The 144,179-nt window shown below is 36.6% G+C and overlaps 6 protein-coding genes across 15 annotated transcripts; all 6 read left to right on the forward strand.

Moving 5' to 3' along the window:
• The first annotated feature begins 3,706 nt into the window (after positions 1-3,706).
• LOC132133551 (interferon-induced GTP-binding protein Mx2-like) lies at positions 3,707-15,210 on the forward strand. Its single transcript, XM_059546431.1, has 12 exons — positions 3,707-3,918; positions 8,476-8,613; positions 9,504-9,658; positions 9,749-9,887; positions 9,982-10,180; positions 10,436-10,514; positions 11,012-11,134; positions 13,953-14,085; positions 14,183-14,338; positions 14,506-14,582; positions 14,670-14,879; positions 14,965-15,210. The coding sequence occupies exons 1-12, from the start codon at positions 3,729-3,731 to the stop codon at positions 15,187-15,189; spliced, it is 1,824 nt and encodes a 607-aa protein (XP_059402414.1). The 5' UTR covers positions 3,707-3,728; the 3' UTR covers positions 15,190-15,210.
• Positions 15,211-16,099: 889 nt separating this feature from the next.
• Positions 16,100-19,087, forward strand: LOC132133181 (protein FAM3C-like). Of its 3 annotated transcripts, none has more exons than XM_059545930.1 (10): positions 16,100-16,221; positions 16,566-16,615; positions 17,269-17,373; positions 17,487-17,546; positions 17,635-17,749; positions 17,856-17,914; positions 18,201-18,251; positions 18,362-18,446; positions 18,537-18,663; positions 18,764-19,087. In XM_059545930.1, exons 2-10 carry the CDS (start codon positions 16,597-16,599, stop codon positions 18,848-18,850), a joined length of 708 nt encoding a protein of 235 aa, XP_059401913.1. In that variant the 5' UTR covers positions 16,100-16,221; positions 16,566-16,596; the 3' UTR covers positions 18,851-19,087. The 3 variants fall into 3 exon arrangements, with proteins under 3 accessions (XP_059401913.1, XP_059401912.1, XP_059401914.1); XM_059545931.1 differs by lacking the exons at positions 16,100-16,221; positions 16,566-16,615 and adding exons at positions 16,713-16,733; positions 16,974-17,085; XM_059545929.1 differs by lacking the exons at positions 16,100-16,221; positions 16,566-16,615 and adding an exon at positions 16,667-16,733.
• A 221-nt stretch (positions 19,088-19,308) lies between these two features.
• Positions 19,309-24,320, forward strand: LOC132133522 (E3 ubiquitin-protein ligase Hakai-like). 2 transcript variants are annotated; one of them, XM_059546381.1, is made up of 6 exons: positions 19,309-19,433; positions 20,181-20,339; positions 20,595-20,695; positions 20,850-20,933; positions 21,034-21,107; positions 23,054-24,320. In XM_059546381.1, exons 1-6 carry the CDS (start codon positions 19,337-19,339, stop codon positions 24,018-24,020), a joined length of 1,482 nt encoding a protein of 493 aa, XP_059402364.1. In that variant the 5' UTR covers positions 19,309-19,336; the 3' UTR covers positions 24,021-24,320. The 2 variants fall into 2 exon arrangements, with proteins under 2 accessions (XP_059402364.1, XP_059402365.1); XM_059546382.1 differs by having other exon boundaries at positions 23,069-24,320.
• A 3,273-nt stretch (positions 24,321-27,593) lies between these two features.
• LOC132133819 (cadherin EGF LAG seven-pass G-type receptor 1-like) lies at positions 27,594-77,653 on the forward strand. The gene is made up of 35 exons (XM_059546814.1): positions 27,594-31,202; positions 42,441-43,079; positions 46,384-46,606; positions 49,346-49,461; positions 50,679-50,767; positions 56,020-56,177; positions 62,264-62,427; positions 62,712-62,837; positions 63,824-63,990; positions 64,113-64,298; positions 65,289-65,402; positions 65,486-65,660; positions 65,778-65,919; positions 67,232-67,352; positions 68,028-68,211; positions 68,577-68,678; positions 69,410-69,504; positions 69,640-69,849; positions 69,972-70,155; positions 70,247-70,387; positions 70,490-70,700; positions 71,364-71,531; positions 71,672-71,798; positions 71,890-72,090; positions 72,200-72,374; positions 73,091-73,203; positions 73,321-73,397; positions 73,488-73,614; positions 74,017-74,142; positions 74,261-74,397; positions 74,597-74,691; positions 74,766-74,909; positions 75,019-75,231; positions 75,800-76,070; positions 76,152-77,653. Exons 1-35 carry the CDS (start codon positions 27,719-27,721, stop codon positions 76,174-76,176), a joined length of 9,030 nt encoding a protein of 3,009 aa, XP_059402797.1. The 5' UTR covers positions 27,594-27,718; the 3' UTR covers positions 76,177-77,653.
• A 1,200-nt stretch (positions 77,654-78,853) lies between these two features.
• Positions 78,854-100,411, forward strand: LOC132133209 (GRAM domain-containing protein 4-like). 6 transcript variants are annotated; one of them, XM_059545984.1, is made up of 20 exons: positions 78,854-79,012; positions 84,593-84,800; positions 87,119-87,242; positions 91,953-92,073; positions 92,196-92,254; positions 93,310-93,445; positions 94,158-94,183; positions 94,373-94,464; positions 94,740-94,831; positions 95,110-95,158; positions 95,249-95,320; positions 95,428-95,471; positions 95,900-96,009; positions 96,113-96,267; positions 96,845-96,862; positions 98,511-98,661; positions 98,751-98,844; positions 99,070-99,160; positions 99,247-99,315; positions 99,950-100,411. In XM_059545984.1, the coding sequence occupies exons 2-20, from the start codon at positions 84,642-84,644 to the stop codon at positions 100,064-100,066; spliced, it is 1,779 nt and encodes a 592-aa protein (XP_059401967.1). In that variant the 5' UTR covers positions 78,854-79,012; positions 84,593-84,641; the 3' UTR covers positions 100,067-100,411. The 6 variants fall into 6 exon arrangements, with proteins under 6 accessions (XP_059401967.1, XP_059401962.1, XP_059401963.1 ...); XM_059545979.1 differs by having other exon boundaries at positions 79,010-79,147; XM_059545980.1 differs by having other exon boundaries at positions 79,010-79,147; positions 98,514-98,661.
• A 25,448-nt stretch (positions 100,412-125,859) lies between these two features.
• LOC132133443 (potassium voltage-gated channel subfamily A member 1-like) lies at positions 125,860-129,746 on the forward strand. 2 transcript variants are annotated; one of them, XM_059546268.1, is made up of 3 exons: positions 125,860-126,078; positions 126,323-126,501; positions 126,843-129,746. In XM_059546268.1, the coding sequence occupies exon 3, from the start codon at positions 127,068-127,070 to the stop codon at positions 128,544-128,546; it is 1,479 nt and encodes a 492-aa protein (XP_059402251.1). In that variant the 5' UTR covers positions 125,860-126,078; positions 126,323-126,501; positions 126,843-127,067; the 3' UTR covers positions 128,547-129,746. The 2 variants fall into 2 exon arrangements, with proteins under 2 accessions (XP_059402251.1, XP_059402252.1); XM_059546269.1 differs by having other exon boundaries at positions 125,860-126,073.
• Positions 129,747-144,179: the final 14,433 nt, after the last annotated feature.

A 144,179-nucleotide genomic window follows, 5' to 3' on the forward strand; every position in this document is an offset into this window, starting at 1 on the left:
TGGTGTTCTTCTCTCCGAGAAGATCCCCAAAAATGTTGATTGCGGTTGTGCTTTCCTTTCTGCAGCAAGGGCTGACATGAAGGCTGTCTCCCTCCACTCTCAAAGTCCAGGTTGCTGCTATTGCTGGGTACCATGACCCCAGGAATGGGAAGCCTTTGGGTAAGCCTGACCTCATCGTCAGGTTCCTTAGAGGGGCCAGGAGGTTAAATCCTTCCCAGCCCCCATCTATATCCTCTTGGGTTCTGACTCTTGTGCTTAAATCGCTACAGCAGGGCCCATTCGAGCCTTTGCATTTAGTGGAGCTCAAGTTTCTTTAATTGAAAACTCTGCTCCAGCTTGCACTGGCCTCCATCAAGAGGGTAGGGGACCTGCATGCGTTTTCGGTCAACAATTCGTGCCTTGAGTTTGGACCGGCTGACTCCCAGGTAATTCAGAGGCCCCGGCCTGGCCCAAGGTTCCCACTACACCCTTCAAAGACCAAGTGGTGAACCTGCAAGCGCTGCCCCTGGATGAGGCAGACTCAGCCCTGGCTTTGCTTTGTCCCGTCCGAGCATTGAGATGCTACGTAGACGGGACACAAAGCTTCAGGACCTCAGACCAGCTCTTTGTCTGTTATGGAGGCCGGCAGAAGGGGAATGCCATCTCTAAGCAGAAGATGGGCTTGTGCATTTGTGGGAAGTGTTGATTCTTTTAACTTAACAGGAGCAAAATTTCACTGTATGAATCCAAAGACGCTGTTATGTTGTTTGTCTCCCTTTTTAAATTTTACTTAATTTACGTTTTATTTTATTATTTTATTATTTATTTTTTGTATTTATTTTTTTAACATTTTTATGAGAAGTATGAAATATTTTTTTTATCCTTTAATTTCATTCATTTTGAGTCTTATCCATGTTTTATATTAATCATACACCAAGTCCTCTCTGACACACAGGATGTCAAGCAATTTTCATTTCTAAGAAACTTTGCTTTCATTTTCACTTTTCGTTTTCCCAGAAACAGTTGTGTTCAAGGCAAGGCTTGCTGTTATAGTAGTGCTGCAGAGTAGGCCTAAACCATGGTCGTGCAATTTTATATTTATGTTTTTGACTGTTTTCTAATTCTAGCTTTTTAAAACAATATTTGTCTTTTTATATTTTTAGATTAAGAACATGTTTACAGATGTGGTGACAAATTAGAAATACATTATTAAAACATTGACCCTCTTAATCAAACAGGTTAATATAATTTTTACAATTAAATGACAAGCTTCTATATAAACTATTTATGTCAAGTCACATTTATTTGAATAGTGCTTTATACAATAATGGTTGTGTCATGGTTGTGTCGCTTGACAGTGACAAACAGGAAAATTGATTGTCAATAATGCAAGACAATAACAGAGTCATCTTTCCAGCCAAAATCAGTTCATTGATGATTCAGAGATGTCATCATCCAGTTCAAATACTCTTTCGCTCTTCCAATAGTGCCTGTGCAATCAGTCATGTTTCCCTAGCAAGCCAAAGGGGAAATTGACAAGAAACCAAAACTCCATCGGTGACAGAAATGGATAATAAACCTAAGGAGAAACCAGGCTCATTCAGGAAGCCAATTATCCTCTGGCCAGATGAAACCAGCATGGCGTGATTAATTCAAGGCTGCAACACAGGTGCAGAGGTCTTGTCTTTTCTCGTTCCCATGGTCTTTTGTCCATGGTCATCAAGGTGATAAGGTTTTTGCAGGGCTCATCTAGACATTAGTCTACGCTAACATATGGGGCGGTAGAGGTTGTCTCTAGGTGCTGGTCTGGATATGGACTGGATCTGCATGGCTACAATGACCATCTAATCCGGTAATAATATGGTCTCTTAATACAGTCGTACTTCCTGGTTCTAGTAAGAACTTTAGCTGCTGCATTTTGGAATAGCTGTAGTTTGTTTATTAAGCACACAGAGCAACAACCCAATAAAGCATTTCAATAATCTAACCTCATGAACACATTAATTAAGATTTCTGCATTTGACATTGAGAGCATAGCATAGGTCGTAATTTTTATATTAAGATGGAAAAATGTGTTACTAGAAATGTGTCTTTCAAAGGAAAAATTGCTATCGAATAACACACCTAGGTTTCTAACTGATGATGAAGAACTGAAGGAGCAGCCATTAAGTGTTAGACAGCGTTCTAGGCTATTACATGCAGAGGTTTTTGGTCCAATAATTAAAACCTCTGTGTTTTATATATATATAATTAAGCAGTAGGAAATTGCTAGTAACCCAGTTTTTATATCAACTATGCATTCAGTTAGTTTTGCTCATTTGTATTGGCCCTGAAGATATATAGAGCTGAGTATCATCAGCATATATAGCACCATGTTTCTTGAAGATGTGTAGAGAGTATTGCCATATCGGGTGCCATTGTGTAGAGTATTGCAATATAGGTCAATTCACCTTAATTTATATAATGCTTTATACAATACAGATTATTTCAAAGCAGCTGACAATCAGTAATTCAAGTAGTTTTATCTTATTTGTTATATTTATTGGCTTGGTCTTGGTTTTTGTTGGATTTGGGTTATTTTACAACTGTAGGCTTTGTATTTATTCACTTACTTCAAAGGACCTTTGAAATAAGTGAAGTCATTTGGTGAAATGATATGGACATGTACTGTAATGGGGCACAGCACTTTAACTGTGCATTTCCATGAAAATAATTGCACACTTTAAAAGTTTGTCAGCCAATTAGATTCAAGCGTTCAGCAACCTTGTAGAACAATATAACAAATGAATCACTGTTTTTTTTTATTTACCAAATATGGACAAACAAGAAATAAATGGGAGCATACATGTGACAGTACCCTATAAGGTAGTGCATACTTTTGAAGAAGTAATATGTACCTTTTAGAGGTAAATAAGGTAGCTTTTAGCTTTAGGGTGACAGCCCAGTGGCCAAAACGGTTGGAGAGAGCTTAATCGGTATGAAACCAAATATTTAAACAAATGTGAAACGTTAAACTGACTTTACCAGATTCCCATTGCCACTATGAGATTTGTGTATATGATGCTTATGTTACCGGTTCATATGTGGTCTCATCAAAAGTGAAACTGAAATATTTTCAGGCATCAGGAACTCACGATAAAACCCCTCGTGTTTGATCTCATTTTATTTAACTTTTAAGTCTGTTTGGATTACACCTAAAAGAATAAAAACCCCAAAAAGGAGGATATTAGAACTAACTTAATTTCTTAATTCCTTATATTTTAAAGGTAAAGTATGTTATCTGTTTTTTTTTTTACATCTCCTTCTAACAGAAGTAGTGCTCGCTATGATAACGACATTCAGCATGCTAAATACATTTATACTTTATGATAAATATTTTATATATGCATTTACTGTTTAGGTTTAGTTTATTTCTTGGTATGTGCTCTGAAATAAAATAAAACAAGAGAGAAATGTACATTTGTAAATGTACACATTTATTTATAGTAAATTGCACGTGCAATATTCAAAGTACTTTACATTTTACTGCATAACAAAGAAAGAAAAAATTTAAGAGCGCTTTAAAATAAACAATAAACAAAAAAAATAATGCTTAAAGGAAAAATAAGAAAATGAATTTAATTTAAAATGGACTAAATCCAATAAAAGGTCTAAATCCAATATAGAAAGACATAAACTAAATTAAATATGTGCAATTTTTGATGTTTTGGATGTAAAATGTTTCTTTTTTTCTTCTTTATAGTCAGAAAATGAACGGAGAGGTTCACAGTCATTTAGAAGAGAACATTCGTCCATACATTGATCTGATTGACACTCTGCGGTCAGTTGGCATTCACAAGGACTTGTCATTACCAACTATTGCAGTGATCGGAGACCAAAGTTCTGGAAAAAGCTCTGTGTTGGAGGCACTGTCTGGAATTGCTTTACCAAGAGGGACTGGTGAGGCCTAATTTTACTCTCATTTGCTAATGGATATTCATATGTATTAGGGGTGTGACGAGATTTTGTTGCACGAGATCTCGCTAGATCTGATGTGTCTCGTGGGATCTGATTGGTCTGGCGAGAACGTGACTATATCCTCGTGCAGATTTTAGAAATATTTGCATTAGACTGGCCCTCTCACCAGTGATTATGAAAGGCATGTAACATTATGTTCACATCTGGCAAATGGACGCATTATAAGCGGGGAAATTAAGAAGTGAAATCTCTGCAGTCATAAAAACAAAATCACATTTAAATTTAAATTAAATAAAAAAAAATTATTAAATTACATTTAGCAGACGCCTTTATCCAAAGCGACTTACAGTTCATTCAGGCTATCAATTTTTACCTATCATGTGCTCCCGGGGAATCAAACCCCCAACATGGTGCTTGATAGCGCAGTGCACTACCAATTGAGCTACAGGAACACTAACATTTAACACGGAATATGTCAACATTTAAATTAATTAATCAAAAGTAGGTAATTACACATAAACGAATCACGATATGAAGTAGTATCTGTAAGGTCCAGGCACTCGGCCCAAGGAAGGTATCCGATGCTGGATGAAGGTTTCCTGCGTGTTCGGTCTTTCAGCGCGTAGAGTTATTCATTTTAGGTTAAACTCAAATCTGACTCCATTTTATCATTTAATCTGACTCCATTGTATTATTATTTAATCTGACTCCATTTTAATATGACCTCAAATTTAGGTTGGAATGCAAATGGGTTGTACATCTGTTTCTAATTAGTAGGCCTATTCTTCTGACATTTGATTATTCTGGTTAAACTCTTTAGTTTATATTAACTTGTTCATTCGGGTGCTCATGTCGCTAACAAGGATTCAACGTAATCTACTAGAGTCAATAATTACAGAGTAAAACAGAATAAAATCAAATGTAACAATTTATTATCAGTCAGGTAAATATGTATTCTGCCAATTACATATCTAATTGAAACACATCAAATCATATCAATACAAAACATCAAATTCTCAAAGATGAATCTAAAAGTAAAATATGCATACCTGACCTTAGAAAATACATAGTATGAAGTGAAGAGACACACAACACACTACGGGCTTTCTGGCTACAGAAATCGCCCTGATCCTCTTGCTGCAATCGTTTAAATACCTCAGACCAAGACAAAACATCCCCCGAGAGGGAGACAGGAACTAACAATTGGAATTTGCATTAACTCAGGTCCCAAGCCGGTGGTTTTACAACTCAAAGGGAATAAAGGGTAATTTACATGGAGGACCTAGGAAAGGGCACTCCCATCACAGTAATCAAGATATCTCTTGACTCTTCGGATCTGTATTATCTTATAATCTACTTTTGTAAGACTGAGACCATTGTACCAGTTGCACTGAGACATTTCCAATGATACAAGACATGAATGTTAGTTCACTTGCATTGACATTTTCATGTAATCATTTTGAGCAGGCTGAGTAGAAGGAAGCATGGTTGAAGGGATTTAACATGAAACAAATGGCCAGAAGGGGAGGAGGTCTCCTGCTCCTCCACTCTGTGGGGTGTCTCGAAGATGCCCGTGTATGTTTGCATTGTGTTTCTCAGGAGATCAAAGTATCTCAGGTTGTTTCATCCTTACATATCTGTAAATATAAAGCCACAAAAGTCGATTTAAATATGCATCCTACATGTTCATCCAGTCTCTATTAATGAAGGTTTTAGCTGTTATTTTGTTCTTGCTTTCGTATTTTTGGATTTACCCTTTGGATTACCCTGTCTGGATATTGTTTGCTCTGCGACGTCCCACGCTTACCCTAGGATTATTCTTGTGTCTTGCCCTCTATATACCGGTTTGTAATTGTTTGACCCATTTTGTTTGTTAACAATAGTGACCCATTTTGTTTGTTAACAATAGTGATGTGCTCGAATCTGAATAACATGTTAGGAATGGAAATTATGTGTATTACGGAACCCCTAAAGGGAATAAATACTAGATGAGAGGAAAAGATATTCAGTGCTTTCTCTCAGAATTATATAGTTGGGTAATTGTACTGCATATAAGTTGTGGGCATCAGGGAGCAGCTATTAATATATGGGGCATTGAAATCACTTTTGAATGCGCTTTTTTCTAAATCAACTGGTTTTAGCTGGTTGGTTATTAGTTTTTTTTTTTATAACTAAATCAGTTGTAAGATGTTTTTCTGTTAACTCAGATGGTTTAAACAGTTTTTATCTGGATTTTGGCTGGTTATAAACTTTTTTTGTGCTAAACCAACTGGTTCTAGCTAGTTTTAACTGGTTAATCTATGTCTGTTTTTCTATTTGACTTTATTGCCTACAGAACATTCAAACTTTAATCTTTAAAGCTATTTTAAACTTCAACTACTTCAAATTGAAAATCTTAATGCTACATTTTAAAATATTTTCAAACTTTCTATTTTGGCTTTCTCAAGCAAACTTCAGAGTTTGTCTTGACATTTATCTTTTTTTTTTTTTTGTCTAGTTAATCTTTTTCCAGACAAAACTTTGACATGCTACTCCTCCCTCGCCATTTGTCTTAGACCCATGAATAAGGTTTCAAATTGACCGTCTAACAACATGGTAGTCATACTGGAAACCTGCTAATCATGTAAAAAAAGCATGTTAATCATGCTAAAAAACATAGGCTAGCAACATGCTAATCATTTTAGTAACATGCTAGCCACATGCTAGAAACATGTTATCAAACATGCTAACAACATGCTAATCATGTTAGAAACATGCTAGCTAACGACTTGTTAATTATGCTTAAAACATACTAGCAACATGTGAATCATGCTAAAACATGCTAACCACAGGCTAAAAAAAGCTAATCATTTTAAAAATAATGTTAACAACATGTAAGTCAAGTTAGAGTCAAGCTAGCAACATGTTACCAACAACAATGTTATCTTAACATCTAAACTTTCAAACTTCAAGCTTTTACAACTGCTTTAAACTTTCAGACCAGGCTCTTTCAGGCCAACTTTACTCTTCCAGTTCTTTTTCTTAAAAACTAAAAAAAACTAAAAAGACTAAAAATCTCTTTCTAAGGCGTTCATGCTACAATCGCCAGAGATCTGGGCCCTGATGTGTAGGTCAGACTTACAGTTTTCATATAAATTATGACAAATTAAAATATTGCTATGGACTTCAGGTATATTGTCTGAGCAAACATTGCTGTCCACTAGAGGGAGCAGCAGGATAAGAAATCTTTAAACTCCCCTCATTACTTTTGTTTTCAATTGGTTAAATCTACAATTAATAAATTCATTTCATTCACACTCACAAGCTAAACAAAAATATTTGATCGTGACCAGGTCAGAGCTGAACAATGACTGTCTGATGGCAGGGGCCATGGGGAAATGCACTCGAGACAGATGACTGTCTGTCACTGCTCCGACTAGCTACTGCCTCACAAAAGTTAATAATTTCATCTGTTTTTGCGCCTTGCCAATTCAATGGTCTTAAAATGGAAGTCCATCGAAAAAGCGAGAATCATTCATTGCACTTGGCAGCTTTTTTTGGGCCTTTAACAAGAATCAATCTATATTTAAGGAAAACTATGGAATGTTATTTTACATTCTTCCATTTCTGCATCTGAATACCTGCCAACATAAAACCCGCTTTTTTGTGCTATTGCTTGCTTTGAAATGTAACTGCTATTGTAACGTTTGAGCCGACAAGACGCGAGACATGCGGATCCATGTGCAAGCTTTTATTGATCAGAGACGTGGTCATAACAGGCATGGGTCAAACATTTACAAACCGGTATATAGAGGGCAAGACACAAGAATAATCCTAGGGTAAGCGTGGGACGTCACGGAGCGAACAATATCCAGAGAGGGTAATCCAAAGGGTAAAGCCAAAAATATGAAAGCAAGAATCAAAACCAGGTAGCCAATCCAAGGCCAATCCAAGGCCAATCCAAGGCCAATCCAAGGCCAATCCAAGGCCAATCCAAGGCCAATCCAAGACCAATCCAAGACCAATCCAAGACCAATCCAAGACCAATCCAAGACAACATGGGCTAAACAATACTTGGCAGTGAATGGTGGTGTGGGACTGAGTTATATACTGACAGGATAATGAGGTAGTGAGGAGGGATGAGCTAATCAAATACTATAGAAACTAACAAGATGGGAAAAGAAACAAGGGAACACAGAAACAATGGGGAACAAGAACATTTCAAAATAAGAGTCCACAAACCCAAAGACAGGGGAACATAGACTGGGATCCTGACAGGTTTCTACACATATCACAATAAGCTCATTTGTTAGAATACAATATAACAAGGGTCTATAAGAAATATTACAAAAACAATTTCACTTCATTTGGGGTCAGCTCAAGAACCCCAAGCAGACATGTGATCTAGCTCTTTTGCCTCAAGGCTGCCTATGTTGGCTTTCTCAAGTCAACATCAATGTTTTTTCACAAACTTTAGCCTCTAGTTTATATATGATGTATGTCACATAATGTTTATTGTTTGTAATTCACTGTAATTGTGGACTCCACTGTGTCTGATAGGAATCGTCACCAGATGTCCATTAGAGCTGAAGTTGAAGAAGGTAACAAGTGGAGTCAACTGGAAGGCTGTTCTGTCTTACCGTAAAAAGAAAACAGATATTGCTAATTCATCATCGGTTGAAAACAAAATCAAAGAAGGTAAAAAAAAATGCTTGCTGACTGTTTGTTTTTCAGTTAAACAATAATGTAATTTGTTGCTATTACTGTATGTGTATACCAATAATATTAATGTATGTGTATAACAATATTTTTTTGTAAACACTGGCGATATAAACTTCGGGAGATATTATTTGTTTCTAAATTTGATGATTAGAGGATTTCTAATATTGAACCATAAAGCAAGTAACTTTCAATTTTATATTTCAGTCATATGTCAATAGAAAGACCAGAATTTTTTAGTTAATAAATGTAATGATTAATAACTTTTCAAACAAATGAAAAAAACCTTAATAAGAAACTATACAGCCATACACTTTACATACACAATTCACTTTTTAAAGAATTGACTGAATGATTTTTTTTTCATTGTTTTCAGATTCAACTCCATAAATATGTGCATCTTACTTTTATGTCGTCATTTCGCAAACATAACATTGTGGGTGGGACTAACAGAAAGACCAATCATCATTTTGACAAGCGTATGCTCCTATAGGAAGAGGGAAATTTCAGAATCTGCCTGTAATTGACCATGAAAACTCAAATTTAATAATTATAAATATAAACATTTTGAGTGAAATAAGATGTTTATTATTATCATTATTGAATAAATTACATCCATTTGGTAAATTACCGACTTCTCATTGGGTGGGCCACAGTTAAAAGTAGGTGGGCCCATGACCACCTGCACCCACACACAGCTTCGCCACTGAATGGAGAAATCCAAGCAAAAATCATTTAGTGAGGGTGTCGTGGACAACTGTGTAAAATGGGTTCACCTAGGACTCAGGGCATAGTCAGTTTGTATTTGAGGCAGATAGCTCTCTTTTACAGTATGTTGAGAAACACATTTTGCAATGTGTGTTTTACAGCCCAGAATGAGCTGGCAGGCAAAGGTGTAGGAATATGTGATGAACTCATCACTTTAGAGGTCATGTCACCAGATGTGTGTGACCTTACACTGATTGATCTACCTGGAATTGCCCGAGTCCCAGTAAACGGACAACCAGAGGATATTGCAGAACAGGTGGGTGATTTAATCTGATTTTGTATGCCACATTCAGTACCATAGTTATCCTGATTTTAAAACTTCATGTCTTGTCTTCATGTCTTGTAGATTAAACGTCTGATTACGAGATATATTGAGAAGCAAGAGACTATAAACATGGTAGTGGTCCCTTGTAACATTGACATTGCAACAACAGAAGCATTAAACATGGCACAAAAAGTAGATCCTGAGGGCAAAAGAACTGTCGGTAATGAAGCAGAACATCTAAGTGTCACCAAATATTTTTTGCACTTCTGTCAGCAAATGCAAATTTTACAAATAAGAATTTTTCATTCTCTCAGGCATTTTGACCAAGCCAGACCTCATAGACAGGGGAACAGAGAAACAAATTCTGGACATTGTTCAGAACAAAACGATTCCTCTCCGCAAAGGTTACATCATGGTGAAGTGTAGAGGACAACATCAGATCAATGAGAACATTTCTCTGGAGGAGGCAGCAAAAGAAGAGAGAGATTTCTTCCAAAAACATGATTTTTTCAGGTTACAATCTGAAAAGATTATTTAAACATTTCTCTTAAAAATGTATGTGTCCATGAGATTTGATTTGCCCTTTTTAGATACCTGTTGCTTTGTTTTACAATTACAACCAGTTCTCTAGCATGATTGTGTTTCTGGACTAGAGATACAGAGATTTCAGTATAACTCAGCTGCACCTCCCATTGGCTATTTCTGAAATACCTGCTTATCAAGCTATTTAATGTCACCTTACAAAAAAAGCTTTTTCTTTTTCAACAGATGCCTCTTGAATGAGGACAAAGTGACTATTAAAAGTCTTGCCACCAAACTGACTCAGCATCTCGTTGATCATATTAAAGTAAGTTTCTAAACATCAGTGATTCAGACTTATACTTTCTGAAATATAAATATACAGTTTTGAAAGCAAAATCAGTCATAAATTCCCACTGATGCATTTCCTCTGATCTTTTTAACCCTTGTGTTTGCAGTCTTGCTATAACCCTACACCATGACAATGAGTTTTAATATTCTTAAAGGGAAACTCCACCCCAAAATAAAAAAATAAAAAAATGCATTAATCACTTACCCCCATTTCATCCCAAACCCATAAAAAATTTGTTCTTCTTCAGAACACAATTTAAGACATTTTGGTAAGTGGGGGTAAGTGATTAATAATAAAATTTTCATTTTGGGGTGGAGTATCCCTTTAACTAAATGTATACGTACCTCATTTGCAATGTGAAAAAGACACAAATGGCAAAATACAGCCAATTTATCTAAATTAATCTGAGCGTAAATCTCTGTTCATGTTATCAAATTTTTATGTTTGTTTTTGTTTCACTTATTTTTGGTCAGAAATCCCTCCCGCAGCTCAATGAGCAGATAAAAAAGCAGTTGTGTGACCTGAGGAATGAGCTCAAAGAGTGTGAGGCTGGACCACCACAAGACCCTAAGGGTGCCAAACAATTCCTCACTGAAGTAAGAACTGAATTATCTCAGTCCATAACAACTTATTGCTTCTCATAATTATTATTTTGGGTCCAACAACTGATGTGTCACTAGATATACAGTACTCCTATATTTTGTCAGATGCAGCCACAAAGGTAGTGTTATAATTAAAAAAATTTATTTACGTTTTTGTCAATAGTCACCAGAGGTGGAAAGAGTACAAAAATATTCTACTCAAGTAAAAGTACCATTACATTAATGAAATTTTACTTAAGTACAAGTAAAAGTACCAGTCTAAAAAATCAACTCAAGTAAAAGTAAAAAGTAGCTCATTTAAAATTTACTCAGAGTAAAAATTACTTAGTTACATTTTAACAGTGGGAGGGAGTCAAAAATGGGACAGGCCAAGGGTGTCAAACTCAGTTCCTGGAGGGCCACAGTCCTGCACATAACCCTAATTAAACACACCTGATCCAGCTAATCTAATCATTTAGGTTTATTTGAAAACTACATGATATGCGTGCTGGAGCAGGGTTAGAACTAAACTCTGCAGGGCTACGGCCCTCCAGGAACTGAGTTTGACACCCCTGGGATAGGCCTATTAATCTCAAACTAGTTGTTTTTAATTAAAGGAATCAGTTATTTAGAATAATAAAACATTTGGGCTGTTACCAGGCAAATCAGTATCAACAAACTCATCTTTTCAATACAGAGGAAATGCAAAAGCTTCATCGGACGTGGCATTTAGATGTATTTACACACTGTTTAGTGCAGGACAAGAATGCATTTAACCTGCAGTTACAAATGCATGAATAATGTTTTGATATGCCAGACATAAAATGTTGAATGCTCATTTGAAATTATAAAAACTTAATTATAAAAAAAAAAAAAATCAAAAGATACTTTAAATGTGAAATTAAAATGGCCAGTATGTGTCAGCAAGTCACTGTTAATAAGTGAGTCATTGCGATTGAACCAAATCATTTAAACGGTTGATTCATTCAGAAACGAAACACTGTCATGTTGCTCAGAGATGCAAAATTTTGCTTTGGTGGCTGTGTTTGGAATAAATTTTTGTTGTAGAAATACGGCAATATGGTGTCTAAAACGCAAGTCTCTTAGTTTGCTGTCCTGTTGTAAAAAAAAAAAAAAAATATATATATATATATATATATATATAAATATATATATATAAATATAAATATATATTTAATAAATATAAATATAAATATATAAATATATATATATATATATATATATCAGTGGCGGCTGCTGGTCTTTCAAAGAGGGGAAGCTCATTTTCGGCCTACATTATAACCCTCTGATGGTCTTCATTTGTAGTGACACTCGGGGTCTTTTTGACCCCAGACAATAACATTTCATTTTGTAATAGTAAAATATTTAAATTTTTTACAAATATAATTTTACTCTGTTCATTTATGTTTTTACTAAACTTTGTACAGTTTTTGGAGGATTTAAATCTTTTACATTTCTATAAATAAATAAATAAATATTTATTTAAATAGGCTTTTTTTTTTACAAAAAAAGAAAAAAGCATTTCAGGTAAAATTCACTTCATAAAAGACCCAGATTTCTAACTTTCATACATGGGGATACCATGGATAATTTTAAAAGGTTTAATGTAAGATTTTTGCCCATTTTTGGGGAAATTCAGTTTAAAAATTGTAATAAATCACTTTAACCACTAGATGGCTATAGTGTGTGTGTGTGTGTGTGCACGCGCGCACATTTTCAATCTGTCTTAGTTACCAATTCAATTTTGTGGTGGTTCTGCATTTTACAAATATCAAGAAATATTGCCGAAGTTTGTCTTTCGAATACACTTGAGAAATCCGCGATCATGGGACTGAGCGTGAAACAGCTTCACCGACTTCTTATGGTGCAGACCGCTGTCAGTCAAAAGGAGATCGACAGATCCTCCAATCATCACGCGGAAGCCCAGTCTTCATTCACCTCCAGAGACGATGAGCGTCCGTGGGCGGGACATAATCGCAGCATTTATCCAATGACCGTCTAGCTTCGGAGCACTGAAAAAAACTGTTCAAAGCAGCCCCATTGAAGTCGCTCGGCTTCTTCAGGGAAATGCACTGTGACGCTACGGGAATGTATGAGAAGAAAATCGCGTCAGCCGACATGTAGCTGATTAACACAATACATAATACACAATAGTACATATTTGACCGTTGGTTTTTTTTTTTTTTACATTACGTGGGGTTGATGTCTTGTCGAGATTTTATAAACTGCTAGTTTGGTCTCCCTAGGCAAGCACAGCATACACAGCATAATAGAGTATAAATATGGGCAGGGGTTCACTTCATTTCCTTCAAGTTCAACTTCAGAATATGACGGGGTTTCGTTTTCAGCGGTGTCTGCACCACTAACGCCTGTTTTGTCCGTCTGCATCTTTCTTGTGATTTTAGCGCCAGTTTGCCCTCCTGCACATTATTTACTGACATAGCTTCCAGGGAGCGATTTTTTTTTTTTACTCAGTAATTAATGTGTTTTAAAATGTAGCGAAGTACAATACTTCAAACTAAATATACTTAAGTAAAAGTAAAATTACAGATTAAAAAAAATACTTAAAAAAGTAGAAGTACACAAAAAAGCTACTCAATTACAGTAACGCGAGTAAATGTAATTCGTTACTTTCCACCTCTGATAGTCACAATATTGTGGAACAGCAATGATTAGAATAAATTATTGCGATGACGATACTGAATCCTCAAATTATTTCTATAATTTACATATATTTGTATTATATTTCTATATGATTAATGTTACCATATAACCATTTTTCATATAATAAATGTTATTTTTGCTCTCATAGACTATAATGAAATTCATCAAACAAATCAATTCCATATCAGCAGGAGAGCTGGTCATTGGGGAAAATTTATTTGGCCAGCTTCGGATGGAATTCAAGAAATGGAATGATCATCTTAATAATAGAAAGCTATCCTGTCAGTATATTTTCGTATTTAAGAAACATAATATAAGTTTAAATTCACTGTTGTGTTTTTCCAATGAAAAAGAAAAACTGTTTTGCTCCCAAACAAGTTAATAATTCACCTGAAGAGGAAATAACATTCAACCAGGAATTCAGAGGGAGGGAACTGCTCGGCTTCAGCAACTACAAAATGTTTGAGGTGGTTCTGCAGAAGCATGTGGCCACACTTAAAGACCCTGCCAATCACTTACTCAATGTCATCAAAGGTATCAGCACACATCTTTATGTTTAACATCTTTTTGGTTTCCAATATAAGACCAAAAGATTAGATCACAACTGAATGGAACTTTGAATGAATTTAGTTTTAGCACATCTGGTCTTGTGAGACATTTGTGGCTATTTGTCTTTTTTAAATTATGTATTTTTCCTGAAGACATCGTCATCAAGCAGTTTACTCATGTAGTGAATCAGTGTTTCCAAAACTACCCTGTTCTTCTAGATATCACTAAGGTAAATACTGCTCTTGATAAGTGGCAAGCAAAACTGAATGATTGTCCATTTTTAATAAAGTTTTCTCCTTACTTTTTAATTTTACAGGACAAAATTTACAACATTCAGTCAGTCCAGCAAGAAAAGGCGGAGAAAAGGATTTCAGAGCAGTTTGACATGGAAGACATGATCTTCACTCAAGATGCTATCTACTTAAAGAGCCTAAAAGAGATTACAAAAGACATGTTTTCAGAAGAGCAGATACCTCTCTTTGACAAAAAATGCAAGTACGGTGAAATGCTGCAGGCGTATTATGAGGTATAATGAGGTTTTCTTAGTTTTCAGTAACAAATATGAGACTGAATGGACTGCAATGCTAAGCAGCTCTTTAATTTTCTTTCAGATTGTGGTGCACCGGATGGCTGACCAACTGCCCATGATAATCACTCTTTTCATGCTGAAGCAAACTGCTCACCACCTGTCTACTGAGATGGTGTATTTACTGGATGGGGCAAATGTGAGCGAGCTCCTGTTCGAGGACTCTGATGTTGGTAGAAAGCGCAGAGACCTGCATGTTCGTCTGGAGCGTATGAAAATTGGTCAAGAAAAAATTAGCAATTTCATCTGAGCAATCTACTGACTGGAGGATAACATTTATATTAATATATTAATACATTGTACTTTTTTATTTTTATTTTTTTTATACATTTTTTTACATTTTACATTTTTTATATCTGTCATTGTACAACAATACCTAAACCTTCATGTAACAATTAAAAAAAAAAAGTATACCTTAATGCAGAACAGGGATATCTTTGCTTGTTTCCACGTTGCAGTATGCCTTGGATAAAAACATTATGTCTTTTTCTGCCTCAAATATAATGTTTAATCATTTGTTGAATATTTACGTGGTGTGCTGAATGAAAATTCAAACACATGGTATGTTGTAAAGGTATCTTATTTGGCTCTGTGTGAAGGATGGCTTTCTGTCTGTCCGTTTGGCATTATTGGGAACCCTATAAATTTAGATCAGACATGACATAAATAGTTTGCAGCATCTTAATGTACAAATGAAATCCAGCTATAATCCACCTGTAATGAAAACACTTGTAGTGTTTACAAATTACTTTTCCCCCTTCTTGGTATGATTCAGCACAATGTACTACACTATAAAGAGAAAAAAAATATAAACGGTTAAACTATTTGTGAAAATTTTACAAATGAAAAACATGGCTGCAAGCAGCAATTAATGGGCCAAGTACAACAGAGGCGGAGTGAGCAGCAAACAGGGCAAGGTCAGTGAGGATCAGACCAGATGCAACAATGAGAAATTAAAGACATTTTAAAGTGATTTTACTCAAACTGGCTGAAAAAAATCATAAATTGAGTCATTAGTTATATGATTTAATGGTTCATCAATTTTTACCAGAAGGTGGCATTGTTACCAAATTGATGTGCTATGCTCAGTGTGATGCTGTGATCCTGTAGTCGACACCGCCATCTAGCGGTTTGGCTGCCGAACAACAGACACACCAACGCAGAACTACAAACGCGAACAGCCGCGAAGCTACGGCGTCCGCAAACGGACTTCTTTAGCATAGTAATTCCTTTTAAATAATACATGTCATGGACATGCGAAGGAAATTGTTCTTCTAAATGAGTAGGATATATTCCATTATACTACTTTTCAGTATAATGTCTAGTCTAGTTATGTTTATTTTCTCAATTTTGTATTCAAAAGTAGTCAGGAACGAAAGCATGCAAACATACTTATTCGCATGCAAGCTGACAAACTAGAAAAACAAGTTAAACAAGTTGGACAGAATATGGTGTAAATACAATGCACTGTCTTTGCACTGTCATTAGTCAGCCTAGCCGTCTAAAGTCGAAGGCAATTTCAATACATTAGATCAGAAAGGACAAAACCGAACATTTTAAAGACAGATATTGATCCAATGATGCATTGCTAATGTGATGTGTTGAATAACCTGTATTTCTTCAAAGTGGATGTTCAGCTGGCGTGAGGAGAGCAGTCATGATGTACATGCGAAGAGGTTTGTTTTCCTTCTTTTCGATACTTCTCTCCTTTTTTCCTCTCTTTTTTTACGTCTATGTTTACATTTTTATTTCTAGTTGGTCCCCTTGTGCTACATAACAGACAGAGAGGCAAAAGTAAGTTATGTTTTTGAAGACATGCTAAATGTCTCCTTCAGAAGCAAAGCAGTGTTTTATTTCTTGGTTAAATTGTCTTGTATCACAATGCAGTTTCATTCAAACTGGAAAGTGACTCCGAATGCAAATGTCTACTTTGCATAGGTGACAGAATAATAATGTATTGTCAGCTCTCAAAGTTGTTTGTGATGCCACAGCCCTCCTAAATAGACTTTATATCATTAATTTTTGTTGTATTAGGCATATGTTCCTGTCTGCTTAAACTGGTTGAACTGGTTTTGTCACATGGTAGCTGTATTATTACTGCTCCAAAGGTGATCTAAAAGATCTAACCAGCTCAGGTTGATCTCAGGTCTGTCTATTAATGACCAACATGATCCGAAACCAAGAAAAACTGTAACATGTCTTTAAATTGTCTTTACTGAACTCATCATATGAGGAGCAAGATAAAACATGGACATTAAATCTACAACCAAAAATGAATATTACTGTATAATGAGAATTATATATAATCACAATTAAATTGCTTTCACAGGAAAATTGAGATTTGTTTTCATGGTGGTTGCCCTCATAATATCGGTATGCCTTGTCCTCAAACTCCTGCAGATGAATCCTGAACTAACATTATCAGATTTAGTAGGTGAGTTATAGTATAAGGAGTATTTTATGTATATAAGTATGTGTGTTTGTATGTATATTAGTTTTTTATAGTTTCTACTCATTAACTATAATATACTTTTTTGTAAAACCCAGAAAGGTCATTGGGGGGAGCAGCTTCTGACCAGTTAAAACCTGATCATAATAAAGATGATGGTAAGCATTTATTGAACAATCTGGTTTGGTACAGTGTAAAAAAAAAGTAGGATACACATTTAAATGTCTGTTTCTGTATGTTTATCAGGTCCTAAAGGCAAATGTGGCCTCCCAAAACCATGTCCTGAAAATAATTATACCTTTAAGATGTACAGCGGCGCAACAAGCATCATTGGACCACGAATATGCTTTGAGGGGAAAATGTAATGGCTTTAAGTTGTCAAATTTACAATCTGTGCTTTTAGTGAATAATTAAATGAATGCCATAAGTGCTGTTTAACAGAATTTAACTGCCATTTTTTTTTTTAGGATAATAGAGAAAGACACACGGGGAAATCGACGAGGAATTAATATTGCTGTTATCAATGGTAAGTATATTAAGATTGGTCGTTTTCCTTTTTTAAAAGCCAAATTAAAAAGGTACCATGTTTTGCTTTTAGCTTCATTTTTATTATTATTTTGTTTGTGTGCAAACATGTTTTTCTTTTTGGATAACTTTAATAAAAAAATTTTTTTTAAATCTTTTTATTAATATGTATAACGTAATATTTTTTAAATATTTTGTAGAAATATTGAAAGTTATTGTTCACTGTTCTCATCGATATAAATGGTCATTTTTAACATTTCTTGTTTACTTATTCATACAACATTCAGAAAAAACGGGTGAACACGTTAACACTGGCAGCTTCAATATGTGGAACGGAAGTATGTTGTATCTTTCATTTACTACACCGTGTTGTTAATTAATAATGTTGCATTATATATACTGATGTGCATTTTCAGTTCACATGTACGTAATCTTTTGTTGCTGACAGAGGTTGAGGAGCTGATAGAGTTTCTGAAGTCAATCGAGAATGGTTCTCTTGTGCTGATTGCCACTTTTGATGATCCAGCCACAAAGTAGAGTAGAATTTCTGTCACTAGTTCCATCATGTATGTATCGTGGTGTTGTCTCATCATGCCATAATTTATATGATTTCTTTATTATAGACTTAATGATGAAGCAAGGACACTCTTTGCAGAGCTTGGCAGTTCATATATTTCCCAGCTGAAATTCAGAGATAACTGGGTCTTTGTGGGAGGAAAGAAAACCAAAACCAATATCTCTTTTGAGCAGGTAATGCCATTTCCAAATCCACCCATTTATGTGCTTAAGTTTATACAATGAAAATATTTCTCAGGTCTATAATGTTCTCTCCCTTTTTTGTCTTTTTCAGCACATAAAGAATGACAGGGAAACCAATAAGTACGAAGGCTGGCCAGAAATTATCGAGATGGAAGGTTGCATACCTCGAATAGACTGATTTTTCCTAGGCATAAAAGGCACAATTTGTTCTGCTAAATAATGCCTTTTAAATCAGGCACCAAGCTGAGCCACAATTCATTTCTAATGAGTTACATGATACTTTGGACTGTCTTGAATATAGAGTCATTCATTTTTGGCCAGAGGTTATCCTGGGCTTTTATAATATTATATAATATATAAAAATATTTTTTTTTATTTTTATATAGTAAATATATTTGTTGTTATTTTTATTTTTTGTTTGGGTATTTTTTTTCAATGTCATTGTAAGTTAAAAAAAATGTAATTAACGTTATATTGTGATATTTGTATGTTATATTTGTGATATTAAATGGTGTTTTGGATTGTCTGTGTTCTTTATAAATCGTTGTTAAAATTTTCAAGTGTTTTCAAGCGTGTGCTTTTTTCACTACTTTTAGTGAGTATTGGTGAAGCTAATTAAAGCGATGTGTGTGTGACAAAGCAGAGTAATTAAGAAAAACATCTTATGCGTAAATTGTACGCAACGTTGAACTCCCACCCACACGAAGCCACTCCCATCAGTTCAAAGCAGGATGCACAGCGACAAGACATGGACCAAAATGGTGAGCTACAAGCTAATGTAACTAAGTATTTTACTGTAGCTTTACATTTTAAGTTCCCGAAATGTTTCTGAGTGAAAGGTAACCGGCAGCCAGTAAAGCCGCTAGCCTTTGGTGTCATTTGTCCATATGTGTGTGTTGGCAGTAAATGCATTTATTGGATGTAGTTATCCGACTAGCCGCTGACATGACCAAGTAACGTAGAGCAGCGCCCGTCCGGTGTGTGGCAGATTCAAATAAACGCAGAAACATTCACATTAGAGCCCCAAAAATATTGTTTAAACACTGAAGTTATACTCATTGGTTACTATATACTGTATAAGCGTTATAGTTAAGACTAACGTTAACTCTGCATTTGCTCATTAAGTTACCCTTTTTGCTTCTCCACTTTCTATTGAGCTCTTTTGATCGCTGCACATGTCTCCTTTTTTATCAGATTGTTATGTGTTCCTTAATTTCATAAATTACATTATGCTATTGTCTTTAGCAGTACTGTACTGTATGTTTTAATAAGTTAGTCCGTTTCCTCCTTTTATGAAGTGTTGGTTGGTTAGTCGGAGTCGGACTCGCAATCGAAAGGTTGTGAGTTCGAGTCTCGGGCTGGCAGGAATTGTAGGTGGGAGGAGTCACTTCACTTTTTAATTTTTAATGTAGTACTTAATTTTGTAGACTGTATAATGTATCTGTAACTAATATTGTGCTTGTTAATGTAGATTACTTATTAATGATTTCTTCTGTATGCTTTCCCAGACAATGACCTTCAAGGAACTGATGGTTCGGGATTCCTTGGAGGTCTTGATGTACGCAGACAGATCCCAATCAAGTTACTGTCAAAGCAGACGGAAAGAGGCAAGCTGCCCGCCCGACCTCAGCGTCCCAACACTAGATTGCCCTCAAAAAGCGAAGAAGGTTGGTGTCCTGAAGAATAGTGAATAAAGAATGTTTTCATCTTGCTCACACTACATGTATATCTGATGGGTTTTCACATCCCTGTTTATTTGGAGTATAATCAATTAAGTGATTTTGAGTCAGATATGCCAATAAATCACATTTTTGCTGTTTGAATAAAGCCATAAATATATATCAGTATATAGGCCTATATATAGATTTTTTTTTCATATCTTTGTTTTTCTTTATTTATGAACTTTTTTTTGTGATCTTCAGAGCCTTTCAGCTATAACCAAGAGGAAAGATTTGAGTGTAAGTCTGGAGATGCTTATGGAAACCAGCGCAGATTCCCTCAGCCAATCTTCTGGGATTATAAGGTTACACATTTATCATCAATTAATTACTACAAATTAGAAAATGTTTTTAACAGTAATTTTGTAAGAAAGCAAATATTTAATACATTATTTAAATATACAATATTTTAGTATTTAATAGCATACTTATAATTAGTGAGATATGTTTTTTTAACAGCTTAACTTGGTAGGAGTAAAAGATGACACTCCAGTTCATTTTTGTGACAAGTGTGGTCTGCCAATAAAGATCTATGGGCGAATGGTAAGTAGGATGTTCAAGTCCATAAAACACTCTTTGTAATGCTGGAGATCTTTCATTGAGAGAGAAAAGCAAAAAAAAGAAAACGTCTTGTTTCCCTCAGATTCCCTGTAAGCATGTTTTCTGCTATGACTGTGCAGTTCACTATGAGAAGAAATGTGACAAGATGTGCCCTGGGTGAGTTTTCTTCTTAACAGTTTAAAGTGTTTAAAGTCAGCATGAAATGGAAGTAATGGTAGTGTTTTCTTCCCTATTGTGATGTATATCTGAGTGCAATGAGAAAGGCTTCTGGAATGAGTGAAAAGTAGGGTGGGACTTGATTTAGAATTCAACCCTTACCGGGAGTTTGATTGACAGGCGATCTGACCAATCATAATTAGTGGTGGACCGATATGTGTTTTTTTAATTATTATTCATATTTAATAAATGTAAAATAATTTGACAATTGATGAAAGAAATGTGTAAAAGAATGCTTATACTTTAGATTACAGTATTTCTTCACAAATAAATAAATATTTAATACAAATATAATTAAATAGAAAGTAAACACTGTAACGAACAGGGGAAGTTAAGTTTGTGTGCACTGGGAATCATATTTTTCTAATAAAGCCAGGGTAACCCTCATTTTTCATACTACACAGAGCAAATGACATGATTATGACAATGGGCAAATGTATAAAGCACAGCATAATTTGAAATCACAAGTTAAGTTATAGTTTAAAGCATTCAGTTCACACGGACTGACCATCACACAGAGAACAAGTGATTATGCAGGATAAAAAATGCTCACGTCACAAGATCTCACAGCTTTGATCTCAAGGTTTGTGAAATTAAATGTTCATTAGTCATTCAAAGATTTGTTTAAATTATATAAACGTGTATTTGCTTGCTGCTGACGACAAACGAGAAAGTATTACAATGTTTGCCTTTCTATTACTAATAGGCCTAATATAAAAGCAATCATTATAATACACTGATGATGTGTGGTCACATGTTTGTCTCTATCAACTATTATGTGGTAGTTTTGAATGTGGCTCTTCCAGTCTAGATTATGTTGTTGTAAGTATTTTACACAGTGTAAAGCAGCGGTTTTGTACTGATGCCAGACGTCTCATTTATTTTTTATGTCTAATGTTATTTTTTGGGTTTTGCGACCATGAATTTTCACATTTAAAAAGTTTTAATTGCGTCACATTTATAAATAAATAATACAAATTTGGCATTATTATGTGGTAAAGTTTTAAAACATTTGTAGGTTGAATTTCCAGCTGAGATGTCATGTTATTTACAAATTTATTTACAAATTGATTTCCCACACCATGATTTTAGTATTAAATTACTTTTAATCATAACGGGGTTTTGGCCAATATTGTCATAAATCTTCTTTGTGATGGCTATATTTATATACATACATAATAAAAAAGCATTTCTAATTTGTCTGTTATTAGCCATAACATCACATTAGCTAGAATTTTAATATCGGGGCATTACTTTTTATGTGGTTTTGGACTTAAAACAACAAACCATATTTGAGTTAAATACCAATAAATCAGAAATTTTGTTCTGTCTGGAATAAAACCATAGTAGCTATATCTAAATAGTTTTTTTTCTTTTCTTTTTTTTTTCTTTCTTTAGTTATACATGTATTTGTGATCTTCATAGCCTTTTCACCTATAACAGAGAGGAAAGATTTGAGTGTATATCTGGAGATGTGTCTGGAGACCAAGAATTGATGAATACAGAACATAAAAAATATAGCATCTTTAAGCTGTGTTTTAATTAGTCTGTTGTGTACTAATCTTAATTATCCATCATAAAGTAAACATATACCTCATTTTAATCTGGCATCTTAGTCTCAAAATGACCTGTATATACTGGCATTATTTTATAATCAAAAAGAAAATTAAATGATAATTGCTTAGTTAGAAGTTACTATATTTATGCCAATAAAGTATGTGTATTTATAGTGATATTTTCCAGAACATTGCCTAGGGTGTTTCTGAACTTTTGAAGGGCAATGTGAATAGCAGGTTTTTTCTTAATATAAATATCTCCAGATCTAAATGGAAATCAGAGTGATATGTGTATCTAAGTCCACTTCCCCTACTAAATCCTAAGTTCAGTTTGTCCCTCTACAGCTGCTCAGACCTGGTCCAGCGCATTGAACAGTGCGAGCGTGGTTCCCTCTTCATGTGCAGCATTGTGCAAAGCTGCAAACGCACCTACCTCTCACAGCGAGACCTGCAGGCCCACATCAACCATCGCCACTTGAGGGCCAGCAAGACCGGATCCTCTCGCCCGGATCCGCCACACCCGGCGCTGGCCTCTGACCCACCAGACCGCTTCCGATTGCCGCCACCTCCTCACCTGGCTAAAACACACCCTCTCGTTCCTCCCCCACTGCAAGGCCACGATACCTACAACCATCCACCTCCAACCTCTCCCTCTGATCTGGGACCCTCCCCGCGGCCTCTCCCCCCGGAAACCTTCCGAATCGCCACAGTGACTACACGTAAGCATAGCAACCTCATCACAGTGCCCATTTATGATGACTCCAGGAGCTCCGGCCCCTGCCCCCATGAGCCACATCCACAGACCCCTCCTGGCCCCCCTCCACACCATCATCCGGGTGATTATGCCAGCCAACCAGTGGTGTCCCATCCGCATCATATCATGACTCCACCACAACAACCACATTACGGGCCTCCGCTGCCCCCATCGCCACTTCTGAGCATCCCCATTCAGCACCCGCCACAAGGCTCAGCCACACCTCACATTGTTTACAACCAACCACCTCCCATGTCAACACCACCTCCACCCGGACACATCATCAGCCAGTTGCCACCCTACATGAATCACCCTCCACCTGGTCCGATTCCCCCGGTCAGTGCACACCACTACAACCCAAACTCAATGCCACAGGACCAAAGCGCTCTTAGCCCACCTTTTACCCAACCGGGTGCCATGAGCCCAGGGATGTGGCCCAATCCCCATGGCCCTCATCCTTCCCGTATGCAGGGGCCGCCACCACAGGGACAGATGCCAGGGCCTCATCACCCCGACCAGTCACGATATAGACCCTATTACTAGTAGTATCCCGGCTTTGTTGGCTCCTTCAGACAGTTTGACCATAGATGGTTAACCATATCTTGTCAGAAACAACACTAAGCTGTCTGAGCTGTTTGTCTTCACTGATAACTTAATATGATGATCTCCATTACTGGCAATTTTGTACTAATGTCCTGCATTCAAGGATGTTCCATGGAATAAGAATAGTTGAGTGAAAAAAAAAACTACTTTTTTAGTTAATAATTTAACTGAATTTTGTTTGAAACATTTACAAAATGTTTTACCCAACAACTGCAATAAATGAAACTTGAATTCTATTTAGATTTTTGGTTTGACATTCATTACTTTTGGGCACAAACATTGAAGCTAGTTAAAGGGATAATATGCCTAAAATGTTTTATTCTGTCATTTACTCACCCTCATGTTATTCAAACCTGTATGACTATTTTATTATGTGGAATGTAGGGCTGCAACTAACGATTATTTTGATAATCGATTAATCTGTCGATTATTTTTACGATTAATCGATTAATCGGTTTATGTACTTATATTTTAGTTTTTTCCAATTTTTCCCCAAGTAAATTATTAATAAATGGTCTTTATCATTCAGCATAGATTTAAGAGATTTTAACCATTTTGCACTGTCATATCCTCATCAAAAATATACCTGGAGTTGTTTTATTGTGTTAGTAATCCTTTGTCGAACTCTTCTGCAATCAGAACACTGACCCATACTCTAGCAAATTTCACAAGGAGATTTCAAATAATGTTTTCATCATGGCAGTCCTTAGGGCTCCTAAAGTAGTTTAACATCCTGAACAAAGCTTATTAAGGAATCTTTCAGAACATATTTTCACGAAGAATAAGGATAAAACAGAATAAAATTGCAGTGCATTGTATTTTATTATATACTGGGAAAAAGCTTTATAGCTTTTGCTGTGAAATTGTAAACAATCCTTCAAAAAAAGTGCCAATGGCATGAAACCTGAATGGAACTCACAATTTAAAGTAAAATCCATCAGAAGGTTGTCCAGAAAAAAATATTGGACACACACAAAAAACCTGCTGTGTGAAAAAGAGCAGTGAATACTTAGAAAAAAAGTGCATTTCAAATATCTACATTTACCTCTCTCATTCAGTCATAATTAGGCTGCACGACTGAATTTTGAACTGGTAAACGACAAACTGATCACAGAACATGTTTGTAAAGCTTTAAATGTTAACTGTTAAAAAGCAATGTTATCAGCTTTTACGACTAAACATTTGCAAACAACATTGTACTGGAGAATCTGCACAAATGAAAGTCTTAGGGGCCGTTCACAAATCGCGCCTAAAAACGCGTGGAAAACGCTAGGCGCACCGCTTTCTCCTTCTTTCCAAAGCGCTCGCGCAGAAGCGCCCCTGAGGCGTCTGCCTTTGCTAAGCAACCATGACGTGCTCTCTCCTTGAAGACGCGGAAATTTCAGCAAAGGATAAATGGATTTGCAGCTCAAAAAATCGCTTGCAGTAGCTCTGCTACTAAATGTATTTCAAAATGGAAATCCATATACAACTATGATCAGCTGTTCCTTTCATCTTGACTGAGCTTTTAACGTTGTTACGGGAAAGGATGAAGCTGATTGGTTAGTTCTTGTCACATGACCCGCGGTGCGGTTGCTGCATTCTGAAAAGTTGAAATGTTTTTAACTCGATGCGGTGCGGTGTTGGAAATAACGAACTTGAGCGCGCAAAAGACGCGATATGTGAACGTCCCCTTAAACAGTTCAGTAGTGCAGAGTTTACAGGTTACTCTTCTTTTTTAAAGGCTCAATGTAAAGTACTTCCACATCACGCTGAATGCTGCAGACATAGACATCATATGATGTCTATGGCTGCAGAGACGCTGTTCGGGAAGCACGTGACATAAAACAAGGCCAGCTATTGGCTATTCGCTACTTCTCCTGTTGTACTGGCTGAGTAAAACCTCCGGTGGCTCATTACTGCCACACTTTGGTCACCGCAGATTTGAAATATGCACGAAATGAGCCGCTTACGGCAAATAAAAGTTATTTAGCAACGAATCGATGACTAAATTAGTTGACAACTATTTTAATAATCGATTTTAATCGATTAAATCGATTCGTTGTTTCAGCTCTAGTGGAATGCAAGCTAAGATATTCAGGAGATATTTTGGTAGAACTTTAGTTTTTGGTGAACTATCCCTTGAATAATTGTAATTTGGGTTTATAAAGGCTGGAATACATTGCATAACTTTTGCACCAATTTACAGTCTAGACGAGTACGTACACAGAAGACATCAGACATTATTTTGAGCCGATTTTAGAACACATTTTGTTTTCATTAGTCATAGATCTCCTGATAATGAGACGCATGTTATTACATATTATTTCTCTGAAAATGTATATTCCTTTTCAATTTTCCACCCCCCACCCCCCCTTATCAAACATGATTTGATGTGTAATGTCTCCAGAAAGTTAAGGAACAGGTATAACAAATAAATGATTTTAGATCTTTTTCTCAGAACTAATTTTAACTGATTTAGCCATTTCCCCCAGTTACTTTCAGACAAGTTAGGTCAAAGTCATTTGGCATCAAGTTTCTCTCAAGTTCTGACTAGTAGACTAACCACAGCCGTAATTAATCACATTAAACTATGGACATCTTCTGCTAATGTTCTTTTTGTCTTCATTTTTTGGTAACAGTAAGTCTATTGTTTTATATTTTATGAACTGAAAACAAATTGTGTAATATTTTCTTACTGTGTGCTATTTAACTTTAAAATAATAGTCAGTTTGTTTGGGATGTTATTTAATACCATGTGATTCATACATTCTTAGGTGTGGCAAATACTTTTTGTGGCCTCTATGCAAACCTAAAGATGCACGGTAGATAGAGGTGGTGAGAGTTGTTACTAAATAACTAAAGTCTCCACAAGGGGGCGTACAGTACACAACCAAGACTAACCCTAGATCACTGCTACTTATCAAACCAAACCCTGTTTCTTATGAGGGTAAATTCCATTTCATGCAGTTTTATAGTTTCCTCGGGATACACAAAAGGTATTTCAGCACGTTTTCACTGTTCAAGGAAATCAGATCATTTAACTGAGGAAAAAGTAAGTCGAAAATAGAGAGGTATTTTATTTAATAATAAATGTTTTAGAAAAATCTAATTTTAAAATATTGTGAAGAATGTTGTACAACAGTAAGTTGAAATGTAGGCTTAAACTTGGTTATAATAAAAATATTTAAATGATTATGGAAATTCGAAAAACAACGAACTCAATGTCTAGTACACAAGTAGTTATTTGTGTCTATTTATTTGTTACTTTTTTCTTGTCTCAGTATTTAGAAATAGCCTACATTATAGCCCTTTACACTTGAATGTAAAAAGTTTACAACTTTTAGTGGTTGACATTTAAATTTAAAACATTGTTCTTTAATGGCCAAGAATGTAAGCTTTTCGGTTGAGCTCATTGGATATTTCAAAATCACAATGCAGGAGTCGGTCCATGCAAATTGTTGTGGGAGGGGAGAGAGAAGATCCATCTTAGTATTCATTCAAACTTATCAGTGCAGCTCTCTGGTCCCTGTTGCTCTGCACACAAAAACATGCCTTGACCCAATGTGCAATTCCACGTTACAGGAATGGTTGGAATTTTGCGGACCGCAGCCGTTCTGGATCGTTTGGACTAATTCCAAATGAGATGCGCGTGAGCCATGGAATTACCAGTGATATGGATGTGCTTTGGATTACTTATTTATCTCCCACTGTTTGGATGCTTGGATTTACATCTATCGGGATCTCTCCATCCTGGTGCAACACTGGCAAATGTATCAATCGGACCAGAATGGACGTACAGAATCGACAGAAATCTCACAGATAAGTCTTTACAACACTTTCTGAAGATCGGGAGAAGTGATGGGCTACTATCAGTCGCGCGCAAAGTTGACTGCACTCGTTTACCGAGAAATCCCGTGCGACTATATTTGCAGATTAAATCACTGCATTCTGCAAACTTTATACTGCTTCATTTCAATACATTCGTGCATGGTCAGAACTGCTTCATCAAATACAAAAGAAAAAATCTGAATCCAGATGCCTATATGTATCTATCCACTGGGTATGAAACATGTTTGTCTTTGGATTCCTTACCCATGAACATTTACGAACATTTGCCTGTGTCCATGCGGAATTCCCAAATGTTTCGCGGTAGGTGCGTGGAGAAACACCAGCGGCGCGTTATCTCCCTCACGAGCGCGAACCTCTGTTTTCCTCATAAGCATCGAAATGAGGCAAATTTGCTTTGTTTAATGCCTAATTCACTAAATAGCTCTTTATTTTTAGATGTTAAGTTACATTTACGAAGAGAACACATTCGAAGTGAATTAGACCCGTGGGCTAAACGTCAAAAAAGAAACGTGAACTCCGCTCCTCAGTTTCAGCTCCCAAACTACCAGGTATCAGTGCCAGAGAACGAGCCCTCGGGAACGCGCGTCATTACCCTCAAAGCGTTCGACGCCGATGACGGAGACGCCGGTGTTATCGAATACGATATGGAAGCTCTTTTTGACAGCCGCTCTAACAATTTATTTCAAATTAACCCTGAGACGGGCGGTATAACTACTCTACAGCCTCTAGACAGGGAAGTTAAAGACACTCATGTGTTTAAAGTTACTGCTACTGATAAGGGAACCCCTAAAAGATTAGCTATAGCGTACCTAACTATTACAGTCAGTGATACAAACGACCACGCGCCGGTTTTCGAACAGAATGAGTATAGGGTTAGTATTCGAGAAAATGTTGAAGTAGGTTTTGAAGTGATGACTATTAGGGCTACAGATGGAGACGCGCCTTCTAATGCCAATATGATTTATACGATTGTGAACGATGATGAGGTGAATACTTACTTTGAAATTGATCCAAGGAATGGGTTGGTCAAAACCAGAGTCAGACCAGACAGAGAGGTCAAATCCCAGTATAAACTTTTTGTTGAAGCTAATGACCAGGGCAGAGAGCCTGGTCCACGTACTGCCACAGCCACAATGCACATTTTTATAGAGGACGAGAATGATAACTACCCTCAGTTCAGTGACAAGCGATATGTAGTTCAAGTTCCTGAAAACATAGCCGTGAACTCTCAGGTGGCTGTGGTGAAGGCTACTGATAAAGATGCTGGAAATAATGCGAAAGTACATTACAGCATCATCAATGGGAATATAAAGGGACAGTTTTACATACACTCCCCTACTGGAGTCATTGATGTTATCAGCCCTCTAGATTATGAGATGACAAGAGAGTACACACTCAGAGTGAAAGCTCAAGATGGAGGACGGCCACCTCTTATTAATGGCACCGGTATGGTTGTGATCCAAGTGTTGGATGTTAATGATAATGCCCCCATGTTTGTCAGCACACCCTTTCAAGCCTCAGTGTTAGAAAATGTTCCTGTAGGTTACTCTGTGTTACACATCCAAGCTATTGATGCTGATTCAGGTGACAATGCTCATTTGGAATACAAGCTGACCGAAACATCAGATAGTTTTCCGTTCACTATCAACAACAACACCGGATGGATTACGGTTAGTGCTGAGTTGGACAGGGAGACTACAGAGTTGTACAATTTTGGTGTTGAGGCCAGAGACCGTGGGGTTCCTACAATGTCATCTTCAGCGAGTGTAAGTGTCACTATACTAGATGTAAATGACAATGTTCCAACCTTCACACAGCACTTGTATAACCTAAAAGTCAATGAGGATGCAGTTGTGGGCACAAGTGTGCTTATGGTCACTGCTGTAGACAGGGATGTTAACAGCGTGGTCACATACCAGATATCTAGTGGGAACACACGGAACAGGTTTGCCATCACCAGCCAGAGTGGAGGTGGACTTCTTACTTTAGCGCTACCTCTAGACTATAAGCAGGAACGGCAGTATCTCCTAACAATCACTGCCTCAGATGGTACACGCCAAGACACGGCTCAAGTCTTCATTAATGTAACTGATGCCAACACGCATCGACCAGTATTTCAAAGTGCTAACTACCAGGTTTTAGTGAGCGAGGATCGACCTGTAGGCTCCACTGTCGTGATCATCAGTGCCACTGATGAAGACACTGGTGAAAACGCCCGGATCACTTATGTAATGGAGGAAAATGTGCCACAGTTCAAGATTGATCCTGACACTGGTGCCATCACGACACAGATTGAAATCGACTATGAAGATCAGGCATCCTACACGTTAGCCATCATTGCCCGAGACAGCGGAATCCCCCAGAAATCAGACACAACCTATGTAGAGATCATCATTCTTGATGCCAATGACAACGCACCCCAGTTCCTCCGGGACATCTACCAGGCAACAGTGTTTGAGGATGCTCCAGTATACACTAGTGTACTCCAGGTATCTGCTTCAGACAGGGACTCGGGATCTAATGGTCGACTCAGCTACACCTTTCAGGGAGGGGATGATGGTGAGGGAGACTTTTTTATTGAAACTTACTCTGGGATCATTAGAACGGCCCGCAAGCTCGACAGGGAAAACGTTGCAGTGTATAGCCTCAAGGCATTTGCGGTGGACAAAGGAGTTCCCCCTCTCAAAGCAGCTGTGGACATTCATGTGTCTGTGCTGGACATAAATGACAATGCCCCTGTGTTTGAGAAGGACGAATTGTACTTTTATGTAGAGGAAAACAGTGCAGTAGGATCCACTCTTGCTCATGTAAGTGCCACAGACCCAGATGAAGGTACCAATGCCCAGATCCTCTACCAGATTGTAGAGGGCAATATTCCTGAAGTCTTCCAGCTCGACATCTTTAGCGGAGATCTAATTGCCCTTACTGACCTAGACTTTGAGACCAAGATGGAGTATGTAATAGTGGTCCAGGCAACTTCTGCCCCACTTGTCAGCCGGGCCACTGTACATGTCCTTCTAGTAGATGTCAATGACAATGTCCCCATTCTACAAGATTTTGAGATCATTTTCAACAACTACATCACCAATAAGTCCAGCAGCTTTCCCACAGGAGTTATCGGGAAGGTGCCTGCTCGTGATCCAGATGTGTCTGACAAGCTCCTCTACACATTTGTTGAGGGAAATGATCTCAACCTGCTGATTCTCAACCAAGACACTGGGGAGCTAAAGCTTAGTAAGGACTTGGATAACAATAGGCAGCTCGAGGCTACAATGAGGGTGACGGTTTCAGGTGAGACTCACATTATGCACATGATACCACATTATTTGGCCACAGTTTCTCATGTGAAAAGCAGTTCATTATTTGGATTGTGTTCAGTAGTTGAGGGATTTCCAAAATCTGCTTTGCAGGTTGCCTTGCCATGGTAGAAGTGGATTTGTGGGAGCTTTGTTCTTTTCACACTGTGTAAATTGGTTTTCTTTGATACTCTTAGTGATAGTGATCTGCCTTCTTGTGTGCTGTCTGGTGTGCTCTTCTCTTCTCCTGGGTTATGATTGTTCCTGAATCCTTAAGTTATTTTTATAGTTTTACTGTGTCTCTTTACATCCTCAGTAATAATTGTTGGCACTCCTTAGTTAGCATATCCATGGAAAAAATGATCACACTTAAAGTTATTTATTTGCAGCCCTTCTGAAGTGGCCATCAGTTTATACATTCTAGTATGCAATGTATTATTCAGTGAATATGAGGTTGTTTTTAAAGCCTGTTCACACCACAGAGTGAAAAATAAATAAATAAATTCCCACAATACCTCATAATCACAATTTTATTTCTCCCAGTTGTGAACTTTGTGTCACTTGATAAAATGTGACCTTACATACCAATGTGATTTTTTTTATTTACCAGTTTGACTTTATATCTTACAACTGCAACTTTAGATTTAATAATGTGATGTGACCTTTTTAACTGCTGGACTTTTTAAACTCTTTTTATAGTCTCTACCCCACAGCAGCCGTGGTTTGATAGAAAGATGTAATGATGCCTAAATTGCTTCTCCTCAGCCATTTTCATATTAACTGTTGCTGATCTTTCCCAACATTCCACAGATCCTTACATCCATGAACATATTCCCATTTACAACTGTCACGCACATGCATGAATAAAAGTTAGTCAGCCCTTCTCCCTTTCAATCTCGGACAAATCAAATGTCATTCTTACCTGTCAGGTTAGTTCATTTCGTGTACATTTTCCTAGAAGCCAAATCTTACAGACTATAAGACAGTGACTGATCATGTGTCACAGGAGGTTTAAACTTGATTTATGCTAGTCTTTATTCGCATTCTGCATCCCCAAGCTGTAACATGCCCCTTGGTTAATTAAAAAAAAAAAGGTTAAATTACTGTAATCCATCCATAAATTGAAATCCAGCAATTTTGAAATCCTCAACAAGATATCACATGATAACAGGATTAGAAATTATGTCCATGTAGTGATAGCTTTTCATAGATTCATAGTGATAAAACTTGTTTGTCTCGTATAAGATGTCACATATGACAAGAAAATGTTGGGGATTACTTGAAGATCCTTTAAAACTCCTATGTATTCTGGGTACAGGTAGATTTTGTTTTGTGTTGTTTTGATTATTTTTCTTTAATGGTTGTCACAGCTTACAGAGGATCAGGATCAGCCAGATAGCAAAGATGTGTTTCCAGTGAGACACTGCCAATTTATTTGATTCTCAGAATGCTATGTAGCTGCTTAGTGGGGAGACAAATAACTTCCTAGTACACAGTGACAATACAGGGAGAACACAAACATTTCAAAGAGCAGCGTATGATTAATAAAAGGTATATATTATAAACACACACACACACATATATATATTAGGGGTGTAACGGTTCACAAAATTCACGGTTCGGTTCGATACAATACACTGGTGTCACGGTTCGGTTCGGTACGTTTTAGATACAGCAAAAAGAAAAAATTGGCAGATAAATTTCCTTGATTTTTAAAAAATGTTTTATTTATTAAAACTAACAAAGTATTTTTTACATTGAACAATGATGGAGCTATTCTTTACCCATCTTCTATGGTGTTTTCTTAGCAGCATACTGTATAAAACAAAAACAGCTCCTTATAAAAAAATGAAAATGTTATATTATTGTAGTAGTTATGAACAAATACAAAGATGTAACTTTTTATATGGAACTCTATAACTCTTTATATTGAGTGTGTTTTTACTCAATTGGTTCTCTATAGGGCTTATGTTTTTTGGAAAAAAGCAGGAATTACGGTCTGTCTGAAATGGGCTCGTGAAGGAATATTGTAACGGGGCTCAATTACATTAAGCATGTTCTTAAAACCTACGTTTTCCGCTACAGAGTAAGGCGCTCGCTCACTCAGTACGCGCTGAAGGCTCGTTGCAAAATGACTAATGCGTTTAACAGACCAGAAATAGAAGATCCTCCAATAACCAACAGGTCTGGTGTTTGGGTGCACTTTGGATTCCCTGTAAGCTATAATGGTGATGATAGAATGAATGGTAAATAGTAAGGTCTCATATCCGCGGCTATAACGTAAATGTAGCCTTACCAATCGCCGTGGTGATGTCTTTTGCCCTGTTTGAATCCGTTGGAAATGTCTATCTAAATGCTGCGGGGATAGTTTGTTGCATGTATGGTTCTCCTTTTTTCCGTCTTTTCCCAGATACTGACACACTAAGGTGATGTCGGCGTAAATGAGTTGACATGTTTCAAGTATTCCCGCTGGTGTACCCTAGATGCGACATATCGTTGATTTTTTTATCCACCACTCTCTTGCCATCACCATTATAGCTTACAGGGAATCCAAAGTGCACCCAAACACCAGACCTGTTGGTTATTGGAGGATCTTCTATTTCTAGTCTGTTAAACGTATTGGCCATTTTGCAACGAGCCTTCAGCGTGTATTACTGAGTGAGCGAACGCCTGACTGAGTAGCCTAACATAAACATATAAGTTGGTGTTTTTTTCTTCTTCGGGGGTGTCAGGGGCGTTGCCTGTTACGTCGTTTGGGTTATTGGGCTACCTTGTTGAACGCATATCATTATATTTCACAATTTTTTTTTATTTTCCAAATATAATTAATTAGTCCAACGAACCGTTCGGTCCATAATGCGTACCGCGTACCGAACTGAAAGCCTCGTACCGAACGGTTCAATACGAATACGCGTATCGTTACACCCCTAATATATATATATATATATATATATATATATATATATATATATATATATATATATATATATATATATATATATATATATATATATATATATATATATATATATATATATATATATATATATATATATGCTTATATATTTTTTTTTACTATTTTTCTTTTTTAGTTTTTAAATTTGTTTAATTTTTAAAGTTTAATATTTATTTAATATTATTTAATTTATATATATATATATATATATATATATATATATAGTGATTAGTTATTTTGTATCATTTTACTTTCAGTAAATAAACTTGACTCAACCCCAGGGGTGCATTCCATTCATGACAGTTTGTCATCTGCATTGTCTAGTTTGCTTCTGAATTCTGAGTGATAATTTGATATCTAATTTGAGGAAGTGAGCTGCAGGAAAAGACCATCTGGGTTTAATTCTTTACCCGAACTTTTGATCTACAGTTTTATTTTAAAGGTATGGCACCTCTCATAATCGTTGATCTTTTCATCTTTATCTTTTGAACCTTTGATGTATTTCATCCATCTCCTCTTTGTCTAAGTGAAATGTCACGTGGCGGCTGATGCAAAGCGTGTGGCGCACACATTTCTCCAGTTAATACCAGCGCAGTATATCTTTATCCTTGTTGTGATGGAATCTTTATTTCATACCAGCATTCCTAAGCATCTAAATCATGCAGGGAATCTGTGAACTTTTCAAAGAAAAGTATAGAGATCAAGCTGTCAGGTCGCTTTTAATGCTGACAAGGAACAGGAATAATTTCCGTGCTGGTTTATGGAGGTTAGTGCTGGTTTGGTACCTGTTTTAGTGGTGCACCAAAACATGCTGGTCAGCCAGCTTAGCTAGACCAGATGGTCCAAGAAAATCTTGCTGGTTAAGCTAGTTAAGAACCCTATAGTGGGGAGTCTGACCAGCATCTAAATGACAACATATGCTGGTCTTTTCAACTGGCTAACTTGCATTAAGCAAGCCGATCTCCTTCTAAATCCTCTAGTAATGGAACCGAAGCATCCCAATGGGTTTCCTCATGGACGTTCTCTGAAAGTCTCAGAAAAGGAGTTTTTAAAAGCTCTGCCTCTCCGTTGTTGTTGCCACGGAGAAGGGGGGAGCATTGTGGTGCTCTTAAATGTTTTGCGCCAAACTGGGGGTTGAAGCACGGGCCCCTTTTGTGAAGTGGGGTGAGAAGGAGGGTAGGGGGTGAAATGTGGGGGGGCTTCTTAAATTCGAGGAGGAGGGAGGCATTGTCCACATGCAGATTTCTGTCAGTGAAGACAAAGCTGTTTGTGTGTTGAGACCTTAAAGGAAGGACACTGCTGAAAGAAGAGAGAGTTTTTTTGCACTCACTTGGTGTCTGTCTGGTGAAAGAGCAGAGATCAGACATGAACTAGAACAGCAACTGCAAAACTTGTCACTTATGCACAGTGTGTTGTGACTGGTGTTCCTGCATGACAGTAAATCAGTATTCTCGATCACGTCACTTGCCTGAAGCAGACTCTTATATCAAAAGACAGTGCATGGTAATGATTGTAGAGTTGAGTTACTCATAAATAGAGCTTGGAGTTATCTGTTTTTATTTTCTAGATGCAAGCGGTTGCTACTGGACACCAAAGACTGTTTAACAAAGAGTCAGGAATGGTGTATGCAGGTTTTCATTGGACTGCACGAGTACAAAGGGCAAACTGGGCATTATCTTCTCTAGCGCTAAAGCTTTGCACTGAATTCCTTCCTTATGAAATGAAATGATGATGCAATGGAGGCCAATTCTTTATTCCATCTTAAACAATTTATACAATTATTACAGCTCAACCAATCCAGTGTTTCAAAGCTGCTGACCCAAAAATAAATCAGCATTTGCTCATGCTCATGTTGTTCCAAACCTGTATGATTTTTCTTTCCTATTCTTTCTTTTGGGGAGTACAAACGGAGATGTTCAGCAGAATGTATACACTGCTCTTTTACATACAATGAAAGCATACAGTGAAAAGTATCTGGCTGTCAAGCTCCAAAAAGCTCCATTATAAACACGGTCTATATGACTTGTGCTACCATTCAAAGTTTGAGGCCTGTAAGGTTTTTTATTATTAATATTATTGTTTATTTTATTTTATTTATTTCCTTTAAGAAATGAAGTCACTTTTTTTTTTTTTGTGCATGGATTGATTTAATTGATTAAAAGTGACAAGCAAAGACTTTTAATTTGCTAATCAGATTTCTATCTCAAAATAAATGCTGTTCTTTTGTATTTGAATCCTGAAAATAATTATCATGGTTTCCACAAAAATATTATTATAAAAAATGTATTTTATTTTTTTGCTGTATATTTCTTTAAATAAATGCAGCCTCATGACTTTCAGAGACTCCTTTAAAAAAAATCTTACTGGCCCCAAATATTTAGAGTTCTCAATTTTCATAGAGCTTTCAAATATTAAAATTCGACATTTGACAACTTTATGAGAAATTTAAGAGCCTATTGATCTATAATATTTTGGTCTGTTCTTCACACAAAGCTTATAGTATAACTTCAGAAGCCATTTTGAGTTCCACAGAAGAATGAAAATGAGTTTGAAATGACATGAAAATAACAAAATTATTGATTAAGTTTTGATTTCAAGCCAAACTCAAGCAACTATCGATGAGCTCATCTAATGCATGGTGAAAGCTTCCAGGTTATTTGGTGGCTTCTGCATTTTTGAATAAAGGCTTTTAAAGTCTATAAGTTATTCATATTTTATATACGTGCTTCGAATCTTGAAGACCTCCTATAGATATTGCATAACCAAGCAGGAGCACCTTCACATGTCTCTTGGGCTTGGACCACATTAACAGGGCTGCCCATAAAATCCACACCTTGCAGGGTTCCATTTCACTGCGCTCTCTTATGTATGTGCTTGGAGGGATCAAAGCAGAACTAGCACCAATGATGTTAACAAGAATCACCACAGATTCAGGAGGGAGGCCGGCCGAGGTGTGGTCTCCATTATCAGGCACTTAGTCCATGCATTATGTGGAAAGAAACTTTGCTCATTAACTTCTCAAAGTGCAACTTAACACATTCCGCACAAGCCATGCCAGAGCTAAAGCTTTTAATAGGCATTAAAAAGGAATGTAGGGCTTAAATGGAGGATAGCAGTGTGAAATAAGAAAAAAACAAACAAACAAATTATTGAAAGAGCAACATAGAATATTTATGTGGCATGCTGTCGATGACCACGGGTGAAAGAAAATCTTTTAGAAACAAACAAATATTGTGTTTAAAATAAGGATGCAAAATATATTTGCAGCATTTTAATTAGCAAACGTTTTTTTTTAGAGATTTTCACCTCAGAATTATGAGTATTATTATTATGTCATAGTTTTGTCTTTTTATTTCATAATTTTTACTTTCTGTCACGGTTGTGACTTTATTTCAATTTTGACTTTTAAAATTATAATTCTGATTTGTTATGTAATAATTTGTGACCTTTTTATCTCATAATTATGTCTTAATTTTTTTTGTAATTACAACTTTTTGTCTCATAACTATGATTTTATCTTATACTTTAAATATTTTATATCATATTTTCAACTTAATATTTCATAATTCTGATTTGATGTTATAATTTAGACTTTTTGTCTCATGATCATGATTTACAGTTTTGATGTTTTGTTATCATTTCAACTTTTTGTCATAATTTGTGACTTCATCCCATTTTAGATTTTTTATATCATTATTTCAACTTTTTATATTATAATTCCAACCTGGTAGGTCATAATTTTGCATTTTTATTCTCATAATTATTGTGACTAAATACCTCATTCCAACTTTTTTATCATAATTTTTACTTTTTCTCAATTTTGTTTTTTTTATATAATTATTTTGAATCTTATGTTCTAACTCTGACTTGTTATATCAGAATTTTTGACATTCTCATATTTTCAACCTTTTCATATAATAATTTTGTCTTTTTATCTCATGCTTATGACTTGACATGTCAAAAAAATTTATCTTATAATTATGATTTACAGTTTTAACTCTTATGAATTTGACCTAAGTAATTTTGTCCTTTTGTCATAATTATGACTTTATCTCAGTTTCAACTTTGAACTCTTACTGTGCCGTAATGTCTCATAATTATGATTTAGTATCTTTTCATAGGATTTGATAGAGGGGCACAGCTCTGCCCTCAGTGCCTTGTGCACTCAGTAGCCCGTCTCTCTCAGCTGTGCCTATTTTGCGACAGGCACCAGTTGGCTTGGCTTCGCACATATTTAGGTCAGCCATCAGCCGTGATGTTGCTGTGGCCACTGCTGGTGAAGCTGGACATGTGTCTTGGCGTTGGCTAACTGATGCTTTGGCAGGAGATTTTTGTCTGTCTCTGCTACTGTTGCACCATCCAACTGCCAATCAGCTGTCTGTGTTCCCACATGCTTTTTGAGGAGTGTTTAAGGATGGCTGAAAAGAGACAAATAAGCCTGATGTGTTTGTATTTTGTTTTGCATTCTCACCCCATGACACTCCATATTTAAAGCATTAGATCATCCAGAAATGCCAGTTCTGTCATTGTTTACGCACCCTCATGCTGATCCAAACTCACATGACTTTCTTTCTTCCATGGATCACAAAAGAAGAGGTTTAGCAGAATGTTCAAGTTGGTCTTTTCCATAAAATCAACAATAAATGCAGTCCAGCAGTGTCTGCATATTTTAAGTCTATTTTATTTCAAATGAATTGTTTTAGTGTTGGGTAAGTTACTCGAAAAATAATTAATTACTGCTTACTAATTGCATCAACAGTTTCTAAATCCTATTTCAACCTCGGTCAGCTGAACGATACAAGGATAGACATGAAACTGCTCAGTTAATTCTTTTAAGTAATAATTTTAATTAAATTAATTATCATTGAACTGACCAAAGTATTTAAAGGGAGAAAGTAACATTAAAAACATACATTTTAATATTAGATGTAAACTTTTGATGCTAAATCCACTGTTGTTTTTATATGGACACTATAGTCTACCTATACAGTGTTTAATGCAATTACATCAGAAGTAATTTATTAAAAGTAATTAAATTACAGTTACTATTTACTTAGTTATGCTTCAAACCCAACACTGATTGTTATTTGTTGAAAAAAATTATCCTTCACTGTAGCTCAAATCCCATTAATGGTTATTTAATTTTTTAAACAAATGTATGATATACAGTATTTGGTATGAAAAATTACTTGGATGCATCACTCCTGGTGAAAACAGGGAACCCATTCTCATGAAAAGTTGCAATAATTTATACGAGATGGCAAAATTGTACAAAAAAAAAGAAAAGAAAACGTGTAACCCAAACTAACATATCCATGATTTTGATAGGTGGAAAAAAAGTTTAATGTTGTACTTTTCGTATTAGCAAAGTTGCATAATATGATACAATTTCACCATTTTAACAGAAGGTTTGTTGAAAGAGACTTTGAGACTCATATCTTTGATTCACATCATCCACATAATTGGTTACCAGTTGATAACCAGGAAACAGAGGTTGACATTTATCTATAGGATAGTTTAACACTTAGATGATTACTTCTAAATTGCCCACTGTGTGTTTGTTTGCAGGCCAGCTCCTGTTAGTGTAGAGTAAGTGTCTTTAGAGTGTCTAAATTACACTGAACATTCATCTTTGCACAGATTGTTTGGTCTTTTCCCTTGGAAAACACTGCCCTGAAAAGCTGCCCTTTGTGTTTGCCTTCGTCCCCAGATTCTTTGAAAAGACAACTGAACATGACACTTGCTCTTTACAGAGGCTGTAAACACTTTCAGAGCTCAGTGGTCCTACAAAGGAGTCTGTTGCCAAGTAAAAATTTGAACATTTCAACCTAGTTTACTTTGCAAGTGCCATAATCTCTGCCATCAGTTTTGAGGGATTCGATGAAGCTGGGCTTCCTGTGGCACAGACACTTTTCCATTTAAAACAGCCGCTTTTCCATTTAAAACGTTCAGTTCTTCACTTCGTTTTCTTGCTCAGCAAACTCTAGAATCAGTGGGTACAGTTTCTGCTCAGGACCACCCACACTTGTGTATAATGTTTGTTTGTATTAACACAATGATTCCTATTTGATCATATAGACAGTTTTTGGAGTTTCCTTCGGAGGATCCAAGATCACATCTGTGGGTCGATCTATTTTATTTGTGGGACAATTCTGAGAATGATCTGTTTGTTGAACACTTTTTTTCTGGCAGGAAATACTAGGCATGTCAGTTAACAGTTTTAACAGTCAGTTAACATGTCTATGCAGTTTTAGTGTTTGATTTAAAGGACATTTTCATGACTTATTTTATGATACACATTTTGGTAGTGAAAATAAATTATAATGTCTGGATAAATTATCATGTCTCGGCGAATGAACTATGATGCATTTCCAGCAGTAGGGCTTTCTTCAAATTCTGTTTAGGGAAGATTTTAAGTTCTTGGATAAGTTTTCATCAGCACTTTATTGTAAAGTGTCTGCCATATTTTATAATATGCAAGTGTGTGTTATATTTAAGTAGCACTTACTGGTAAGAGAATCTATGGAGAAGGAGACACTTAATGCATTTCAGAGTGGGATGTTAATGCAGACAAAAAACAAGAAACCATTAGCGTATACATTACTGCTGCCTTCTCAGTATATAAGCATCAGATTTCTGGCACGCAAAAGTTTAGTAAAGTTTACTAAGCATATTTAAAAGAAACATAGTTTCGTAGTTTATGGGATTATTGAGTATTATGAACACAATGGAACAGGATATGGCCTGTTATTCAGCCGTTTCCCTTGCAGAAAATGTCTACTTGTGGGAAAATTATGATTATTATGTGACAAATTTGTGATTTGCCAAGGTTGCAAGTTTGCCAGAATTTCAATACAATGTAAAGTTAGGAAATTATTTTTGGGCTGTGAAACAACTACAAATAAGAATGGAATAAATAGCATAATATATGGTTAATTAAGTAAATAAGGTGTCAAAATATTTTAATCTACAGTAAAAAAGAAGAATAGAAAAAGAACCGGCATAGGAAATCATTAAATCATTTTTCTGATCACTCACTAATATTGTGCATATATATATATATATATATATATATAAAAGATTTGGTATATTATGTTATAATGAGAATAAAAATGGTCATATTTGTTCAACTGAATTGTTTTAATGGTGCACCACATCACAGTGCAAAACATTTAATTGAATGTGTATGCGTGGCGTTTTTGGATGTGTATGCAAATGTGTGTGCGTGCAAGAGAGAAACTCCTTGTTGTGTCTACAACTGCGTGTTTGTCTTATCTGACAGTATGTGAAAGGACAGTGTAACAGAGTGGAAACATGTCCTCACTGTCCTGCAATTATAGCTCTCTCCATTCACATGACAGAGGGGCCCTTTACACTAGGAGCAAGAGAAAACACTGGACCTTGAACAATACCTGTCAAACTAAAGGACAGAGCAAATGTGACACAGCGGCCAGATGTACAACAAAACACTTAAAGAAGCTTTTGCTCTGCCAATGATGATAAAGTGGGGATGAATGAAAAGGTGTTGTTTTTTTGTTTCTTTTTTCCATGGACCCACCACTAACTTACTAAGTAAATAAATATAAAAATAAATGTTGTTAATAATATTAACTATTATCATAATCATATTTATTTATTTATTGGTAGTATTAGTAGTATCATTACCATTAATAATGCTTAAAATAATGTTAATGTTAATAATAACAACACTAGTAAAAATGATAATATTTGATAATCATGTCTAATTTTTGTAAACATATTTTATAGTATCAGATATATTTAAATCAAATATTGTATACTTGTATTAAAAAAAGAAAAAATCTTAGTATTTTTCCTTGAAATTTATAATATTAACAACAATAGTAATCATTCATTTTTTTTTGTTTATAAGTAATAATAATAATAATAATAATACACTGCAATATTTTCACAGTATCAGTAATATAAAAAAAAAGACTAGCTAAAAAAAAACACATATAGTCAACACCTCTCCAAACCAAACTTATTTTTCTTTTTTATTTTGTGTTCAGATCTGATGCATTGCTTGACAGGAAGTTGGTTGTATTACTGTTCAAACAGTGTGTAAAATGATCATAGATCTGTGAAGGTCGAAATGCTTGATGAACAATCACAGAATTAAGTTCCATGTTCCAGCATGTTCATAAAGTTCATCTCACTCACAAGAATGTAAACTTACCACCTGCCAGCCCCTGCCATACCATTCATTTCAGTTTAAACATTTACCAAGTCCCTCAATGTGTCTTTGTGTCTTCACAGATGGCCTCCACCAGGTCTCGGCCCTCTGCACCCTACGGGTGACCATCATCACTGACGACATGTTGACGAACAGCATCACTGTTCGTCTGGAGAACATGTCTCAGGAGCGTTTCCTCTCCCCTCTGCTCTCACTCTTCACCGAAGGTGTAGCCGCGGTGCTGTCCACCAGTCCTGATGGTGTCTTCGTCTTCAACGTCCAAAATGACACAGACGTTAGCGGCAGCATTCTCAACGTCACTTTCTCAGCCCTGCTTCCGGGTGGAGCTCCGGGACGTTATTTCCCATCAGAGGAGCTGCAGGAGCAGCTGTACCTGAACCGTACGTTGTTGACATTGATCTCGACCCAGCGCGTCCTGCCGTTTGATGATAATATCTGTCTGCGTGAACCCTGTGAAAACTACATGAAGTGCGTAGCTGTTCTGAAGTTTGACAGTACAGCTCCCTTTGTGGCTTCCAAAACGGTTCTTTTCCGGCCCATACACCCCGTGAACGGGTTACGGTGTAGATGTCCTGATGGTTTCACTGGAGACTACTGTGAGACGGAGGTAGACCTTTGTTACTCAGGCCCGTGTCAGAATAACGGGAAGTGCCACAGTCGAGAGGGGGGATACACCTGTGAGTGCCCGCAAGATTTTACAGGTCAGTATCTGGTCATCATGTTAATCTATCTATCTATCTATCTATCTATCTATCTATCTATCTATCTATCTATCTATCTATCTATCTATCTATCTATCTATCTATCTATCTATCTATCTATCTATCTATCTATCTATCTATCTATCTATCTATCTATCTATCTATCTATCTATCTATCTGTAGGTCTGTCTGTCTGTCTGTCTATCTGTCTGTCTGTCTATCTGTCTGTATGTCTCTTTCTATCTATTTATCTATTGGTCTGTTTGTCTATCTGTCTGAGTTGCAATTATTTATCCTGTTGGCTCCCTAAATTCAGTTCAAAATTAGCAGTTTAACTTGGATTTAGACCCCATTCTCAATTCAAGTCTGAATGGTGCACAATTTTATTCCCAATTCATTATCTGCCGAGTCAAAATTGCTTAGTCTTATAACTTAGTCATTCGTTAAAAAAGTTTAATACTTAGGAGGAGTGGTTTCTTCACATCCCTATTCCCTACATCCCTAATAATGAGGTGTTTGTACGGATAGTTGATTGCAAATTGGTTGCAAATTGTCCTCTTCTCAGTTGCTCAGACTAGTGAGAGCATCATTAGTTTTGCTTCTGTCATAACTTGACACTCTTGGGGGAAGGAATTATCCTGTGTAAGTTTGACAGCAGGAATGGCATCCAGACCCTCAGTCCCAAGGTTCAGTGTCCCCGCACTGGATCATTCACTTTGACAGCTTCTGTCTGTTTGTCAGCTCAGGTTTCTGGACTACAGTAAAGTGTAGTGAACCTCTGCCATCTCAAGCCCTCAGGTAGTCTGTGGTCATAACTAGAGGTGTTGACAGTGGCCTCTGTAGTTCCTCTCATGGGTTTCTCTCATTACAGAGTAATGTATCCCTGTAATTCCTCCGAAATGAGGGATTATCTGACTGACATTTGGACCATTACCTCTTTGGAACTCTTTTGTGTGTCCCAGACGACATAGTTCCTTTGGGCCCAGATCTTGTCAAGGTAATGGCAGGTACACAAGGGTGTTCACACTGAACTGGCTAGGAATCAGAGGTACAGGATTACAAGTGCAACAAGGTAAATTCCTCCAGGCAAACCTCAGATGTTTGTTCTTAGGCTATTGCATTTGTCAGCATGGTGATGGATTTTCGAGGAGATTGTTATCAGCATGTCTCTGTGTCCTGTGCAGATATTTCCATCTCAGGTGAAAGCAAACCACACATGTCTAGATACACACACAGTCCAAAATAACACACGGAAAGTGACATATATAAGTAAAAATTGGCTGTGGAGAACAAAATAAACACTTTACAACATGATACATGATCTAAGGCACACAAACCATCTAGTTCTAATAACTTTTCATCAGTGGAAAATTTGTCCTCAGAAGTTTATTTTTAGATCATGTTTATTTTAGGAAGTTATTCTTTTCTCCTGAATGTGGTGAAAACTTATAAAATACTCACAGTAAGCTAAATGTTAAAATAAAGAACAAAATCACAATGGGACAATTATTGTTTTATATGTTTATGTATATGAAGCTGCAGATTACACAATAATGCACTATTTGCAAAAAATATGATATAATTTTTTTTTCTTTGATAGTTGTCTTTTTTTCTTTTTCTTTTTGGAAAATTACAGTTAAATTAAAATATTTTATTGCTAAATATTATTTTATGGCTAGAAAGCAATATTTATTAAGTATCTATCTATCTATCTTGACAAACTTTTCTTGTTTTGTTAAAAATGATAGTTCATTCTGGTATGATTATAGAATTGTTTTGAATGTTAATTATTTTTAATTCTACTTTACATTCCAAATTGAATTACTATAACGTGTACTAATTTTAATTATACTTATTAACTATTATTATTTTTAACTATTTTATTTATTTATTTTTGACAGATGTGGCATAAATAATTTTTTTGTCCCTCTATATGCACACACACACACACACACACACACACACACACACACACACACACACACACACACACACACATATGACAACAGGGCTAAAAAACACCCGGGAAACAAAATTATCAGGTTCAGTTGACCTTTATCGCTATATAAAGCAAAGCAGTCTTACTCTGAGCTGTGATTTTCATGAATTTGATCTACATTTGATCAAATGCCCTAAACACAATCTCGTAATTGTATATTGTGATGAATATCAAAGGAACCATCTGGCAAACATCTACCTGTAACAATGTGAATGATGTCACTTTTGCTAGCGGCATCTTCCAATAGCGAGTCATCATCGGTTCACCCCACATCTCATGTCACGTTACAAGAGACTAGCGGAGCATGACGGGTGTCTTACAGACCACCAGGACTCTTTCATTGTTCTTCTGTTGCTTGGCTGTGGTCCTGCTTCTTTAGAGTATGAACAAAGGTTAGTCTGGGTCAATGAGCACATCGGCCTGCCAGGAATCACTAAGCAAAGTGGACATGGTGCTCAATGGTTTTTCTGAAGCCTTCCCGTTTAGACAGAACTGGAAGCCATTGTCCTGTTGGGACTAAAACTAAGCTCACTGAAGTGATTGGGTTAGAAGGTTGGGTTAAGAGAACAAGTTTCCAATTATTATCTGAAATTGAGTTCCACGGCTGAATTGCACTCAGTATGTGTCAGTGGATGTTTGAAATGTGGGTTTATTACCTTAATTTGCATGACTGGAATGAGAGCTTTTTACAGTCTTGACAATAAAGGTTCTTTATTGACATTGTTAGTTCCATGATGAGCCTTTAAAGAGGAGCCTGCAGAGTTTAGTTCCAACAATGCTCCAACACACATACCATGTAGTTTTCAAATAAGCTTGAAGGACTTGATTATTTGGATCCGGTGCATTTAATTAGGGTTGAAGCTAAACTCTGCAGGGCTGTGGCCCTCCAGGAATTAAGTTTGACACCCTTGTTCTAGCGCATCCCATTAGAACCTTCGTTATTAATAATGTAATCTGATCATTCAGAAGTCAGTTTGACAGTACAGGCAAAAAAAAAAAAAAACAACAACTTAAAAACTTGTTCCTGTGGCTCAAGTGGTAGCATTGCGTTAGCAGCGCAAGGTTGTGGGTTTGATTCCCAGGGAACACGTTAGGTAAAAAATGTTAGCCTGAATGCACTGTAAGTCACTTTGGATAAAAGCGTCTGCTAAATGCATACATTTAATTTCAAATTGAATTGAAATACAACATTGCATCACTTTGCCACTAGCATTCTAGGTATTCAACATTAGCACTACTCACTTTTTTCAGTAAGTGTTAAAAGTAGTTTGTTGTAGTGACATGTCTTGGGTATTGTTTTTTCAGGAGAGCGCTGTGAGGTGAACATGCGTTCAGGCCGTTGTGTTCCTGGTGTGTGTAAGAATGGAGGCAGGTGTGTGGACCTGCTGGTGGGAGGTTTCCTGTGCCAGTGTCCTGACGGCGAGTACGAGAAGCCCTATTGCGAGATGACCACACGCAGCTTCCCTGGCAAGTCCTTCATTACCTTCAGAAGCCTGAGGCAAAGATTCCACTTCACCCTCTCCTTTACGTAAGTAAACCCTCTATAGTTACTCCATCCATCAGTTTATCCACCCACCCATCCTAAAAAAATAAAAATAATGATAAAAATTTTATTTTAAAAATGATTAAAATAAAAAGAAGCTAGGCTTAATCAATAAAAGACAAAATGTTATTAATATAATTATATTTTATTATAATATTTTCAGAATAGTGAAATTATTAGTATTAATAGAAATAATACATTTTGATTTCAATGCTATTTGTAAATAAATAAATAAATAAATAAATAATAAATAAATAAATATATATATACAACCCGAATTCCAGAAAAGTTGGGACGTTTTTTAAATTTTAATAAAATGAAAACTAAAGGAATTTCAAATCACATGAGCCAATATTTTATTCACAATAGAACATAGATAACGTAGCAAATGTTTAAACTGAGAAATTTTACACTTTTATCCACTTAATTAGCTCATTTAAAATTTAATGCCTGCTACAGGTCTCAAAAAAGTTGGCACGGGGGCAACAAATGGCTAAAAAAGCAAGCAGTTTTGAAAAGATTCAGCTGGGAGAACATCTAGTGATTAATTAAGTTAATTGATATCAGGTCTGTAACATGATTAGCTATAAAAGCTTTGTCTTAGAGAAGCAGAGTCTCTCAGAAGTAAAGATGGGCAGAGGCTCTCCAATCTGTGAAAGACTGCGTAAAAAAATTGTGGAAAACTTTAAAAACAATGTTCCTCAACGTCAAATTGCAAAGGCTTTGCAAATCTCATCATCTACAGTGCATAACATCATCAAAAGATTCAGAGAAACTGGAGAAATCTCTGTGCGTAAGGGACAAGGCCGGAGACCTTTATTGGATGCCCGTGGTCTTCGGGCTCTCAGACGACACTGCATCACTCATCGGCATGATTGTGTCAATGACATTACTAAATGGGCCCAGGAACACTTTCAGAAACCACTGTCGGTAAACACAATCCGCCGTGCCATCAGCAGATGCCAACTAAAGCTCTATCATGCAAAAAGGAAGCCATATGTGAACATGGTCAAGAAGCGCCGTCGTGTCCTGTGGGCCAAGGCTCATTTAAAATGGACTATTTCAAAGTGGAATAGTGTTTTATGGTCAGACGAGTCCAAATTTGACATTCTTGTTGGAAATCACAGACGCCGTGTCCTCCGGGCTAAAGAGGAGGGAGACCTTCCAGCATGTTATCAGCGTTCAGTTCAAAAGCCAGCATCTCTGATGGTATGGGGGTGCATAAGTGCATACGGTATGGGCAGCTTGCATGTTTTGGAAGGCTCTGTGAATGCTGAAAGGTATATAAAGGTTTTAGAGCAACATATGCTTCCCTCCAAACAACGTCTATTTCAGGGAAGGCCTTGTTTATTTCAGCAGGACAATGCAAAACCACATACTGCAGCTATAACAACAGCATGGCTTCGTCGTAGAAGAGTCCGGGTGCTAACCTGGCCTGCCTGCAGTCCAGATCTTTCACCTATAGAGAACATTTGGCGCATCATTAAACGAAAAATACGTCAAAGACGACCACGAACTCTTCAGCAGCTGGAAATCTATATAAGGCAAGAATGGGACCAAATTCCAACAGCAAAACTCCAGCAACTCATAGCCTCAATGCCCAGACGTCTTCAAACTGTTTTGAAAAGAAAAGGAGATGCTACACCATGGTAAACATGCCCCGTCCCAACTATTTTGAGACCTGTAGCAGAAATCAAAATTGAAATGAGCTCATTTTGTGCATAAAATTGTAAACTTTCTCAGTTTAAACATTTGCTATGTTATCTATGTTCTATTGTGAATAAAATATTGGCTCATGTGATTTGAAAGTCTTTTAGTTTTCATTTTATTAAAATTTAAAAAACGTCCCAACTTTTCCGGAATTCGGGTTGTATATTACATTTAGGTTACATTTTTGTTATTTGGTTTGATAGTTTCAATTCAGTTTTTTTTTATTTTGCATATTTCTATTTAGTTTTTATATATTTTACTGTATGTCGTGTTTAGTTAATGACAATTATTCTCGTGCAAATCTTGAGCAGTTGTGTCCTGGGAAAATGTTGTGCAGAGAAACAATTTAAAGGGTATTTAGTAGGGTAAACACCTGTTTAATCTTCTCACTTTCCCATAATGCCATTAATTAATTACCATGTAACCGATCTAGCAAATTAAACACGTTTGCATACCACCCACAAAAGTTCTTCTCATGGCAAACATGAAAACAGGATGCGGAGTGTGGTGAGGCATCTTTGTTCATACTTCCTGTGAGTCTGCCCCTTTGCCATGTGCTATCTGACACCTCTCCCTGCAAAAATCCCAGGTGCCCGCACCACAGGGCCAACTGAGATACCAGAGGTTGGCAAACATCAGAGTATCAGTTTCCCCCGTCCATTACAGCGTCATTACCTCTAGCTATGTCTTTTGGCAGGTTTTATCACTTCCTTTTCCTCCACTCCCTATCTTTTTTTATTCTTCTTTCAAGCCTGCATGTTTTTTTTTTTTTGAGTGATCTTAGGATGTTCCTGGGCTTTTTTCCTGCTCTTGATCTGTAGATCAGAAATGAATATTCATTCAAATGGAATGTCTGATTAAAATATGCTAAATCTGATTAAAACAAATTCATTAAATAATTTTAAATGGACTATGGATCCTAATTTACACAATTATGCATTAAAGTTTGCATTGCACAAGCTTATTATGGTCATCATTAAGGTTTTAAATATATGATATATTTTTATTTCATAGGTTTGCTACCAGGGAGAGAAATGCTCTGCTTCTATATAATGGCAGGTTTAATGAAAGGCATGATTTCATTGCGATTGAAATTGTTGAAGAGCAAATCCAGCTGACCTTCTCTGCTGGTAAGTAAGATGATTCATTTTAGATTTAATATAACATTTAAATATGTGATCATTTAAATAACAATTAACATTTTGAGAACAAACCCCAATGCTTTAGTTTAATAAAAAAAAAATCAAGAAACCAGAGCATTTTAGAAATATGAATTAATTAATTAATTTAGATTTATGTTATTACAGATATTGCAGTCACATTTAAAAAAAAAAAAAAAAAAAAAAAAACTACTGTACACATTTTTGCATTGTATCACATTTTCATTTGCGTTGTGTTTTGTGTATGTTTTATTTTGTTTCTGCTCAAACTACATACAACTAAATGGGTTTTAGTCAGTTTTGAATCTGAACAAAGCTACTTTTTTGAGTGTCATATCTCAAACATTAGTGTGTATATGTGTATCCAGAGCTGTGCCAAAGGAAGCAGTTGGCCAAAGAGCATTAAAACACACTTCCTCTGTCTACCTGTTCCTTTGTTTTGTCAAACCTCACATATCAAAAAGAGTTACTGTACAGTCTCTTTAACCGGTCAGAATTGTTTCCAAAGGAAATACGACAGTGGAATTCATCCCTAGAGTGTCTTAGTATGAAGAGATGTTTGTTACATCTTACTAAAACACTGAGGGTCACCAGTCCACATGAGCTGAGAATAAAGACAGTGAAAGGAATTTCCTCCACTGTCCTGGAATGTAAAACATCAAACAAAACAGTGATTCTGGTAAATTATGAACCCATTATAGGTCAAAGGTTTGTCCCAGCTTACTAGCCATCACTCAACATAATTGAGTCAGAGAGAGATATAAACAACTAAGATATTTGACATTGCATGCACTGAGGGAAAGTGCTGTCATGGGAGGTCCCGATACACTAATATCTCCTCAAAATGATTTACTTATTTTGTCCACTAGACTGAAAAATTGCCACACAAATTAAAATCCTCAAGGTGCTTTGGAGCCTTTTAATTAGTTTGGAATTTTTGTTAGGTGGGAATTGTATTACAGTATATTTCACATTTGGGATAAGTGTAAAGCAAAAAAGAAATCTATAAATGCATTTATAATATAATATAAAGGCATATACTGCTTATACTATTCTGCTGAGTTATATAGAAATATGATTGTATATTTATAATTATTTTTTTGTTGTGCAAATATTTATATCACACATTTATTTTAATTATTTAATGATTTAATTACTTGCTCTTCTTTCCTGTTATTTCTCTTTAGGAGAATCTAAAACCGCAGTGACTCCATTTGTAGCTGGTGGGGTTAGTGATGGACAGTGGCACACAGTGCATCTACATTACTACAACAAGGTAAGTCATTTGTACCGAACACAATGAAATGGAGGCTGTTGTGGTTGGAAAGCCAGTGAAGGAAAACTAATGGGCCTCATTTATGAAACACAAATGAGCCATTTTTCTGTGAAAATCTTTCATAAATCCATTCTTAAATCCATTAGTGAATTGAATTATGAAAGTATAGGTTCACAACAATATACACCAAATTGTTTTGCTTGTACTTCATGAACGAGTGTGAAAAACCTTAATAATTTAGGTTTTAAATTTAATTTACAATAGGGATATATATATATATATATATATATATATATATATATATATATCCCTTTAACTGTCACCCCGTCCCGAATACGAGATGCCTACATTTACTTCACTATATTACAATTAAATCTAATCTAATCTTGACAAACTATATATTGTTGGAAAGTTGGAAAGACTCCCAAATATATATTTTACCAATGTTTTTTGTTAAAAATTATGTAGGAAAAGTAATAGATTAATTTATGACAAGAGTGCACCCTCAAAAATCTACATTATAACAGGAGTTCTCACCTTTGTTAAAAAAAAGACTTCTTCATTGCCTTTTTCTCTATCACATTTTAGAAATGATCAGAAATTATATATCAAAAGAAAACTTAAAATCTCAAAATTCATCCTTTAAAACCCATTTTAAAATCAGACATTGCATTACCATGTAAATGGTACATCAATATCATGTTACAAAATGTGTTTCATTCATGAATTATAAAAATTTAAGTTTGGATCGTGCACTATAAAGTCTATGTTCAAAAATGTGAGTGACAGTTAAGGGTATATATATATACAAAATATTTTTAAGGTCAAATCTGGTAGAAAATTAGAAATAGTGTAAGTAAAAATTGCACATTTTGACTTAAAATGCAATGTGCAATCGTGTTGTTGTTTTTTTTTAAAGAAAAAACATCACAAAAAAAAAACCCAATGGAGATTTTTCCTGTTATTGTCCATTAACATTTTATTTGTGCTACAGTCTGATTATTTGGTTCTATGCTAGAGAAAGTCAAGAGTCTAACAAGTTTCTGTTTCTTGATGAGATCAGTGTGTCCATATTTCATGAAAGAAGACACATGATATCAGCGGCATTTCTAGCTGTATCAAAGTTCACAGTATCTTCTAAGAACTTCAGTCAAAAGAAACAGCTTGTATTTCTGCTTCTTTGATCCTGTTCAGTTTTCAGACCCTCATATTTCAGAAATGTAAAATTTATGAAGTTTGGTGCGTGTTATACGTCATGTGTCATGTTTCATTGCCAAAAGCTAAGTGCGTTTATTCTGTCACTCAGGCATCTCATTTCACAGCGTCTCGTTTTTAAGAGTATTTTGTAATCCATAGTGTTAGTATTATTCAATACGGTATTAAATTCTTGCTCTTTGTGTAGTAAGGCAAATAGTTGTTGAATTGCAAAAACCTTACCATATTGTAATTAGAAGAGCAATTAATTCTGTTTGAATACCTTAAGCTCTCTTCAGCCCTTCCTATGTTCCTAAGTGACCTTTTAGTAACCTTATTTCTATGCTGCCAAACCTTAAAACAGTATTTGGTCAAAAATACACATTTTTGGGTCTCTCACAGTATTCCTGAATTAAATCATAGTAAAGCTTTAAAGAATCTCACTGAAGTCTCATCAAAAGAAACATTTGTCGCTGAAGGATGCCAGTCAACATGCTGTGGGTTTCACTTTTTGAGGGTCCATAATTTCTTAGATTTTTTTTTTAAACTTCTACACAAGTTGCACTAAACCGATGAAAGGCTAAAAAAGTTATTAATACTAGTGGCTGCAGCCAAAATATATCTAATATAATGTAGCATGTAATTTAGAGAGTGTATTGTTGAATTGAAGCACCATTTACAGTTGTAAACACTTATGAATCAGAACCTAAAGCTGTCTGTTTAAGATCAGTGCCCCCCCCCCCATGTGTATGTCGTGATTACTCCATTGTGCCTGTAGCTCTCTCTTAACCCATTACTTAAAGAGTCCAAGTTCAATGTAGTCGTATGGGGAGCCCAGACAATAGCAGACCCCCTGTTGAGTTAATCCGGGACTACAATGACACTGAGTTTCTAACGCCAGATGGCACACATTTTTTCTGTGTTTTTTTTCTGCTTAAACATAAAACACCAAGGACTGTTGTTGTAAAACTCCATAATATGCTTTTTTTATTTCATGAAGTTTTGCTCCATCTGGAGCCTCGTCCATATGGTAAGGTTTGGGGTGAAGTACCAGAATCCATCTCATATCTTCCAAATCCATCTCTATCAATAGTTTTGACAATTCAGCTGAATTGTCTGCTATGCGATTGTGAAACGGTGACTCAAAGACAGACCTCATTAATCTTTTGCTTTCGCCATTGATCTTTGATTTCTTTTTTTTTTCTTGTGTGTTATTTTGTCTATGGATTCCAGTGTTTTTCAAGACTCTTTCAGATATTGACCTTGAGTAATAATAAGCAAACAATGGGACGCAGCTGTAATGCAGTGATGTTTTGAAGTGTCAGGTCTCCTCATTTTAAAGTATTCCAGCTAGTGGCGACCAGCTGCAGTCCTTTGATGATGAAAGATTATTCCATTAATTCACAGTTTGGTCTTTTAACCCTAATGGTTTGTTGAGACTGACTATTTATATTTTTGAAGTCACAGAGACCCCAATGATTTACATTTATGTTTTTTAATGACATTTTTAAAGTCTCTTCTGTGTTCACAAAGACTTTATTTATTGATCAAAAATACAATGAAACAGTTATGTTGTTAATAAAGTAAAAAAGTAGTAATGTTTTCTGTTTTAAATTATTTTAAAATGTAATTTATTCCTGTGATGCAAAGCTGAATTTTCAGCATCATTACTTCAGTCTTCAGTGTCACATTATCCTTGAGGAATTATTATAATATGGTGATTTGCTTATTTGCTTCTGTGTGGGTTTAATTTGACCTTGGCAAATGCACATGGTAGAAAAAATTAGTTAAATGAAGTAACAGTTTATTTCTACATTGTGTACATCAGTAATAGTATGTGAAAATACATTGCATTGATATGTTGTATCTGAGATTACATTGTGAACATTTGAAGATGGAATTATTACATATGTTGTATTAGTTTTATAGTCCATTTTATAGTCAGTTCTCATGAAATTAAGAAAAATCATCAAAGACCAGTTCATTTAGCTATTAAAAATTTGTTAGGGTTTCTCTGACCCCAAACAGAATGTATATTTTCTGCCTCATAATACAATATATTTTACTAACCTTGTTTTTTCCTATCTAAAAATGGATCACTTATTTTATGGCTATAGCACATTTGGAAAGGGAAAAAAACTCATGTTTAGGCCCTGGGATCTTTTAACTATTGTTTTGAACTTTGAAACAAAAAGGCTGATGATTTACAAGGTTAGAGGTTAATAGCTGTGGTCAGGATTTGTGTGCATGTGTGTTCCTGAGGGCATAGAGCTTGTCATTGAGTTCATTTTCATTAGTGGACTCGGGACAGGAGAGACTATGAGACCATCATGGCGTTACGATGGAAGTGGATCCTTATTATAAGTGGCAAAGAGTTGAGTTGCAGTAACCTCTTAAAGGTTGTCAGCACTCTGATCCTGAATCAGTTTTCTTTACAGCATGTTTTTCTTTACAGATTGTCATACACCTGATGAAAATTGTTATAGAGACATACAACCACTTTAATAGCAGTAGAAACTTTATATTTGAATGGTATTCGTTAAAAAGGGGTTTCAAAACCATTTTTTCACCAGGTTTTCAACATTTTTAAAGCTAAATAACTGTTGTTGACTGAACGGTTGGCTTCAGGCCTTAACCAGTTGGATTTATTCCATGACATGTGCTTCAGTGTGTAGGAATGCAACACACTGACGAATTGCCCATTTTAGCAGTCTATTCACATTCCCTTCTTCATCTCTGCTGTCTGGCAGCAACTAAGAGAAATATAAAAACTGACAGCTAATATATGAATGTGTGAATTTTTACTCAAAAGTTAGTAAAGGAGAAATGGATCAGTCCGAGTGCCCTCATAGTTTCAAAAACAAGAAGATGAATCTTTCCGTTTGCATGCATACACTGAAACTCTTCTATTTAGCAGAATATAAAAGTGGAATAGAAATATTTATTTATAGAAATATAATAATACATAATATTTATTTATTTATAGTAATATTATTAATATAATACTGTATTAAATATTTATTTATTTAAAAACTGTTATTTAATCATTATTCTAGATTATTGTTATTATTGAAAAGTTAAATAAGAGTATTAACATTTATTTATTATTTAAATATTTTAATTATCACTGCTTTATTGACAGCAGCATTAATTATAATAAAATTAATAATTACTGTTGTTATTATTATACAGTTTAAATATTTACAGTAATTTTTTATTTATTTAATTATTCCTTTGATTTATAGACAGAAACACTTATAATAATAATAAGAAGAATATTGTTGTTATTAGACAAACACTTTAGAAATGTTGTTCGGTTTACTCTCTTTTGGCCATAAATTCTGAATAATGAGTGACCACAGCGCTGTAATGAACTGTCTTCAGGAGCGAGTGGTGTTCAGCTGTCACTTGCACATTTTTTAACACCACAGGGCAGACATCAAAGAGCAGCTCAGCACATCATACGCACCACAAAATCAATTATAATGAGCTGAGAAAATTTGACAACCCTCTTGCGTGGGGGAAGGGTGTTGCCAGATGATAATAAAAATTTTGGCTGTGTTGTGGAAACAGTTTGGGTCTCTGGGGAGTTTTTACATAAAATGATGAGCTCTCTTTGTTTGATATCTCCTCTGTGCCAGTGTCTCGTTGGCATAATCCAATTAGATGAACTGAGAAAGCCACGGAATGTTGTCAGAGATTACAGACAAACAAGACCTATTATATTATCCAAACTCACAAATGCTGTTCAGATCCACTAACTTTGGGTTTCTTATCCAGGATTTACTGTAAGAAGAAGATTTAAGACCAATGTTTAATGGTGACATATGTGTGATTGCCATTACATTACTCCTTGTGAGGGACCTCCTTCCTTAAAGTATAAAAGCATCTGTATATTTTCTTGAATGAAAAAGCATTTTTTGTGTGAAAAATAATGATACTTTGAATAACATTTTTACACTAGATTTACTAGAAAATACTTATTTTACTCAGATTTTAGCTGTAATCAAAATCATTGAATGAAAGTTGCTTATCATTTTCATTTGTTTTTATTCAAGCCCAATATAGGGCGTCTTGGCATCCCTTATGGCCCCTCAGAGGAAAAGGTTGCTGTGGTCGCTGTTGATGACTGTGATGTGGCCATGGCTCTGCGTTTCGGGGGACAGATAGGGAACTACAGCTGTGCAGCCCATGGCACCCAAACAGGCCAAAAGAAGTAAGTGTTTTCCTACAGTCATCATAAAATAGCTTTTATCAACCTATTTTACTTCCTTAGTGTGACATATTGAAGAGTGAAACAGGATTATTGATAATAATAATACCAAATATTTATTTCATTGTTTTTACAGTCTTACTGTAAGACTGGTAACATTTTGGCTTATGGTACCCAAACAGGTCAACATGAAACATCTTTTACATGTATTTATTTATTTATTTATTCATTCATTCTATCTTTGTTTCTTTCCCTTTTTCTTTATTTTATTAAAAAAAAATTATATTAAAATAATTATTAAAAAAATAATTTTGTTCTATTTTAATTAAATAAATAAATTAGGGATGTCAAAACGATTGATCTCGATAAATCGCATCCAAAATAAAAGTTTGTGTTTACATGATATGTGTGTGTACTGTGTATATGTATAAATACACACCAATGCATGTATATATATAAGAAATATTTACGTGTGTGTGTGTGTCACAGTTATGAACTTCTGTTTTCCTGTTCTTTCTGAGTTTCCTTTTTTGGTCATGTTCCTCTTCTTGTTTAGTTTGATTACTCCCCACCTGTTTCTGTTCTTCCCTGATTACGTAAGGGTTTATAAGCCCTGTCTGTTTGGTTCTTGTTCTTAAAGTTATGTACGTGGTTTGTCTCCATTATTGTTATAATAAAATTCTATTTCTTTGGAATTCCGTATGGTACTCTCTCCCTAGATACGTACGTTTACAGAAGAACCGACGGCTTACAGAAGATGAAGGCTGAGGATGCACTGAGGTGTTTGCAGCAGAGCGGTCAGAGGTTGGAGCGATATGCTGAGGATTTCCTTGAGCTTGCTAACCAGTGAGCTGTCACGACTCATTCTTGGACACTTGTTTTCTGCTGGGGCTGGACGAGGAAACAATCCGCTGCGATCTTCCCGATCGTGATTTCCCCTTGATCGAGCTAATCTTGTCCATTGGTTAAACAGTTCAGATTTCTAAGTGAACGAAGTCTATGAGCAACCTAAATTTCCTCGTCCAGTCCCCTCAGGAACGGGCCATGTTTCGCCCACTCACCCCGAGCTGGGAACCTCCACATACCGCTCCAACAGCTTCTCCCTCCTGCCCAAACCCAACCACCCCAGTATTTACCCAAGCTCTACTGTTTTCCTCAGCCTGTCAGTGTGGCAGCCAGCGGCGAGGTTAAGGCCGCCACATGCAGCAAAGCCAGTGCCGCCATCCACAAAGCCCCGCTCCCGCCGCACCGAAGACACGACCGCCGGTGACTCTTGCGTCAAGTCCGCAAGTGGTGGATATGGCAAGCCCACTATACATTAAACCACCTGCCTCTCGCATACGTCTTCCAGAGCACCCTCAAGTGCCAGCCAACAGCTCAGATCTAATGGATATGGCATTACCCTCAGGTTTCCAGCACCCATTCTCTCCCCAGATTCCAATCTAGGGCACTTCCCTGAGCCTCCTAAGTTTCCTTCGCCTGCGCTGGTCCCGTCCAGCCCTTCTTTGGCTCCTGAGCACCCAGACTTAAGCCCACGGTGGGCTCCTTTTCCCGAGTTAAGCCCAGGATGGGCTCCTGATCTCCTGTTAAGCCCAGGAGAGGCTCCTGTTCCCGAGTTAAGCCCAGGATGGGCTCCCGATTCCCAGTTAAGCCCAGGATGGACTCCCGATCTGCTGTTAAGCCCAGGAGAGGCTCCTGTTCCCGAGTTAAGCCCAGGAGGGGCTCCCTATCCCCAGTAAATCCCAGGATGGGCTCCTGATCTCCTGTTAAACCCAGGAGAGGCTCCAGTTCCCAGGTTAACCCCAGTATGGGCTCCTGTTCCTAAATTAAGCCCAGGATGGGCTCCCGATCCCCAGCTCAGCCCTCGGAGGCTGCTCCCCAATGGCCGCCCAAGCCTCTAGATCCGCCATGTCCTCCCGAGTCTTCAGATCCACCATGGCCACTTGAACTGCCTGCTCCGCCATGGCTCCCCAAGCTCCCTGCTTTGCCCTGAAGATCCTCCTTGACTCCACTCTGTTCCTGCCCTGCACCAGGGCACCCAACCCACCCACCCTCACAGTTATGAACAGAAGTTCATAACTGTGAGTCATGTCACAGTTATGAACTTCTGTTTTCCTGTTCTTTCTGAGTTTCCTTATTTGGTCATGTTCCTCTTCTTGTTTAGTTTGATTACTCCCCACCTGTTTCTGTTCTCCCTGATTAGATTTCATATGTCTATAAGCTTTGTCTGTTTGGTTCTTGGTTGTCTGGTCTTAAAGTTATGTATGTGGTTTGTCTCCGTTATTGTTATAATAAAATTCTATTTCTTTGGAATTCTGTATGGTACTCTCTCCCTAGATACTTACTGTTACAGTGTGTGTGTGTGTATTTATATATAAATGATTTATATATAAATATATATTACATAATTTCTTAAATATTTACATGTATGTATGTGTATTTATATATACAAAGTACACACACATATATATTATCTAAACACAAACTTTTATTTTGGATGCGATTTATCAATTTGACATCCCTAAAAATAATAATATTAATATTATGATTTTCATTTTTATAAATAATATAAATATATTTTATTATCAATGATAATAATGATACTTTATTATTGATACTAATATTGCTTTTTATATAATGTACATATTTATTTATTTATAACAAAAAACTTTCAAAAACCTTAAGTGATAAATGATGCACAATAAGACAGAAAGCATTTATTGAAACCACCATTTCTTAAAGATACCATTAAAATTGCATTTTGACTGCATATTTCTTTTCTCAGTTCGCTTAATTTTCATGGTTGACAAACTTTTGAAATAGATTTGTATTGTATTGTCATTAGATGCTGCTTTGGAAATACGTACACTATTTTGATTTCATGGAGTTTTTTAGTTAGCAAATAGTCTCATTTGCGATTTCATGTTGACTTGAGATGTTTGTTGTTATTCCTAACTAATAAATTGTACTCACCCATTTGTTTCTTTCTCCTCACACTCTCTCTGGCTCAAACATTCATTCATGTTTCCACCTTCTAAAGTCCTCAGGGCATGATATTGTTCACTGAAAGGGTGAGTGTGACAGGACAGAGGAACTTGAGCACACAAAGGCACGCTAACTACTATTGGGTGTTGAATAGCTGATCATTACAGCAGATTACACAGCATTCTGCTACTCCCCTTACACTCAGCTCCATCTTTTTTTCCTAATCTTCACCAATCTGCACTCTGCCTCATGTCAAACCAGTTTTATAGGCTATGCAATGGAACCACACTCCAGATTATCTGCAGCTGGGATTTGCCATTGTAGGCTAATTGTCTGTGTGTGTGGAGAACAGAGCAGTATGAGGTGGTGAAGCTCCATCTGAGAAAAGTGGACATATGGTTTGTAAAGCCTCTGAAATGCCACTGCTAGGGTCAGACCATATGCTTGCAGTAAGTGCTGACCCATAAACCCACAGATCTGCATGGATTTATGGATCACGTTATGAATTGTAGATTGAATGCACTGTAGACCACTACAGTGTGAAGCGCAGATGCTGAAATAAAAAAAAACACATAATATCTGGCTACAATAAAGGAGAAATAACAAAATAATTTTCTAATTAAAACACGCTCTGCACACTTTATCTTCTAATGGTTCTCTCTCTTTTTTCAAGACCCTTCTGTGATTATTTTCATATTCTGACTGCCTTTTTATGTATATGATGGATATGATCATTGCTACCAGATTTTAGCATATAATACTGGATAAAAAAAATATTTAAAAAATAATATTACAATAATTATTTGTTAAATAATGAAAAAACTTGGAAACTTTTTTATTTTACTTTTTTTTATTGAACGGGGTCTTTTTTTTAATTCATCTAATATTTTCTCTTGCGGACAATTTGTATAAATGTGTTTAATGTGAAATATCTTATTCAGGTCGGTGTTAAATAAAAAATAACATGCATTTTGAATGATCCCTCTTATTTTTGTAAAATAATTAATTAACATGTTGCATATAAGTGTATGTAAACTTCTGACCACAACTATATATATATATATATATATATATATATATATATATATATATATAGTGCTACACTTTTTGCTTTTTATTTATTGAGAAAAATGATCCAATGTTACACATATGTCAATCTTTGCTTTCAATATCTGTCGTGACCCCTTTTTTCAGCAGTAACTGCAAGTAGCATTTCTTGTAACTGCTGATCATTCCTGCACAATTACTTGTAGGAATTTTAGTCCATTCCTCAGTACAGAACTGCTTTCACTCTGTGATGTTGGTGGGTTTCCTCCTATGAACTGCTTGCTCAGGTCATTTCACAACATTTCAATTGGTTTAATGCCCGGACATTGACTTGGCCGTTCTGAAACATTGACCCTGTCCTTCTTTAACCATTCTTTGCTAGAACGACTTGTGTGCTAGGGGTTGTTGTCTTGCTGCATGACCCAGTTTCTCTTGAGATTCAGTTAAATTTTCCTTTAGAATTTGCTGGTATAATTCAGAAATTCAGTGATGGCAAGCCATCCTGGACCAGATGCACCAAAACAGGCCCAAATTATGATACTACCACCACCGTGTTTCATAGATAAGACAAGATTCTTATGCTGGAATGCGGTATTTTTCGCTGCTCATTTAAACCAAAAAGTTATATTTTGGTCTCATCCGTCCATTAAACCTTTCTCCAAAATTCCTCTGGTTTGTCCACATGATCTTTAGCAAACTGCAGATGGGCAGCAATGTTCTTTTTGGAGAGCAGTGGCTTTCGGTAACACTTTAGAACAGACTTGTTAACTATTAACTACGACTTAACTATTTGTCTCAATAAATTCTTAATTTGCTGCTTATTAATAGTTAGTAAGGTAGTTGTTAGGTTTAGGTATTGGGTAGGATTAGGGATGTAGAATAAGGTCAAGTAGAATAAGGCTTTAATATGTTCTTAATTTGCACTAAAACATGGCCTATAATCTAGTAATATGCATGCTAATAAGCAACTAATAGGTGTTACCTACTCTAAAGTGTTACTTGGCTTTCTACTTGCAACTCTGCCATGGACACCATGGATGTTCTGTGTTCTCCTGATGGTGGAAGCATGAACTTTAATATTAGCCAATGTGAGAAAGCCCTTTAGTTGCTTAGAAGTTACCCTGAGGTCCTTTGTAACCTCGCAGACTATTACACGTCTTTCTTTTAGAGTGATCTTTGTTGGACAACCACTCCTGGGGAGGGTAACAATGGTCTTGAATTTCCTCCATTTGTACACAGTCTGTGGATTGATGGAATAGTTCACCCCAAAAATGCAATGCGTCATCCTGCTCTTATCTTTGTTAAAAGACAAAAGGAAATGAATGAGGGGTGAGAGAATGGGGATTTTGCTTTCTCTTTTTTTAAAGGACAAAAAGACGTACAATAAAAAGCCACTAAACACATTGCTTCTCAAGGTCTGGATATTTCAGATTTGCACGCACATGGACATTATATATGTTAAGCATTATAAAGGAGAATACTTAGGACTGTTTGTGGCTTCAGGGATCTTTCTCTGTATGTACAGTACAGACCAAAAGTTTGGACACACCTTCTCATTCAAAGAGTTTTCTTTATTTTCATGACTATGAAAATTGTAGATTCACACTGAAGGCATCAAAACTATGAATTAACACATGTGGAATTATATACAAAACAAAAAAGTGTGAAACAACTGAAAATATGTCATATTGTAGGTCCTTCAAAGTAGCCACCTTTTGCTTTGATTACTGCTTTGCACACTCTTGGCATTCTCTTGATGAGCTTCAAGAGGTAGTCACCTGAAATGGTCTTCCAACAGTCTTGAAGGAGTTCCCCGAGAGATGCTTAGCACTTGTTGGCCCTTTTGCCTTCAGTCTGCAGTCCAGCTCACCCCTAAACCATCTCGATTGGGTTCAGGTCCGGTGACTGTGGAGGCCAGGTCCCCATCAGTCTCCTTCTTGGTCAAATAGCCCTTGATGCCTTCAGTGTGACTCTACTATTTTCATAGTCATGAAAATAAAGAAAACTCTTTGAATGAGAAGGTGTGTCCAAACTTTTGGTCTGTACTGTATGTGCAGGTCACTGGATCTTACAGGACCTCTACTCCTGGGTGGCGTTCCAAATCTCCCTGAGGATTTCCCTGTACAGAAGCGAGACTTCGTGGGCTGCATTAGGAACCTGACTATCGACAACAAGTCTATAGACATGGCCAGCTTTATCGCCAACAATGGCACCTCAGCAGGTTAGAAACTGTAGGGTTCATATCATGACAAATCAAATCTTCTTAGATTTTTTTAAATACTCCATTTTGATAACATGTAATATATATTTTATGTCATATAATATAAAAACAAACTCAAAACTTCCTCCTCAACCTCCCCAAATATTTGCATATGACCTCTTTAAACAAGAATTTTTTCATAGAACTGTTTTTTTTTTAAAGAATGTTTTTCTTTTTTGTAACTCTCCATTAAGGTGTCAAACTCCAACCCTAATATTTAAAGTGCACTTTCCCATTCTATTTAGGTTGTGCAGCAAAACATGACTATTGTAGCAAGGTTGTTTGTCAGAATGGAGGCGTATGTGTGAATAGATGGAACACCCACACCTGTAACTGCCCATTAGGCTACGGAGGAAAGAACTGTGAGCATGGTAAGATACTCCTCTTTTTCTGACTCTATTCTGTAAATCATTCTTCCTGGACACAAATACATAGACACGCCTACCATCTTTTGCCTGGATTTGCCCCATGGTCTTCTGTCTATCTGTCCGTCTCTGTCTCTGTCTCTGTCTCCGTCCTTCCTTCCTTCCTTCCTTCCTTCCTTCCTTCCTTCCTTTCTTTCTTTCTTCCTTTCTTTCTTTCTTATCTTTTTGCACTCTAAACCTATTTGAGTAAGTGCATTAATCATAAAGAGTCCCTCTTAATAGTGAGTGAAGATTTGAAAGCGTGAATGGGGTTGCAAATGGCTTAACATTTTCAGTGAGCTTAGTTTGACCTAATTTCCTGCAGTGAAACGCAGTTGAAGCTGCATTTTCTATTTATTTTTGCTTATCAGTTGGATGGAAGAATCATGCCATGTTATGAGACTAAAAGAAGTACATAGAAGTCCTAATACTGCCAACATATAGTAGATCTAAATCCCTCATGTCACCCCAAACCTGAATAACTTTTTTTATTCAGTGAAATACAAAGTAGATGTTTTGATACAACATACAACTACAGCAAACTGAGATCAGGGACTCTAAAAAGGACACTGAAAAACATCCTCTCAGCTGTAGGTCTAAAATTGAGGGAAACTGAAAAGAAGGCCCAACTATGAGTATCACCACTATTACTGTCACACTCCCAGGGCTGGGTCTAAGATACACAACTGTTATTTCCATTAGTCCAGCCCCACATAAAGAAAGTAAAATATTTGCCCTGAAGACACTGGTTTCACATTGCTGATTAAGAAATGTCCTGGATGACTGGGAAACATTCCTCCGTGTGCGAATGATAGTGATTATCTGTGCCTCAGGATAGGAGGGAATGTTAAAGTATCAAGTGGCGCTTATTACCTTCATCAGACTTCAGTTAATAAAACAACTTTGTATAGTCTGGATGTCATCTAAACTGTCTGATGGTCTTCTTTCTACAGTTATGCCCGCCCCTCTGAATTTTGATGGCCATGCGCTGGTGTCATGGAGCGAGACCGATATTACCATCGCTATTCCCTGGTACATGGGTCTTATGTTTCGCACCCGAAAAAGCACAGGCGTTCTGCTACAGGCCACTGCTGGAGAGTTTTCCAAGATTAGTCTTATGGTAAGTATTGTGTTTCAGTCATCCACTTTGATCAATCCTGTTTTCCATGATATGCCTGCTTTAATAAAGCAGATAAATGAGACTTGTATTAGTTTTCTCAGCAACTTATTTTGTCTTTCCAGGTGAACAACAGACACCTTCGGTTCCAGGTGTTTCTGGGGGTCAGACGTGTGGCACTCTTAGATTTTCCTCAGGTGACCGTGGATAACGGTGAATGGCACCATGTGCTCGTCGAGCTCAAGAGTGGAAAAGATGGCAAAGACATCAAATACATTGCTCTTGTGTCTTTGGACTACGGCATGTTTCAGGTATATGATCTCAATATTTATTTATAGACCACCTTAATCTGCTTCAAACACACATTTTAAACTTTTCACACTGTTTAGTATATTTAATTTGTCTAAATGAATTAATTTGTTGAAAATCTTTGGATATTTAGTAGATATAAGCAGTTACAAAACCTTAAAGCATTTTTATTACTTGACTTGAAATAAAACATTAACTGAAATAAAAAAAATAAATAATAAAAAAACATACATTTATTTTATTTCCTCTAATTGCCAAGGCATTTTCATTCTCATTGTCATTTATTAACTTATGTTGATGTACTAAAATAACTAAAGCTGAAACTGAAATTAAAATGAATAAAAACTATATAGACGTATAAAAAACACAAAAACACAACGAATAAACCTAAAAATTAAAATAGAAAATACAAAACAAAAAATAACTACAAATATAAAAAATAATGTTATAGTTTCTCATTGACACTAAAATAATATTGTATTTGAATAAAACATCTTGCCACTATAGTTCTTTATATATTCTAAATGCATGCTTTTGACATAGTGTTTTTTTTAATCAGAAATGATGCATAATAAAAATGATGCATGGAAGCAATCCACATTAAAGTTTAGTTTGCATAAATAAATCATGATATAATATATTTTTTTAGCAGAATAACTATTAAAAATATTAGTAGTAGTATTTAAAATGTAATGATTAATATTTTATTATAGATTTTCCTATTTTAAGATAATTTAGGTCTGAGAAGGTTAAAACAACAAAGTCTATACATAAAATTTTGCTGCAAAAATAAATGATGATAAATGGCATAAAAACGTTTTCAGAAAAAGGTTTCAAGTGAATATGAATAAGAAATAAAATGTGTGGAATCTGTAAGTTTAATAAAATCACCCGAGGGACAACAAAGTGCTCCTACAGTAGATGAAGAAACATGTGGTTTGGGTTCTGAAAACATGAGTTTAAGATATTTTTGATATTGTTTTGATGTCTAGAGGACAGTAGAGATCGGTAATGAGCTGCCCGGACTTAAACTGAGGAACTTGTTTATCGGTGGACTGCTTAAGAAAGATGGCACTGTGCAGGCTGGATTTACTGGCTGCATGCAGGTATACTCACATACACACACATTTACATCGTTTAAAGGTGTGTATTGTGTTATTCACACGAGTACATCATGTGGTCTTCTCAGGGTTTGCGTATAGGTGAGACCTCCACCAACACTGCCAACGTCAACATACGGCTTGCGACACGAATCCGCGCGAAAGACGGATGTAACGTACCTGATGTTTGTCAGTCCAACCTGTGTCCATCTCACAGCCGCTGCACGGACAACTGGGCATCCTACACATGTGTCTGCCAGCCAGGTAACACCAATAGTGCTGCCAATGGACTAAAAAGATTTACAGTATTTATATAGTTGGGTGCAAAAGCTTGAGACCACATTTAAACACACTCTCTTTCTGTCTTTTTCTATTCCCCAGGTTATTTCGGCAGGGACTGTGTGGATGCGTGTCTCTTGAACCCTTGCGAACACATTTCTTCCTGTGTTCGTAAACCTAGCATCAAACATGGCTACAGCTGTGAGTGTGGACACAATTATTATGGCCAGTACTGTGAGCACAAGTGAGTATCTCTCAGTCGCTTAGATTCATTCATTCATATTGCTCATACTAAGGTGTAAGGACATATATTCAGCATCCTAAATTGTTTTTCATACATGAATGCTGCCTCAAATCATGTAGCTCATTGAACAAAGATTTTTAAGCAATCAGACATGCCGTTTTGCATTCCCTTAAGTACAAAAAAAAGTGTCCATGTCAACATTTAAAGAGATTAAAATTTGATGAAATTTCTGTAATTGTTTATTCACCCTCATGTGATGCCAAACCATAACTATATTCCTTCTGTGGAACAAAAATATATTTTGAAGAATGATTAAACTGTTTTTGTCCATACAGATTTCCATTCCATATATAAAAAAAATATATATTTTTTTAAATCTGGGACATTCTTCAAAATATTTTACTTTATTTCTGCAGAAGAAAGTAAGTCATAGAGGTTTGGAAATAATTATAGAGCATTCATTTTTGGTTGAACGATCCCTTTAATGTCTAGATTTGGTTGGATTAAGAAAATCGCTGGACTTTTAGATAAAGCTTGGTACTTGCTGAAACACGCTGACTGACAACAGCTTTATTGTCTCATGGTCTGTTTCATGAACTGCCAAGGTTTGTAAGTGGCGAAAGCTGTGATAGCAGATGTTTGTGACAGTATTTTTACAATGTTCCTTTTATTCTGGTAATTCCGCATGTATTTGATGCCCACACTGTAAGGCTTTAATTTATAATGCAACTGCTGGAATTATTTAGCCAGAATTTCTTCCATTAAAGATAAACTGTAGATATCAAAAGCTTTAATGTTTTAAAAGTGCGTTTTCTTTTCTTTTTCTTTTTTAGTCAGATTTTAATGTCATTGTATGTCATTTTACATAATATAAATAAAATAATAAGGACAAAAACTATCTCTAAAATCTTACAAAAATTAGCGACAAGAGAATTTCCATGAGTGGCCAAAAGAGACTAAAATAACAGTCTATTTTTGAAATGATTTAGTTTCCACACCTTCCTTTTACCATGAAAAGATTCTCTTTTAAATGATCACAAAGGACACGAGCTTAGAATGATGTATTGCTTTCACACAAGCAATTTCATGTTTGCCTTGCAGTCAGAATCTACTGCTTTGATTTTACAAAAGAACTTCATGTACAATTTCCCCTTTTCAAACGTCCAATCAGTCTCAGTTCCCAATATAAGCTTTTTTGAGTATCATTCTGTGAAGTTTGAAGCTTATACTGTTTTTCGCTAGGCACTATTGCACATTTTATTTTTTTCTGTCTTTTTCACATTTAATCTGTTGTTTGCGCACACACACACAGAGGGGACCAACCTTGTGCTCGCGGCTGGTGGGGATACCCGACCTGTGGGCCCTGTAACTGCGATGTCAGCAAAGGCTTCAAAAGGGACTGTAATAAAACCACAGGAGAGTGTAGCTGCAAGGTAAGCTGCAAGTGATTGCATGCTCCAGATTCTCAAGTGGAACCATTGACTTCTAGTTGTTATCCAACAGTCACCCTTCTCATAAATTGAATCATGTGGCATGTCGTATAAATGTTTGAAGATTTTTTTTATGTTTTTGGAGTCTTTCTTATTCACCAAAACTGCATTTGTTTGATAACAAATACACCAAAAACAGTCATGTTGTTAGTTAAAATCGATTTTTCTATTTTAATATATTTTAAGGTGCAATATGACGGCAAAGCAGAATTTTCTGCATTTATTTGAAATATAAATATGTTGTAACATCGTAAGTGTTTTTACTGTCACTTTTAAACATTTAATGTATGCTTGCTGAATAAAATTAATATATTTTTTAATCTATGAAAGCTTGTTTCCACCACAGGATAGAAAAGTTCTGAAAGTAATTGCGACTTTTTATCTCACAATTCAAACAGTTTTTCTCTGAATTCTGAGTTTATATCTCTCAATTTTTTTAATTGCGAGATATAAAGTCATAATTCCAAGATGTTAACTCTAAATACAAATGTGCAAGTCAAGAAAAAAAGTTGGAACTGTGATATATAAACAGTTGTGAGAGAAAAAGCCAGAATTGTGGAGTTACAATTACTTGTAGTTCATGCTCACAAAATACCATTATTTTCTCCTCCTTTTTAGGACAATTACTTTCGGCCTCTTGGTGCAGACACTTGCTACCCATGCGATTGTTTTCACCTTGGAGCGCATTCCCGGACATGTGACGCGGTAACTGGCCAGTGCCCCTGTAAGATGGGTGTGGTGGGTCGTCAGTGCAACCGTTGTGACAACCCCTTCGCAGAGGTGACAGTCGGGGGATGTGTGGGTATGTGTGCTGTCAGCTGGCCAAGATATCAGTTAACTGTTGTCAACCTCATTTCAAAACTGCTTTCAAAGTGCTTCACAACATCTTGGACAACTGAAAGAATAAGGGCAAAAATATAAAAGCTGTTATCAATTTTAGCTTACATTTGCATTCATAGGATGATGAAATGTAAGTGCAATACACTCCAGCCATGAGCAGACTGCTTTCATGCCATCTGTACTGACTGTGAGCTTTATAAATAATGGACATTTGTGGCTCCTGAAAAGGTCTTATCATTTAGACATAGCAATAAGCCTTGTTAATGGCACTAAGAGGCATCTGTTTTCCTTTTTTCCTTACTCACACTCTATTTGGTTGTTATCTAGTTGTATATGATGGTTGTCCCAAAGCCTTTGAAGACGGTATCTGGTGGCCACGCACCATGTTTGGTGGCCCCGCAGCCACAAACTGCCCTAAAGAATCCAGTGGTGAGTAGATGATTTATACTCTCTTTAACCAAATCAAGAATTTAACCGAACAATCAACACACTGGATCTGAAAATTCTTTTCACCAGAAATTGCAAAACGTAATTACAGAATTACAAAATGGCAAGTAACACATTGAATTAAATGTCAAATGTTGAAGTATAAAGACTAAAATTAAAAAATATTTTCTTGCAAAACATTTAAATAAGCTTTGTTTTAATTATTTGTTTGTTTACATTTTTTGGTTTATAATTATAAATGTACAGCTACATTTATGTAATTAAATATATATAATTGGTCCTACTTAATTAGAAACTTGTGATTTTTGTAGACATTTATATTCATATTATTGTAAATATAGTTATATTCAGATAGTTTATGTATTTTACTGTATAATTGTACCTCTAAATGGATTTTACTATAAAACTATATATATATATATATATATATATATATATATATATATATATATATATATATATATATATATACATGTATACACATATAGATATAAACAAATAAATACATATTTTAGTCCCAAAATAAATCCCATATTTTATTTAGTTTTTTGTCCATTTTTAAGATTTTTCTATAATAAAAAAACTAATAGTACTAATAATAGCGCAGAAGATGTGTCCAAACCTTGACTGGTAGTGTTTATATGGAATTTTCATCTCTTTATTACAGAATTGTTGAATAATTGATCAATATCCCTTCATTTGTCGTTTGACAGGCACAGCTATCCGTCATTGCAGCGATGATAAAGGTTGGCTTCCACCTGAGCTCTTCAACTGCACTTCCCTCAGCTTTTCAAAGCTAAAGAAAGAGGTTTGAGACTCTGCTGGTTGATTCCAGTTGGAACTGTAGTCATGGAAGAAATTGTACAATTGACTGTTAAATATTTGACTCCATCTTACACAATCCTAGAAGTGTCCAGTGTTTTCTCCTTCATGTGTGACTTAGAGTGAGGATCTTCATGCTAATGCTTCTCGAATGGATGGAGAAAAATCAAAAAGCCTTGTAGGCCTTCTGCACTCTGCCACATACAACACGGATCGTCTCTTTGGGAATGATGTGAGGACGGCCTACCATCTGCTGGCCAGTGTGTTAGAGCATGAAAGTCTGCAGCAGGGTTTTGAGCTCACCGCCACTCATGATGCTGATTTCAACAAGGTATAGACCTTAAAGACCTTCACATACGCTTCCAGATTTAAACAGAACATATTCAAGTTTTATCTGATCAGTCCATTGAATAGTCCAGTATTAATGAACTTTACTCTTCGGTGGTGTGGTAGAACATCATTAAAGCTGGAAGTGCCATCCTTGACCCGATCAACAAGGAGCACTGGCAGAAGATACAGCGCTCTGATGGCGGGACGGCGCATCTGCTGCATCACTTTGAGGAGTACGGCAACACTCTGGTACAGAACATGAGGAAGACTTACCTGAGACCCTTCACCATCGTCACTGACAACATGAGTTAGTATTGGGTTCTCCATCCTGTAGCATCTGCTCTGCTCAATTTTAAGTGTTTGATATAAAAATATATACATTTTTTCTTTATGACTAGTTGTTGCATTAGGTTTTCTGGACTCCACTGCAAACCACGACAAGATTCCACGATTTCAGGAAGTCAAGGAGGTTTTCTCAAAAGAGCTAGGGTCATCTGTTGTGTTCCCAAACCTTATCACCATGCCAAAAAAGAACAAAGGTTCTCACTTTTAAACTTGTTTCTTTATATTATCAGTTATATAATGGAAATGTGCAATGTTTCAACTTAATACTAAACTGTATTATGTCTTATACACTATAGATGCTTTTACCACAGAGCCTCCAGCTCAGATTGAACACACTGAGTCTTTCCTCAGTATGGATGAATCAGATAATGTTGACTTCACATCATCCATTAAGAAAAGAAGGCATGCAGAACAACCCGATCCACCTGCTGTTGTGATGGTGCTGATCTACAGGTCTCTGGGTCGACTCCTTCCAGAGAGTTATGATCCGGACCGGCGCAGTCTTAGGTAGCACTTCAGCCTGACAAACAATAGACTTCCTTGTTCAAGAGATGTTATATTTAAAGAATTATATATATATACAGTACAGACCAAAAGTTTGGACACACCTTCTCATTCAAAGAGTTTTCTTTATTTTCACACTGAAGGCATCAAAACTATAAATTAACACATGTGGAATTATATATGGAATTATATACATAACAAAAAAGTGTGAAAAAACTGAAAATATGTCATATTCTAGGTTCTTCAAAGTAGCCACCTTTTGCTTTGATTACTGCTTTGCACACTCTTGGCATTCTCTTGATGAGCTTCAAGAGGTAGTCACCTGAAATGGTCTTCCAACAGTCTTGAAGGAGTTCCCCGAGAGATGCTTAGCACTTGTTGGCCCTTTTGCCTTCAGTCTGCGGTACAGCTCACCCCTAAACCATCTCGATTGGGTTCAGGTCCGGTGACTGTGGAGGCCAGGTCCCCATCACTCTCCTTCTTGGTCAAACAGCCCTTGATGCCTTCAGTGTGACTCTACAATTTTCATAGTCATGAAAATAAAGAAAACTCTTTATTATAAAACTCGCACTGCTAAAAAAATCTAAAATATTGGCAGATAACCAATATGGTACTGATTTTTTTCTGGTCCTTTTATTTCTTACCTGGTGCTCTACACATCCCCAGACTGCCCACTCGTCCTGTCATCAACACACCTGTAGTAAGCGTGGTGGTCCACAGGGATGGAGAACCTCTCCTCACCCCACTCCAAAGACCCATCACCCTAAACTTCAGGCTCCTGGAGACCCACGAGAGGACCAAACCTGTGTGTGTCTACTGGAATCACTCTATCCCGTGAGTCCTTAACGAATCAATAGATTATATTTCTTTTTATAATATGGCCAGAAGAAACCCATCTCTGCTTGTGCTGTAATTATAGAATAATTTAATTTTTTATTATTATCTGAGTCATTCCTCCTGCTCTTATTTGACAGGGTTGCTAGTGGAGGTGCCTGGTCTTCTAAAGGCTGCGAGCTGGTCTTCAGAAACTCGACTCACATCAGCTGCCAGTGCAACCACTTAACCAGCTTTGCTGTCCTCATGGACATCTCCAAACGAGAGGTAAGACACTGCCAGCTAGTTTGGTTTATATGGATTTTTGCTAGTATACAGCCAGCTAACTGGTTTTTGAACGCTGTCATCTTGTCCACAGCATGGTGATGTTCTTCCACTGAAAGTGGTGACCTACACGACAGTGTCTGCCTCTCTGGTGGCCCTCCTCATCACCTTCCTCCTGCTGGCCATTCTTCGCAAGCTGCGCTCAAACCTACACAGCATCCACAAGAACCTGGTGGCCGCCATCTTCCTCTCTGAGCTCATCTTCCTCGCTGGCATCAATCAGACTGACAGTCCGGTGAGCAGCTGGGAGAGTTTTTTGATTATAATATCAACAGCATTATTTTATTTTATTTATCGTAGACATTTGTGTTTAATACTAAACCTGTTTCTTGTCTGATTTGTAGTTTTTATGTACAGTTGTGGCCATTCTGCTACATTATTCGTACATGTGTGCATTTGCCTGGATGTTTGTGGAGGGGCTGCACATCTATCGCATGCTGACTGAGATACGTAACATCAACCAGGGCCACATGCGCTTCTACTACGCCATCGGCTGGGGGATTCCTGCTGTTATCACTGGTATGAAACTTAGACGGGTCCTGAGGGACACAATTTATCAAATATATACTGGATTTAATATGTTTTATATACACTATATATGTAGATACACTGTATATGTAATACATTAACATTCAAAAATGTGGGGTCAGAAAGATTAATTTGAGAAATTAATATTTTTTATTTAGCAAAGATGCATCAAACTGATGAAAATGTTTGCAATTTCTTTTTTAAATAAATGCAGTTCTTTTGAACTTTGTATTAATCATTAGAATTAATAAAAAAAAAATATATTGTCCACAAAAAGCATAAAGCAGCAAAAGCTGTTTTCAATATTATTAATAATAATAATAAAAGTGTTATTTGAGTGTCAAATCAGCATATTAGAATGAATTCTGAAGGATAGTATGACACTGAAGACTGGAGCAGTGATGCTGAAAATTTTGCCTGGCCATCACAGAAATAATTTATATTTTAACGTATTTATATTAAATTATAATAATTTTCAAAACACTGATAGATTTTTGATCTAATAAATGTAGCCTTGTTGATCATAAGTGACTTCTTTCAAAAACATAAATATTGTTGTCCCAAAAACATGTTGCTGAAAATAAAAGAACATTTATTTTATTCACAAGATTTACTCAAAATCAACCGAATACTGACCACGCAGACCCCCAGTGATTCACATCTTGATTGTGCACCACTGACACTGATGATTATTTGATTCTTGTCAGGTCTGGCTGTGGGTTTGGATCCTCAGGGTTATGGAAACCCTGATTTCTGCTGGCTCTCTGTTTATGACACTCTTATCTGGAGCATCACAGGACCAATCTCCATAGTAGTGCTGGTCAGTTGGTGTATTTTAATCTTGTTTAACGCTGTGGAAACGCTGCTTTCCTTACCATCTGCCAACTGATGAATTTGGTTTTGAGTAAATAGTGAAAAACAGTCCTCTGTTTAACAGATAAATATAATCCTAATTGTGCTGGCAGCCAAAGCCTCATGTGGACGGTGCCAACAAACAGAAAGGTCAGGAGCAATGTAAGTCCAGTGAGAAAGCTTAAAGGTCAAACTGACCAATACTGAAACACAAATGCCTGGTGTTCAGAATTCTCATTTGCTCTTGTGCAGCTCTGCTCTTCGAGTGGCCTTCCTCCTCCTGTTGCTCATCAGCGCCACCTGGCTGCTGGGTCTCATGGCAGTCAACAGTGATGTGCTGTCCTTCCACTACCTCTTCGCCCTCCTTAGCTGCTTACAGGTGTATATGCTCATGTGCTGTGTAAACATATCTCTTCATTTACTTTGCTGTTTTCTTTCTGTATTGCTTATTTTATTAGCAACAATAACTTATGCTGTATCAATACAGTTTTCAGCATATATAGTAATTAAATAATTATTATTTATGTCATTGTTGCTAGTAAGCACACAATACAGAAAGCGAATAGTGAAGTAAAAAACATGTGAAAAGAAAGGTAAAATAAAAAAAGATTAATGGATACATGGATAATTAAATACAATACAATGGGAATTACTTAATGTGTTTATACGAACCATAAGGGATTGGATTGTACTCTTTAACAAACAATTTTGCTTGTGTATTATGACAGCTATTTATGTATGTAATTAATCAGTAATGATGTGTGTGTTTTTTTCATTCCAGGGCATGTGCATCTTCTTCTTCCACTGTATTCTCAACAAAGATGTGAGGAGGAACCTGAAAAGTGTCTTTACAGGGAAGAAAGTACCAGCTGAAGATCCCAGTACAACACGGGCGACCTTACTCACAGTGAGTTTGACACTTACATTAAATTAATAAGTTAATTAAAAATCTCAAGTTTCGTGTATAGGCACACTTTTATTACTGATGAATCAGTAACAGTGAATCACTTCTTCTGTCGTCCCAGCGGTCTCTGAATGGTGACGTGTATACAGAGGATGGAGGTCTGTACCGGACCACCATTGGAGAGTCCACTGTATCTCTGGAGAGCTCTATTAGATCAGGCAAGAGTCACAGCAGCAGCTACCCTGTTTCCACACTCAGGTAATACACCAGGAGTTAATTAAGTTTTGAGTTATTATATATTAAATGCCAAGATTTTCTGCATTTGTGAAAATTTCTCTAGCAACTTATTGTCACTGAATAACTTTAATGTGAATCCACATAATATAATGATAGATACAAATTCACAGTATGTCAGTAATAATGCATAGATTTGATTTATTTTATTTTTTTCACTCAGGGAGAAGAAACGTAGCATATCGTCTAATGGTGGGAATGTGAGGCATGATGAAGGAGACTCGTCGATCTTTTTCCATAAGAGTAAAACAGCAGAAGGTTAGGGCACTTAGACCATTGAAGGCTCAGCTGGTGTCATAACTTCTGAATAATGGTTTTCTGTTATTATTCAGACTCAGATTCGGACAGTGAGCTCTCAGTGGATGAACACAGCAGCTCCTTCGCTTCCTCCCAATCCTCGGACAGTGAGGATGAGGCCAGGCACTCCAGGACCAAATGGAATAACGAGAGAACGCCCATCCACAGCACACCTAAAGGTGCCTGCAGCCTCTTCTGTGACCTCTGACATGCTCTCTTATGTGTTTAATTCATTTTATTCATATTTAAACTTGGACGTTTAATAACTTTGTACATGTTGTTCTGAAGCTGATGCCATTTCCGGTCAAGGGAAGCAATACCGGCCGGAACAGCCAGCCACAGCCAGTGAAAATGAGGATAAAGGGGGTCCAGAGAAACTGCGTGTGGAAACAAAAGTGAATGTGGAGCTTCATCAAGGGAATAAATTAAATCACAATGGAGATGTGTCTCAAAGTGAGAGTTCACCCAGTCAGCCAAACAGCAATCAGCTACCCAGAAGAGGTGAGAGACCACTTCTTAAACTAAACAAAGATTACTACAACTTAAAAACTTGCCCTAAAAATAAAATACTTAACAAGATTGAACTATATTAGTACTTGGAAAAATACATTTTCTTCATGCATGTATAATATTTATAATTCATTTATAACATTAAAATAATATGTAATAATTTAATAGTTAATATTTATAATAATGTTATAATCTATGACATTATCTATTTGTATTTAAATAAATATATATTTAAATATATAGTTATAAAATAACTATAACTATTTGAAAATATGTATATATGTATGTATATATTTATAGTGTTCTATTAAAATATTCTGTATATTATAATGTAGTGTATTAGTACTTTCATATTAGAGACATTTAAAAGAACGAGATCACCAATATTAAAACAATATTTAAGAATTTTATAGGGAATATTATATTATATTATATTATATTATATTATATTATATTATATTATATTATATTATATTATATTATATTATATTATATTATATTATATTATATTATATTATATTATATTATATTATATTATATTAACATTTCACTTTATTAGGCATTTTAAAGAACAAGATCACATATCCACCCCCGCTGACAGACAAGAACATGAAGAACCGCTTGAGAGAGAAGCTCATTGACTACAACCCACCCCAGATCCCCCGAAAGACTCCATCGGTGGGGTCAAACGAGGGCGTTTGCTCAGGAACTGAGGCCAACAGCATCATCATCAAACCACCTCCATTACCACCCCAGTCTGCCCTGAACGGGATCGCCGTGGAGCTGGGCATGAGCCCCGTCACCCTGGCGGATGAAGACTTTGATTCGGAGTGAGTTGGATGTCAAATGCTGATCGTTACAATGTATTTGGTCACATTCTGATTGTAACACCTCTGTCTTTCTCTTGTTAGTGGCAGCAATGAAACGTCAATCTGAGTCTTCACCTTGAAGGACGCTGAATCAGCTGGAATGGGTTTAAACCAGTTTCTGTGTCCCCTTTAGTATTAAAGCACAACATGGCCCTGCTCTGAAGTTGTTTTTTATATTATTTATAAAGGTCCCTTTAATACAAATGGAAGCTGGGCACTAGCTATCCCAGAATTCCAAAGTGCTACATTGTCCAAGTTGAGCTAGATGAGGACAGAAAAGTTTTCTTACGTTAAAATCAATAAAGCTTATCTGGAGTTACAACAAAAGACTTTGATATTAATTAGCATTTGTACAGTTTATGCAAGAATTCATCAGTCATAAACGGATTACTTATGATGTGTAATTAATGTTTATAGTTACATTTTGTATTTTAGATGTGTAATAGGGTTATTTGTAAAAATGTAAATTAGGATTTAACTGGGTTGCCAATACTGAATATTTATGTTTACAGTGGTATTTTTTACAGCACTGTTCTGGATGTTTATATTGTGTTTTTTTATACTGTGCATTTGTTGTTGTTGTTTGCCCCAAACAAGTTTTCTTTCTCCCAGTTATGTTTCAGATGAATTATTGGTATAAAGATGTCCATCATACAGATTGTTTGTCATTGGGTTCAATGGGCCTGTTGTGTTTTTACGGTCATTACCTCTGACAGTATTTTACTGCTTATGTTCAGCAAGCCTTTAAGGGATAGTTCACCCAAAAATTTAAATTTTGTCATCATTTACTCACCCTCATGTCATTCCAAACCTGTATGAATTGCTTTCTCATGTTAAACATAAAAGAAGATATTTTGAAGATAGCTGGTAATCAAACTGTTGATGGTTCCCATTGACTTCCATAGTATTTATTTTCCTACTATGGAAGTCAATAGGAACCATCAACAGTTTGATTACCAGCTATCTTCAAAATATCTTCTTTTATGTTCAACATAAGAAAGCAACTCATACAGGTTTGGAATGACATGAGGGTGAGTAAATGATGACCGAATTTTCATTTTTGGGTGAACTATCCCTTTAAATTCTCTGCCAGTGCTGTACATGGAAAAACAGTGTTTTGTTAGGTTTGCTCTGCATCTAAATTACCAACAGAGAATTAAAAGCTTCCTAAAGTGCCTGTCGACTGTTTTATAGCTCTGCCAAACCTCTTGTGTAAATAGTATAGACTGAGATATTCAGGGAGCTGTTCTTTTGTTTTTACTCATGTTAAAGGTCAAACTATGTGAAAGTGATGTCAGGTCAGTAACAATGTAATCTGTAATAGTTTAGAAGCATTTATTGATTGCTAGTCCTTCAGTGAACACACATTACCAATGTGACATAGATTAAATGTGTATCCGTGAAATACCTCCATTACTTGTCAAAGCTCGTAGATATTAGATACCAGCATGTAAAAAAAAAAGTATTTATATTCTTACTATTCGCACTGATAATACATTTGAACATTGTAAATAAATGAATTTAAAAGATTTAATTACAAAGTCTGTAGGATCTTGTATCTTTTTTTCCCATCATAAAATATTACTTGTGATTTTGCAGAATTTTTGAAGGTATTTTTAATATTATTTTGCTATTATGAAATTCCTTCAATTTATCAGTTTAAACGTCTTTTTTTTTAAATAAATTAATCATTTTATTCAACAAAGACACATTATATTAATTACAGTAAATATATGAAATGTTTTCATCAAAGAATCTTAAAAAAAAAATTTCCACAAAAATACCATTACCATTGATAATAACAGGAAAGGGTTCTTGAACAGCAAATCAGCATGATTTCTGAATTATATATATATATAAAAAAAAATTTTTTTAAATTAGCTTTGCCATCACAGGAATAAATTACATTTTAAAATATATTAAAATAGAAAGCAGTTATGTTAAATTTGTGTAATTATATTACTGTTTTTACATTGTATTATTATTATTATTATTATTATTATTAAATAAATGCAGCCTTGGTTAGTAAAAACATAAAAAATCTATTTAAGTGAATAATATTTAAATAATAATAAATACAAAATTTAACCCAATCTACCCCACCATGATACTAAATGATTACCAGACTGAAATGACGTAGTATTTACATGATAACTTGTGATAAAAACATATTTAAAGCACCATGTTTAAAAATCATATAATGTGCAAATAAATTATAGTAATTTATATAGTGCTATTCGGTAATGTTTTGCTAGTATTGTGTAATGAAGGCTATCATAAAGTTAAATATAAAATATTTACATTTAACTGGAGTGTAGCTAAAACATAATGTATTTTTTTGTGAAATTTCAGCTGTTTAAAAGTGAACACAATGAGCTGCCAATGCGCGCCACCTAGTGGACACACAATCATCCAGCGATCGAGACTAACTGCTGCAATAGCACTGCAAACACCCCAAAACGAGTCAAACCAGACCTGTCACATAGCCGTCTAGACCATAGGCGTGTGTTCACGTCCAAACAAGTCCACGTCAAAAGAATTACAGACAAAACATACACCCTCGTGTGCGTAAATTTTCAATCTCACTTGTTAAAGACACACCAGTCCCTCTATTATTGCTCCTTTTTTTTTAAAAAGCAATCACTAATTTGAGCACATTTTAGTTTATTCATGAAGATGAATATTTGAGAACGTTTCTGTCTGTTAAGAGACGACTGTCAGTTATCGGCCCCTTTAAGAGCGTCTGTAGCTGTCATTGACGAAATTTCCTGGTGTGAAGTGAGCCTCGCTGGATATCAACAATAGATTGAAACGAACCCCCAAATGATGGTTTGCCGTTTGCGTGAGATTCTAATCCGCAGTAACGCTGGAAATAACATCTGTTAGCTCGGGGAATCGCATTGGTAGGTTAATGTGTCCGATCGGGCATTTTACACTGGGGGTTTCATCGAACTGATAGCAGGTGGCGGCGGAGCGGGGCGAAGCTCGAATATCCATGCCTTGCTGTTAATGAAACTTAATTACGAATTCCGTGCAAGGTGGGTAAGAAACGTTCTTCCCATTTCTGGTTGTTAATCCCACGGCGGGTGTTACAATGTGTCGGGCTGAATAAGCTTTTGTTACATTTATTGTTGTGTTCGAATTCGAATCCTCAAACTCATTTCAGCGCGCGCAACACTCTTGCGAATGTGCCACATTGTTTGTAGTTTTGCACAGCTGCAGCAGGTTTCCTGTACATATGTTTTAATATATATATATATATATATATATAAATAATCGGCTTAATGTGACAACCATCCCTAGCCTCAAGACAAGGTAAGAAAACGATTTTAAATATTTTGCACACGCACGAAAGCCGCCATTCTACACGGCTTCGATCTTGAGACGAAAGACTTTTAGGTCAAGGCATTAATCGGCAATTTATTGATGATTCAATCCTCGATGTTTTATTGATGAGATTCAACTTGAACTGCACGGTGAAGTGATGAGGATGCAAAGCCCTGGAGAAGCGTGGGAATAATGCAAGCTTTTGGGTCTAAAAATAATGTTTGTTGCTATAATTTAACAAGAGACAACACACGTAGAATAATGTGTAAATGCGCAAAACATAGCTGACAGATAATAGGCTGCAGAGGGTATGATAATAGGGTTGATGGTGTTTGGAGAGAGTATGGGGGAATGGAGATAAGACGATGCCGGTGTCAGAGGATGTGGTCGAGCAGCCTGACCGCTGAACTCCTCCTCAGAGCCGGGGAGAGTGAAAGGGGGGTCGCTCGTTGGATTCAGTACTATGATTTAATTGTAATGATTGAGTGTTCATTTATAGAATTGTTATTTACATTATTACAAATATGTTCATTTACATATTTGTTAATTAAACATTCCCTGGAACGTTTTCAGAACTTTGGCTAATGTTTTAGCAAGGTTTTCTCAAAGTTACTAATTCCAATAGCGTTAATCGAACGATGTTTCTAATTGATCTCTTTAATAATGTTCTTAGAACGTTAGCTAAAACATTTTTGTTCGTTTTTAGTTGGACATCTCTCTAAAGCCCCAAAGTATACTTCCTCCTAGCACATGCGTAGGGCTGAATTTATAGCTTTGTTCCAAATTGCACACTTCTAGTGCACTTGTGGATTTAAGGCTGAAGTATACATGGGCCATCTGCCTTCTGCATGACATAATCTTCATAGTCAGGAGGGTCCGTGGACGTCCATGCACACTGTATGCAGACAAATTTTAGTGTTTTTTCACACAAGGTGAATGATGGAAAGAGAGGAGAGGTCACTGGTTGGTACTGTGCATGTTTGTCTGTTAAATCCACAAGACCGTTGGGCATCCCATTCACCATTTAAGCTTTTAGAAGATAGCTTGCTAGTGCCCCCTTTGTGGCTGCTATGCGACCTAGATGTGCACTTCTGCTGAGCCCACGGCCCTGTCTCAAATGCCACCCTGAACCCCCGTGGTCTTTCTCGAGTCCACACTTTCGTGATGTAATGCCGCTTTGACTGTGGGGTAGAAATCTGCTGTGGAGCTCGCCCTTTTAAGACAAGTCTTACAATCTTTGAAATGCCTCTGGGGCATCCAAGTGCAACTCCTTCCTCTTTGAATGGAGAAACATCAAATTCTCCAAAACTGTTTGCGACTACATTTCATATTTGAAATCACCAAAGAAATCTGACAACAACTGTGTCATAAATGTTATTATGACACAGAAAGCAGGGCTTCCTGCGTTTGAGCAGCCATATTCAGCCTTGCATTTTCCCCCATTTAAAACTATACGAGTGACACGTCTTGGGTATTCTCTAGACTTTGGCTCACCTCAGTGCGGGCTCGGCAGAAGCTAAAATGAAGAATGGGACACCCTACGACCCTGTGGACATTGTAAGTCTCCAAGACCACAAGTGCACATGAAGTGTGTGCCATTTGGGACAAGTCATTACTTAGGACACACCTGTATTCCTTGGCTTCTATTTCAAGCTGAGCTGAGACATCGTGATGTTTTTACTGTATTTGTCTTATTTGTGTGTGACTGTTTATTTTTTATTGTCCGGACATTAAGCACTTTGGTCAACCATGGTTGTTTTTAAATGTGCAATATAAATAAATTGAACTGAACTGAACACTGCTGCTCCAAAAAAAAAAAAAAATTATAATAAAATAAATAAATCTGCAAAACAAAAGAAGATATTTAGAAAAAAAATGTTATCAAATAATTTTGGTGGCCTTTGACTTCTATTGCATGAACAAAAAAAGACATTTCTCAAGCTATTCATGTTCCACAGGAGAAAGTCAGGCTGATGTCAGTGTAAATGATGACGGAATGTAAACCTTTTGATGAGCGATCCCTCCAAAGAGATGTTAAGAATTTTACCACACCCCACTTAAACTTTAGATTGTTTGCTGGTAAAGCTGTCTTAGACACTTGTGCTTCCTGTACAGAATGGTGAGTATTTGGAAAGTTAAATCATGCTCCACCATGAACAAATCAAACTTGCTCAACCACTTGTGTGTATTTGTGTGTGTATTTGACCTTTAGAGGGAATCATTTGTTCTGGATCATTTTATTATGCATCTAACTGAGGGGGTAACACATTTAAAGTTACTAAAACTGTATTCAAAATGAAAATGAAAATTGAAATGATAATAAATGCTAAATCATAATATTTATAAATACAGTAATAGTGTCTATATCTAACAGTGTATAAATAATACTGAAATAACACTGCCTCAAATGAAAACCATCACAACCCTGTCATTGTATTCTTCTAAAAAGTGTGCATTCAAACCTGGCTGGTTCCCTTAAGATCGTGTGTCATTTTGGGTGAACTGTTGCTTTGCCAAGTTATTTTTCTACACTATGGAAGATAAGTGTGAAAATGACATTTTTATTTTACTGTAGCCCTGATTTACTGTAATACTTTTTCCCAAGCCAAAGTTTTGTAGCAAGAGGACATATTGATATTTAGAACCCTGCAATAATGTCTCATAAAATGATGCATTCTAATGAGTTAAAACATGGTAAATCTGACAAATCTAGACACGGGTGAAAAATCTCATCTGATCAAGCTATTTCTCTCATCTCTTGTGAGAGCTGCATGAAATGTCTGCTTATTGTTAAAAAAAGTCCCTTTCTGATTCACTGGATGCTGAACTCAGGCTACTAAAGAACAAGACAACTGGCGTTAAACCTCAGTGCTGTCATTATCATGTACAGCATGTTGTCTGAGCTCTGGACGTGAAATTAGAACTGGGCTGGTGGTTTTGAGTGTCTAGGCATGCATTCAGCCGCTTTGTTCCCAGGCCTGCTTTGTTTGCTGCAAGGTCAACTAACTGCAGGGAATGTGGAGTTTGGAACACCAATAGCATTATTCTGTACAACACCATGGGCCTTTGGTTCCTGGAGAGTTTTTTAGGATATTTAATCCAGTCACATGTTGCAAAGCTGTGTGAGTGTTTTAGCCTCAGCATACTCAGGGAATTTTTTTTAGATGTACAAAGACATTCAGACATTGCCTGAGGAAGAGCACGATAGTTCACGACCTGCATCTTTCCAAGAGTTTAACAGCTAAATATGCTGTTTCCATTGGCTAGAAATCAGCACATATTAGAATTAAATGAACAACAAAATGAACATTCTCTCATCATTACTAACTAACTTCACTAACTATATGACCAACTTTCTTTAGAGGAACACACACAAAAAAAAACAGTTTGAAGAATGTACTAGCTTCTTATTTCCAAATAGTTACAATAAGTGATCAAAAAGGATGCAAATGCACCATAAAAGTATTTTAAATGTGGTTTTTAAAACTGGTGCTTTCTTCTAAAGTTAGCTTTAGTTATTGTTAACTGAAACTATTCAAATGTTTGTTATATGATGCATTTTAATTAATTTAAATAAAGCTGAAATAATATAAAATCATTAGATTAAAAACGTTATAAACCTAAAAAAGAGAAATGTTGCCATAGCAATTACATTAAAGTATTGAAATATATTAAAACTGATGTAAAGATAAATATTTACAAACATTACTTATATAAAAAAGAACAGAACCAAATTGTGGATAAATGGTTAATTGTAAAATTTGACAACATTTGTCTTAATAAATGGAAAAATAAAACGCTTCAAATGAAAATTAATCATCACAAATTCTACGAGCGATTTTAAGCATCACAATGTTATAATGTACAGTATGTAAAAGAAATTGGAAGTCATACAAATTTGGATCAACATAGAATTGAGTAACAATGTCATATATACCAGAGAAGATTTGACATAAATGTCTGGTTTTCCTCATGCATCAAACCTTCACGATCATCTGTGTACAGGGTAGAGCTTAGACAAATCAACAAATCAAGCCCGACCCTACCCGAGCCCGAGCACGTTGTGTCCAAGCCCGGCCCGGCCCGGCCCGGCCCGGCCCGACACGTTCACTGTTTTAATATGTTGGGCCGTTATAACCAGGGGCGGCGCCAGATTTGTTTTGTTTTACCGCAGGTCCTGCTGTGCTACAACCCGAATTCCGGAAAAGTTGGGACATTTTTTAAATTTTAATAAAATGAAAACTAAAGGAATTTCAAATCACATGAGCCAATATTTTATTCACAATAGAACATAGATAACGTAGCAAATGTTTAAACTGAGAAATTTTACACTTTTATCCACTTAATTAGCTCATTTAAAATTTAATGCCTGCTACAGGTCTCAAAAAAGTTGGCTCAAAGTTAATTCTCCTGTTTTAATTTTTTTCTTTGCTTCTTCAAGCTCCATGTTGCACTTAAGCTACTGAATAGTACAGCACACACAGCAGATGTGATGCGTCACGCGTGCGAGACTGCGAGTGGACGAGACGCTGCGCATGACATGTGACTGCTTTATAAAGGGCCCGACCCGACCTGGCCCGAGGACGGTGGTGGAGCTCGGGCTCAGGCAGAGAATCTAAGCTCTAGTACAGGGGTCTCGCTATTAGCCGAAATGTCCGTGAGGATCATGGGGCCACTACCTCTGACCCACATACTGTACAGGACAGGGTCCTGTGCCACACTAGTCCGACATCAGCTGATCTCTTTGAGATTGTAGCAATTTTCACAGAAAGTTCAAGCGGCCCATTATTGCCTCTACAGTTCACAGGCCTCAGTACCCGGTGCAGACAGACTATTATTGTGCAAGCAAGAGACTGTCAGTTGCACAATTTTTCTGAGCCGACTTCTTTTGCCAAGAATGACTGGCTTTGTCTTTCTCCACGGCTGGGTTTCACTTGGACAAAAAGATAGCGTACAAAATGAAGTATGTTTTTGCCTTTAAAAAGAGTGTGAATATTCATTTTATGGTACTTTTCTTATTCAACATGTTGAATTAAGAAATGAAAAACCAGATCTTGGTCTAAATGATAATGATATTTATCGAGATGTATTGTGTAATTGTGCAACGTTTCTTCATTGCTGCAGTTTCATGTTTAAATCAGCATTTGTCCTTACAGGGTTGCCACTCGCCATGTTAAGATAAAGACACAGATCTCTGTGTTGAACATGCTAAAGCGATTGGATAAGATCAGGTTCAGAGGATCGAAGCGAGATGAGTTCCTGGACCTTGCCGAGTCCCCCACTGCATCTGACAGCGAGTGTAATGATGACATCCCAGTAAAACACCGGAGCTCCATCAAAGAAACGGAAGAGCAGCGAGACCCTGTAAGTGAAGGTTTTTCCTCTGTGAGAATATCAAGAGAGAATCGGTCCAGATGTGCTGATGGCTGAATGCATTTAGGTTTTTTTAATGTTTTTGTTTGTCTAGGTAGAAAAATGTAGATATGTGATATGATTGATAAAAAATGGTCCTGACCTCTAAAACACTAATAGAAAAACATTCAGAAAGTTCCATTCCTGGTCTTATTTTGAATAATTCATTGGTATATATATTATTTTAAAGCAAAAATGTAGTCTTAATCTTTAATCAGAATATAATAAGTTGCTTGTCCTCTAAAATGACTTTCTTTGCTGCTGATGTCATTTAGGTCATTAATTTTGCTAAAGAGATCCAAGTCAGTTGATCCGATCTTTCCCTTTACTAATTCAGATCTGCTGATTCTGGTATGTTACACCAACTTTTCACCATCCAATCAATCCTGAATTGGTAAAAGTGCCAAAATAAAAGCCTCGCTCTTAATTTTTTCTTCTGAATGTTCTTGTGGAAATGTCATGTTCCAGAAGTTAAATGGGTTGTGAATGAGGTTTCACCTTAACATTTATTTTTTTATTAATTAATTTATTTTTTTGACAGAATTTGCTTACAGTGGAAAAAATTTCTCATGAATTACAGTGGAAATCTGTCGGCTCCCATGCAATAGTTGCTCATAGACTTGGCCGTAGACTGTAAATGCTAGTTTTAATTGAATTAATTAATGTATTTATTTTTACTGGGGTTGTGTAAGTTAAATGTATATAACTAAATATTAATCAAATATTTGTTTTGAGTTTTATGAGCAGATATTGCTTTGGATTATTATAGTAGTAATTAAAAAAAAAAGCATGCATTCCCTTAACTTGAGCTCTTCCTGTTGTTGCAGCTGAGACTGCCCTCCATCCTTCACATCCACAGGCCCTAGTCTTAAAAACAGTCTCTATAAAGCTACAGTATCTTTTCCTGTGGTCATTAGTTTCTGATGCCTCCCTGTGTTTTGCACTGACCTTTAATGCTTTGCATGACATTTTACAAGAAAAGAACTGATTGGAAAACAGTTTCTGACAAAATGATGTCATTAAGGGCTTTTATGTGGGACAGCCTCGTCCAAACACATTTTCAAAGAAATTGCATTTGCTGCATATAATTTGATAATCACAGGAAAGCTCACCTAAGAGATCTGCTGTGTCTCTGTGAGCTCATGAGCTAGGCACCATGGTTACAGCTGACGGCCTGGTGTCCGGTTGGTGACTAAAGCCATGATTAGTCGAATTCTGGTTATGCTGAACTTCTGTGAAGACGATACTGTAATGTCTCTGGCAGGCTGGAGCTACAGGTGCTAATGGATGCCATTTATTAGACTGTAACATGGCCAAATTCTATATTGTTCAGTAAAAGAGAATGTTTATTAGATGATCATTCTGATTTTTAATAGAACCTTAACAGTTATTTAATGTTGTTATTGCTGTCAGGGCCTGAATTTCATTTTGGAAAGTGGTTGTAGGGCGGGATTCCCCCTTTAGGTGGGATTTTTTAAATTTGAGTGGGGAGTTAGGGTATTTTTAAACAACAGTCATCCAACCTAAATGTTTCATCACCCAGTGTATTTGTGTTTTACAATTTATAATGTTGTTGAGTCATATTTATATTGTGAGGAAGATAATTAAAAATAACTTTGATTTCCAACTCTGAATTGAATTTATTTGAACTAAAAAAGACAAGTAAACAGTCATTAATTAAACAAGAATAGATAAATGACAAACATTAGCACAAACAAATACAATAACAAGATACAACTAAAATTATATGTGCTTTAAGTTTTTCAGGTAGGTCTAACAATAATATTTAGGTAATACCACAGAAACTGAATAATCTCTTTAACTTTAAAATATAACTGGTTCATCTTCAATGTATGAATAAACATTAATGACAGACAGCAGCAGGTTTGTTTAGGTTGCTGTCTCTTTAAGACCCCTGGATCCAACTGTTACACGTAACTTGTTTTCTCAACTGTTTACATTCACTTAATAGTCTATATGCTGACAGTGTTTAGTATAAATCGACTGTTTACATGAATGCCTATCAAGACAGGCATTTTGACACACATTTGTATGTATTTGTAAAATTGTAAGACTCAAAAGCATGTGCAGATGATACATTCCGTCATCTGTCCCGAACATCTTTCATGCTGAAATATTTGTGGTAATTTCCCGCCTTACAAGCACGGAAACTGCGGGAATCAGTAGAATTCTGCGCAATCCCATGCCAAAATTCAATCTTTGGCTGTGAACCTAAGTTTCTCATATTTTCTCTTGCTGGTTGTTTCCAGGCAGGTTCAGGGACGCTCACCATGTCTGCTGCTCCCATCCAGGACTACAAGATGAGCGATACCGACCGACTCAATGAGGTTAAAGGTCACCTGGAGGTAGCCTTACTGGAAAAGCACTTTCTTCGTAAGTAACTGCAAAAAAAATTCACAACATCCCTTTTTCACAGGGTTACATCTTTCCAAATTATTATCACAGCTTCTCAGAAATACATCTGGATCTGTTGCTGATTTATTTTTTATTTTTATTTTTTTCTGTCAGATTTTATACCCTATTATGGCACTATTGTCATTTGAGGCATTGTGCTATAAACTCTGAACAGTAATGCTTATAAAGCTTGAGGCTATTTTCAGCAATTCAGTTAGGTCTTCTTGTCAGACTTTACATTACTAACTTATTAATATTCATAATTTCTTTATTATAAATGATTCCCTCAAACATGTCATTTTCTAGATATTCTTTCAGACTAGTGGAAAAAAAATTTTTGTACAGTAATTATACTTTATTGCAATTACAATACATATCTTTAAAGTTTGTTTTCTTTAAATAAGGTTTTTGTTTAAATGGTAAATTTATTTTTGGATTTATAGAGTAATACAATAAATAAAAAAATGAACTCTTTTGTCAACAAAATAAAGCAAGAATTCTGAGCCTGGCTTTATTAAATGTATAGATTTGTATTCTGGAATTATCCATCTATACTTTTTAGTCTTAAATTATTTAATAAAACACAGATCTGTTTAGAGTCAAAATGTCTTAACACAGTTTATAATCTTGGATGTTTTAATTCCCCATTGAATTTTTTGAATTTCATTCTTGGATTGTTTACCTATGACAACACCTGTGATGCCTTGAAATTAGTTAAAAACGGAGTTTTAACTTGCATATCCAGAATTTTTTTAGAATCAGCTCTTCAGAAAAAGTGAATTGTCCTCTCAGGTCTGCAGATCTGTAATATGTCACAAGCTAAATAGGTGATTACTCACTTTGTCTGTGAGGTTATCTCCATGAGCAGTGCAGTGAGATCACTCTCATTAAGACTGCAGCTGTGTGCACCTTACAGCGATAAATCCAGCATGTCTACTGCTGATCCCTCTGACCTGTACCACTTTTCAATTAGTGAGACTCTCAGCAACAGAGATTACCTCTCCACTGGGGTTCACACACACACACACACACACACACACACACACACACACACTCATACAACAGATCAAACATTTCTTTTTCAGTCTTTTGATTTTTTTTTTTTTTTAGAATGCTGATGCATGATACTATCTTATGATAATTCAATTGCCCAAATTGTTATATTGGCTTAAAGGTGCTGTATGCAAGTTTTTGACTCTACTAAAGCATACAAATATCATATATTTGCAGATATTTAAGAAACATGCTAAGTTAACATACTCGTTTATTTGAAAATAAATGCTACAGTTAGAAATTCTACTTTAAAAATTGTGCGTTCCAGGTCTTTGTTTCCGCCCACTTCTGGTTTACCCAATTGTATTTCAGCACCCTCCAGTTGGTTGTCAGTTGGCGGAAAACACAGTGCATTTCATTTCATTCATCGTCATTTACACTTGTTCCTGTTGGTGTCTCAACCTGCATGTGCGTCAAGTCTGAGGAGGAGGGGCAGGGTGAAAAACATAACTCCAAAATATTGAATTTGGACTGTCAATCCTACATATACAGTACCTTTAAACAGAACATTAGTTTTATGTATTAGGAAGTTGGGAGTGTCTGGTTTGTGTGTGTGTGCGTGCGTTTGCTCATTGCCTTCGAGCACTGCAGAACTAGAAAGCATCAAAAGGTCATACTTGGACTGCCAAACTGTTGCTGCCCATAAAAGTAGACTTTGCTTGCTTATTAATAGTTTGTTACACAATGGAAACCTCCCTGTTTAGAAAAAAAAGGCCAAACCTGATAATTCTTTGTCTTTGACTTGGTAAGACAGCATATATGTGATTTAAAGCCATGCATGATGCTGCTTCAGGCTTAAATGAGATGTTGTAAGAGTTTTGTATGCTCTTTTTGTGCTTTTTCCACATCTGGACTGTCCTGTAGATCTGTGGTTTGTGACTCAAAAATAGATCACTGGTCTATGATAGGAAGCCTAGGAAAAAAAGACAATGGTAAATGTAAACAATAAAATGCAAACAGCCATATAATCATGCATCGTTATAGTAGGATTGCAAAATAAATAAGCTTGAGGTGAAATTTGCTACCTTGTTATTACCTAGTGTGTGTAATTAAACAACAGACCAACATAAACTAGTTTGAGATGTTGGTGAATGGCAGTGGCCAGTAACAATAGTTGTAAGGTCATAAGACAGATCTTCATGCTTCTCATCCATCATGTCACTGTTCTTGGATCATATGATGTGATCGCTTTGGAAGCTGCAGCTGTCTCAGTTTTACAATAGAGTTGTGCTGACAGCTATTAATTCCTTCCTCAGTCAGAATATAACACTAATAAACACAACATCAATTCCGAAGGGCATTAATGGCAGTATTTTCAGTTAATCATATGGCTTTATCATGAGCTATCATTGGTCCACGGTTTTGGGTAGCCTCCACGATTGTGTCCATGGTCTTTCTGGCAGAGGCTGATTGTGCAAACGATGCTGTCAGTCAGAAAGGCTTAATTTCTTTGATGTAGATGGGCCATTAGATGCTATCTTTTTTTTTTCCACCAAGCCTTTTCTGCTTTAGCAAGTTAATGTGAACGGAGACCCAAGTTCATATGTGTCGCTCAGAGAGGGCAGCCAGACTGCACACAGCTTCAGTAAAGAAAACTTTTATGGCAGCCTTATGCCCTTATACCCTTATGTTTACAGTCAGTGCTGTTTGAGTCAAGTATCTCGCCTGTACTCTGCAACAAAAATATAACTGTTTGTTATTCTAGCATGGCAAGGATGAATATCTGCTTGCATGATTATTTCTGCCACAGTTCACCAACGAGTGTATAAAGCTCACACATAATTCCCCAAATTATTATTCATGTAAACCTCCTAAACATTTCCCTACACGGCAGGTAAAAGGAGATCAGGAATTCTGTCAATTATTATTATTAAGTGTCAGTTATTTTACATATTATAAAATAAGTATATGCATGTGTGGTTTCTCATAACGGGTTCCTGTGATATTTTATGTCTTGTGCAGTATTAAAAAAATAATATATATAATATAATATATGGGGGGGGGGGGGGGTTATTTTATGTGTGAGTGTGTTAACACAGTTGAATAGGTTTGTTTTTGTATTTTTGTTTTGTTTGGGTTCTTTTTTGTTGGCGTTTTTTTTTGTATGTTTTTTAGAGTGTGTGTGTGTGTGTGTGTGTGTGTGTGTGTGTGTGTGTGTGTGTGCGTGTGTGTGTGTGTGTGTGCGCGTGCGTGCGTGCGTGCGTGCGTGCGTGCGTGCGTGCGTGCGTGTTGTATCACAGTTTACCATGACGTCTATTCTAGTGATTTACCCCCACAATTGGCATGAAAATATAGAAACATTTTTGCTGATTGTGTGTAAGCATGGTGATGAATGTCTTTATTATAACATATAGATAAATCTGAAGTATCCTATTTAAAGTATCTTATTACACAGGTAATCACACAATATATATTAGTGGTTTAAATTACTAAACTATTAAAAATTGTTGCATACGACTGGAAAAAATTACATTTGCATTGTTTCTTGACCCTCTAAACAGACTGTTAAGTAAAGCATCATATGAGATATTAGAGTAGGCTACAAATATTAATTTCAGTCTATTGTTTTAAGGTTGTGAAACAGCTTGTTTCCCGCTAGCTCAGAGTTTAGCTCAGGCCCCTGGGGTCTGCACTGATCGTCTGGATTCAGACATCTCTTTAGCACACCTGCACTTGAGTCAGCAGCAGAGGGTCTTTATCATGACTATAGCACCTCTGCGGGAGACGCAGGAGCTACTGAATTATAGATGATGATGGGCTTGTGTTCCAGGCAGGTATTGTATGCGATCGAGGCCAGGTGGACAAATTACTCGATCAGGACTGTTGTTTATTTTGAGTCAAGTGGGCGAAAGTATTTAAAAATGATTTCAGCAGTTTTAAATAGTTTTTATTTTTATTATTATTATTGTTACTATTATATGTAAAAACAATTTTATGGTTTTTATCTTTTTTTTGTTTGTTTTGTTGTTGTTTGTTCTTTTGTTTTGATTTTGTGGGGTGTTTTTGTTTTGTTGGTTGTTGTTTTGGTTTAATTTTGTTTGCTTTTTTTGTTTTGTTTTTAACACATCTTACCATAATATATATTCCCATGAATTTTCTTCAAAGCTGGCACAGAAAATGTAGAAAAAATGTGCTGATTATACAATATTGTGTCATCATGAATGCCTATTTTATTTTCTACTTGCCTCTAGATGATGCTATGATCATATTTTGTCTTATTACACAGCTCTCTTATTACAGGAATACCTAATTGTGATTGGTCGGTTTTATAATGGTGCTAAACTAGCTGTGCTAGAGCTTAATCTATCGTTATTACTCTGCAGTCTTTTCATAGATATTAAATCAGTATTTCATGTTTGTTTGTTTATATGCAGAGGCATATATTAAGCAGTATAAGTAAGTCATTATTGCAAAATAAGTCTGAACAGGGTGTTACTGATCATGCTGTCAGGGTTTATCTTGCAACAGCGACCAGCTGACTCCTCTTTCTTTTACTTGTGTATTTAATGTCTGCGTCCAGGAAACCTCAAGCATGCTGAATGTTTCCAGTGAAACCACACCTCTGCTGATTTATGTGACTTCAGTCTTTTAATCACGCAGTTGAACAAACTCTTTTTCTTTGTGTATTGCTCACAGAGGAGGAGTTAAAGAAGCTCAGAGAGGAGACAAATGTTGAGAGCCTAAAGCAGGAACTTGAGAAAGAGAAATCCAAAAGAGTCGATCTCGAACAGAAAATGAATGAAATTCTCCGATCCAGGTATGAGAGGTGATGCCCTTCCACAGTATGGAAGTATCACACAACTGCATTTTCGGCATTAACAAACTTATGTTCAGTTTTAGTTAATACTGCAAGTAAAACGATATGTGTGTTTGATCCAGACTAGAAGATTCACCACCTCCACCTCCAAAACCACAAGTCACTTCTGTCAATGGAACAGGTAAATCTCGGTTTATCCTCCCTATAGATCGCTAGTCATGACACCCACTTTTTAAATTTTTATATTTAAATCAATACTTTATCATATTTACTTTTGCCTGTTGTTGTTTTGACCCCTACAGACTTAATCATTATTAATTTTTGTTTTTTCAACACGGACATCCCTTTTATTCTGTAGCAGAGTACTTACTGTATATCTGTAGACTAATTAGCAAATGAAAGATACGTCATAAGGTGAATAGATTTTTATATACACAATATTATTAGAAAATGTATAACTAGGCGATCGTACAATTAGTCTTATTTCTGAGTTACAAAATCATTATTATAATCTGCAAAAGAATGGAGCCTTTTTTCTGAATGCATAATATTGCATAGTGGTCTAAAACATGATCACATGTAGTCTAGACATAAATAAGATGTGTTTTTGTTTCATTCGGCTTCACTCTTGCTGTGTGTGTGTGTGTGTGTGTGTGTGTTCTCACATAGAGATGGTTAGGATGTGTGTTGTGTAATTACTAGCTGTGGACACTAAGTCGTTCATTTAGAATAATCCAGATTCATCGACTTTAGAATGAGAAGAACAAATTTAATTGCAAATGTACCTGTCCTGTCTGTAATGTTGTGGTTAAGAGCACTTTATTAGTGAATGAAAACCAGCGCCCTTATTCTAAAGTTCATCTGAGGAACATTATTATAGTTTATCCATCACTTCATCTGATTGATAGAGGATTTTAGCCTTCGACAATCGCTTTCATTCATGCTTCAGATATTTAGTCAACAGCATTCATATTTAATTTGATTTGTGATTAAACATCCCCGAAAAAGGCCAAACCAGGCTTCCTGTTTTTCTTTTCTTTAAACCTAAATATCTCTCTGCACTAGAAGTGTCAATTTCTGTAAGCTGTTTGTTTCTTTTTAGTGAAATTCCTGCACTGATTTACATTTGTGATAATGTACATTTGATTTTTGACAAGATTACGTCCATTTTATGTAGCAGATGCTTATATTTTGAATCTTTTTCAGTGAAGTGTTGTTTTGTTTGTGAACTGATAGGGGACAAACAAAAGGAGACCTTAAGCTCTCAGCTGTGGAAATGGCTCTATGAGCGCTTTGGTGTTTATATCGAAGATTTCCGCTTTCAGCCCGAGGAGAATACAGTCGAGACTGAGGAACCACTAAGTGCTAAAAGGTGACCAGCCAAAGCAAAGCCTGCTTTGGTTTGTTTAGATTAATAATTGCAGGTTTTGAAGCCATGAATGGGTCATTCCAGTTAGCTAGTGCTTTTGAATTAAGTAATTTATGTTGTTTTTTTAAGGAGGTTTAAAGTCAAACCCTGGACATACCCATACCAAAACCCTTATTAAATTAATTTACACACTATTACATGATTATTTAAATGTATATTTCGGTTTATTTTATTTTACAAAATATTAAAATAAAATATAATTTTTTTATATTCTGCTGTTTTTGCTACAACAAAGTTTTTTTTTTTTGTTTTTTTTTACATATTTCTAAGAAAGCATGATTAGTTTAAAACATTATTAAAAACGAACAAAAAACATCTGAAATACAAAATTTGAGAATTTTGTAGTTTTTATTCAGTTACGTAATTGTGATTTTATGAAAACTAACATGACATTCATATTTTTGTAAATATACAAATTTATATAATTGAACCGTGAAAATGTACTCCATCGTAGAAATTACCCAGATGCATTTTTTTTGCTTTTATGCTTTATACTTTTATATTACATATTTGAGCAAGTGTTGATTTGTTGAGACACAAGTCTTTACTGTAGTCAGCTTAGCACAGCGTCTCAATTTTCATGCTATTTCTGGCTTTATAATTTCACCCTCCCTACGGATCTCATTAAATAATACATTTTCTTTGCTCTTTGCAGATTAACTGAAAATATGAGACGACTCAGTGAGTTTTTTCATACAGCATCCCAGAAAAACCCTTCTAAGTCATAAGACTAGATATTTTAACTGATTACAGTCCCATTTTAATACCCAATTAGCCTGTGTTTTTTAATTCCCATCACCTCTGCTGTGTCATGGGCATGAAACTGATTGTGCTCTGGTCTTTGGGTTGCGTGTATGTGTGTGTTTTCAGAACGGGGTGCTAAGCCTGTTACTAACTTCATGAGGAACCTTTCTGCCTTATCTAGCTGGCACTCTGTCTACACGTCAGCCATCGCCTTTATTGTGAGCACGACCCACACAAACCCCTCAAACACTATTCATCACTGTTTATCATGTAGCCTCCCGGTCCTAAGTGTCTGTTTAACTACCATAATTAAAACAAATAAAACGTGTTGCCAAGCTCATTGAAATCTGTACATCACCAGACAGGGAAAAAGCCCTGCCTCAGGTTAAACTAATACGTTAATGTGACTAGTGCTGCCATTTGTTTCTGTATGGTGACTGACATGGCTTTGCCGTCTTTCATTTTAATGTCTTATTTCTCATCTTTTCCACAGATCTATATGAATGCTGCCTGGCATGGCTGGGTTATCCCCATGTTTCTATTTTTAGCCATTCTACGGTTGTCCTTGAATTACTTCATAGCAAAGTACGTCCGAAATAATCTATCACTGGTTCAATTCACAACTAGTTCACAAATCCATGTGCTGGTTGAATGACATGGGATCTGAACCAGAAATTACATCCCTTTAATTATCATTTAGCATAAAAGGATTTATTAAATGCAGATGTTTACTTTTTTTTAATTTTTTTTTTTTACTTTTTTAGAAAAAAATCCTGTCATTTAAATGTGGGCTTCATACTTTTTTTAATTTTTTTTTTTTTGGCTTTAATTGTTGTGAAAACTGTTCTGGTCTGTATTTTCAGAGGTTGGAGGATACAGTGGAGCATTGTGCCTGAAGTCTCCGAACCAGTGGTAAATATAAGCCTCATTTTGAATGATTAACATTAGTAAGTTGTTAAAATTAGCTCGATTAAAGCCTTGATGCTTTGTTGTTTTTATTAGGAACCTCCAAAGGAAGATCTCACGGTTTCAGAGAAGTTTCAGTTAGTGTTGGATGTTGCACAGAAAGCTCAGGTAAGGGATTTGTAGCCTTGATCTAGCTGTGATAAGAGTATAATACAGACACCTTTTGCTTCGCTTCACACATAAAGCTGTTTGACGCACGAGTGATGTTTTCACAGAATCTATTTGGAAAGATGGCAGACGTATTGGAAAAGATTAAAAAGTGAGTATGTTAGATATTTTATTAAAATGACATGGTTGAGATGTCGTTCAGTTCTGCTTGTAATATTTTTTAATTGAATACAAAGAATAATCTCTTTTTTAACTTGGGTATGAACACCTATTTGTTTAATGTATTTTTACATTATTTACAGTATTAACATTTCCTAATTAAATTTTTTTTCATTAAATGAGAGCAAGTTTAATTAACTATTTTATAAATTATGCATAATTTAAAAATAAATATATAAGATTTTTTTTCACTTGTGAAAATAAGTACTATTATGAAATATATTGTGATGTTTATGTATATGTAATCAAAAAGTATTAATATTAAATTACTCATACCATGATATTGATAAGATTTTGGTAGTACTGATTTTTAATTACAAATATGTTCACATGCATATAAGTAGTGTGTTTTGATTGCAGCCTGTTCATGTGGGTGCAGCCTGAAATCACACACAAGCTGTACCTTGGTTTGTGGATGGCCTTCATCACCTCTTGTTTGCTGCCATATAAACTCTTGGGCTTCATGATTGGTAAGAAATTCAGTTTGACACATGATGACAGTTGGGGGGGGGGGGGGGTTGTCTCTAATTCAAGTCTCTAATTTGTATCTGTTGTCAATTACTAAATTTAAAGGTATCTATGCTGGCATCAAATTTTTCATCATTGACTTCATCTTCAAAAGCTGCTCTAAACTGAGGGAAAAATACGACACACCCTACATTGTGTGGACCAATTTACCCACAGACCCACAACTCAAAGAGCGTAACAATGCCACTTTGAACAGACGGGTGAGTGAAACCGTGCACGTCTGCAGCCTCATTGTTCCCATTAGAAAAGCTTGAAAAATATTCATCCTGATTCCTCTTTTTGTGTGTTTGTGAGGAGCTCATCAGTTATGACTGAAAATGAGCAGTGGCTTCCTCTTGTAATCTGTAGCCTTCATTTAACCAAGATACAACCCTGGTTCAAGAGTGGCCGAGATGCCATTAAGAATATATAGTAATATAATACATATGTTGCTATATATATATATATATATATATATATATATATATATATATATATATATATATATATATATATATATATATATATATATATATATATAGCATAAGAGTTTTATCTTGGTACTAGTAACACATCTCAGATTATGTAAACATAATGCTAAATGAAATTTAAAAATAAATAAATAAATAAATATTATTGAAATGGAAGACAGGGCGAGGCATAAAGGTGTCTGCATGATTATTAAACAAATTCAGGCAACCGAGGAAACGTAAATTCTTTTTTTGGTTAATAATTGGTAGTATTTTGGTTTGTGTGATGGTCTGTCACATGCTTATTCTGTTATTTTTCCTCTCTCAGCTGTCTGGGTTTGAAAAGGTAGGGATCTAGTGTGGCCTTTGGTTTGACAACAGTGCCTGTGTTTGCCACCAATGGCTGGTCCTGCGTATGTGTGTTTATATATATATGTGTGTGTGTGTGTGTGTGTGTGTGTGTGTGTTGTCAGGAATATGCAGTATGACAATGAAAATGCCTGTTGACGATTGGATCAAAAACTGTTAATTTCAAAATGCATATTCTCACTAAATTTGCACGAAAAGTAAAAAAGAATGTAAAGAAATTTTTTTTTCCCCGCATTATTATTTAAATGTCTTGAGTAAGTGACTAGAAACTCTGAAAAGCTTGGCTCTTCTGGTGTTGCCACATTGACGTTTTTAATTAAGCTAGTTTACAGTTGCCCAAGTTGGGATCAGATGAATTAGATTATAAATTCAATGATTTATGCATACATTTACTTTCAGTTTGGTTGTTTGAGTAATGTTGGATCCAGGTTTTTGTCATGTTTGAGCACTGGCCTTGAATAGGCTACATTTAATCAAGTTTTATTAGGAAGTCAGCATTTAATTTTTATATTTTTATTTTTTTTTGCAGATGTTGTATTTGCAGACATACTCTCTATGCACAACGAAGACTTGTTTTCTGCAAATATAAGGATGTTTCTTCAACTGTGTTCACCTGTCTTGTGGGCATTTAGAAAATAGTATTTTTTTCTACTAACAATGTAGACATGATTAAAAGTATTTTTTTTTTTATTGGTTTAAAGTTTTCACACAATTGATTTAAAAAAATAGCTTTATTTCACTCTTTATTATTAGTAGTAGTAGTAGTAGTAGTATTGTTAGTAAGACAATTAGATATTAAAATGGTTTATTTCAGTCTTTGTATATTTTTATCAATAATATTAATAATGTTTTAAGGATTTCATTTTAAATGATAAAAATGCATTTCAACTACAACAGTAGATATGAATCTTTTATTGTTTGTTATCGGTTTGAATATAATAATAATAATAATTGTTGTTAGTAGTAGTAGTATTAGTATTATTTTTAATCTATTCATGAGCAAATAAGAATAGAAAAAATAAATCATGATGACATTGCAAAGTTTCTAGATTGCTTTATTTGTTTTAATTTTAAATACTTCTATAGTGTATAACAAAAAGTTATTCCATTCATTTTGAGGTAAATCAACTCCTTAACTTACAAGTGCCCATAGTTGAAGAAATTCCCATAAATCTTTCTCAAATGACATCTGTCTTCTAACACATAAATAAACTAATGTGTTGGTGAGTGGTAATACCTATGATAAGTGGCTGTTTAACACCGGCTTTGAGCTTAGCACTGGTCCTCAGCACCCTCCAGGCATCCCTTGCTATTGTTTGGCATCCAACCCAGAGAACTGAATCTAGCAGCAGCTGATCTCAGGCTGAGCCACTGACCATCATTCACACTGCTGCTTGGCTCAATAACATACAGTGGTTTAATAATGATTGACAAGCTTCCCCTACATGTGTGCTGCTGTTTGGGCCCTCAAGTGCTGATTAGATCTAGGATCAATTCTGTTCTTTATCTGGTTGAGCGTTAAAGGGATAGCCTTGATCCTTCACCAGCACACAGGAACCCTGCAGTTCTGGGGCTTTACTTGCACATCCTGCTCCTAAATCAATCGTTTTGCGTGTTTCTCAAAGCAGATCCAGCCGGTGGTGGCGCGGGGTAATCAGTCGGCAGGGATGTCGTGTGGGATTGGCCGTGAGGAGGAAAGCAGTCGGGCCTACAATACCAAAAGAGGTCCTTTTCATGAAGTCTTCAACTTGTCAGAGAATGAGCGCCCCCTGCCAGGTGGGAAGAGAAACTACGCTAGCCTTTGAACATTTTCATATGTATTTGCTGCTGTTAAACTGTAAAAGTATCTGTGATTTGATTCACAGTGTGTGAGAATGGATGGCGATGTTGCTTGATCAACAGGGATAGAAAAATGCCCACCGACTACATCCGCAATGGTGTCCTCTACGTCACAGAAAAGTAGGCACCTTCGCTGCAGAATAGCAGTATTTTTTCTTTGTTTTGCAAATTTTTATTTTTTAGGCCTTTTTCAGAATCAGCAACATTGCATTTACTGGCAATATTTACGAATAGCATTTTCTTCAATCAAAGGTGTAAATATTTTGTCGTACTTAATAAGGCAAGAGAGCTATTAGCATTGTGAGGCACAATGCATTCCCTCATGATAAGAGTATGTGTTTTCAGTTACCTGTGTTTCGAGAGCTCCAGCTCCCGGGCGACATCCTCAAAGAAAAATAAAGTCATCAAGCTCCAAAACATCATTGATATTCAGAAGGTCTTTATTACAGTTATATTAATGTTGGTTGGCTTGTTTTTATTGAATGCTTAGTATCTTACTGGATTTTCCACTCTTGTTAACAGTATAAAGTGTTGTCAGTATTGCCTGGTTCTGGCATGGGGATCTCAATTACAACACCATCCACTTTAAAGGTAAGTCACAGCATATCTGTGTGTGTGTGTGTGTGTGTGTATTAGGGTTGGGCAAGTTAACACATTAACTGATTAACGCTGACAATTATTTTATCGCACATTAACACGGTTTTTATTGTTATGAAAGTCATTTGCTCACTGGATCTGAATACACATTCAGACAAATCATGGATCACAGGAGGGGTGGGATGTTGATCAGTACTGGCTTGGGATGGGCGTCATGATGCATCTGAACCAATGAGAGCAATTGAGGTGGGCTTTGACTGCAGGAGCACTCCCAATAAAATTATGTAGGCTAAGCATAAACATTCACAAACCACCGTTCACTGTCATTTTTAACAAAAAAGAATGCAACATGCTCATAATCACGACTTCATACATGGGAAATAGGAAGTTTCCAATAGCAGGTGAAGACAGTTAATTAGGCACCAAACTGAGTATCCATCACGTGTTCATTCAGCCAATAGAATCCTTACTGAACCGGAATATATCCATGCTAACTGTGACTCAAACTGAACTGATTGAGTTTTTATGGTAACCTGGTGAACCCAATTCTGATTTCAGACAGACACCATCCAGTGCAAAAATCTGTGTGAATGCACACTAACAATATCTTCACTTGTCTCTTCCACAGCCTCTAGTGTTTGGTGCCATGATTCATCGGGACGAGGCCTTTGATGCCATTCACACTCAGTACATGAAGACCATGAATTCCACAGCAGCTACGACAGTCACAAACCCAGAGACATAGTCTCATCCGGATCAACATATAACATAAGGTAGTCCATAAGGCAGCCCTAACCTTAATGTACCACTCTCCTATACCCCTATATGGAGACGATGGCTTCCAGAAGTTTCTCCAACCCAAAACGATGGAGAAACTGCAAAGAAACTGTTTTTCATATTCTCTTTTAGATTCTACGTGAGTTATTAGGAGGAGTATTTTATATAATGTTCTCACAAACAGCATACCATAATCTTACACAAGTGCTTGTCTGGATAGGTCTTGTTTTATAAGGTTATGGGTTTGTTGTGCTTCTTACTTGTGTCAGAACAGGAGCTGGTACTCCTTTGTGTGATCCGTGTGTAGTCAGACCATATAACCATCTCTGAACTTACCACCATTTTCACTTAATTGCATCACCGCTGGCCTTGCACAAAGAAACACTGCACTTAGTGTTGCTGAGAGCTTTTAGATGTGATTTAAGAGGGAAAGAAAACAGAAATCCATATGCGCAAAGCAGCTCGTAACTGCCGGCCACATTGTTCCATTGGGGCGCGCCAACTTTCTCTTCAGTATTTGTGATACTTATGTTAACTTATCACAAAGGTACAACCTCATATTTTAAAGGTGCACATAAAAACTTAACATTTTGCGGTTTATTTTCCCTTATGTTGTTTTAAACTTGTAAAACACAAAAGGAGATATTAAGGCAGAATGTCCAAGCTGCTCTTTTCCTTAAAATGAAAGTCAGTTGTTTTACATTGAAGAATTGTCATTTAATAATAAAAGCACAAAAGATCACCAGTCTTGCCCATAAAACGAATGTGCACAAATAAAGGCCTGTTCAAATTAAGCAGGAATAAGCTGGTTTTGATAATATATTCTCACTCCTTGTCACTGAGCCCTGAGGTTATTGAAGTATTTAATGTCTTTTTGAATGTTGGCACTGGTTAGATAAATGTGCGGTACAGTACGCTCACACTAGTCAACAAACAAACCGGTCTTTGGGGGTCAAACGTGCTCAGGCACAGTCCAAAACGCCTAGTGTGGGTACATCCTTAGATTACTAATATTGAATCCCAATGTAATTACAGTAAAGGAATTACAGACTAATTTCTGTAATGGGTGTAGTATGTTGATTTTTTTTTCATAAAGTGTGTGTAGGGGAATTCTAAAATTAACATTCATAAAAGATCTACTTCCAAATATACTTGTACTCATTCATGCATGCGTTTTGTTTTTACTTTTGACTATGCAGAGTTTAGTAGCTCCTTTTGGATTAAAGGAGGTCTTTTCTTTCTTAAGAGAGAAGATTCATACAGTACGTCGTGATTGTTTTGGGCTTATTTGTCCCCAGCACTCTTCTTGGTTTTCTCATTTTTATGCATTTCAAAATGTGCTTTGCTAAATTGCACTTGGTTGCTTTTTTTAATTTGTTCTCTCCATTTTAAGCCTTTTTTCTCACCTGCCTTATTTTATTTTGTTCTTTAGAGCCATTTGACACTTTACATTTTCTTCAAATCATTTTGAGTCAGTATACTGTATGTCTGTTGGGGTTAGACTCCAAACTCCTTGAATGCTGTTTACCAAGTTTACGAAATAGCACTTTTTGGCTTTCTAAATACCACTTATATAGTGGAAGACCATTTAGTTAGAATAAACATGATGCTAATATTGTCTCTGCAGAAGTATATATTTATGAAACACATGAATGTGCACCTTGGTTTTGTTCATTTCATCTTATCATTTATTTCTAAAAACAAATTCCATTAATTATTGACCCCTAAAGTGGAAAAATTGACCATCACTGATTGTCATTTGCCAAATAAATGTGTTTTGTTGTTTGCGCTCTGTTTCTGCCCCAAAACAGTTCTGTTTACAGACATTTGTGTTCCACAAAAGGCTATTTTGATCCCTGGACCAATGGGGGCATGAAAATTAGCCTGTTTTGCCTGTGGTGAATGTTGAAAAATCATGGATTTTAAATGCCTTGTTAAAACATTTTATTGTTCCATTTTGAATTCTAACACATTCTTCATCCAGAATAAGATTATTGTTCCCTGGAAGTTGTTGGTTATAGCATGGAGGGCTGGTGTTGTAGTATTTCTCTCTTTTGAATAGCATTTCCCTATTCAAGTTGTTTTATGTTTCAGTCAAATATCTGTTTAGTTGGTTGTAACACAATCAAATTTGGTCCAGTCATCCAACAACTGTGTTTAGACTTTGCAGAGGAACAACCACTGGAGTCCTGCTACTCTGAGACTTAAGTGAATCTCGTGCTGAATGTGACTGGAAGTTTGTATTTACACTGGATGTACATGTCTGGTAAACTCTTTCCTGCTGTCCTCTGAATAGTCTTCATTGGAGAAGAAATAAACTCTTGAGATCTTTGTAACCTTTGTTGCTTATTTTCATTTTTCCCCTCTAGTGAATATGCCAAAGCAGTTTTATACAGTGAAATAAATGCACAAATTGACACAATATTTAAACATACACAATATATTCCAATATATCAGAGTCAGAGTGCACACGGATAGTGTGAAGTTTCACTAGAGGGCACCCCATGTAGCTTTTAAAAGGTAACCATGACTTGTAAGGGGTATTCACTACTCTAAATGCTTCTAATGCTTATAGGGGAGCTAGTGATTAAAGTTATTCAGATATAGATTGTAAAGTGACTTGGATCACATGTAGTAGTGTAGAGGAAGTATATAAAAGGACATTCTTCTCTGACCATTTTTAAACTACTTAAGTTCACCTGTGTCTTTAACATTGCAATAAAAACCTGAAATTAAATGTTTTGAAGAATCCATACGATCAAGAATTTTGCACGAGGGGTAAAGGATTTCCCTGTGCAGATTTCTCAACCGGTTCATGAATTTGCAGAGTTGACTGCTTGGAATGGAAGTGACATCTGCAGAACTATGCATCATAATGACAGTAGACAGGTTTTTTTTTTTTTTTGTGCCTGAAAATTTTTACTAATGCGACCACAATTTTAGAAGATTGTAGATCCCGTGAAAAGGGAGTTTTAGTCACAATCGAGCTATTTATTGTCAGTCTAAACAAAGTCTACAAGAGCATTTCTAACCACTTTCCTTCTCGCCTTTTATAAATGCATGAATCAGCCAAAGGAGCACTCCACTTATAGATCGACATGTTTTTTTTTTTGTCATAAAGTTCTTCAGAAAGTGCAGTAGGGCTATTAATATTACTGTAGCTGTAGTTCCTGGCAGTCCAGAGGGATACTCATGGGGCTGGATACGGTTTCAGCTGCATCTCTGGGTAAAACATCTGTGTCTCCCAATCCTGTGTACTGAGACGACTGAGACATTATGTTCACATTTACTGCATACTTCAACATACCAGAAACCGTATCAGATACTTTATCAAATATTTTGCACAAAGCATTTGCATACTTGAAATAGGTTAATTTCATACCTAGTCAAAATTGAAAATAATTAGTTTTTGTTTCCACTGTAGTTTTACTGTTACAGAATTTAAAAAAAAATCATGCAGCATTATTATTTTATTTTGTCACTCAAATAAATGATTTTTTTTACTGCTTAAAACATAAATTACATATTTAATTTATTTAGTGTTCCTGTAGCTCAATTGGTAGAGCAAGGTTGGGGGTTCGATTCCCCGGGAACACATGATAGGTAAAAATTGATAGCCTGAATGCACTGTAAGTCGCTTTGGTAAAAGCGTCTGCTAAATTCATAAATTAAATTTAATTTAATTTAAAATTTAGCTTTTTTAAATGCTTCATCCACAACATAGGTGCCATTAAAGATCAAGACTACAGCATAGTGCAACATAAGAATTACTTAATGTACCTATAGGATTCATGTTTTTGTACAGGTAATGAAAGTTAAATATCAAAAGGAGCCATTTACAAAAAAAAAACACACACAAACACATTTAAAATAAAAATTTTGCCTTTAAAATTAAGCTTTTGACTGAGAATTGAGAGGGTTTGAAAAGAAGGTTTGTTCATTCACACTCAAACCAATGCTTTCATGTTGAGGACACACTTCAAGGCTTCCTTCCAGCAGCTCTGTTCACAGCTCGACAGCAGACGGTGTCTGTGACTAAAAAGTCTTAATCAAGGCCTGTAAACATAATCCAGAAAGAGTCAGTAGAGGAGCAGAGCATGCAGAAGATACCATCCAACCTTCCGGATCTCCAATCTCAGGTTTCACCCCATTGCTTTGAGCCATGGTCTCCTATCAGCAAAAACATGGTCATCAAACTGACACCCTGCTAAAAATGGTGACCGTCAAACCCCAAGAACTGGCGCAGTGCCTTAGTCATATTCACTTTCTATGGAGGAAGCCTTGATCTGCAGCAGCTAAATGTGTTGAAGTCAGCAGCAACTTAGCACTGTTTCACACTATGAACCTGCTGAGCCTCAGTAGCAGGTGTTTCTTAGCTTGTTTCAAAAATAAACATTTTCATCTTATACCATAATAATTATATGTTGCTGCTAACAAAAAGTCAATTTAGGTCACGTTTGAATTAGTTTACATGGGATAAACATTTTCAGAGGTTGATCTTTTAAAGGAAAATCTCTCTGCAGTCGTTCTTCTGTCATCTTCTGCCATCATCTCTCATCACACATATATCTGGCTCAAAGGCCATTGCTATATTAGCTATAAAACATTAGCTCTAGTCACTGGAAGCAAAGTCTCAAAGTTGCTAAAATCAATAATAATAATAATAATCTTAAATGGAACGTCCAGTCCAATTTTTTCCAATGTTATTTTACCTTTTTAACAGTAATTTAAAAAATTGTTAATTAAATTACAGTTTATTATTGTTGTTGTCTATAAATAACTAATAATATACTGTATATATATATATATATATATATGATGTCTATAAATAAACACACACACACAAATAAAAAAAAAATATAAAAATAAATTCTGGATGACTTAATATAAATGTCTTTTATTGTGTTAATACTATATTTATTTTATTTCTTATATATATATATATATATATATATATATATAGTGTACTAATATAGTATTTAGAAGTAATTTTAATTTTAGTTTTATTTTAATTGTAGTTTACATTTCTGTCATTTTGTATACTTTTGACATTTTTATTAGTTGTTTGTTTACATAATATATTTATATATGAGTACACACACAAACTAATACATGTAAATATTTTTACATATAAATGTATTTGTGTTTATACATGCATATAAATATACACAGCACAAACTTCTATATAGTTCTATGTAGTTTAGTCCAGTAAGTTGCCAAAGCAACATTTCTCATTTTCTTCAAGTTTTTCAATGAATATTTATATTTCTTTTTATTTCAGCTGTACTTCAAAATTGTGGTTTTATTTTGCAACACTACTTATTTGTATTTTCAAATTCTCATTCGCTTTGGCTCTCCAGAAAATAAGGCAGCCCGGACATTCACTCAATGGGTGAGTAATTGATATAATTTTGAAGTATCTCTTTAAGATGGAACGTGATCTCACAAGCAAATTAACTACTGTGCCAAAACATACTCAGTATGTGAATGAGTACGAATTTGTCCTGCTATTACAAACACACACGAGTTTTTAAGGAACTATCACACACAGGGGATGGAGAAAGTATTAAGGTGCCTATTAGACATAAGTTTGTAATAAACTGAATGGAGATGCTATAGTGGGTAAGTTCATCAGAGCTTTATTTAGCCAAGGGAAAGACTCTTAGAATATTATATACAACTACAAAGAAGTGGAGAGTAACTTCAATGCAGATTCTGAGCCCATATTAAGATTGTTGAAATTTGAGGTCCTGAAAACATGATAAATTCCATGCATGTTCCAATACACCATCACACACAAGGTGGAACATGAGCCGATTCCTCAGGAGCCTGATGGCATCTGAACATTACAGGAATTCCATGCTGACGTTTGGGTGTGATTGGAATCTCACCCCACTGGGCCGTCCCTCACTCACACGGCCAGTGCTGGTGCCATTTATTAAGATGGCATACAGTATTGCTTACTGTCAGCAATTTCCTCTCATGGGAATCCCTGGCCTTTTCTTCCCTGGCTCGAGGGATTCACCTGTTTATTGGGTCCATCTCCAAGACTCAATCTGCTGTTACTGATTGCTTGGAAGTGCCTTACTGATTCAGGTCGGTTTATATCCAAGCCTATGCAGAGTTATTTTTAATGTCGGGAGTTAACAGTGTTGTAGACTTAATTAATAAAAAAAATTAAATGTCATTAATAAAAAAGACATACAGCTGCAAGTTAAAATTAGTGGCTCACAGACTTTGCTGAAAGAAGGAAAAATACAGTTCTACATGAAAACATATAATACAGCTAACCTAATTGTAATTGAATTAAGATTTGCCTTATAAGGGAGTAAAAAAACACTTTCTATATCCTTTGTTATTGACAGAAGTTTAAAAAGTCTAATGAAACCTTTTGGTGTTTAACCTTCTGGTGTCACTTGGTTTTTGTTATTAGACTATATGTATAAGCCTTGCATTTAAGTTCTGATGGCCGGTGTTGGGTAAATTAGTAAACGAATTAATTACAAGCTACAAATCACATTTTCAACAATATAATTAATTTGCTGTACTAAATACTCTTTCTAAAATGTATTGCATTACATATTACTAATTGCTTTATAAATCCTATATCAGCCTTGACCAAGGATAGACATTAAACAGCTTTTAATTCTTTCAGATAAATCATATTATGTTTAAGCAATTTTTTTATCATTAGAGTTATATTTTGATATTAAATCCACTGTTATAGAGAATTGTTCTTTTTAGTATTTAAAGCAATATTTTTGAAGTAACTGTAATTAAATTACTGAAAAATTAAGAGCAATCCCTTACTTTTTCAAGGGCAAAGTACAACCCGAATTCCGGAAAAGTTAGGACGTTTTTTAAATTTTAATAAAATGAAAACTAAAAGACTTTCAAATCACATGAGCCAATATTTTATTCACAATAGAACATAGATAACATAGCAAATGTTTAAACTGAGAAAGTTTACAATTTTATGCACAAAATGAGCTCATTTCAATTTTGATTTCTGCTACAGGTCTCAAAATAGTTGGGACGGGGCATGTTTACCATGGTGTAGCATCTCCTTTTCTTTTCAAAACAGTTTGAAGACGTCTGGGCATTGAGGCTATGAGTTGCTGGAGTTTTGCTGTTGGAATTTGGTCCCATTCTTGCCTTATATAGATTTCCAGCTGCTGAAGAGTTCGTGGTCGTCTTTGACGTATTTTTCGTTTAATGATGCGCCAAATGTTCTCTATAGGTGAAAGATCTGGACTGCAGGCAGGCCAGGTTAGCACCCGGACTCTTCTACGACGAAGCCATGCTGTTGTTATAGCTGCAGTATGTGGTTTTGCATTGTCCTGCTGAAATAAACAAGGCCTTCCCTGAAATAGACGTTGTTTGGAGGGAAGCACATGTTGCTCTAAAACCTTTATATACCTTTCAGCATTCACAGAGCCTTCCAAAACATGCAAGCTGCCCATACCGTATGCACTTATGCACCCCCATACCATCAGAGATGCTGGCTTTTGAACTGAACGCTGATAACATGCTGGAAGTTCTCCCTCCTCTTTAGCCCGGAGGACACGGCGTCCGTGATTTCCAACAAGAATGTCAAATTTTGACTCGTCTGACCATAAAACACTATTCCACTTTGAAATAGTCCATTTTAAATGAGCCTTGGCCCACAGGACACGACGGCGCTTCTGGACCATGTTCACATATGGCTTCCTTTTTGCATGATAGAGCTTTAGTTGGCATCTGCTGATGGCACGGCGGATTGTGTTTACCGACAGTGGTTTCTGAAAGTATTCCTGGGCCCATTTAGTAATGTCATTGACACAATCATGCCGATGAGTGATGCAGTGTCGTCTGAGAGCCCGAAGACCACGGGCATCCAATAAAGGTCTCCGGCCTTGTCCCTTACGCACAGAGATTTCTCCAGTTTCTCTGAATCTTTTGATGATGTTATGCACTGTAGATGATGAGATTTGCAAAGCCTTTGCAATTTGACATTGAGGAACATTGTTTTTAAAGTTTTCCACAATTTTTTTACGCAGTCTTTCACAGATTGGAGAGCCTCTGCCCATCTTTACTTCTGAGAGACTCTGCTTCTCTAAGACAAAGCTTTTATAGCTAATCATGTTACAGACCTGATATCAATTAACTTAATTAATCACTAGATGTTCTCCCAGCTGAATCTTTTCAAAACTGCTTGCTTTTTTAGCCATTTGTTGCCCCCGTGCCAACTTTTTTGAGACCTGTAGCAGGCATTAAATTTTAAATGAGCTAATTAAGTGGATAAAAGTGTAAAATTTCTCAGTTTAAACATTTGCTATGTTATCTATGTTCTATTGTGAATAAAATATTGGCTCATGTGATTTGAAATTCCTTTAGTTTTCATTTTATTAAAATTTAAAAAACGTCCCAACTTTTCCGGAATTCGGGTTGTAATTAAGTCACAGTAATTTATTACTCATCGGCTGCAATCATTCTGAAAGTGATTCAACCGATATTGTTCCTCTTTGTTGTTACCGTTATAGGCCTTACTGTGGTTACTTTCCTATTCTCAGGATTAGAACCATTGCTAAAATTTTATTGTTATCTTCCTTGGTGTAAACAGGCCCTTACACTTGGCAAAACTATCACTTTCGTTATTATATTAAGTTATGTTAATAATGTTAATGAGAATACTTGATGTAGAGGTCCCTGACTGGCTGTGATGACAATAAAGTTATCATTAATCAGCTCTGGTCCAACATAAATAAACAAACAAGCAAGCAAAAGAGAACGACTCATTACCAAGCCAGTTGAAACGCAACTTAAAACCCTTGCAAGATATCCGAACACGTTACTAGGAGACCCAATGAAAAGGATGCGGTCTACAACCCGATGAGGAACGAGTTCTACTTCGACAGGAACCGACCCAGTTTTGATGCGATCCTGTATGGCGTTATTTCCCTGTCAAATGTCGAGAGCGCATAATTGTAGCGCGAAAGTACATTAATATAATGCGCGAGCGTGAATCTCTCTGCTCGCTCGCGGAATATAATGTGGAAGTGCAAATCTCTCTGCTCGCGCGCGCTCTCAGATACACCTTGCTCTTGTAAGAATTTTCTCTGGGCTCGCTCAGAGAGTATGCCTGCACTTAAAACGTGTTCAGTGCAATCGCGAATCTCACCTCTTCGCTTAATGTAAGCGTGTATGTGCTTAGACTGCGTCCAGTACGTTCGCGCATGGCCAAGTACTCTTCTCTTCAATTTCTTTATCTTTGCTCTTGGCATAAACGCTGTCAAAACGGCAACAACCAATCAGAAATAGGCTACAACGACTGACCAATGAAAACACGACATCGTACATGGAATCTTATTGGTTGATATTGAGCCGCACATAGAACACATGGAATAAGTTCACTGAAGTTCAATCAAGACGATACATTTGACATATTTAACATCAAAACAAATAAAACTGGTTACCTGAGATCGTCGATTCGGCGGATCCATCTCAGCTCGTCTTGATTGAACGTCAGTGAATTCATTCCATGTTATGATTGATGATCAGCTGACTTTCTCAGACTACATTGCTAAAACTGTCCGATCCTGCAGATTTGCTTTTATTCAACATCAAGAAGATCAAGCCCTTTCTTTCAGAACATGCTGCACGACACGACTCAAGATTAATTTTTAATGAGCCAAAAAGAATACACGTAACACCTCTGTTTATCAATTTGCACTGGCTTCCAGTAGCTGCTCGCATAAAATTCAAGGCATTGATGTTTGCCTACAAACCTACCACTGGCTCTGCACCCATTTACCTAAATTTGTTATTTCAGACTTATGTGCCCTCTAGAAGCTTGCGTTCTGCAAGTGAACGTCGCTTGATTGTGCCATCCCAAAGATGCACAAAGTCACTTTTACGGACTTTTAAATTAAATGTTTCCTCCTGGTGGAATGACCTGCCCAACTCAATCCGAGCAGCTGAGTCCTTAGCCATCTTCAAGACTCTTTATTTGACCCTCTAACACTCACTATTCTAATTCTATTCTGAAAAAAAATCGAACTACCTTTCTAATATTTTTGTATTCTATTTTCTTTTCATTTATTATGCAAGTGTGTGTGTGTGTGTGTGTCTGTGTGTGTGTATGTGTATGTATGTGTATGTATATGTATATATATACACACACACACACACACACACACAAACATACGAAGCCGCCTTACGTTAGCTACATTCACGGATCCGTTCTTCTTGTTGGAGACCATCTGCGTCATTTGGTTTTCCTTCGAACTGTTTGTAAGGTTTCTTGCATGTCTGAGCAAGCCCGCCTTCTTCAAAGACATCATGAACGTCATAGATATTGTGGCTATTCTTCCATATTTCATTACTTTGAGTTTAGACCTTAGTGAGGTCCAGTCAAACTCACAGCAGACCACGTCTCTCCTGACAGGAATTCAATAAGCATATTAAATGTCATCAGTCCATCAGAGGAAAATACAGGCAAACTCACAGATGTGTAAGAACACATGTATGTGAATGACATAGTCTTGCTGTGTGTATAGGTTTGGGTTTCTTGTTTCTAGAGTTACAGTTCTAGATTATGACTGGATGAACTTTGTTCGAAGCCGTTGTTGGCTATAGTTAAAATATGTCACAGCTGAATTCTACATTAGTGCGCCAAGCTTCCGTCATTATCCATTAAAGATATAAACAATCAGGGTTTTCAAAATAAATAAATAAATATATATATTTAAATAAATAAATATATATAATAATATATATATATATATATATATATATATATATATATATATATATATATATATATATTTGGAGGAGTAATTAAAGAGTTTATGAAAGTGCTTAAATCAGCCCAGAATTTATTTTGTTTTGTTACAGTTAAAAGAAACAGCAGCTGTTTCTTTGAACATGTCTCATCCACATCATAATATTCAGAATCTGAAGAATTTACAGGATACATTTTATGAAGGATTTTAAAAATAAACTTCCTTAATTTTTAATTAACAAAACTTGACGGGCAGAAGCCAGGCTCTTCTCCAGCTTACATTCACACAAAGGATCCCCAGTAGAATTTTGTCCTCGGATGTTAGACACTTCAGGCACTCACCTGTCACAGCTGGAAGGGCTATTGGACTCTGAAGTTGGTGACAAAATAACCCTATACAAATCATACACTGGACTGTTGAGTACATAATGCATAATAAAAATTAATAGTGTATAGTATGCAATTTGGGACAGAACTTAAAGGGTTAGTTGCCCCCAAAAATTAAAATTACCAAAATTTCAGTATCCGGTGCCGATACCAGTGAAATTTCACGGTTCTCGGTACCAATTTGCTACCGAACAAAAATTTGCTCATTTAAAAAAAAAAAACTTTTTATCACTAAAAAATAAAACCAATGCCATTCTCTATAATTATTTACAATTGTTTTTAAAGTTTTTCTGCAAGTAATATAATTATGAAAAACAGTAAACAAGTTTAACCCAAATTTAATTTGTCTTTTATTTAATTAAATTTAAACATTTAATTTTTTGGTATGGGGGTTTGCTATTAAAATTAAAACATGGAAGAAATATTGTGTGATTTATTTATTTTTTTAAATAAAGTTTTATCAATTTTTTTCAATAGTAGTAGCAGTATCACATACATTCTACTAAATAATAGTAATATTTCTAGCACAATGCCTTTATGTAAAAATGAACTTTTATTTTGACAGGTTACCATGAATACCTTTAATCTGACACTGGATTTACTCAAATGAAATGGTAAAATGCTTATGAAGTGACTCAGAACAGTTCTGGTGATGTTATTTATGTATTTATGTCCTCATTGAGACGGTAGATGCTAAAATTATTGCAAGCGTCACGCAGGATTCATATTTCAACCAACTTTTGCGGCCTAACATTTACAGATACTGGTCCATATGGAGATTTGATTTGATTAATTTATGCTAACTTTGACAAATTCCGTGACTGTCCATATTAAAATGTAAGTTTCATTTTCATGATTGGATTTTGAGATTCCATTTGAGAGCCACTCAGTGGGTGTTGCTGTTCGTTCAGTACAAGAGAAGTTTAATAAAAAGAGCATCTATAAAATAAAATAAAAAGTGTTTCATATGGCTCCGGGGGTTGAACAAAGGCCTTCTGTAGCGAATCTATGCATTTTTTAAGAAAAATATCCATATTCAAAATGTAATAATCACTTTAATGTAGCCTGTGCCAACAGTTGTACACAGAAGCAGCTCTGGACTAATGAGGTATGAGGTCGGCGTTGCGCATGCGCCAGTGAGTCTTGTGAAAACCAACGTTTGTTAACAGGAGCTAAGGAAGAAAAGTTTCCTTACTTTAGCAAAGGAAAACCAGTCTCCTCTTTGCTTATATTGAAATCTGCCTATATACTTCTTTACAAATCCTAATTTTCGTACTTCTAATTAGTGATCCTCTGCATTTCTGCGTTCGTCACTTCTGGGTGGCTCATGCGCAAAGCTGACCTCATAACGTCATTCCCCCGGAACTGCATCGTTTACAACTGTTGAAAAGGCCAGGGATGCATATATTGAGACATTAGCGCCCCCTTGTGACTTAAGACGCATTACGCTAATGACTCAGTAATTTTTCCTTTTAACGGGTTGATATTGACCAGAAGCAGTTCGGAGAGCTCGTATAGGGACTTTGCTAGTGTCCCGCTGTTACTGTTGTTGTTGCAGAGTGCGTTCATATACAAGTGAGTGATTTGTTTTATGTTATTCATTATCTTTAAAGAGCTGCGTTTTGAATGTGAGATTGACTGTATCTGCGTTAGTTAGTTATAATCGCGTATGTACGCAACACACATTGTCGATTGCATCATCCATATACGGCGCTAGTGAAAGCATACACAGACAGTTATATATTGATATTTACATATTATATTGTAATTATGTGTCCCTTTGGGTCGTTTTTTGGTTATGTGTATGTTCTTATTTACTTTGAAAAGGGGATTGTTCATTTTAATGAAACCATATGTATCGATTCCAGTCAGCTCACGTGTCAGAGAACGTGATGCCATTTTTTCTTAAGTGCTAGAGTCTCTACATGTCTGAATCGATTGCTATGTGTATAATTATATACATGATGTAAGTATAAATGACAGATTGTGTTCATTCTTGTTATTACTATTCATGACTAATTTAGTATTATTATTTTCTGTTTGTTTTAGAACCACTCATACTACGTTACACTCCAAACTACTCTGTCATACCCTCAACTACTTGTACTGCAATTGTTCACTCAACTCAATTCTACGACTGTAACTGTCTCTACAAGCCTCAATCCATTAAAGTGTACTTCGTCTCTGACCGGACGACTTATGTCTGCTCAATATCCACCAGCACCACACTAGTCTACCCAACAAATGGTCCTTCGAGCCGGATAAGGAGCTGTCATAAGAATGATGCATCAGAGTGATTCAGATCCTAGACCTGACCTTCCTGAGCCCACCGTCAGACCCAGACGATCGGTGCGGCTCCCTAGTTACCTGTCAGACTTCGAGCTTACTGATCAGCAACAGAGGATACAGTCAAGACAGAGAGTAGATTCTTCCTCTGAGATGAGTGATGATTCAGAATCACGAGGAGCGGCTGCACCCAAACGCACCGCTACCTCCCGTGAGTATAGAGCAAGTATGCAGCCATGGCAGCCCTTGAGAGAGTGGAGTCCCAGTAGAGAGTACGAACAACAGCGGGCACATACTTCCCCCCTCCCTGAGCTGTCTTCAGAAGTATTAGTAGAGTTCCAGCAATTGCGGAAGGAGACAGAGGAGTTGCGACGTCATTCCCATGAACAGATAAAGAAACTTGAGGAGAGGAATGAGGCCCTGGAAGCACAGTTGAGTCTACTTACAGTGAGTGATCGTTCGAGTCGCCATACACAGAGTACATATTCCCCTGTTCCGCAACCCCGTGTCCATACTCCGCAGATCACTACTATTGACAGGCCCATCCCTCTGCCTAGATCCAAGCTACCTCAGAGTCCAGTTGACAAACCAGCAGGGTTATTCAGACAAGATCGCCTGCATGATTTAGAACAGAGGCTTCAGCAGCTGGAGAGGACGTCACAGCCTAATTACGCCCGACCCACACAGCGTCAGCCTTTTCCACAGACATCTTACGACAGAGTTGATGATAGCCGAAGTGGTTACAGCTTAAACAGATTACGTATTCCTCCCAGTCAAGAGATTACCTATAGGGGACCAGCTCCCACCATCCCGAACTTCATTAAGCCAGATCCTAGAGAGTTCTCTCGGCTGCGCATCGCTCTGGAGAACATTCTACCAGCGGACGCTACAGAGAGGTTTAAGTACCAGATTCTTGTCGATCACCTGAAGTTTGAGGAATCATTACTGATTGCAGACTCATATTGCAACTCATTATTCCCTTTCTCAGAGACTATGGAGGCGCTTAATCAACAGTATGGACAGCCCCACCAGTTGGCACTCCAGCGAATAGCCGAGCTTATGGACGGTCCGAATGTCAGTCACGGAGATGTGAGAGCCTTCCGGATGTTCGCATTGAAAGTTCGCTCACTAGTGAGTATGCTGCAGCAATTGGGGAATAAAGGCTACGTGGAGCTAGAGTGTGGTTCCCATGTATCAAGACTGTTGTGTAAGCTTCCACATGATCTGCAGACAAGTTTTCGACGGTCTGTCCATCCCCAGCAAGTTCCTATACCCACTTTGCTGGATTTATCAGCATGGTTAGAGTTTGAGCTGCAAGTTCAAGAAGACAGCACTAGGTTCTATCCTCTATCAAGTAAATCTGTAACCATTCACAAAAGGGCACCTCAGAGAGACACGAGACAGCCATTCAAGGCCACGAGTATCTTCCTTGGCACTGAGAAAGACAACAGGGACATACCAGTTAAAGTTCCCGACCCTATGCCCAAAGACAGGAAGACATTCTGCCCATATTGCGACGCTCAAGACCACTACCTGAATGGGTGTGTTAGTTTCCAGAAACTAAACAGAGATCAGAAAGTACAGTGGATACAATCACACAAGAGATGTTGGCGTTGTGGACGAGCTCATCAAGCCGCACAATGTAACCTCAAGACACTCTGCAAGATTTGTAATCGCCGACACTTATACGTCCTTCATGAGGTTAATGATCGATCCTTTGCTGAGGAACCTAAGATCGGACCTTCAGAGAGCTGTTTGGTGAACACGACTGCAGAAACGCTGTACCTAGATCGTCCCACTGACAGCCGGCGTGTCTTGTTGAAGATCTGTAAAGTACTATTAAGAAATGGCAACCACTGCTTAGAGACTTATGCCCTCTTGGATGACGGGTCAGTGCGCACAATCCTCCTTCATTCAGCAGCACAGAAGCTCGGATTGACTGGTCGACCAGAAGAGCTCGTACTACGTACAGTCCGACAAGACCTCCATATGTTACGAGGTGCTTCAGTGACATTCACAGTGTCGCCAGCATCCCAACCTAAGGCCACATTCAGGATTCATCAAGCCTTTACTGCAGAGACACTGGGATTAGCTGAGCATACTTATCCAGTAGATGAGCTACAACGTAAATACAGCCATTTGCAAGGTCTACAATTGCCACATGTTGAATCCGTCCAACCTCTCCTCCTTATAGGGTCGGATTACCCTCACCTCATCAACCCAGTAGAGCCAGTCCGTCTAGGCCCACCTAATGGTCCTGCTGCCATCAAGACCCGACTAGGTTGGACTCTGCAAGGTCCCACTCAAGAGATCAAGCATCGCCTTCACAGCCAGCAGTGCCTCTTCACAGCTACTTCAGGCTCGTATACTGATCTGTTCAGACAAGTTGAGAAATTGTGGCAACTAGACGTGCTCCCTTACCGCAGTGAGAAACTCATTACACGTTCGAAGCAAGATCAAGATGCTGTTTCACTGCTCGAGTCCAAGACTACCAGAGTGACAGTAGATGGAGTTGCCAGATATGCCACACCCTTACTAAGAGTGGAAAATATGCCTCTCCTGCGAGCCTCCCCAGAAAGCACTTTACCTTGCCTCCGAGGAATAGAGAGGCGATTAGCCAGGGATCCAGTACAAGCAGCAACCTACCAGGTGGAGATGAACAAGTTGAAGGAGGCTGGATATGCCAAGGTGATACCTCCTGACCAAGTGAATCAAGCAGAAGAATCTTGGTATATCCCCCACCACATGACTCAACATAATGGCAAGAACAGAGTCGTCTTCAACTGTTCATTCGCGCATGGAGGGAAGAATCTCAACCAATTGCTTCTCCCTGGTCCCACACTAGGCCCTTCCCTGATGTCTGTGCTCCTGAGGTTCCGTCAACATACTGTTGCCTTGAGTAGTGACATTAGGGGCATGTTTCATCAGGTGCGACTACTGCCTGAAGACCGCCCACTGTTAAGATTCCTTTGGAGAGACCTCAACCGAGACAAGTCCCCGCAAGTATATGAGTGGCAAGTTCTTCCCTTTGGGACGACGTGCAGCCCATGCTGTGCGACCTTCGCGCTCCAGAAGCATGTCATCGACCACAGTCAGCCAGGTGAAGACGTCCTCGAATGTATAGAGAAGTCCTTCTATGTGGACAACTTCCTTCAGAGTTTTAGTTCCCAGGAAGAAGCCAAAGTACTGGCGTCCAAGTTGAGAGATCTCCTAGCCACAGGAGGATTTGATCTGAGACAATGGGCCAGCAACGTCCCTCAAGTATTAGACCATATCCCATCAGAATCCAAGTCTAGTAGCCTGGTGTTGTGGCTGACTCAAGTGCAACCAGATGCGCAAGAGTCTGCACTCGGACTACACTGGCACTGTACCTCAGACACGCTGTCATACAAGCATCGTCCCATTGAATGCTCTGCCCCTACTATGTGTCACATATACAAGGTACTAGCCAGTCAATATGACCCCCTAGGGTACATTGTCCCTTACACCACAAGAGCTAAAGTACTGGTCCAGCGTCTGTGGGACAAGAAAAGGGAATGGGATGACCCTCAACTTCCAGACGAGCTGCTCCAAGGCTGGCGGTTATGGGAGCAAGAGTTACCAGACATTCAGCGCATCTCACTTCCCAGATGTTACTCCACGGTAGAGTTGGATAACCCAAAGAGTGTCCGAGACATACACATCTTCTGTGACGCTTCCGAGCGAGCCTATGGCTCAGTAGCCTACCTCCGAACACTAAGTCCTCAAGGGTATGTAGAGATAGCTTTTTTGACTGCTCGATCCAGAGTTTCACCAAAGAAACAACAGTCCATACTTCGTCTCGAGTTGTGTGCCGCTCTGACAGGAGCCCAACTAGCCAGATTATTGAAGTCTGAACTCAGTGTCCCTATATGTCAAGTCACACTCTGGTCGGATTCCACTACGGTGCTGGCATGGATCCAAGCTGACTCATATCGGTTTAAAGTCTTCATCGGCACGAGGGTAGCAGAGATCCAGGAGTTAACTGACCCCAAGGACTGGCGTTACGTCGATTCCAAGTCGAATCCTGCCGATGATGTCACGAGGGGTAAAACGTTAGCCGGGTTAGCTAAGCCGAGCCGATGGAGTCAAGGCCCATCATTCCTCCTCCTGCCCCCAGATCAGTGGCCTCAAAGTCCTCTGCTACAGCTCCCTACTGAAGATGCAGAACTGAAATCCGGCACATTTTGTGGACTTACAGTTCCTGTCACCAACCCAGCCTTACCAGATTGCAACCAGTTCACATCCTATAAACAACTGCTTACAGCTGGGGCCAGAGTCTTACACGGGCAGGCTAACCCTTCCGAAGCACTAACATCTGAAGATTATCGAGAAGCCGAACTAGCCCTCCTTCAACAGGCACAAAGCCAAAGTTTTCCAGTTGAGATGACTCATCTTAAGTCAGGTAAACCTCTACCAATGAGTAGTCGTCTCCTGTGCCTTGCGCCAGAGTATGATAGCACAACACACCTTGTCAGAGTTGGTGGTCGTCTCAGGCGAACAGAGCAGCTAGACGAATCCGCTATTCACCCCATAGTTTTGGACCCTAAGCATCCCCTGAGCAGACTGATTATCCAGGATTTCGATGAAACACTGCACCATCCAGGGGCAGAGAGGGTGTTTGCAGAAGTGCGTCATAAGTACTGGATATTAAAAGGTAGAGAAGCTATTCGGCAGCACCAGAGAACATGCTTGGGTTGTAGACATTTGAGAGGCCAGCCCAGCATTCCCCGGATGGCTGATCTACCTCCTGCGAGACTACGTTTGCTGCAACCGGCCTTTTACTCCACTGGAGTGGATTGTTTTGGCCCTTACCTCATCAAGATTGGGCGCAGACATGAGAAAAGGTGGGGGGTCATTTTTAAATGTCTGACAACGCGAGCTGTATACCTTGACCTGCTCTACCAGATGGACACAGATTCATTCTTAATGGTCCTCCGAAGATTCATCTCCCGCAGAGGCAAGCCATTTGAAATCATATCAGACCATGGTACAAATTTCAAAGGTGGCGAGAGAGCATTACGAGAGGATTTCGCTCAGCTCCATCCTTCCTTGCAAGAGCAATTAGCCAGCCACCAGATCAGTTTCAAGTTTAACCCCCCTGGTGCTCCCCACTTCGGAGGTTGTTGGGAAAGAGAGATAAGATCCCTGAAGTCTGCCCTCTGTTCTATTATAGGGGGACAAATTGTGACAGAAGAAGTCCTACGTACTGTGCTCGTTGAGATTGAAGGCATTCTCAATTCAAAGCCACTCGGATATACATCCTCAGACGTAGCAGACCCTGACCCAGTTACTCCCAACATGCTGCTCATGGGGCGGCCTGACGCATCTTTACCTCAAGTAATATACCCTGAATCAGAATTGCTGAGCAAACGGAGGTGGAGACACAGTCAGCTTCTAGCAGACCACTTCTGGAGACGCTTCCTCCGTAACTATCTTCCAGAATTCCAAGTCCGCCAGAAGTGGTGCAAAGAGGCAGAGAACCTGCAGCCTGGCACTGTTGTAATGATTGTTGATCATCAATTACCCCGAGCTCTATGGCCAGTTGGACAAGTGACAAAAGTCTTTCCAGGAGAAGATGGGAGAACCCGAGCTGCCGAAGTGGAAGTCAAAGGGAAATCCTATATACGTCCCATCACCCGTCTCATCAGCCTCCCAGCTCTACTGGACTGAGTACCCCTTGGTAGTATCCCTTACCTGGTATACCTATTCTAATTTACACATTTACACCGCAAATGTGGGGGCGGCTGTTGAAAAGGCCAGGGATGCATATATTGAGACATTAGCGCCCCCTTGTGACTTAAGACGCATTACGCTAATGACTCAGTAATTTTTCCTTTTAACGGGTTGATATTGACCAGAAGCAGTTCGGAGAGCTCGTATAGAGACTTTGCTAGTGTCCCGCTGTTACTGTTGTTGTTGCAGAGTGCATTCATATACAAGTGAGTGATTTGTTTTATGTTATTCATTATCTTTAAAGAGCTGCGTTTTGAATGTGAGATTGACTGTATCTGCGTTAGTTAGTTATAATCGCGTATGTACGCAACACACATTGTCGATTGCATCATCCATATACGGCGCTAGTGAAAGCATACACAGACAGTTATATATTGATATTTACATATTATATTGTAATTATGTGTCCCTTTGGGTCGTTTTTTGGTTATGTGTATGTTCTTATTTACTTTGAAAAGGGGATTGTTCATTTTAATGAAACCATATGTATCGATTCCAGTCAGCTCACGTGTCAGAGAACGTGATGCCATTTTTTTCTTAAGTGCTAGAGTCTCTACATGTCTGAATCGATTGCTATGTGTATAATTATATACATGATGTAAGTATAAATGACAGATTGTGTTCATTCTTGTTATTACTGTTCATGACTAATTTAGTATTATTATTTTCTGTTTGTTTTAGAACCACTCATACTACGTTACACTCCAAACTACTCTGTCATACCCTCAACTACTTGTACTGCAATTGTTCACTCAACTCAATTCTACGACTGTAACTGTCTCTACAAGCCTCAATCCATTAAAGTGTACTTCGTCTCTGACCGGACGACTTATGTCTGCTCAATATCCACCAGCACCACACTAGTCTACCCAACAACAACAGTGAGCTCAAGCTAGATTCAAGTGATTATTAAGTTTTGAATATGGATATTTTTCTCACAAAAACTCGATTCGCTACAGGAGGCCTTTGTTCACCCCTCGGAGCCAGGTAAGGTGAGACACATTTTTTTTAATGGAAGCACTTTTTATTAAACTTATTTTGGACTGATGCAGTTCAACATCCACTGAGTGTCATCAAACAGCTTGAAAAATCAAACATATATATATAAATAACTCTGACTGGATTCTTATGAAACAAGAAAGTCATATACACATAGAATGACTAAAGGGTGAGTAATTTATGACTTAATTTTAATTATTGGGAGAACCAACCCTTTAAGCCTACACTTAAAATTAAATAAAATTCAGATTTTATTTTCAATAGAAATTCATTGGGTTTTTATTAATGGCTTAAGAATAGCAAAATATGTTAGTAGGCCTATTGGTACAATCATGAACATGGTAAAAGGCAAATTATTTGTTCCCTTATCACTCAAAGGACCAACGTGATTTTATGTGTATTGTTCTCCCACTTTCGACGGAATTAGGTTTTTTTTAGAGAGTTGGCTAATGCATTACAGCCTAGCAGTAAACTCTTCTGAGAACATATGTCACATTCACTGATAGGTGCATGTCTCATTATCCGTATCACAACTTTGATGTTGCTTCTAATTGCAGGAAGCAGCAGCTGTATGAAGACATTTCTTCTCTATAAAGAAGACAGAAGTTGATATTAGGCTACATGCATAAACTTGCAATTTGTGTGTATTTTTGTCAGTAGCGGTCTGCCAGAGGCTGTGTTCAAAAGGAACAAACAGACAAACTGATACATTTAACTCTTTCATTGTACCCATAAATGTGCATAATGCATAAGATGTTAATATTTTTATTACGCAGAAGCCCTGGTGAGTTTTAATCATTGCACATAAGTTAACTGACAGCATTATTACTAAACTGACCAATTAGATTAGACATTACTTCCGTCCAAAATGCAAAATTAGGCTAATTTAATTAGCTTATTTCCGCATATAGCCAATTGTTGTCAGAGAGGCAAGCATTCAAACCAATCAGGTTTCGGTTTCACATTATTGCGTCAAGCCACACTACAGGTGAACAGAAGCTTTAGTCAAAATATGATTAAATATACAAATGAATGAAGGATGAGACTGATTTACAAGACGATATACACATTTAGCAAAATGAAGGAGCAAATGATTTAATTCAAACAGGTGAGTTAATATTAGAAAGAAAGGGGCTATTTATATATTGAATGTATCATGTTTGTACATGAGAATAATTATCAGTAAATATATAAATAGACTATATTGGTTCATTAATTTACAAATCATCCTCACAAAATATCCTCACAGGCCGCTACTGATTTTTGTAATATATTGTAATATATTTGTTATCTAAAACTTATTTACATTTTATTTATCGAATGTTTTAGGCTTTAAGTCTTCATCATGTTATTGCCTTGTGAGAGATTGTTCTTAAAATGTGTATATAATCTCTGCCTTGTGTAATCTGTGTACTTTAAAAAATGCAAAAATTGTACTTTGCATATGTGGCCATTTCTCATGATAAGATGTAAGTATATATAGTCTGACACTACTAACGCTTGTTACCTTAACATCTTGGCTAGTTAACCTACCCACGTGACAGCATCAGACCAAGTGAGCAAGATTTTTCGAATACATTAATGAGGTATGAATTGTTAATTTATTTTTGATAAATAAATATTTTGTCACATTCATAATTAAACATTGTTTGAATCATTTCTCTTGGTAAATTAGACTAAGTTTTAACCCTATCAAGTCGATTAACGCGGATACGCGTTTTGAGTCATTTTCTCCTGATAACCCCGAAAAGAACTTAAATTACACTTTCAGTTTTAATCGTACAGATAAGAGCAATACATCAATCGAATCTGTAAAGGGTCTACTTTTTTTGGATACAGACATAATAACAACAAAACTTTGTGCACTTATAAAATAAAGATAACAAACAAGGTGCGCTGTCTGCAGCCTTTGTCTGCGCTGATCTTCTTTTACAAACACGTCATTTAAATGAACTGTAACTCCGTGAATACTCAACGAAAATACATGAGAGAGATATCTATAGAAAGCTTGACATGTCTATTTTTAAACTAAACAAGTGCCGCCGAAAACAGATATTCTGTGATAAAGTAATCCATATGAAAACAACGCGATGTCTGTTTTTCATGTCTCCCTTCATTATATCTAATGTGACCACGCCCCCGCGCCGAACGCGCTATTCAGATTCAAACTGAAGCGCGCGGCTTGAATACGCCCATAACAGAAGAAAAAGCAGCGAGACTGTTCAAGTTTTTTTTATTTTACTGTTTGCTTCGCGATGAGAGGAATAACACATAATTCACCCCAAACAGATGTGATGTGGTTGAGGATTTGAGAAATGGATTTCCTCAGAAAAAAAGAATGAAGCACTTTATTCAGCAGAGATCATAAACATGAGTAAGTCTCTTTTTATTTATTTATATACTTGTACTAGTTTTCACATAACGTGTAAACGTTTTACTAGTTAGACTTTTTCCAAACTATAATTCCTGACTAAATTTATAATCAAGTGAAACATTATGAAGTTTCAATAACAATATACAACACTATACCCTTCGAAAGCTTGATGTAAATAATATAAATGTAACAAATAGATAACTGTAACAAATGTAAAAACAATGCTTTTCTTTCCATTTATTCCTCCTAAAAACCCAGAAAAACATTCTCAGCTCTTTTCAACATTAATAATAATGATGATAATAATAACAACAGACGTTTTTTTTTTTTTTTTGTAGAAAATAAGATTGTTAAAAGGATTTCTGAAGGATTGTGTGACTGGAGTAAGCATGCCAAACAATTTGTTTGAAAGTCAGCTTTGATTGTTTCTAATAAACTGTTTAACTGCTCCCCCAAGTGGATATTAAATTATGTTGTGGGATAATTAAATATATTCTTAATAAACTACAAACATAAAATTATATAGATTTATTTTGTTCTCACATTCTCTCTTGTAACTCCTCCCTCACAGTGGCACAGATGACTGAATGGCTCATTATGCAGCTCATTATGCGGCCCTTTGTCTTCTCAGGTGTAAATCATAATGATATTCATGGTAGTTGACGCCTACTCGCATATGACTTTTACCAACAAAAAGTGTCTTAGAAAATTTAAATCAATATATTGTTTTCTGTGAGTGAGTAAACAAGATGATTTTCACATCATTTAGAAAGAAAAATTCTAGGCTACAAGCTCCAGTTCTCAAAAATCCCGGGAACCACTGTTCTTTATGTGTTTTTTTGCCTTATTCAAGCGTTTTAACATTTTTAGTTTTTCACTAACCACGCATAATATTTTTTTTCTCAAAAACACAATCATGTACATACATGCATTAGTACACATATTATTACAGCCCAGTTTGTGCTGATTACAGTGATATTAGTCTTTACCCATTTAGATAATTATAAGAAACTGAAAAAAGCACAAATGTCAAGGCATGACAAAACTTCTCCAGGCCCCAAAAATACCCTTAGACTCCAGAGGGTTTTAAAGGTTTTCTATAAAGTAAAACTTAACATTATGGATTGCAGACCTGAGTGATCCAAGTAATTATCCTGTAAAGATGTTTTCTTTTGTAGTTGTTTATTAAAAAATAATGCTGATGATGCACAAATATTTCTACTGTGGCATTGTAGCGCGTTACTTTGAATCATATTGCTGACCAATCTGGGGGAGGGGAAGCTCATTGGATGATCATTTATAGCAATGGCCCAACAAACACTTCCAATTTAAGTCAGTTGTGCTTAGTCTAGGTCCTTTTTAAAAAAAAATTTGAAGTCAATGCATGCAATTATACTATTTCTCCCAAAATCAAGATAAAGTAATACGGTCATTGTCAGTTTAAACAGAGCGGTAAAACACTTACAAAACTGTACAATTACTCCATCAATAATGTATAACATGTGGGATCTGTGACACTTCAGACAGCTCTGATGAATGACTACTGATGTATTTACGTTGATTGAAGTCACTGGGAAGTCACTGAACGGCAAAGTGAGGGGAGGAAAGGTCTGCCCATTTCTTATTTATGATATTTAGCAGTTAAGAGCTCTCTCACTCCGGCTGCTGTTCTAACAGTGCCTCATAATGATGACTGTAGTGCTTGTACTCTGGCTGATGGACATGTTCAGGAGATCAACTTGATATATGTTTAAGGTACCAGCTAACAATTTACCAAGTTCATAAGTCATCCTGTATAGCGAATATTTATTTAGTGTTTTATTTTTTTAAGCTTTTCCCTCTCTGATTTAAGTCATGAGTTCTTTTACATGTTCCTAATGGGTGGATTTCATGCACAGATCATTTATTCTGATGGTGTTTTTTATCGGTTTGATTATGTTTGTGCGCCACCTACTGGTGAACTTGAGGAAACATCACCGTCCACAAGGATAAAAAAAAAAAGATTTTGTATTACTACATAGTCATCAAAATTATACTGTATTGTTTCATATTTAAATACATATATATAGGTTAATTATGTGTATTACGTCCGTAAAACTTATTAGGCTTAAACGTTTCTGTGCTGAACATATTTTAAGTTACTTAAGGTATTTTTGGGAGGCTTAAAATAAAACGTGGCTTAATAAAATAAAATAAAAAGACAAATTGTGAGCATTCTGAAATGCAGACGTAAAAAAACATAGAAATTGTTTTTAAAATATAAATATTTAAATAATATGAAAATATTATTTCTTAAAACATTTTTCTGCTAAAGTAAAAAGTCACATTTTGATTTTAAATGTGTTTTTAATGTACGTTCTGTTCAATAAAAGGTCAAATGAGTAACCCTAGGAAAAGCCATATCTGAGAACATTACAAAAGCAATACCTGAGGAATATTCATTGCTTAAAACTGTATGAAAACTGATATTTCAAGGCCTAAGGAAAATAATTTTAGAATCATTAAATAATTTTTTTGTGAAAAATTGTGTAACCTTTTTACAAACATGAATGCACATAATTGCATTTATAATTTGGCACATGACAGCTGTATCTTAAAAACATGTCGGATATCATTAACCTGCATGTGACTGGTGTATTCTTGATCAATTTGTCAATTAAACAGAATGATTTCCCCACCATTCTAAATGACAGAAATAATGCTGAAATAAGTGACTCACTAAATCGAACGTTTCTTTTAAAAAAAGAAAAGAATCCAGGTAATTCTAAAGGATAATGAAAGTGGAATGTATAAAAACAAAGTGCTTATAAAATCGCTCTAACCGAGTGTGCTGCAAAAATCGCCTTCCGTACGAGTACATACAACACCCACCCACCCACCCACGTTATTCTATAAATATTCCAACCCCCGCACGAGCTAGTCTCAAACAACAAGCATGGAGTTGTGTGGCGTTTTAACTCTTTTGGATGGGTAAAAAGTCGCAGTATCCCACGAAGAAGAGCACTTTAGAGAAGTCGTCTTTTTATTGTGGTTATTGGTTAGTGTGGTCAGTTAAAGTATCTGTTCACATTAGTGCTCGGCGAATCAGATACTGCGCCAGTGTTGGCACATAAATGCTCTCGCGCATTGCGTGGACAAGCACTTGTAGCCACGCGCGGTCTGCATTGCGTCGAACCCCTCCCCCATACTGTCCTACCCCCTCTCTCCCGCTCTGCGTTCTCCCATGTGCAATACAGTGCAACAATATGTTGGGCATGATTATAGAATTATTCCCTCTCTCCTTATTGATCCCCCCTTTAAGAAGCCTTTCGCATCCATACCGCTCTGTCAGTGTGTCCAGAAAAAACAAACTGCTCGTCATCTTGTCTACTCGTAAGAGGGAAATTTTGCTGATGCAGTAATGTCTGGAAATGGTATGGTTCGCTTTTGCCCCTTAATGTATCTCCCGCCTGAGCTGAGCTGCAGCATTTCAATTTCTCATGCAGTATAAGCCATTTACACCAAGGTGCCGCCGCACGAGCAGGAGCGGAGGGAGGACGTTGCGGCTTCATGTTTTCTTTCAGCCTTTTTTTCTGCTTCTTGTCTTTTAGCACAGGTTTAAATTGAATGTAAAGCTTGGTAATACATCTCAAAGCCATATATGCATTTTTTTTTCATTATAGCACAGCTTGCGAATGTCGTGAATCATTTCCGTTATGGATGTGATATTAATGGAAAGCAACCGAACAGTTTGAAAGTGAGAAGATGTGAAGAGCCTTTTACAAGCGTATTTTCTACAACAAAAGGGAATCGAGGGTGCTTTACTGACAGGAGACTGGCAGAAGACGCATTCCTTCAGTAGGTGAGCACTAAAACTGCCTGAATAAGCCTGAAGTGAAAGTCATTTTCATGTTTTCTTATCTATTTACTCAAACTTACGTATATGCAATTTAATAATATGTTTCCCTAATATAGTGAGAAGTAGACTGCATGTATGTGGTGATGGAGTGAAAGTGACACTGTCCTGTCACGTCTTTTCAATAACCTAATTGAGCATAATGATTCAGAATTGTGCTCTTAAGGCTATGCATTTCTGTAATTTATACATACAATAACATGTAAATAAATAAATAAGTAGTGTGAACTTGCTGAGCTAGCAAATATCGCCGCTGTTCGATCCATTTTTCTCTGACTCGGTGACAGAGGCAGCTGTAGTGGATGCAGTGGAATGGAGCGATGGTCGAACCAGTGACAACCGCAGTGGGGCCACACTGAGGAAAGATCAAGTTATACCATACACCCAGGGATCGAGATAGATCTGAGTGTCTGGAAACGGAGAAAAGGAAGGAAAGCGACGCCTTTGGGAGGGCAGTTAGATGTCTACTCAATTAAATTAAGTCCTGCAGAGCTCCATCTTTGACCTGCAGGATGACAGTCGTGGCTGGGGACAACATGGACGAGACCTCTGCCGTGCCGGGGCATCCGCAGGACACATACCCCCCTGACCAAGATGATCACGAATGCTGTGAACGGGTGGTCATCAACATAGCCGGGCTGCGCTTTGAGACCCAGCTCAAAACTCTTGCCCAGTTTCCAGAGACTCTGTTAGGTAACCCAAAGAAGCGAATGCGGTATTTTGATCCCTTGAGAAACGAGTACTTCTTCGACAGAAATCGTCCAAGCTTTGATGCCATCCTCTATTACTATCAGTCTGGGGGAAGACTGAGAAGGCCTGCAAACGTCCCGTTGGATATGTTCTCAGAAGAAATTAAGTTCTATGAACTTGGGGTCGAGGCGATGGAGAAGTTTCGTGAAGATGAGGGCTTCATTCGCGAAGAAGAGCGGCCCTTACCGGAGCGTGACTTTCAGCGGCAAATCTGGCTTCTGTTCGAGCATCCCGAAAGCTCAGGGGGCGCCAGAGGAATTGCTATTGTGTCTGTTATGGTCATTTTGATTTCCATTGTCATTTTCTGTTTGGAGACTTTACCTGGACTGAAACAGGACCCTGAGGGGCGAATGCACACTATAGGCAATAGCACCTTCTACTACAAACCAAACATCTTGAAAGATCCCTTCTTCATCGTAGAGACCCTCTGCATCATCTGGTTCTCATTTGAACTGATAGTGCGCTTCTTTGCTTGCCCGAGCAAAGCAGCCTTCTTTAAGAACATGATGAACACCATAGACATTGTGGCCATCATCCCCTACTTCATCACGCTGGGTACAGAGCTAGCAGAGGAACCGGACTCAAAGGAGGCAAAGGGAGAGCAGGCAACATCACTGGCCATCCTCAGGGTGATCCGTCTGGTCAGGGTGTTCAGGATCTTTAAGTTGTCCAGACACTCCAAAGGCCTTCAAATCTTGGGTCAGACCCTGAAAGCCAGTATGCGAGAGCTTGGATTGCTTATTTTCTTCCTCTTCATTGGTGTCATATTGTTCTCCAGTGCTGTGTATTTTGCAGAGGCAGAGGAAAAAGATTCCTACTTCACCAGCATCCCAGAAGCGTTCTGGTGGGCAGTTGTGACGATGACCACCGTAGGCTATGGGGACATGGTGCCGGTGACTATAGGGGGCAAGATCGTGGGTTCCCTGTGCGCCATCGCTGGTGTGCTTACCATCGCCCTCCCCGTGCCTGTCATCGTGTCCAACTTCAACTATTTCTACCATAGAGAAACCGAAGGAGAGGAGCAGGCCCAACTCCTCAACGTGAGCAACCCGAACATTGCCTCTGATTCCAACTCCAGTCGTCGCAGCTCCTCGACTGTCAGCAAGTCTGAGTACATGGAGATAGATGGAGACATAAACAACAGCATCGACAATTTCAGAGAGGCCAACCTCAGAACTGGCAACTGCACTATCCCAAATCAGAACTGTGTTAACAAAAGTAAGCTGCTAACCGATGTTTAGAGACACTGTAGAAAGATCAGTCACATAAATATGAATGCTTACTTTACCTCCTCTCGAGAGCCCTTGCGATCCAAATATCTCTACAATGCAGATGAATGAAAAAGACTACACCAAAACATATAGCACATAACTGCAGCGAATGAGGCAGATGATTCAGTATATGCTTAGTCTAATATATTTCCAAAGAGGATGATTGAGAAAAAAGCCTCTTCCAGCACCTAGCTAACATCCATTGAAGGACTCTCGACGACGGGATTATTTAAACATCACGCATGGACTGCAGACTACATTTCAGCAAGCTGCACACTGCATCCGAGAAAGTGCATAAAATACCAAGTGCAGTGTTTGGTGGACGCCTCGTCTGTAGGTGGTCTTCCTCAACTGACCAGCAAAGCACCTTATATGAACAAGACTTATCTTCTGCTGGGATGCTACGGAGGCCAATGTCATCGCCTCATGGACATCCGCATTGCTGCTATTTTCCAGCAGATGCTGTAATTTAGAAATCACCAAGTGATTAAATGCCATGCCCTTTAGATATAAGACTGCACAATGCCGAAAGAGGAGCCTCATAGTTAGCATGTTCTGATTATCCTCATTTTGATATTGGCATGCATCGGACATTACCTCATGGTTATAGGAAATCCATTCCTGTTTTGCTTTTCGTTTGCGTTCAGTTCCATCAGCTCTCCTCTCCATAGACCTCCTCTTATTTGTCACCATGAAAAGTGCACTAGTGTGTCATGATTTGAGATGCTTATCATTTAGGTGTATTTAAAGACTGAATGTTAAACCTTACAGGAAACAGAATCTTAATGATATCATAGCATGTCAAAAGAACCTGCATTATGGCCTAATCAACTAAGGTACTGTGTATCCTAGTATATTTAATGCATGACATCGGTATAATACAGCTTGTTGCAATTGAGATACCTCATAAGGGTGTCGCTGTTACAATCAGGGAAACTAGGGACGTTGATTCCTTGACATTTTCTGAAATGTGGCAAAATATATATGCAAGCCCCAACGCTGGGATGCAAACTTTTCAATCTAAAAAGTAGTCAAAGACAGAAAAAGAACTATCGAGATACTATCAAATGCATATACTCATACTAAGCGCACCTGTAAAAAAAAAAATAAAAAAATAGGAAAAATTTATATAACTTAAAAAGTGCAGTGCATGGGCATTCTCTCTCTCTCTCTCTCTCTCTCTCTCTCTCTCTCTCTCTCTCTCTCTCTCTCTCTCTCTCTCTCTCTCTCTCTCTCTCTCTCTCTCTCTCTCTCTCTCTCTCTCTCGAGGAACACCAAAAACAAAAAAAACAACAAACCTATGGGCAATTATACTTCACGCTTCCATTTTGCAATCAAATTTAGGATTTACAATATGAAAATTTGCTTTATTTATCTATCTAGCAGGATGCAAAAGAGATCATGGCAGAATTACTCATATTAGTTGCTAGTGCCTTTGACCCTCTCAGCAACCGGACAGGTGAAAGTGCCTCGTGAGTAACTGGAGTTTTAGGCAGGGCAAGGGAACAATATCTGCTCTAGAACTGTCATAATGTATATTGAGGCTGGTCATTACAGTGTATACAGAGTGCTTTTCATTTACGTTGTTGTTCTTTTGAACTTTACACATGGTTGTCAGGCACAAATGCTAACCTTTTTGGTGTTTTAATTTGACAGCTGAGCTTAAATATGAAATTGGACATTTGGACCTTTTAGAGTTTCAATCTGCATTTCATTGTAGTTTTGATTATGTTGTGCCATAATAAAGATTCTACCTCAGTGAGGTCGCTGCACAGCTCACTGCAGAGCAGAACATGAGAGTACATAACAGCCTGTGAAGTGTGATACGTCAGAAATAATACACTTAGAGTACCCCAGAATTAGCCTTTTTTCGAGCACTTAAAACAAATGCAACAATGCGACCGCCCCGACCCCTCGGATCCAAAACGTTCCCTTGCTAAGCACAATCAACATTCATGTAGATTCTGTTTTTGATGGTTTGTTATCACAGTGCTTTTTTATTTTTATTTTTTACAAGTAAGAGGTCCGAGGAGAGAAAACAATATAGGCTTTCATATACCACAGGGTACAAAGTACACAATTGTTTACATCGTTAAAAATTAGCAAAATCTGTCATTTTGAAGTATGTCGTCTAAAGACATGTCTACTTAATGTTAAAAGTCATGCTTAGCCCATTACGACTATATTACGCCTGCAGTTGCTGTAAAGAACACATTTTAATACAGTCCTAATTGATTTATTAAGTGTACTGATGACTTAAGCATTAATGTGAAATCTTGTGTTCATGGTAACATAGGCCTTTCCAGTGCATAGCGCTACATTCTTCATTTTTATTTTTCTTGATAATTAAAAAACACTTTAAAATAGCCGCTATTAAATTAGTCTGTTTGGGGTAATTTCATTTAAAGAACACAAGCAAATCGGCCAGAGCAGCTCGTAAACAAGTTGCCAGATCATGTGATCTTTATTGATCCACGAGGTGTGATTGTAATCAAAGGCAAGCAGCAGTATTTTACCTTGGGCAGTTTGCTGTAACACTAACAAGCGTTTAGACACATCTGCCGCAGCTCTGTGTCAGGAAGACCTATTCAGGGTTTTATTAATCTGCTTTTTGTTTATAATTCATAACTGCTTCAGAGAAAGAAAGAAAAACGGGCTTAGCAAGCAAAACAAATCATTGTGTTACTTTTTATCTAGAATTAAAGAATTAACATGCATGATTTTCATGCGACTTATTTTATCACAACAATTTAATACAGTAAATGGAACAATTGTTAAATAAGGACTAACTGTTTCTACTGGGCATGAGAGTGGTGATCAAATCCTATGGTGCTATGCATAATCCTTTATTTAATATCTACACCATAAATCATAGCAATAGGGATTAAGTGTATTATACTGTAGGACTAGAATGCTCATTTTTATATTCACCAAGGGCTGTGGCAAACTTTTGATAAGAATAGAGATTTAAACCTATTATAATGCAAGAGAAAAAAATCATTTCCACCAGTGGAAAAAATTCACATTTTAGTTCTTGAGAGACTATAATTAGAACAAAAATATCCCCTTAACAAGTATTGCTTCCTTTTCTCTATTGGAGCAAACTACTGTATGTTAATAGAAGTTTATTTGGCCTCTTGTCTGAGGTGAGGACAATTTATGAGCAACGTTTTAAATAAATTATGGCTTAGAGGTACAGTAAGTCTTTTATTAGTTGAGTCTGTGTAAATCCATAACACATTACATATATTTCACTTTTTCCGTACTTATTTGGTCGTTTTCTTTTATATATTTGCATCACTCCGAATTTCCTAACAACGCAATCTAACTTTATTTCAAGAAGGAATGGAAGATAAAATTCACTGTAGTGGAAAAATAAAAACAATTAATGACTGACATGCCATCATAACTATTACTAAGTAACAAGATGTGAAAGCTAGTTGTCAAAAAATGAAAAGCTTAGTTGTGCTCCCAGGTTGTGGCCTTTTGGAGGATGTTGCAGACATACTTATTTTCTTCACCTGCGTGGCCTCGTCTAGCTATATAACCATGTTGCATCCATATGGCACTATAGTTAACTGTGCTTTAAAGAACCCATGCCCTTGATAAAACTACAGTAGACTCACAATTGAGTCCATAAGACAAGCCATTACAAATATATAGGAAGATTATAGCTTGTATTGTCGATATCATGAAATAAATCAAATAAATGGCATTAGCATCAAAAATGTACTGTACATTGAACTTTTTTTTGTAATAACTTCAAGTGATACCGCCATACCAAAACTCAACAGCAACCTAGCAATTGCAAAAATCTGCATGGTGTATGGAAGACTGCATGAGCTTAGCCTTTCAAAACTGAGGATCAACTATATGGTTGCTTTGCTTTTAAGCCCTTGCTGTCATTTGTTCCTAAAGCCATCTTCATTATTTATACACCATTGTTGTTCCCTTTTCTTTGGGGAAAGATTCTTTAATCCGTCAAACTCCACTGATCAGATATTTGTTTTTGGATTATTTATTTATGCTTCATTTTGCTGTTTGCTTTCAGGATGCTGAATGACACAAGTCTTGCATTATAATGTCATGGAAATGATGCATTTGACGAAACATTTAATTCTGCCAAAAAAGAAAGCAGGACCGCCAACCTAGAGTCCATGCAGTGCTTGCATACTGACCATCTCAGCTACATGTTTATGTTAGACAGATGATGACTTCATGTTAATGTTTGTTCTGTGTACATCTGGTCAAACTGTTCATGTTGTCTTCCCATGTTTCTGTATGTTTTCTGTCTTCGTTATGCTAAATTGTGTTACAATGTTTTGATTTTGTTGTACATTGACAAAGGCATGGTCTGTGATCTATGCAAGGGTTCTTTTGTTTCTTATGTCGAATATGATTTGATCATACATCCAAATCAATAAATTTTTAATTAGCAGCTGTCAGGTGTATTCTGGTTACTGGTGTTTGGAGACTGTGACTGTGGTACATTTTCAAATCGTTTAGCTTTGAGTAAATGACACTCTCAGAAAACAGTAGAATACACTCTCAGAAAAATGTCTGTATTACCTCATAAAATCATGATTTCACAATATTAACAATCTGTTTAAATGATATTCCATGTTTAATAGTAAACATTATTACATTTTTAAAATATTAATACTTGATGTTTTAATAACAAAGTTCGGGAGGAGCACGATCAGATAAATAACCAGTTCAGCACAGGTGGAGCTCGTCTAGTTAATCATCTTAACTAGCACAATACTTTACTAATATTTATATACAGCCAACTTACCTCTGTCCCACTCCAGTTTCCCGACATCCCTCCTCCACCCCAACTTCTCACTCTTAACTCATCCCAGATTAGGGATGTGGGAGTTCTCTGGGTTTGGGCTATATTCCGAGCTCGGGGCCCTCCTTCAGGACAGCACACCAAATATGCTTACTATTTGCTCAGTCCAATACTTTTACACTATGAAATAGTTTTTACAGTATGACAGGAAGACAAGTACTTTTATTTCTTGTTTATTTATTATTATTATTATTATTATTATTTATTTTTGTTTTGCATTTGTCAAGATCAAATATTAAACCTTGTTACACCAGATATTGAACGGAAAACGAATCATTTTGATGCTATTTCTATAATTATGAAACTACACTTTGAACACTGTTTGTTGATTGTGAAAAAAACTCAGTGCATAACTGGACACTTTGTCCTTAATTCAAATTTATCAAAAACTTTCTGCTGCAAGGTGACAAAAAAGTGATTTGATTAAGATGTGATAAGGATAGTCTATGGGGCTTTCCGTGTGTTTATGTGTATTGTAACAAAAAGCCCAGAGTCATCCATCGTACACTGAACAAGCATGACAACAAAAGGATCTGAACGAGCAGTTTACATCGTCAACAAGATATCTATCTCCTGCTTTCAATCTACATACCGCCTGCTTTTCTTTATATATACGCACATCAGACACATTTGGTTTCCCTTGAGAGTTCTAAACATGATATTGGAGTGCCTTGTGCTTGGAGTACCCTTGCTCTCTCCTCCTCTGCATTGCCCTCTGGAGCTGCAGCAGTTCTCCGCAGGCTAGATCTGGGGTGGGGTGAGCTGGCGTCTGGCCCAGTGCAGCTCCTCAGCACTGAGCTCTGGGTTCCTGTGTCTCATGTCTATGTCTCTGTCCAGGCTTGGTCTGACCGACCCCATGCGTCCTACTGCTAAACATAAGAGTCAACTGCATGTGTTCGCTGTCAAAAAAGAGTTTTATCTTCTGATGTTAAAATCGTTCACATGGATCCTCCAGCTGTGCCACGATGGGGCTGGAAACTCTGCTTCACAATTAACAGCAGCTCAAATATTGTAATCTCTGCCGTCTGCTACACTGATTGAGGATTTCTCAGTTATGAAAACAGAACGCCCTAATGGAGACTGAGTTATATGTTATCTGGGGTCAGACAGAGTTAGTGGCTTGAGTGCAAAGTCAGTGTCCTTGGTCAATTTTAATTGGAAAGTATACATATATATATATATATATATATATATATATATATATATATATATACTACTTTTTAGTAGTATTCATAAATATTCTCTATATTCTCTCTAATATAAATATATAGTCTCTAAATGACAGAATAAAATTCTATTATATTCTATTATTATATATTTTAATAAATAAATCAAGATAACGCTTTAATGATTTATTAATTATACATTTAATAGCAGGTTCCATTTGTGATAATTTACCCAATATAGTGGGACCCCTTCAAGGCAAACAGTCTTTTTTCCTGTCAATAATGGGTGGAAATGTTCAATTGCTTTTTGTGTGGAGGAGTTTTAATGTATGTTCCTATAGAAGCTGGTGTTCAAAAATAAAAACCCTGAGAACTATTCAATGGAGTAAAAACGTGTGATAACTAGCCCCTTCGTCTCTATACCAAACACTAAAAAATGAATTAATGAATCTGAAATCTGAATTAATTCTGAAGGGAACACATACAGATGTAAATACTCATAAATCAGATGGAAAGTCGGGGCTAATGGGACTTTGCATTTCCCTTAGTCAGGCCTCTGGCACGTACAGTGCTGCTAGTTACTCCCTTAAAGACGGAAACTCACCCTGCACAGCTCAATAAAGATGAATCATGCATATCCCGCGGTCATCATGCAGGACTTTTCCTGTATTTGAATGCAGCATTAATATTTTGACAAATGCAAGTCTTTCAGATCTGTTTGGTGAAGCTTTGTATGATCCGCGAGCATCTGAAGCCCATCATGCTGCATCAGTCAGAGCTGCAGATGGTATTGTTGTTTCTGCAAGTGTCATGTGGTCTGATTACCTGATAAAGTATTTTTCCCTTCTCACTGACTTTGCTACTCTGAAATCAGATGGTGGCATCGGATTTCGGAATGCAGATATTAATGTGTGCATCAATCTATACATCCACCCATCCATTTATTCAGTCTGTGCCTTTCGTTTGGCTCACTTTATGGTTTCTTCCTCTCCGCATTATCTCTGTAATGCTGCCGTCAGCCGTGTTTAATAATTAAGGCATGTCCATCAGTTCGTCCATCTTATATAAACTATGCACAGTGCTTTTTGTCAAACCAAGGCCAGTAAAAGTTGATGCACCGTATGGAAAGGAACAGTAATAGCTCCGAACATATGTACGTTACATAGTTTAGGGAATTGAAATTGAAAAGATAAGGGGGAAAAGTCCTGCAGTATGTGTTTTTTTCTTTTTTATTAGCATGATTTTATGCTGTCCATATGCATATGTGCCACTTGTATCAGCACATGCAGGTATCAGTCTGTACATGAAGTGCTTATACAGTGCATGTGCTGCTTCTGTTGCTTCAGTCAGTACATCTAGCCTTTTAATAAGTTGCAGTGGCTGAGCATTGGCTGACCTCACTGTTCCCAGAATACTGATCTCTCCTTACAGCTGTGTCAGCCTGCGGCAATGAGAACGGGAGGAGACTTCGAGTCATCATCCATCAGCATGTATACGCAATATACAGCTCACGCTGTCATTTAAGGTCCATCAGACTCGTTGGAGAGGATCGTCTGGTTGTTGGTAATGTGATAGTGTCAGTGCACAGAAGAGTTCTGCTGTCCTTCATTCATTGTTATATATCTGCTGATGATACATGCATATGTCAATAATATTCAACCTTTCTGGAGAGCAAGAAATAGTGCATTTGACTAATAATGTTGGCACTGATGTTTTTACAGTTATGCAATTTGTGTCATTTTTTATTGGCAAAACATATTCAAGTACTTGTTCATAAGTGCAACTCTCCGACAAATTATATATATATATATAGTTATAATATTCATTTTCTGTTACAAAAACATCAATAACACTTTACAAAAAGTTCCATTTGTTAACAGTTAACTACATTAGTTAACATAAACTAGCAATGAATACTTTTTAAAATCATTTATTAATATTAATGTAAATTTCAACATTTATTAATACATTATTCAAAGTTAAAAGATCTGTGGATATTGTTTCATGGAACCTCATCGTTAACAGTTAGGACCTTATTGAAACGATTACTAAAATATCATGATATAAATATATGTTTGCATAGCAGCCTGCAATTATCATTGTTATTATTTTTATTAATTAATTTATTTACATGCAAGCACTTAAACCTGTTTCAGCTACCTTGCAGGATTTATTATTGTTGTTATTGTTATTTACTTTTGCAAAAAAAAATTATGCTTTATAATTGCTGTTTGCAGCTATATTATTATTATTATTATTATTAACTTGTATTTTTTTAACATTAAAGGTCTAAAACCTCTTGAACCCTGATTTCTTTTTACATGCAATTATATTTTAAATAAATATTTATGAACTGATTTATACTAAATCAACTTTTTTGTATAACATTATGAATTTCCAGCCAAAGAAATTGAAGATTGAATTTCTATGATATTCTCCAAAATAATGTCTGATTAAATGTAAATGTAATACCTTGCATGCCATGTAAGTTGCTTTGGATAAAAAGCAGATCTGCCAAATGCAAATGTTAAATATCATATTAGACGAAGGTCGAAGAGTTGGCATTTATCACAGAATATACTTAAATGTTTTTTGACACAAACATATTTGTATAACTTTTATCAGCAATAAATACTCATGAAATCCTTATTTTGACTTTTGTCTGTTAACATAGCAGTTTATTTCCTTCATTCTCAGGTTACATGTGACTCCTCCCCTGATCTCATAATTTTCACGCTCAGTTTGTGAGATCCCACATGGAAAAAACCTATATGTGGATATATGCGCATATATGAAACCTATATGCAGTGTATATGCACATATATGCTGCATATATGCACATATATGATAATATATATACTGCATATATGCTGTATATATGCCACATATAGGCAAAATTGAGGTGCATATATGTGCATATACAGAAAACATAGGTCTCCTGTATTGCTTCTTCATATCCACATATAAGCCCTATACATACAAGATATGTCTTCTATATAGCTAATGGCAGGATCTGGTCATTTTGTAGCTCATCCCATTTTTGACTGTCATACATGATGCCTAGCTCATATTTTCTATTATCAAGGCAAAAACTTATGCAAGAAATTGTGTATGTGCGAACATGTGAAATTGGTGTCACATGTAATTGGCATGTTATGGAATTTAACTATGGCAATATATTAACATGATATACAGAGCCGGACAGTAACGGAGTACATTTACTTGAGTATAATTTTGAGGGATCTGTACTTTACTCGAGTATCATTTTTGGGGAGTACTCGTGACTTTACTCAAGAACATTTGAGAGGCAAATATTGTACTCTTTACTCCGCTACATTTCTATCCATAACCGTAAGTAACCGTTACTTCTTCGGCCCCGTCCACACGGAGACGGACCCCCGATCTTTTTTTCCCTCGTCTCAAGAAATATCTGCGTCCACACGAAACCGATGTAGTATACATGCCAGACCAGCATGTGGTGCTGTAATTCTGCCACAGATATACACTTAAAACGGAGAAGAAGACATGGATTTGCTGATAAACCTGATAAACAACACTGTAAAAAATGATTCCGCATTTTAGTTTGTTCAATGTAATTTTTTAAGTTGATACAACTTGTAGTTTCTGAATTTGTTCGTTAAACTTAACATGATAAGTTTTCACTATCTCAACTAGTCTGTAAGTTGACTTAACTAGAGTATGAGTCGCCTCAACTTAAAAACATATGCTGAACCAAGTTCTCATTATTTATTGAGAGATCACGTGAAGCGCGAAACAGGGTTCATCGGCATTGCTGGCAACTGGAGAGTTCGTTGGCACATGGCAGATTTATCTTCCATCATCATCAAATCTGGTAAGTAAATTTGCGTTCATATTTGTGTAATGACTTGTAAAATTACATCTATGAGGTAATCATACATGTATTTGTTTACAATATTAATGTTTATTGATCACATTGGACCGCTGCTAATCCAGTTTGGCCAGTTATGTAACCTAGCTAGTTAGCAAACTAAAGCTAAAAATCTAGCCAACTATTACTTCTTCTTTTTTATTATTATTATAATTATTTGACGTAGGCTACATTACTTCATTAAGTTCACAAAATGTGGTTGCTAACGTTAGATGTTAATTTCAGGATATTTCGATCCTCTTGTATTTATAATTTATCACAATAGACAAAGTAATGTTGAAATATCTGCATCGAATTCATTGTGTGTGTGTGTGTGTGTGTGACAGAGACTGAGCGGGAAATTCGTGGCATAAAAAATACCGCGCTTTCACTCTTGTGTTCAAGTTATTTCCGCCTAAATAAGCGAGTCTTATCACTATTTAAGCAAAGCAGAATGTGAGTGGTGCAGCTGAATTATCAGAATCATCCGGTGTTCAAGCTGGATGCTCCATAACTGAATCGTCGTTGTACAGCTGTCTATTTTTACTACTTAAATGTCGAACTCGTTTAAAAGACTGGTCCGTTATGTTTAGTTCATTGTGGGAGATTATGTAACTATAGCAACCGCTTCACCATCGCTTTGTTTTTCCAAAAATTATAGTGGAATGCATTATCAACCTGTGTCCATACAAATCGCCAAATTATACTGTGCTCTAAAAGCATGTAACGTTACTCTTAGTCAAGCTTCGGGATGTTTGTCATAACTGCATCTTTAATGGACAAACTTTCTCCCAGATCATCCTTCAAGAAAAGACCAGAATGAAAGGAGATGAAAAAGAGGAGTCCAGACAAGAGTTTGTGAATACAGCCATGAGCAGATATTCTCTCCAGAGACACGGGATAGTTGAAAATGAACCTCCAGTATCTGAAATAAAAAAGAGGTGGCCAGCTATTTTTTGTGAGAGACAAGGTAAGAGACAAGTCCCACACTGCTGAAAATGGTGTTTAGATGAATATTTATATATTTTTTTGCAGTGTTGTTTAACATGTTGCTGTTATGTTTGTGTCATTTATTGTCATTACTTTAGATCAGTGCAGAATTCAACAGACTAATGTCGCTGGACCTGAGCAAGTCCTTTCTTATGAGGGTCTCGACCGAAATCTACCAAAACTTCTGTGCCTGTACCGTTCTAAGCTCTTTCAACTGTACTTTTTTCATAAACATTATGATCATTTACTTGCAGTTAATCTTGTCCTGCATAGCTTTTATTAGTGCTGCAAAATAATGAAGACAAAGGTTAAATTTAATATAATTAATTAAATAAAATTACTTATTTTTGACTTTCTAGTCAATAATTTTAGTCAATAATTGTTTCCCTTGGGGACATCTTAAAAATTAATTAATTTCATTAACTCTCAGTGATAAAATCAATGCATTTGGATGATAATTTATTCACACTGGAGAAGAAAAAATTATATATTAGCCCTTATAAATGTTGAAATTTCCTTACATCCCCATGAAAAACAACTATCCAAAATAAAGTTTATTTATAGATATGTTAGAGAATGATTTAGAGATATTCTCAAAGTGATTGAAATGAGTATTCGAGCACCACTTGTCATGAAGGTAGCACTTAACAATAATACTCAAGTTGTGCTTAAGTCTTTGAGCTTCAGTGTTGTATGTGTGAAAGCACATTTTGAAGCTTGTCGTTTTTTTAATACAGCACACAGATTCAGAAGAAGAACTGATCAGGGGCATGACTCTAGGAATCATCACAGTGGTGGAAGATGTGACAGACCCCATTCCATGCGACTCTGATGATGTGGCCCTTGTTAGAGGAAGAAGTTGTTCTGCGAGGACTTGGTGACATACCAAATGTGTATGTGAACATGATGAGATTGCTTTATGCTCTTAACATAAACTACCCAAAAAATATTAATTCAGAGGCTGCTGATGAAATACTGTATGTGCAGTGCAAAAGTGCACTCCCTTAAAAATACATTGTTAAAGATGTTGTTGAGGTAAGGTGCTGTGTATTCCTACCAAAGGCCTGTGTTTGTTGAATATTTTACAGTTTTTCTTTTCTAAGTTCTCTGTATCGATGACCTGACATCTATTTTCAACCAGATTTCATGTTTTAAAGTTATTTCAGAATTTATGGGGTTTACCCAAAATTAAAATTATTTTGTTAGATGATCAACCTCATGTTGCTCTAAACCTAAAAGACCTTTGTTGGTCTTTTGAACACACGTCAAGTTATTTTTAATGAAATCTGTGAGCTTTCTGTCCCTCCTTTGACAGCCTCCACAACTAGCACGTTCAAGGTCCAGAAAGGAAGTAAAAGACATCCTTAAAGTAATCCACGTGACTACAAGTGGTTTATATATTTGTTTACATGCAACAGTATCTGCTTTCGCATTTAAACAAGAAGCATATGCTGTCATGTTCTTGTAAACGTGATGGAGAAAACTATTTAATAAAATGGTAGGAAACACTAGCAATGATTCATAAAACTGAACTTAAACCACTGAAATCACTTGGATTACATTAGGGATGTCTTTCCTGGCCCTTGAAAGTGCTAGTTGCGTAGGCTGTCAAAAGTGGGACAGAAAGCTCACAGATTTCATTAAAAATATCTTAATTCATCTTCCAACAAAGGCAAGTCTTAACAGGTATTGGATGGCATGAGGGTGATCAATTAACAATGGTATTAACATTTTTGTGAACTGAGACTTTTTCTAATGAATACTCTTTCCATGCATTTTCTTTATACATTTTCACCATTAAACTTTATGAAATTGCAATAACTTTTTATTTGCCAGATTAATTAGTTTTATTTAGAAGTGAATTTTTTTCTGTAATTACTTTAATGTAGTTTTGAGTTTGTATTTACAAATATTCAAACTTGTTTAGAATTTCTATTCAGAGAAGTGTTTGCTGTATTTTAAAGTTAAAAAGTTGTTACAAAGAAAAGATTGATGGAAATCCTTTGAATGTTAACCGAGTTTGCCCTTAACATTTATTGAATTGTAAGGAAAAATAAAATTGTTTGTATGGAATTGTTAATTATTTGATTAAATGTGCTATTGCAAAAATTGAGTTCAATGAACATACATTTTAGTTCAGATAACTTGAAAATGTAAGTTATCGTATTTCAACTAATCTTTACAAGTCCAGGTAACTTGAAATAAGTTGTTGGGTCAACTATTTCAACTATGTCAACTAAACTTTTTAAGTTGAACATACTTGGTAGATTAAGTCAATAAAACTTAACTGAGTCAAAGCAAAAAGATAACTAAAAAATGTAAGTTTAGTGAGCAAGTTTTTTTTACAGTGTACATTTATTAATCTGTGTTAATGTTAGCGTTCAGTGTTTGTTCATGTTTTTGTTGCTGTTACGTGATGTAGTGGTGTTTGACTAGGGGCAAGACATGGGCTAATGACGCCATACTTTCAGAAAATGTATTCGCCGTCCAGACGAAACGCAAAGGCGGCGTTTTCAAATATATCCACTCTGGGACCCGGTTTCAAAACATCGGTTTCACTCTTCCAAAACGCCAGATCCGTGTGGACAAAAATGCCTATCCAAAAAAAAGAGGAAAAAATAAAAATCTCGGACACCCTATCAAACGTCATTGGATAGTGCAGGAAGGAAGAGGAGGAGGAGGAGGCGACGGAGGAGGAGGATGATGAGGCACGTCATGACAGACCTTCAAAGAATAATAAAGATAATTTTTTTTATCCGTTTAGTTTTTTGTCTTATTTTTGTTCTTGTACTATTTGATTGTTCTTGTAAATACATAATGTACATTTCTATATTTTGGACTTTTATTTGTTGCCTAGCAGGTTTTTTGTCTTATTTTTGTTCTTGTACTATATTTTTTGTTTTGTACTATTTGATTGATCTTGAGTAATTAAATAATGTACATTTCTACATTTTGGACTTGTATGCCTAGCTATGGATTTTAATTTTACTATTATAGGTGAACATATAGGTACATATATACGTGCATATATGTACCTATATAGATATATATATGTGTACATATGTGTAAATATATGTGTGCATATATGTACATATATATATGTACATACATATGTGTGCATATATATGTACATATAATATAGGAAAACGGCCAATTTTATATATGTCACATATATTAAAAACCTATATCAAAGCCTATATTGAAACATATATGTTTATATAGGTTTTTTCCATGTGGGATTGTTGGCGGCATGAAAGTCACTCTTACATCACATCATCAGCTGTAGCTTTTAGCGGTTTTGAGACAGTTTGCACTTATCAAACATCCTTGACTTGTGATGGCAGTTCACATATCAATTTATTTTATTTTCTCAAAATTGGATTGTTATCATTGATTATCTTTTACACTGGTCGAGTAAGTTTCCTTTGATGGAATTTGAAGATGTTGACAAATGAGCAAATTAGTGTTTCTTTATTTTATTGTATTGTAAAGAGCAGAGAGATTTGTGCCAGTTCTTCTGAGCTCTCTTTCCCTCTCCCCCTCTATCCATTATTCTCTGAAGAGCAGTCAAGGACACTCAGGTCAGAAATGTTCAGCAGCTCCCAGCAGGCTTCTGCAGTCTTCCATGAAGCAGAGAATTCAGCAGTTTAAGGCGCCTGCGTGAATGATTGAGTGAGTGAGTGGGTACAACTCTTGCAGAAGAGCTGCCTGCTCCAAAGAATGTCTCTCTAACTGCCAATGAAACCATTCTTGGTATCGCAACATCAAATAAACACGAACAACTACGAATGTGACAGTCATAAATGTATGTATAACAAACTACAAATGTAATAATAAGGTCCATAAGCCTCTTCAATGTCAACTATACAGCATCAAGGAAATTCACTGCAGTGTGGTGTGATGTGTCCAGGTGTATTAGTTGCAGCACTAGCAACTATTTCTAAAGGGAAAAAAATATTGCTTGCTCTTTGAAAATGAATTGTGTTATATGCAGGTTTCTTTTTGTGTTTTGTCGGTTGCAGCTTTTGGTAAACGATGGAGAACTTAACTCCCCACTTCTCTCTCTCTCTCTGCCTCCCCCTCTACTGTGGTGCTGACTCACTGTCACTGGCCCAGAATATGCTATCTGCCTGCATTATACCCAGCTCACCTTCCCACCAGTTAATGCCACCTCAGCACCCGAATAAAAGTTAAAAACAAACAATATGCTTAAATCAGATTATATCAATATATTGAGTTTAATGTTCAGACTTCACCACTGTACTGCATGCGTTTGCAATAAAAGTGACACATTATGCTGTGAATGCATATTAATAGAGCAAAAATATCAGCATTTTAGGTGGTGATCTTGTTGGTGTCCTGTGCTGGACATCTCACTTTCACACAAGTACAGGAGAGGTCATGAATTCTGCAACACAGTAAATGATGATGATCCCTTATGGAGGATAGCTGGAAGAGAATATGCAGCTACTGCCATCTAGTGAAAACAGGAAACTCCTGCCATAGGTAACTGTTATTGTGAACATTAAAGGAATCGTTCGCTCGAAATGAAAATTTACTGTTTACTCACCATTGTGGTGTTTCTAACCTGCAGGTTATACGCCATATTGAATTCAGCTGGGATGAAAACGGATCTGTGAGGTATAGACTTTACTCCAGGGGTCACTAAACTCGGTCCTGGGGGGCCAGTGTCCTGCAGAGTTTAG

The sequence above is a fragment of the Carassius carassius genome, chromosome 50 (genome assembly GCF_963082965.1).
Source record: "Carassius carassius chromosome 50, fCarCar2.1, whole genome shotgun sequence".
NCBI lineage: Eukaryota > Metazoa > Chordata > Actinopteri > Cypriniformes > Cyprinidae > Carassius > Carassius carassius.

Bases quoted from the DNA above. Each gene is read 5' to 3' on its own strand.
- LOC132133443 (XM_059546268.1), top strand. From the start codon at position 127,068: ATGACAGTCGTGGCTGGGGACAACATGGACGAGACCTCTGCCGTGCCG.
- LOC132133209 (XM_059545979.1), top strand. From the start codon at position 79,119: ATGAAACTTAATTACGAATTCCGTGCAAG. The intron at 79,148-84,592 runs GTGGGTAAGAAA...TTGTCCTTACAG, and splicing joins AATTACGAATTCCGTGCAAG to GGTTGCCACTCGCCATGTTA. The intron at 96,010-96,112 runs GTAAGAAATTCA...CTAAATTTAAAG, and splicing joins ACTCTTGGGCTTCATGATTG to GTATCTATGCTGGCATCAAA.
- LOC132133819 (XM_059546814.1), top strand. From the start codon at position 27,719: ATGGAATTACCAGTGATATGGATGTGCTTTGGATTACTTATTTATCTC. The intron at 73,204-73,320 runs GTCAGTTGGTGT...TCTGTTTAACAG, and splicing joins CAATCTCCATAGTAGTGCTG to ATAAATATAATCCTAATTGT. The intron at 76,071-76,151 runs GTGAGTTGGATG...TTCTCTTGTTAG, and splicing joins GATGAAGACTTTGATTCGGA to TGGCAGCAATGAAACGTCAA.
- LOC132133181 (XM_059545929.1), top strand. From the start codon at position 16,673: ATGTTTACATTTTTATTTCTAGTTGGTCCCCTTGTGCTACATAACAGA. The intron at 16,734-17,268 runs GTAAGTTATGTT...TTGCTTTCACAG, and splicing joins TAACAGACAGAGAGGCAAAA to GAAAATTGAGATTTGTTTTC. The intron at 17,915-18,200 runs GTAAGTATATTA...TACAACATTCAG, and splicing joins TAATATTGCTGTTATCAATG to AAAAAACGGGTGAACACGTT.
- LOC132133522 (XM_059546381.1), top strand. From the start codon at position 19,337: ATGCGTAAATTGTACGCAACGTTGAACTCCCACCCACACGAAGCCACT. The intron at 20,696-20,849 runs GTTACACATTTA...TTTTTTTAACAG, and splicing joins CAATCTTCTGGGATTATAAG to CTTAACTTGGTAGGAGTAAA. The intron at 21,108-23,053 runs GTGAGTTTTCTT...TCCTAAGTTCAG, and splicing joins TGTGACAAGATGTGCCCTGG to TTTGTCCCTCTACAGCTGCT.
- LOC132133551 (XM_059546431.1), top strand. From the start codon at position 3,729: ATGAACGGAGAGGTTCACAGTCATTTAGAAGAGAACATTCGTCCATAC. The intron at 3,919-8,475 runs GTGAGGCCTAAT...TGTGTCTGATAG, and splicing joins TGCTTTACCAAGAGGGACTG to GAATCGTCACCAGATGTCCA. The intron at 14,086-14,182 runs GTCAGTATATTT...CTCCCAAACAAG, and splicing joins TAATAATAGAAAGCTATCCT to TTAATAATTCACCTGAAGAG.